This window comes from Mirounga angustirostris, unplaced genomic scaffold, assembly GCF_029215605.1.
Source record: "Mirounga angustirostris isolate CCGP_5_RB_7025 unplaced genomic scaffold, mMirAng1.0.hap1 SCAF_2, whole genome shotgun sequence".
NCBI classification, from domain to species: domain Eukaryota; kingdom Metazoa; phylum Chordata; class Mammalia; order Carnivora; family Phocidae; genus Mirounga; species Mirounga angustirostris.
In genome coordinates, this window is record NW_026991710.1 from 174,288,515 (window position 1) to 174,428,444 (window position 139,930).

At 37.6% G+C, this 139,930-nt stretch overlaps 2 protein-coding genes across 2 annotated transcripts; both read left to right on the forward strand.

Annotated features, from left to right (window-relative positions):
- Positions 1–2,966: 2,966 nt before the first annotated feature.
- TEX15 (testis expressed 15, meiosis and synapsis associated) lies at positions 2,967–75,660 on the forward strand. Its single transcript, XM_045879294.3, has 10 exons — positions 2,967–3,023; positions 18,490–18,640; positions 30,252–30,417; positions 46,161–46,398; positions 51,234–51,380; positions 52,670–52,832; positions 59,585–66,939; positions 68,250–68,308; positions 71,205–72,466; positions 75,011–75,660. The coding sequence occupies exons 2-10, from the start codon at positions 18,502–18,504 to the stop codon at positions 75,046–75,048; spliced, it is 9,567 nt and encodes a 3,188-aa protein (XP_045735250.2). The 5' UTR covers positions 2,967–3,023; positions 18,490–18,501; the 3' UTR covers positions 75,049–75,660.
- A 19,937-nt stretch (positions 75,661–95,597) lies between these two features.
- PPP2CB (protein phosphatase 2 catalytic subunit beta) lies at positions 95,598–131,424 on the forward strand. The gene is made up of 7 exons (XM_045879796.3): positions 95,598–96,092; positions 119,577–119,786; positions 120,874–121,047; positions 123,396–123,485; positions 123,577–123,738; positions 125,459–125,577; positions 130,717–131,424. Exons 1-7 carry the CDS (start codon positions 95,991–95,993, stop codon positions 130,787–130,789), a joined length of 930 nt encoding a protein of 309 aa, XP_045735752.1. The 5' UTR covers positions 95,598–95,990; the 3' UTR covers positions 130,790–131,424.
- The last annotated feature ends 8,506 nt before the right edge of the window (positions 131,425–139,930 follow it).

Here is a 139,930-nt window from a genome sequence, read left to right on the forward strand (position 1 = left end):
CCAGCAGCCCTTCGAATCAGCAGTCTCTCCTGTCTCCCATTGCCTTTCCCTTAAGCACCCTTAATAAGACCCCAGCGTAGTTTAGCAAGATTCTGCTCTTTTGGTTTGAGTTGACCAATCCAGCTTAGACCAGGAACCTCAAAACACTCCACTCATAGACCCTAGTAAAGGCATGTGCCCAGGTCTTGCCTCTCTGTTTGCATTCTGCCTTCATCTCCCCCTGTGGTCCCTTGAGGCATGTCAGGTACTTCTTCCAGGACCTGTAAGAAATTTCTCTTCAGTTCCTCTTGTGGTCTGTTGTTGAACCTTGGCTCACCATTCCAACATTCCATGCTCCACTTAACAAGTTTTAATTTGACAAATTCATAGCAAGCTTACTTAATTTCCAATATAATTTTATACCCAAACACATGTTGCTTGTTTATCTTCTTACGTTGATCTGCTTCTGTATTTTCTGTACTTAAATACAAGTTCTTAAAGAATGGGAAAGTTGACATTTCTTACGGATTTTTTCTCACAACTGAACAGTTTTGAGATTTGACTCCTTGTCACTTCAGTTCTTACATATAATACATTCTTGGCATCTCCTAAAACATTAAAATGAGGTGAAACTGAGGCTTCCCCCCCAACTCTTTTATAAGCCTTTTTTTCTTGCTAAATGGGTAGTTCTAAAGACAAAAATCTGAAATATATCAGTGAATATAGAATTCTCATATTTGATAGAAACTTTAGTTGAATATTTTCAGCCATACCCATACAAACATGTACATTCCTCTGCAGATTAAATTCAGAGTTACTATACTCAGTAGGTTCTAGTAGAGAAAGGTCTAGAAGACAGGTTTTTTCTTTTAATGGAATGTCTCCCATGAATTTATGGAAGGGCTTACCAAGTCAGTACTTTCTTCGTTAACTCTGTAGTTAGTGTTGCTCTGTAATTTCAGTGTCCCTGTAGCCAGTATTTCTCCCTATTTTCAGGGGTTTGCCACTGTTTTGCCATTTCAGAAAGTCTGGAACAGCTCTGTGCAAGTGTTTTTGTGTTAATACCCTTTTTTGAGCAACATTCATGATCAAATTTAAAAAAAAAGTATTGGTAACTTTTACATACTTATACATATTTGTTTTTTATACACTCCTGGAGTCCCGGGATAGAGTCCCACATCGGGCTCCCTGCTCGGCAGGGAGTCTGCTTCTTATATACAACTTATAACAGTTGTGTTAATTTATAAGTTTATTTCAGGTTATTATTAATGTACTGACTTAAAAAGTATCCTTTAACTTACTACAATTACAGTAGACATGGAAATGCCACAAATCATCAATTTTCAAATATACATATTATCCATATAATTATTACTAAATATTTCATGCCATTATTGATATTCTTACGTGAATGCCAGCTCTCATCATGGGAATTTGTGAGTGATAGACTATCACTATTAAATTCTCAGAACTTTCAGTTTCTAAGGCGCCTGGGTGGCTCAGGCGGTTAAGCGTCTGCCTTTGGCTCAGATCGAGCCTGAGTCAGGCTCCCTGCTCTGGGAGCCTTCTTCTCTGTCTCCATCTCCCTGCTACTCCCCTTGTTTGTGTTCTCTCTCTCTGTCAAATAAATACATAAAATCTTTTTTTTTTATTTTTAAAGATTTTATTTATTTAACAGAGAGAGAGACAGCGAGAGCAGGAACATATGCAGGGGGCATGGGAGAATGAGAAGCAGACCTCCCGCTGAGTAGGGAGCCCGATGCGGGGCTCAATCCCAGGACCCCGGGATCACGACCCCAGCCGAAGGCAGCTGCTTAACCGACTGAGCCACCCAGGCACCCCACATAAAATCTTTTTTAAAAAAGAGTTTTTAGTTTCCAAATTATTTGGCATTATATTTTCATATCAGTCTCTTGTCTTTGTTACCTTGATTATACTTAGCCCTGATTGTTGCTTTATATTCTCTACTTTTATTTCTTTGGGTCTCTTTGGCGATGACACTTCATTAAAGCACTTGACTAAAACATAGGCAAAATAGGGCGCCTGGGTGGCTCAGTTGGTTAAGCGACTGCCTTCGGCTGGGGTCGTGATCCCAGCTGGGGTCATGATCCTGGAGTCCCGGGATAGAGTCCCACATCGGGCTCCCTGCTCGGCAGGGAGTCTGCTTCTTCCTCTGACCCTCCTCCCTCTCATGCTCTCTGTCTCTCATTCTCTCTCTCTCAAATAAATAAAATAAAATCTTTAAAATAAATAAATAAATAATAAAATAAAACATAGGCAAAATAATCAGTAAAGGGTAACATGTTCTTTTGTTTTTACAGTTTTAAAATGGGTATTAGTAACATTTTCTTTTCAAAAGTATATCTACAGTGTCTATTTTAAATACCTTTTTCAGGGCACCTGGGTGGCTCTGTTGGTTAAGTATCTGCCTTCAGCTCAGGTCATGATCTTGGGGTCCTGGGATCAAGTCCTGCATCGGGCTCCCTGCTCAGTGGGGAGTCTGCTTCTCCCTCTCTCTCTGCCCCTCCCACTTGTGCATGTGCTCTGTCTCTTAAATAAATAAATAAAATCTTTAAAAATATATTTTTAATTTTCTTGAATGGTTGACTTGGAGAAAAGAAGAACTCTAGAATTTGGAGTCAGTCCAAAGTCTTGCTGGGTGTTTCACTAATAAAAAAAAATGCTTTTCCTTAAAGAATGTGTAGCATTTTAAATTTTTTTAGAAGATTTTATATATTTGAGAGAGAGAATGAGCAGGGAGAAAAGAGGAGGAGAAAGAATGCAAGGGTGTGATAGAGAAGGCACTGAGACATGTGGCAGACAGACTCCTTCCTCCCCCCAAATGAAACAGGACTAAAAGGAAAGCAGAAATCAGGAGGAAAAAAATGGAGAGGACAATAAAGTGCTTATTCTGGAGGGAGCTTCTGACCATAATTCTCTTCATGTCTTCCTTTTTCTTTCTTTGTAGGTATTCCTTTGTCATTTTTCATGTATGGACTGAATCCTGATCATAACTGTATGATGGTAGATTCCACTGAGGAGTGGTAAGTATTTCAAATAATGATTTTGCTACTGCTGTTACTTATAATACTGTATTGATTTTTTTTCAACTCACTATCAGTAATCTACTTTATAATTGACTTATAAGTAATTTGGCAATAAAAAAGATATGTGAGGAATATGTGTATTTTTTCACACATTGGAGGAATACTTTTAAAGTATCTTTTGCAGTAAATATTTATTGGGTACTTATTTTATGAGGATCTGTGATTGGTGCTGGAGATCGAAAAATGGGTAAATTATAGTCCAGTGGAGAACATCGGCCCATACAAAATTGACTTTAATTTACCATAAGTATTCAATTTTTGAATAATTAAATTGGAAAGTCAGGCCAATATGCAGACAGTGCTTAGAATATTTGTGTTATTTGAGGTTTGGAATTGCCTTTGAACTAGTACTTAAACAGAGTAAGAAACTTAGTTATTTTGGAGCCAGATTTTTTTCACTGCTCCATTTTTAATCAAAAGTGGTATTGTGTGCATGTCTTATTTGTGTTAATAAAATCATAAAACTACAAAAAAAGTGGTATTGTTACATTTGGTCACCCACATATTAATCAGATGGGTTTTAAATTATATCGCTTGATTCTAAAAACATCTCAGAGGATGGAAATTAGACCAACTGTTGACATTTAAAAAATAAAAGTGCCATAATCATAGACAGAAGTACTCTAAGGAAATAAGTTTTTTAAGTTGTTTAAAAGTTAGCAGGGGTGCCCGGGTGGCTCAGTCAGTTAAGCGTCTGCCTTCAGCTCAGGTCATGATCTCATGGTCCTGGGATGGCGTCCCGCATCAGGCTCCTTGCGCAGTGGGGAGCCTGTTTCTCCCTCTCCCTCTGCAGCTCCCACTGCTTGTGCTTGCTCTCTCTCTGTCAAATAAATAAAAATCTTTAAAAAAAAATAAAGGAGAGGTATTGAGGCTCGTTAACTTACAAAGCTGTCAAACTTTCATGATATCAGCTTGCATACACTGTACTATTTGCTTATGCCTGTGTGTAAACAAATGTAAAAATGTAAACAAATAGAGCCTGAAAGTGGTAGAGAGAGGGATAGGTATAGGAGGAAGCAAAACATTTTATAGTTTATAATACAGCTTTAAGCCTTACTGAAACACAGATGAGAAGAGTAAAGCTTAGGAGCACACATTTTGTGAGTGGCAGAATCAGGACGAGAAACCCATGTCTGCTGTCTTCTTGTATAGAGTCCTTTCTTTACTATATCATAAATACTTCAAAAACATTCTTTTTCAAACTAATTTTGTAAAGACAATTTGGAAGGAAAGTGAGAAGTTGGATTGTTAAGTCACAGGAGTTTGAACTCTGTAGCTAGGTGAGCCTCAGCTAGTTGTAACTGGGCCTGAGAATTTAAGATGTTTTTCTGTGAATGTTTTAATCACTGTGATCAGTTCCAGATTTTTTTGTATTTGGGGAAAAAGTTGCTTGTTCAGTCTTAGCAAAGTCTTCCAAACAAATCTGAGAGCTTCTCTTAATTTTTATTTGATAATTCTCAGATTTTTATTTGTTAACATTTCATAATATATTTATTACATCCACCCCCAGGTAGTAAGATTTAATTCTACCCTAGTAGTCCAGATTAGTATAATTTTACTATAAATCTCCAGGAGTTTAGATAAATAGTGCATTCTAATGTATGACGTTTTCTTTTGATACAGCACATCTTTCTAGAGAAGTGGTTGATATGCACACTGTTTTTCAGAAGCACACAGGTTCTTCTTGCCTAAATCTTCTAAACCTCAGTAAAACAAGTATCAACAGAGTAGACCTATTCTCTTAGGAATTATGTTGGCTTTTTTCTTTTTTTTTAAATCTTGTTACTTGCTGTAGTGAGTCCACGTAGTTACTGGAATTACTGTGTAGTTATTATAAACCCTTGTCTGTGATTCACAGTAATGGCCTCAAGGGAGGTAGGACTCAACAGATGGCTCATCTTTTCCAAAAGGATTTGCTAATCTCCACATGGTGCTCTTTCTAAAAGATTCTGAAATTTGGCAGTGGCAGAATAAACAAGATGATCAGAAAAGATATAAGATAGTCCTAATGTCCATCTTAAATAAAATTAAAAGTATAATAAAACTACTCAAGCTTCCTTTGTTATTTTAAGTTTTCCATTAATTTTATATGAAGAAGATGGAGATGACCTAGAAACATCTTTTATTTAATAATTTCTACATTTTGTGCATAAGACTTAGGGGCAGGTTTGTTTGTTTTTAATTTACTTAAGCAATCTCTACACCCAAGATGGGGCTCAAACTCATGACCCAAGATCAAGAGCCACATGTTCCACCCACTGAGCCTGCCAGGTCCCCCTAAGGGGCAGTTTAAAAAAAAAAAAAAAGCAACTCGTGATTATCATTTTTCTGCATTTAGGCATTCCCAACGTCCCTCTCTCCTCCTAAGCCAAACCTCAAGAACTTTAAAGAGTTAAGAGTAGAATTTTCTGAGTCACTACAGTGATGAAATTGAACTTTCTTTAAATGTATGTGTTGACGAAGTGTATGGGCAGCTGGGTGGCTCAGTCGGTTAGGCATCCTACTCTTGATTTAGGCTCAGGTCACGGTCTTGGGGTTGTGGGATTGAGCCCTACATCAGGCTCCACGCTGATCGTGGAGCCTGCTTAGGATTCTCTCTCTCCCTCTTCCTACCCCCCCAAACTCATTCCTGCTCTCTCTCTCTCAAAACATAAAATAAAATAATAAAAATTAAATGTATATGTTCATGAAGTGTTGACATGTAAACCTTTGGATAACTTACAAATTTATCTAATGGGATATGTGTTGCAAATAAGGCTGCATAGATGTTTCATCTGAAATCAGTAAGAAGGAACAATCTGATGCTCAGCCAGATGCTGGTGCCCAAATTGATAGACAAAAATCAACAACATACTCTAAGTGAAACAAAAGAATTAATAGATTTTACTGATAACAGCTTAGAGGCATTCTCTGCTCCTTCAAGGGGTTACAGGCTTCTAGTCCATGAAAAACAATGTATTGTTTAACTTTACCTCTTCAGTCCCCCCTCCCTAATTTAACAGACATTTAATGAAAATCTGTGTAAAGTTAGGTGTCATTATACTACATATTTTTTTTTGGTATGAGCTTTTTTTTTCTCATGATACAGATCACTATCCTTTTGATTATGACCTTGCTTTTTTATGTTAGTTCAGCCTCACCTATTGGAGAGCTTTGAAAATTCCTCCAGTATTCATATTTTCCCTCTGAGTGTTCTATTTGTTTATTATGACATCAGAAGGAATTTTTCCTTCCAGTTTTCTGTCACCACCCCCTTCCTTTTCATGGGTCTCAACCTTTCTGCTCTTGACCTCCTCAGTGTAATGCTTCATTTCCACTTGGAAACTCTTCATTACCGGAAACCAATACTGGCCACTGTGCTAGTGTTGCAGACACTCTCTCTAAACTTTTTTTTTTATGTAGGCTCCATGCCCAGCGTGGAGCCTAACGCAGGGCTTGAACTGACAACCCCGAGATCAAGACCTGAGCTGAGATCAAGAGTCAGACGCTCAACTGACTGAGCCACCCAAGCACCCCTCTTTACCTTTTTGACTGCAATCTCTCGATGTGCCTCCCATTCCATCTTTCCTATTGTGCTTTTTTAGCTTCATTATAATCTATTTCTCTTTAACCATTGTATTTTTTTTTTACCAGCTTCTTTTGGCGTACTTTGTATCAGGATTGAAGCTAAATTTGCTCCTGGTCACTTACTTCATTAATAATTTTCCTAAGGTTCTAGATTTCCTTTCCCCTGAAATGCCCAGTATTGCTAGAGCGTGTCATGAATGATTATACTGTATATTCATATCTAACTTGAAATTTTATATTATGTTCTCAGGATCTTATTTCATTACAAATATATAACCATTTATGTTGACACCATTTAAAAGGAGCTAGGGAAAAAAGAACTTTTGCTATAATTTAGTAGAAGAAGGAAACAACAAAGAAGTCAGAAATAAATAACAACATAACATTGAAAGTAATGACCAGTTTTTTAAAAAAAAAAAAATAAAACTGGCAGTGCTTTAACTATATTAACTAAGAAAAAAAAGAGGAGCGCCTGGCTGGCTCAGTCAGTAGAGAATGCGACTCTTGATCTCTGGGTTGTAAGTTTGAGCTCCAAGTTGGGTATAGAGATTACTTAAAAATAAAATCTAAAAAATCACAGGGAGAAGATTCAAAAACCAGTATGAGAAATGGAAGAGAAAACAATATAACAGATAATACATACTGTGATAACATTACTATAAACAACTGTATACTGGGGCACCTGACTGGCTCAGTCAGAAGAGCATACAACACTTTTTTTTTTTTTTAAGATTTTATTTATTTGACAGAGAGACACAGCGAGAGAGGGAACACAAGCAGGGGGAGTGAGAGAGGGAGAAGCAGGCTTCCCGCGGAGCAGGGAGCCCGATGCGGGGCTCAATCCCAGGACCCTGGGATCATGACCCAAGCTGAAGGCAGACGCTTAACGACTGAGCCACCCGGGCGTCCCATAAGAGCATACAACTCTTGATCTCAAGGTTGTGAATTCGAACCCTGCATTGGGTATAGAGATTACTAAAAAAATTAAAAACTTTAAAAACAAAAAAACAATTATATACTAACAAATCATATAACTTAGGGGGAAAAAAACTGTATTTCCCAAAGAAGAGTGCTGTTATTTTCCATTATTGCAAATCAGGCTTAATAGAGTCAGGTGAATTCTCATACCTGCTTCTGCATTTAGTCTTCTGCAGTTTTTGTTGTTTTGGTTGAAGAATATGAAGAAATACGACCTCACAGTTACATAGTTGGAAAAGCAGTCCTTGCTGTTGCTTTGAAATGCTCTTGGGGACCCTCAGAAATTTTCAGATCACACTTTGTGAATTGATGCTTGAGTATTTATACCTAGAGAATGGAGTTGCTAGGTCAGAAGGTAATGCACATCAACTTTAGAAGATAACGCCTAATTGTTTTCTAAAGTGACTACCAGTTTACACAATCACCAGAAGTATATGAGAGTTCTGGTTGCTCTGCACCTTTTTCAGCACTTGATATTGTCAGACTTTAATATTTTCTGATCTGAGAGGTATGGAAAAAATATACTTCATTGTAGTTCTAATTTTTGTGTTCTTGTTTTCCATATGACTAGGTACTGTTTAAATACCATAGATTCCCCACTGATCTGAAATACCAATATTAACATCTTCAAAATTCTGGGGATTTTTTGGTGTTTTTTCTGACTATGGTGTTCTATTGTTTATTTTTGTCTCAATAACCATAGTTTTAAAGTTGCCTATTACTTACTATTCTCTTTCTTATTAATAAAACTTAAATTTGAGTGATCATATATCCAGTTAATTAAAATTATTATAATTATTAAATAAATTATAATATTTAATAGTGTCAGTTTTCTGCCTCCAGTTACTTTCTCAAATTTCTTTGATTATGTTTCTTTTTCTATATAACCCTTTAGTATTATTTTTGTTAGCTTCAGGATTGAATCAACTTTAGGGACTTAATGTAGGAAGATTTTGCATATTCACAATAATAAATACTCCTTCTCAATAATAAATTATGCCTGTTCCCTCCTTAAGCAAATCTTTTATGACCCTCCGTTTTTTAGAAGTCTTCCTATCAGCCAGACCATTTCTTAAGTTTATTCTTAGGTATTTCATATTTTTTGTTGCAATAATGAGCAGATTATTTTCATTATTAAGAGTTTATAAATTTGTGAAGATAAAAATTAAGGTAATAAAGATATAAACTGATAAATTTCTCTCCTCCCCTTTCCTAAACCACCTAGTATTCTTTTCTCCATAGACAACTAATGTTTCTTTTAAAGATAATTTATGCATATTTAGCCAAACACTCTTATACTTCTATTTTTATCATGGAAAATTCTAACATATATGAAAATAGAATACTATAATGAACCCCGGGTACCCATTTTCAAGGTTCAGCAGTTATAAACTGGATAATTTTAAAGCAGACAACTCAGATATCCTATCACTCTTTTTTAAATGTGTATGTGTGTGTTAAATATTTTAAATCACCTTTATTGAGAATTCAACCTAGGAAAAAGAGATGAAATATATGAATTAGGGGTTAAGAAATGAAGAATAAAGGTAGAAGTTTGCACATAGTTAACTAGAAGTTCTAAGGAAATAGAACAGTGCCACAATATTCAAAGATAAAGTTGCAGAAAATTTCACATAAATGTCAAAGATACCACCACACCTTAAATACAAGAAGTCCATGATATACTTACACTAGAACATGAAAATGAAAATGCAGAACACCAGAGACAAAGATTTTTAAAAGCTGTCAGAGAAAAAAGATTTGCCAATAAATGAGTGACAATTAGGCGATTTCTTAATAGGAGCAGTGGATGGTACTAAATAGTGGGATAATATCTTAAGAGTGCTGAGAGAAAATGGCAGTCAGTCTAGAATTTTATACCCAGGAAAATTTAACCAGATACAGCAGGTCTTTGGAAAAAAATAGAATTTATCATTCAGTTGTAAAGATTTAAAACATTCCCTTTAAGTTCAGGGAAAAAACCAAGGCACCTGACATTATCATTTATATTTGACATATGTTAGAACTCTCAGCCTGCCCAGTAAGGCAGACATAAGAAATAAATGTTACAGTAACTGGGGAAAAAAATAAACTGAAAATCATTATTATATGCCCTTCATCATTCAGAGAGGATATGGTTGTTTATGAAGACAAGTTATTAGAATTAATAGGAGCTTAACAAGGTTTCTGGGTAGTCCATGTGTAGAAACCAGTTTCACTGAAGGTCTTTTTGCCTACTAGTTGAGTGCATTTACTCTGATGCCAGACTGCCTGGCTTTGAATTCCAGATTCAACACTTCCTAGCTATGTGTCCTTGGGCACATTATTTAACTTACACCTTTTTCCATAATTTAAAATAAGGGTATCTCATAGGGATCTGATGATTAAATGGATCAATATATATCTAAAGCACTTAGATAAGTGTCTGATTCCTAATAAGTGTTACAGATGAATGTTAGTCATTATTACTGTCATCCCAAATGCCATTTTAAACATTAGCAGTGAATAAATAAAACTTTTTAAAAAGATAACGTGTAGTAATTTTAAAATTATGAAGAACTTAGAATAAATTCTTTAAAACATGTTAGACCCTCATGGAAAAAATAAGGCTTTATTGAAAGATATTAATGGTATGACTAAGTGGGGAGACAGCCTGTGTTTAAGATAGGAAGACTAGTAAAACAATGTCCTTGATCAGTGGTAGGTTCAGTAAATTTTCATTTAAAACCTAAACAAGATTTCTTTTAGACAAACATTTTAAAATATGTATGTAAAAGCAAAGATGCTTTAGAAGAACAAGATTTGTTTTTTCTTTTCTTTCAGTTATGTCCAAACATATATCAATTACTGTGGTATCATGTTGGTGCAGGAATTCAGAAAGAACCAACCAGTAAAACAGATCTGAGAACCTAGAATTCATGCACATATGGAAAGTTGATTTATGTTAGAGAAGCATAGATAAATAGGGAAAGAGTTTTCAAATAAATGCTAGCATGATTTGATACTCATATGGAAAAATTGAGCCCTTCTTACCTCAGACCAAAATGAATTTCAGGTGATTTAAAGATTTAAAAGGTAAAAGACAAAACTATAAAACTTTTAGAAGAAAATAGAGGGGATTATCTTTAAAGATTTTATTTATTTATTTGACAGAGAGAGACACAGCGAGAGAAGGAACACAAGTGGGGGAGAGGGAGAAGCAGGCTTCCTGCTGCGCAGGGACCCCGAATTGGGGCTCGATGCAGGGCTCGATCCCAGGACCCCAGGATCATGAGTTGAGCCAAAGGCAGGCGCTTAACGACTGAGACACCCAGGCGCCCCAAGGGGATTATCTTTAAACCTTGGGGAGAATCATTTCTTAAATTTGATCAAAAGCAAAAACACAAATATAAAGGAAAAAATTCATAATTTTTTAAAAGTTTTTATATATTTGACACAGAGAGAGACAGCGAGAGAGGGAACACAAGCAGGGGGAGTGGGAGAGGGAGAAGCAGTACCCCCGCAGAGCAGGAGCCCGATGTGGGGCTTGATCCCAGACCATGGGATCATGACCTGAGCTGAAGGCAGACGCTTAATGACTGAGCCACCCAGGCACCCCAGAAATTCATTACATTAAATAGTTTTGTTTAAAAAGTGAGGGGAAACTATTTGCAACAAGTGTGACTGGTGAAGAGCTAGTATCTCAAACAGATTTTTTTGCAAATACATAGAATAAATAGCCTCATAGAAAAGTGGGTAGAAAAACTTGAACAGGCACATCCCAGGTTTGAAAACACAAATGACCAATAAGGATAGTCAGTCTCATCAAAAATCAAACAAATGCAAACCAACCATAGTGAGATGGCATTTGCAGATATCAGAAGGGCAGAAATTAAAGTCTGCCAATATCAAATGACGTGATGATAATGGAACAACTGGAATTCTCACACACTGCTAGTAATAGGATAAAAATCCAGTATAATAATGGATTGAGAAATTAAACTACACAGGGCGCCTGAGTGGCTCAAATGGTTAAGCATCTGCCTTCGGCTCAGGTCATGATCCCAGGGTCCTGGGATCGAGTCCCGCATCGGGCTCCTGCTCTGCGGGGGTACATCGAGTCCTGCTGAGCAAGGAGCCTGTTTCTCCCTCTGCCTCTCTCTCTCTCTCTCTTTCTCTCTCTGTCTCTCATGAATAAATAAAAATCTTAAAAAAAAAATTAAACTACACAAAAATTAAAATTTGGTATGGGAGGCAAATACCATAAATGAAATTAAGACAAAAATATTGCAAAACTTATGACAGACAAAAACTAATTTCTCTGTATAGAGAGTCCTTACTAATCATTTAAAAACCATCTTTCATCTAAAACTAATGATGTAATGTATGGGGATTAACATAAGAATAAATAATTAATTAAAAAAAAACATCTTAACCTGTAAAAAGAAAAAATGGAAAAAAAGATGGGAACAAGTGATAGAAAAAAATAAAATTATTCAGCCTCACTAGTAATGAAAGAAATGCAAATTAAAACCAGAAGATTCTGTTTTTGTTGTTTACTAAAATTAGCTTGGTAAAATACTAAAAAATCTTTGAAGAGAATATTTTATTTCCCTTATATAAGTAAAAATTAAAACAGTAATAAAAGCCAAATAAAGATGAATTATTAAAAGACTGAGAAAGCACCACCTGAAATCAGGATTAAGAAGTCACAGAAGTCAGGGGAAGAGTGTATTATTTCAGGACCAGATTGGTCAAGAGTATTAAATGTAGAGAGGCCAAGTAAGTTATGAGCCAGAAGTGTACTTTACATGAGTGAGATACTGATGTGAAAAATCACTGGTGACTGAAGATTGCTATTGAGGTGGAGTTGGAAATTGAAATAGATTGAGGAGGAAGTGGGAGGTGATCTAGATAAGGACAAATATGATCCTGGCAGATTCTATTTTGTTTTTAAAATGATCGGGGTGGAGCTTGTTTAAATGCTTTTGGGCAGGATGCCGAGAAAGTGAGTAGGGATGAAATTCAGAATACAGTGGAGAGATAATAGGAGAAAGAGCCTTGAAATGGAGAAATCATGAGACCTAGTTTTTATTGTCCCAATTCTTTGATATTCCATTATATTGCTTCATCTCTAACAGGTTGGCAGACTTTCTGTAAAGGGCCAGATAGTAAACATTTTAGTCTTTGTAGGCTATAGGGTGTTTGTCACATTTACTCAGCTATGCTTTTCTTTTCTTTTTTTTTTTTTTAAAGATTTTATTTATTTATTTATTTGGCAGAGAGAGACACAGCAAGAGAGGGAACACAAGCAGGGGGAGTGGGAGAGGGAGAAGCAGGCTTCCCGCTGAGCACGGAGCCCGATGCGGGGCTCGATCCCAGGACCCTGGGATCATGACCTGAGCTGAAGGCAGATGCTTAACGACGGAGACACCCAGGTGTCCCTCAGCTATGCTTTTCTAATAGTAAAGCAGCTGTAGAGGATAGATAGATGAATGGGTGTGGCTGTCCCAGTAAAACTTACTATGGACCCTTTTATTTGAATTTCATATAATTTTTTAAGTGACATGAAATACTATTCTCAATTTTTTTTCAGTCATTTGGCTTGTAGCCCCTATGAAAACTAATAGTAGGCCATAATTTGCCAATCCCTGATCTGTAAAATGAAAAACAGGACAAAAATATATTTCACGTCTGCATTGTGTAGTCTTTTTTTTTTTCTTTTTTTTTTTTTTTAAGATTTTATTTATTTGACAGAGACACAGAGAGAGAGGGAACACAAGCAGGGGGAGTGGGAAAGGGAGAAGCAGACTTCCCGCCGAGCAGGGAGCCCAATGTGCGGCTCGATCCCAGGACCCCGGGATCATGACCTGAGCCGAAGGCAGACACTTAACCGACTGAGCCACCCAGGCGCCCCCATTGTGTAGTCTTAATTGAGGGATTCTTGGCTTAATTTCACTAAGTGTATATGTAGTTTATCATATGTATGATGTGATTTAACCTTTTGTTTATCAGAAGTAATTCTTAGTCTGAACCATTTAGCACTCTACAGAAGAACACAGAATTTACTTTTGTGCCTAAAATTCTGAGAATATTGCTTAGTCATCATTTATTTGTTCATCAGGAACTCTGTCCTGAGATTACTAGAAGAGGAATGAATGATCTTTGCTGTATTATCATTACATATCATCATTACAGTAATTGCTGTAATATTTTAAAATAGACTTATTTTTAACTTAAGTATATTTTGGATGGAAAATGAATAGAAAATCAGTATTGGCACAAATAAAAGGTAATTGTAAAAATAAAATAGAACAGTATTATTTGCCAGAAAATTCTGAAACTGAGTCATTTTTTGTTAAAGAGAGATCAGCAAACTTAGAGATTTTAAAGTTAATAACAAGCTGACTCAAAAGTTTGAAGTAGAACTGAAAAAAAGTTTCTCATTAATGCTTTGTGTATCTGCAGTTATCCTCAGTTACTTTATGTTAGGAAACCTTTACATAAGTGTTAGCAGTTGAAACTTACTAAACTCTAGGGCTCTCTAAGTTTTTCAGTTGAAACACCTAATTCTATTACTAAGACTCTGACAGTAATCAGGTAAAAGATTTTGGAGGTTTATTCAGTAATCCCTAATCTCCCAAGCATTCAAGTCCTTAATGTTTGGTGATGGTCTTAGGAAACTCAGTACAAATTTTTTTTTTTTTTAAGATTTTATTTATTTGACAGCACAAGCAGGGGAGCGGCAGGTCTCGAGAGGGAGAAGCAGGCTTCCCACAGAGCAGGGAGCCCGATGCGGGGCTCGATCCCAGGACCCTGGGATCATGACCTGAGCCGAAGGCAGATGCTTAACTGAGCCACCCAGGTGCCCCCAAGTATTCTTTTAAAATAGACTTAGACCTCCATGTGAGGTATTGATACTATTACTAGCCTCAGAGAAGTTAGGCATTTTCCCTAACATATTATTAAATAATGGTAGAACCAAAATTTGAAACATGATTTTTTTGCCTTTCTTGCCATCTGCCCCTGTGAAATAAAAGGTATAAAGGCAAGCTAAAGAGGAAAGGAAAAGGGCTTGGGAATTTCTAGGACTGAAAGAGTGTGAGTCTCAGCTTGAAAGAGAAAATTTGGATGAAGTTTTAGACAGATGAATGAATTTTACTTAGGCAAAAAATCATAAAATCCTACTGTTAAAAGGAAGCAAAGCTATTCTTGTTTTATTCTTTTTTTTGGTTCATTTTTTAAATTTTAAATTTTATTATGTTAGTCACCATACATTACATCATTAGTTTTTGATGTAGTGTTCCATGATTCATTGTTTGCATATAACACCCAATGCTCCATTCAATACGTGCCCTCTTTAATACCCATCACCAGGCTAACCCATCCCCCCACCCCTCTCCCCTCTAGAACCCTCAGTTTGTTTCTCAGGTTCCATAGTCTCTCATGGTTCATCTCCTCCTCCGATTCCCCCCCCTTCATTTTTCCCTTCCTACTGTCTTTTTTTTTTTTTAACATATAATGTATTATTTGTTTCAGAGGTACAGGTCTGTGATTCAACAGTCTTACACAATTCACAGTGCTCACCATAGCACATACCCTCCCCAGTGTCTATCACCCAGCCACCCCATCCCTCCCACCCCCCCACCACTCTTAATTTAAAAGGTAGTGCTTCTGGGGGCACCTGGGTGGCTCAGATGGTTAAGCGTCTGCCTTCAGCTCAGTTCATGATCCCAGGGTTGGGAGATCAAGCCCCGCATCAGGCTCCTGGCTCAGCGGGGAGCCTGCTTCTCCCTCTGCCTCTGCCTCTTCCCCTGCCCATGCTCTCTATCTCTGTGTCTCAAATGAATAAATAAAATCTTAAAAAAAAAAAGTTAAAAAAAATTTTAAAAGGTAGTACTTTCGGTATTTAGCAATTTGCTATAAATTTTTGGTAGCTACTCATGAAATTATGAATGTGTCAATTCCTCTTTACTAAACATTTTTAAAAATATAAGTGAATTTTGGGGTGCCTGGATGCCATGATCCCAGGGTCCTGGGATTGAGCCCCAGGGGTGAACTCCGCTTGTTTGTGATACATTAATATCATATTTATTTTTTGAATCCGTTTGTAACTACTAATTTAATTTCTTAATAGTATTAAGATGATGAATTTGTTTAATTTTTTCTTTGAATTAGTTTTTTAAAATTTTTATTATGTTAATCACCATACATTGTATCATTAGGTTTTTTTGCATTTTTTAAAAATTTTATTATGTTAATCGGCATACATTACATCATTAGTTTTGGGGGTTTTTTTAAGATTTTATTTATTTATTTATTCATGAGAGAGAGAGAGAGGCAGAGGGAGAAGCAGGCTTCCCGCGGAGCAGGGAGCCCGATGCGGGACTTGATCCCAGGACCCTGGGATCATGACCTGAGCCGAAGGCAGACGCTTAACCATCTGAGCCACCCAGGTGCCCACATCATTAGTTTTTGATGTAGTATTCCATGATTCATTGTTTGCGTGTAACACCCAGTGCTCCATTCAGTGCATTAGTTTTTGATGTAGTGTTCCATGATTCATTGTTTGCGTGTAACACCCAGTGCTCCATTCAATATGTGCCCTCTTTAATACTCATCACCAGGCTAACCCAGTTTTAATAAGTTTTTCTTAGAATGTATTATTTTGTATAATCCTTTTTTTTAATGATTTTACTCATTTAGAGAGAGTGAGTGCAAACAGGGGGAAGGACGGAGGGAGAGAGAGAATTTCAAGCCGACTCTGCACTGAGCATGGAGCCCATCTCAGGGCTGGATCCCATAACCTTGAGATCATGACCTGAGCTGAAATCAAAGAGTCAGATGCTTAACTGACTGAGCCACCCAGGCGCCCCTTGTATAATCCTTAAATGTATTAGCTTAAATCTGCTCATAATATACAAGTCCTATAGGAATATATGTTTTAGTTGTTAGGGAACCTTTCTGCTTTTGATTTGTTTGATCTTTTTCATTCATTCATTCATTCACTCAGCTATCTTTTAAGAACCTAATATGCACCGTGCCTTGTGCATTAACTATTCTTGAAGTTTTTAGAATTGATTTTTCTCTTTCTTTTTTTTATTATTATGTTAGTCACCATACAGTACATCATAAGTTTTTGATGATGTTCCATGATTCATTATTTGCGTATAACACCCAGTGCTCATTACAACACGTGCCCTCCTTAATACCCATCACCAGGCTAACCCATCCCTCCACCCTCCTCCCCTCTGAAACCCTCAGATTGTTTCCTGGAGTCCATAGTCTCTCATGGTTCATCTCCCCCTCTGACGTCCCCCCCCCTTCAGTTTTCCCTTCCTTCCCCTAATGTCCTTCATGCTATTCGTTATGTTCCACGTAGGAGTGAAACCATATGATCATTGTCTTTCTCTGCTTGACTTATTTCACTTAGCATAATCCCCTCCAGTTCCATCCATGTCGATGCAAATGGTGGGTATTCATCTTTTCTGATGGCTGAGTAATATTCCATTGTATGTATGAACCACATCTTCTTAATCATTCGTCTGTTGAAGGGCATCTCAGCTCCTTCCACAATTTGGCTGTTGTGGACTTTGCTGCTGTGAACATTGGGGTGCATATGCCCCTTCTTTTCACTACATCTATATCTTTGGGGTAAATACCCAGTAGTGCAAATGCTGGGTCAGAGGGTAGGTATGATTAATTGAAGAGGTTTGGGGGTTTTTTTGTAATTTAAGTCATTAAATAAGTTATTCTGCCCTTCCAACATGGGCTCAAACTCACAACCCCAAGATCAAGAGTCATGTGCTCTACCAACTGAGCCAGCCAGGCACTCTGGCTCAAGCTAGTGTATCTTAAGGGTATTCTTGTTAGAAGGAAACACTACTGGTGTCTGTCAATGAGGCTGAATGAGAAAAAGACTGATTCTCTTCTATTTCTAGAGGTCTCTGTCCATTCCCTATTCTCATCCATAATCCATTGATTGGGAGGCTGTAAGATTATCTTTCATAAAGGATGGAGTGGAGATTGAGGGCAAGATCTTTTGTGACCTTTCTGTAGAATCTTCTCCTTTGTGATCTTTCTGTAGAATTTTGGCGACTCTTAATGTAGATTATGATCTAAGCAGTTGATAGCTATCAGGAGGCCCATGAATCATATTATGAAATGGTATGAAAAATCCATGTCTACATATATTTCTCTGTGTGTAGGCTCCATTACTCTCCTTCAGTACCTAATATGAGTTCTACTTGAAAGGTTAAGAATCATTGTGTTGGGTGGGGGGAGAGGGAGGGCTGGAGAGAGAAAGGAGGAGGGAAGAAAAGAAATCTGTTACTAGTATGACAATTTATGAGGTCTTAATCCATTTATAGAATGATACTATGGAACAGTAGCCGATGGGTGATTGTTCAGGCTATTGTAGGGATAGTTGTGCAGTAGTTGGTTTACAACTTTAATAAGTTTCTTCCAAAGGAGAGATTCTGATTTCAAGAATATCATTCTATTCACAGAAGTGTGTCAGCAAAATACTTTTAAAAATATAGTACTTGGCAAGAATTTTACTAAATGTTAATAAAAATTGTTTATAAGTTATTAAGCTTTTCAGGAACACAGACTTTTGGTTACCCAATTATAGTTACATAAATTACACAAAAAAGGTCTATTAGAAACTGCAAAATAAATATTCAAAAAATTACATAAAAGCTAAAACTGTTAATTCATTTTTTATTTTGGGTAACCTGGCAAATTGAGATTGGAATCTGTTGTGAATGTGACCAATAATATATATTCAATTCCATGTAAGAATTTTTAAACCGTTTTACTGCCATTGCCTTTTATGTGTTTATTGACCTTTTGCTTAATAACTTGGGGTTGATTTTAGGCCACCAACAAAATGGAAATGAAAGAGATTGCTAAACACAAGACACTATGGAAAATGAACTCAACCAGTGAACCTTTATTAGTCGCTGGTGTAGAAGTCAATCCTCTGAAAAAATTCACTATTCCCAAGATCAGGAGGACAGCTGGGAAAGGTAATATTTACTATCTCCATGGAAGATGAGTTTATTTCATAACTATTACTGCATTTCTCTGATTCTTAGTTTATGTTCGTCTTCTGTTTTGATTATATAAAATTAGGTTAAGTCATGCCTTTAATTCCTTAAACACACATGTATCCACACAAAGGTACATAGAACAGATATGTCTCCTAAGTACACTTAAAAATTCTGGATATCATACATAAAACAAATATTAGAAGACTTTGAAAGGTTTAGAGAAAATGGACCGGCTAAGGACCCTGGGAATCAAGGAATGCTATTGCAGTAAGTTCTCTGGTTTTTTTGTTTGTTTCCTCCATGTCTTAGATTGGATGCCAACAGTCCAGGAATGCCATCTGAAACAGACACAGAAAGCCCCAAGAAAAAGTCTGTTCTCCCTTGCCAAGGACTGGGAAAGGCACATCCTAGAAAAATAGAACCCTGGTTGACAATAAATACCTTACGCCTACAAAAAATTAAGGGTGAAAATATAACCTGTACACCTTTGTTAGCAAAGGCTTAAGTGGAGGACTTAGACTTCCACTAAACGCCTTTCGCCTTCATGGCAGTAACAAGTTCCCCTCCCTGCCGTCCCCTGCCCCTGCAGTGTCCATGGTTTCCACCCCTGCCCTGTGATGAGCCACCCCTTCTCACTTGGAGTAGAGCCAATAAAGACCAAGTAAGGAGCCTGGACTTCTGTGACACCTGCCAATTACAAAGCACCCATCCCTCTCCCACTTTGTCAGTGGAGGCTGAGTCAGGAGCGCTGACCTCCACTCCTTCCTTGGGGTAACAAATCATCCCCCCACAGTGTCATTGGAGACCCTGTGGAGAGCCAGGTCTTCAGGCCCACCTGGTAGTAAAGAATCAGTACCCCACCCCCCCTTTCCCTACTGGCAGATTCCCCTGCTGGCTCAGTTTCAGTAGAAGCTTGCTAAAACCCAAGATTAAATATGATCCAGAGTCTCTTATTCTTAACATCCAAAATGACCAAGATATAATTTTTTGAAATCATTCATTTACCACCAATCAGGAAAATCTCAGTTTAAATGAGAAAAGATAATCCACAAATGCCAACACTCTGATGAAACAGAAGTTGGAATTATCTGGCAAGACTTTTAAAGCAGCCATTATAATGATGTTTCAGTAAGCAATTATGAACACTCTTGAAACAAAAGAAAAATAGAAAATCTCAGCAAAGAGGTGGAAAATGTAATAACCAAGTAGAAATTTTGGAACTGAAAAATGCAGTAATTTAAATAACTCAGTGGATGGGTTCCAGAGATGAATTGAGAAGACATTGGGAAGAGTCTGTGAATTTAAAGATAATAACAATAGAAATTACTCAGCCTGAACAACACAGAAAAAAAGTTGGCAGAGCTTCAGGGACATGTGGAACAATAATAAAAGATTAAACATCTTTGTCTTCAGTGTCCCCAAAGTAAAAGAGTATGGAAAAGTATTTGAAGAAATATTGGTGAAAAATTTCCCAAATTTGGCAAAGGGCATAAACCTATATAGTCAAGGGGCTGAATAAGCTTTAATAAATAAGATAAACCCAAAAAAAGTCCATGCTACAGCACATCATAATCAAACTTCTGAAAACTAAGGACAGAAAAATCTTGAAAGCAACTAGAGCAACCATATATCTATAGGGGGAAAAAAATTTTTTTTTTTTAAAGATTTTATTTATTTATTTGAGACAGAGAGAATGAGAGACAGAGAGCATGAGAGGGAGGAGGGTCAGAGGGAGAAGCAGACTCCCTGCCGAGCAGGGAGCCCGATGCGGGACTCGATCCAGGGACTCCAGGATCATGACCTGAGCCGAAGGCAGTCGCTTAACCAACTGAGCCACCTAGGCGCACCAGGGGGGAAAAATTTTTTTAAGATTTATTTTTTTTAGAGAGCATGTGGAGGAAGGGGCAGAGGGAGAGGGAGAAAATCCTCAAGCAGACTTCTCGCTGAGTGCAGAGCCCGACACACAGCTCAATCCCAGGACCCCAAGATCATTACCTGAGCTGAAAACCAAAAGTCAGCCGCCCAACCAACTGAGCCACCCAGGCTCCTCTGGGGGAAAAAATGTTTTTAAAGTAAGCTGTACACCCAACAGAGGCTTGAGCTCATGACCCCAAGGTCAAGAGTCACATGCTGTACCAACTGAACCAGCCAGGTACCCCTGTAGGGGAAAAATTTTTTTGAATGACAGAGGATTTCTCAGAAACCATGGAGTCCAAAGGAATTGGCACATTTTTCAAGTGTAGAAAGAAAATTGTCGACCCATTGTTCTGTCCCTAGCAGAAATATCCTTCAAGAATAGAAGTAAACGTTGTCAGATGAAGTAAACTAAAAATTTTACATCAGCATATCTACCCTGAAAGGATGGCTAAACAAAGTTCCCTAAACAGAAAATGACAAAAGAAAGAAGCTGGGAACACTAGGAATGAAGAAAGAACAATAGGAAGAGTCAAAATATAGGGAAATTTAATGGGCCATCCTTTTCTTGAGTTTTCTTTTTCTTTCTTTTTTTTTTAGATTCCAGTTATTTGGGGCGCCTGGGTGGCTCAGTCGTTCAGCATCTGCTGTTGGCTCGGGTCATGATCCCAGGGTCCTGGGATAGAGCCCTGAATTGGGCTCCCTGCTCAGTGGGAAGTCTGCTTCTCCCTCTCCCACTCCCCCAGCTTGTGTTCCCTCTCTCACTGTCTCTCTCTCAAATAAATAAATAAAATCTTTAAAAAAAGATTTCACTTACTCCCTCTGCCCCTTCCTCCGCATGCTCTCTAAAAAAAAAATAAATTTTAAAAAAAGAGAACCCAAGCAGGAGGAGTTGCAAAGGGAGAGGGAGAAGCAGGCTTCCTGCCAAGCAGAGAGCCCCATGTGGGGCTTGATCCCAGGACCCCCAGGATCATGACCCGAGCCAAAGGCAGATGCCTAACCAACTGAGCCACTAGGCAGCCCCTCTTGGGTTTTCTAATTGTATTTGACAGTTGGAGAAAAATTATAACATTCTCTAATGTGATTCTCAGGGAATATAGAGGAAATAATTATAAAGGGAAATATTACCTTTGGAGGGAACTGGGTGAATGGGTATAGGCTCTCTCTGTGTTATATATTACAACTACATGTGAATCTACAGTTAACCTCAGAATTAAATGTTTTTATAAAAATAAAATGAATTTTTTAAATGTTCAAGTAACCCATAGGTAGTCAGGAAAATGAAATAGAGAATTGAACAATGAAGGGAAAAATAAACAGATAAATGGCAGGCGTAAGACCTAACATATCAGTTATATTAAGTGTAAATGTTCCACATAGACCAATTAAAAAACAGAAGTTGAGGGGCACCTGGGTAGCTCAGTCGTTAAGCATCTGCCTTTGGCTCAGGTCATGATCCCAGGGTCCTGGGATCGAGCCCTGCATTGGGCTCGATGCTCAGCAGGAAGCCCGCTTCTCCCTCTCCCACTCCCCCGCTTGTGTTCCCTCTTTCGCTATGTCTCTCTCTGTCAAATAAATAATAAGTAAATAATTAAAAAAAAAAAAAACAAGTTGACACAATATATTAAAAAACATGACTCAAGTATATACTGTTGATAAATTCACTTCAGATATAGTGATACACATTTTTTTTAAATAAACATAAGCAGAAAGATAGGCCATGCAAACAATCAAAATAAAGTGAGAGTAGCTTTATTAATATGCAATAAAGTAGACTTCTGCAGAAAGAAAATTACCAGGAACAAAGATACTACATAATGATGAAAAGGTCAGTCTACCAAGAAGACATAGCAACCCTTAATGTGTATTCAATATGCATGAAGCAAAATTGTTAGAACTGAAAGAAGAAATGGACAAACCCAGAATTATAGTTGGAGACTTTAGCGCACCTCTCTCAACAATTGATAGAACTAAAACCAAAGACCCCAATAAAAAAGAGAATTACAGACCAATATTCCTGATGAACATGGATGCAAAAATTCTCCACAAGATACTAGCTAATTTAATCCAACAGTACATTAAAAGGATTATTCATCACGATCAAGTGGGATTTATTCCTGGGCTGTAGAGGTGGTTCAGTATCTGCAAATCAACTTGAAACACCAAATTAATAAAAGAAAGGATAAGAACCATATGGATCTTCTCAATAGATGCAGAAAAAGCATTTGACAAAATACAGAATCCTTTCTTGATAAAAATCTTCAAGAAAGTTGGGATAGAAGGAACATATCTCAACATCATAAAGGCCATATATGAAAAACCAACAGCTAGGGTGCCTGGGTGGCTCAGCCATTAAGTGTCTGCCTTCAGCTCAGGTCATGACCCCAGGGTCCTGGGATCGAGTCCCGCATCGGGCTCCCAGCTCGGCAGGAAACCTGCTTCTCCCTCTCCCTCTCCCCCTGCTTGTGTTCTTGCTCTCTCTATCTCTCTGTCAAATAAATAAATAAAATCTTTAAAAAAACAAAACAAAACAACAGCTAATATCATCCTCAATGGAAAAAAAAAAAATCAGAGCTTTTCCTCTAGGGTCAGGAACACAACAGGGATGTCCACTCTCACTACTGTTGTTCAACATAGTACTCCAAGTCCTAGCCTCAGCAGTCATCAAGATAAAAAGCTTTTGCAGAGCAAAGGAAACAATAAAACTAAAAGGTAACCTTTGGAATGGGAGAAGATATTTACAAATGACATATCTGATAAAGGATTAGTATCCAAAATCTATAATGAACTTATCAAACTCAACACCCCCAAAAAATAATCCAGTTAAGAAAGGGACAGAAGACATGAATAGACATTTTTCCAAAGAAGACATCTAGATGGCTAACAGACCCATGAAAAGATGCTCAGCCTCACTCATCATCAGGGAAATACAAGTCAAAACCACAATGAGATACCACCTCATACCTGTCACAATGGCTAAAATGAATAATTTGGGAAACAACAGATGTTGGCAAGGATGTAGAGAAGGGGAAATCCTCTTACACTGTTGGTGGGAATGTAAACTGGTATAGCCACTCTGGAAAACAGTATGGAGGTTCCTCAAAAAGTTAAAAATAGAACTACTCTATGACTCAGCACTTGCACTACTAGGTATTTATCCAAAGGATACAGAAAAGCTGATTCGAAGGAGCACATGCATTCCAATGTTTATAGCGGCATTATCAACAATAGCCAAATTATGGAAGGGAACCCAAATGTCCGTTGACTGATGAATGGATAAAGAAGATCACACACACACACACACACACACACAGGAATATTACTCAGCAATCAAAAAGAATGAAATCCTGCCATTTGCAACAACGTGGATGGAACTAGATGGAGTGTGTTATGCAAAGCAAAATAAGTCAGAGAAAGTCAAATATTACATGATTTCACTTATATGTGGAATTTAAGAAACAAGACGGATGAACATAGGGGAGGGAAGGAAAAATAAGATAAACAGAGAGGGAAGCAAACCATAAGAGACTCTTAACTATAGAGATCAAACGGGGGGTTGAGGGATGGGTGAGCCAGTGGAGGAATGGGCTAAATTTGGGATGGGCATTACGGAGAGCATTTGTTGGGATGAGCACTGGGTATTTTAAGTAAGAGATGATCACCGAATTCTACTTCTGAAACCAATACTACAGTATATGTTAACTAACTTGAATTTCAATTAAAAAAAATTGATAGAACTATTAAGACAGAAAATCAGCAGTTAGGGTGCCTGAGTTCCTCAGTTGATTGAGCGTCCAACTCTTGATCTTAGCTCAGGTCTTTATCTCAGAGTCGTGAGTTCAAGCCCCATGAGTTTAAGCCCCATGTCAAGACAGAAAATCAGCAAAAATATGGAAGAAATTAATACTGTCAAGCAACAGAATCTAATTGATATTTGTACATGACTTCACCCAACAACAGCAGAATAGACATTCTTTTCAAGTGCTCATTTGACACCCATCAGGATAGACATCTTTTGGGCCACAAAAACACATCTCAACATATTTAAAAGAATTGGAGTCATACAGAATGTGTTCTTGGGCCATGTATAAAGTAAAAATTAATATAAAGTAATATGTAAGTCTACAAACACATGGAAAATAACACATTTCTAAATACTCATGAGATTTCAAGGGAAATGGAAATATACATCAAATAAACATTAAAATGTAACATACCAAATTTGAGGGACACAGCTAAAGCATTGCTAACAAATTTATAGCACTAAATCCTTACATTAGAAAATAGGAAGGATTTCAGGCGCCTGGGTGGCTCATCCATTAAGCGTCTGCCTTCAGCTCGGGTCATGGTCCCAGAGTCCTGGGATGGAGCCCTGCGTCAGGCTCCCTGCTCTTCAGGAAGCCTGCTTCTCCCTCTCCCACTCCCCCCTGCTTGTGTTTCCTCTCCCGCTGTGTCTCTCTCTGTCAAATAAATAAATAAAATCTTTAAAAAAAAAAAAAAAAAGAGTAACAAACCCAAAACAAGCAGAAGAAGGAAAATCAATGAAACAAAAAATCTGGTTGATTAAAAAGATCAATAAATTGACAAACCTTTAACAAGACTGACAGAAGATACAAATGCCGCAAATTACCACTATCAGGAATGAAATGGAATATCATTTCTGACCCATGGCATTGAAAGTTTAAAAAGGGAATACTATGAACAGATCTGCTTACATAAACTTGACAACTTTGATGAAATGGACCAGTTTGTCAAAAAGTACAAAGTAACAAAACACACTACTAAACAGATTATTCAAATACCCTTTTTTATAATCATTACAGAAATTGAATTCATAATTGAAAACATGGTTGGAAAGAAATCTCTAGACCCAGTTGGTTTTAGAGGAGAACTCTAAACATTTAGAAAGAGTTAATACAAATTCTACAGAACCTCTTCCAGAACACAGAAAATAATTTTATGAGGCCACTATTACTCTGGTATTAAAACCAGACAAATATAATACAAAAAAAGAACAATACATACCAATATCCATCATAAACATTGATGCAGAAATCTTACATAAATGGAATTCAGCAGTACTGTATATAAAATGCATTTTACACTACTTCCAAAGGAGGTTTTTTTCAGGAATGCAAGCCTGGTTTTATATTTGAAAGTTAATCTATATTTGAAGGATAAAGAACAATTACATGATCATATTAATTAATGCAAAATAAGCATTCAACTAAGTTCAGCATTCAACTAAATTCAACACTCAGGATAGAGACCCAGCAAACTAAGAATGGGAATTTCCTCAACTTCATAAAGAAAAAATACCTGTAGCTAACATCACTTAATGATGAACAACTGAAGCTTTCTCTGTAAGATGGCAAGAACATTCTCTTTTACCATTCTTATCAACATAGTACTGGAAATTGTAGCCAGTGCAAAAAAGAATGAATTTAACTTAAAAACAGATTGGGAAAGGAGATATAAAACTGTTTCTATTTGAAGATCGCATGATGGTCTACATAGGAAATCCCAGGGAATCTACAAAAAAAAAAAAATTCTCTAATAAGTTCAGCAAGGTCACTGGGTGCAAGATCAAAATAGAAAAATCATAGAAGCAACCTAAGTGTCCATGGATGGATGGATGGATAAAGATGTTGTTGTATGTGTATGTATACACACACACACACACACAACAGAATATTACTCAGCCATAAAAAAGAATAAAATCTTGCCATTTGTGACAACATGGATGGACATAGAGGGTATTATACTATGTGAAATAAGTCAGAAAAACACAAATACCATATGATTTCACTTACATATGAATTCTAAAAAACAAAACAAGTGAACAAACCAACAAAAAGCAGAAATAGACTCCATAAATACAGAGAAGAAAGTAGGGGTTGCCAGAGGAGAGGGAGGTACAAACTTCCATTTATAAAATAAGTCATGGGGATGATAAGTACAGCCTGGGGATAATCAGTAATATTATAGTAATTTGTACAGTGACGGATGGTAACTACACTTACTGTGGTGAACATTTTGTAATGAATATAATTATTGAATCACTATGTTGTATACCTGAAACTAATATAACATTGTATGTCAACTATGTTTCAATTTAAAAAAGAGAAAAAATAGAAAAATTAATTGAATTTCTATATATTAGCAAAGAATACATGAAAATCAAAATATTAAACAATGCCATTTATAATAGTTCAAAACTTGAAATACATACGTATGAATCTAACAAAACATGTACAGTGTTTTTATGCTTTAAAGTGCAAATGCTAGGGCACCTAGGTAGCTCAGTTGGTTAAACATCAGACTCTTGAGGGGCACCTGGGTGGCTCAGTCGGTTAATCGTCCACCTTCAGCTCAGGTCGTGATCCCAGGGTCCTGAGATGGAACCCCACATCTGGCTCCCTGCTCAGCAGAGAAATACTTCACCCTCTCCCTCTGCCCCTCTCCCCCCCACAACCCCCCACACTTGCGCTGTCTCTCAAGTGTGCATATTCTCTAAAAAATAAAATCTTTTTTTTTTTTAGAAAAAGCATTGGACTCTAGATTTCTGCTCGGGTTATGACCTCAGGGTCCTGAGATCAAGTGCCTGCTTAAGATTCTCTCTCTCCCTTTCCCTCTGCTCCTCCCTCACCCTGCTTGCATGAGCACTCTCTCAATAAATAAATAAACTGCAAATGCTGATGAAAGAAATCAAGGAGAATCTGTTATTTAGGGAGGTATACTTAACAGTTTAGAAGATTCAACATAATAAAGATAGCAGTTTTCCACAAATTTATCTTTAGATTTATTGTAATTTAATGTAATATTGAAAAAGTCTTTTTCTAAATAAACTTATTCTCAAATTTACATGAAAAGGCAAAGAAACTGGAATAGCTTTAAACAATTTTGAAATAGAAAAAGAAACTAATTACTCTGCTCAATACTAAGGCTTACTTTGTAGCTACGGTAATCAAGATAGTGTAGCATTGGCAGAGGGATAGATTAGTGGAACAGAATAGAGATTCCAGAAATAAACTCACATTAATAATGCTCATTTGATTTTCTTTCAATTAATTTTTATGAAGGTATATTCAATCGAGGAAAGGTAGTCTTTTCATCAGATGTTGCTGGAGCAATTGGGACAACATCCATAAGCAAGAAAAGGAACTTCCCCCTACACACAAAAAATAATTCAAAATAAATCATGGGTGGGCCCCTGGCTGGCTCAGTTGGTAAAGCATGCAACTGTTGATCTTGGGGTTGTGAGTTCAAGCCCCATGTTGGGTGTAAAGATTACTAAAGTAAACTTTTAAAAAGATATTGATAAATTGGCTTCATCACAATTAAAAACTTATTTTCTGAAAGACTGTTAGGTAAATGAAAACTTAGAGTGGAAGAAAATGGGGGTTTGCGGTTTTTTGGGGGTATAGTTTACGCACAATGTTACATTATTTTCAGGTGTATAACATAGTGATTCAGCAATTCTGTACATTATGCTGTGCTCACCACTAGCGTAGCTCCCATCTGTTACCATACAACACTATTAAAATACCATTACAATACAATATTCCCTACTCTGTACCTTTTCTCCCCCTGACTTATTCATTCCATAACTAGAAGCCTGTATCTCCCATTCCCCTTTACCCATTTTGCCCATTCTCCCACCCCACTTTCCTCAGGCAACCATCAGTTTTTCTATGTATAGGTCTGATTCTGCTTTTTGTTTATTCATATGTTTTGTTTTTCATTTTCCACATATAGGTGGAATCATACGGTATTTGTCTTTCTCTCTCTGACTTATTTAGCATAATACGCTCTAGGTCCATCCATGTTGTTGCAAATGGCAAGATCTCATCTTTTTAATGGTTGAGTAATATTCCATTGTGTGTGTGTATGTATATGCATGTGTGTATATGTGTGTGTGTATGTATCACATCTTTTTTATACATTCATCTATGTTGGACACTTGGGCTGCTTCCATATCTTGGCTACTATAAATAATGCTGCAGTAAACATAGGGATGCATGTATCTTTTCACATTTGTGTTTTTATTTTGTTTGGGTAAAAACCCAGTAGTGGAATTATTGAATCACATGGTATTTCTATTTTTAATTTTTTGAAGAACTTCCATTTCCACCAATAGTGCACAAGGGTACTTTTTTCTCTACATCCTCACCAACACTTGTAAATCATGTATATGAAATGAACTCATATCCAGAACATACAAAGTGCTTTCAAAACTCATTAGTAAACAAAAAAAAGGGAGGTGAGAAAATCCAATTAGACATGAACAGATGTTTCCAATCCAATCCAATCCAAAAAGACATGAACAGATGTTTCACCAAAGAGGATGTACAGATGGCAAATGAGCACAAAAAAAGATGTTCAACATCATAGCCACTAAGGAAATGGAAACCACAATGAGATATCACTACCCATTTGTTAAAACAGCTAAAATTAAAAGAATAACAATGCCAGATGTTAGCAGTGATACAGAGAAACCAGATCAGTCATACACCCAGTGGAAACCAGAAAGTTGAGCCACTCTTTGAAAAACAGTTTAATAGTTTCTTTAAAAACTAAACATGCAACTACCATATAACTCAACAACTGCACTTAGGGGCATTTATCCCAGAGAAATGAAAATGTACATCACCCAAAAACCTATACACAAATGTTCATAGCAGCTTTATTTGTAATAGCCAAAAATTGGCAACTACCTTGGTTTATAACTAGTGAATGGTTAAACTATGGTACATCCATACCATAGAGTACTTACTCATCAATAAAAAGAAACCATTTATTGAAATAACAACTTAGTTGGATCTCAAAGGGATTATCCTGAATGAAAAAAGCTTATGTCCACAGATCACAACTACAAAGTTCTACTTACAAAACGTTCTTTTTTTTTTTTTAAAGATTTTATTTATTTGAGAGAGAGAGAATGAGAGACAGAGAGCACGAGAGGGAGGAGGGTCAGAGGGAGAAGCCAACCCCCCGCCGAGCAGGGAGCCCGATGCGGGACTTGATCCCTGGACTCCAGGATCATGACCTGAGCCGAAGGCAGTCGCTTAACCAACTGAGCCACCTAGGCACCCCTTTACAAAACATTCTTGAAATGACAAAAGTATAGAGATGGAGAATAGATTAGTAGTTTTGAAGACTTCGAGGCAGAGAAGGGGAATACAGTTGTCAGTACTATTCTGTCTTTAAAACAGCTTAAGGGAGATCTTTGTGGGATGGAACACTTGTGTATCTTTTTTTTTTTTTTTTTAAGATTTTATTTATTTGAGAGAGAGAAAATGAGAGACAGCACGAGACGGAAGAGGGTCAGAGGGAGAAGCAGACCCCCTGCTGAGCAGGGAGCTTGACATGGGACTCCATCCCAGGACTCTAGGATCATGACCTGAGCCGAAGGCAATTGCTTAACCAACTGGAGCCACCCAGGTGCCCTTGTGTATCTTGATTATAGTGGTTGCCATGAATCTATACATATGACAAAATTGCACAGAACTATACACACGCAAGTGCATGTAAAACTGGTAAAATCTTAACATCTGTGGATTTTACCAATGTCATTTTTGTGGTTTTGATATTATAGTTATGTATGTCATTCTGTAGATGTACAAAGATAATTTTAAAGTCAAATAACCACTTCCCTTTTCTTTATCTTTAGTTTACTTGTCACCTTGTTGCACCAATACTAGAGAGTATAGTTTCATACATGATACTCTTAACCAGTGCCAGCTTGATGTAGGCTGTGATCTACAATCATCATGGCAGTTTGGGGATACAAAATTGGTTCACAATGAGGATCTGGAAAAAAATTTTACTTCTAAGAGGTAAGTTACTATGACCTAAAGAAGGTTGAGATTTTGGATTTTTTTCTTTTTACTATTGAAGTCATAAGAATTTGTAATTTCTACCATTTGAGATTTGGTAAGTATTACTAAGAAAATAAGTACAGAGATTGTTTGTTTATTATTTTGTTGGCTTCTCATAGCCTTGTGTAATAGTGAAGAGCTAAGTGTAAGATTTTGATTAATAAGTTTGACAGGTTTATGTAGCCAGATTTCAGACACTTGTAATTTTTTAATCTTGATAAATTTTTTCAGAAGCATACATGAGCACGTTTATTAAGCACCCATTTTACAGATCCCTCGTGCCTCCTGCATATATAAAACAGCAGTTAAATTATCCAGAGAATAACTTTTTTTCCTTGATTCAGTTGTTCAGAGACTTAGTTGATGTTTTAATTTGGCAAAATTGTATCTGGCTATTTCCAGCTATTCTAGAGCCACTATTTTTTTTTCTCTTTATTTTTAAGATTTTATTTATTTATTTATTTGACAGAGAGACACAGCGAGAGAGGGAACGCAAGCAAGAGGAGTGGGAGTGGGAGAGGGAGAAGCAGGCTTCCTACAGAGCAGGGAGCCCGATGCAGGGCTTGATCCCAGGATGCTGGGATCATGACCTGAGCTGAAGGCAGACGCTTAATGACTGAGCCACCCAGGCACCCCCTATTTTTTTCTCTTAAATTTTTTTTTGAGTATAGTTAATGTAGAGTGTTAAATTAGTTTCATTTTAATTTTTTTAAAGTACTACTTGTACTTTTTGGGAAGGCGTAATCCAGTATTTTGTTTTCGTAAGAAAGAAGAAAAGCATATGCAAAGTTCTCATTGTAAACATTTTGTATTTATAGATCTAGATCTTAGGTGAACACAGTTTACCTTTTTCATTTTCTGATTTTTCCTCCTTCATTAACTGACATTTAACTTAAAACCTAACTGTAGCTTGATCAAGGACCCACACTTAGAACTCATTTTGGAATGTTCTTGGTTTCTCTTTTTGCTTTAGAATTAATTCCTCTTGACTTAAACATACTTACCCCCTGATGTCACTTTGAGAGAATTGGTGGGAATGACAGATTTAGTTGATAGCATATTCTGTCATCTAGAAAACAACAGTTTTGAGCAAAAGTGCAGTGGGCTGGTTATATCCCGCCACTTCCAGATTGAAATAAGAGTTTGATCAAAAATTAATTCCTGGTATTGTTCTTTGATTTTAGTTCTTTTTTTTTTTATTAAAGTTTTTTTTTTTTTTTTGAGAGAGAGAGAGAATGAGAGAGAGAGAACACATGAGAGGGGATAGGGTCAGAGGACGAAGCAGACTCCCTGCCGAGCAGAGAGCCCGATGTGGGACTCGATCGAGGGACTCCAGGATCATGACCTGAGCTGAAGGCAGTCGCTTAAGCAACTGAGCCACCCAGGCGCCCTTTGATTTTAGTTCTTTTAGGCATTTTAAAATTTTGTCCTTTTTTGTAATGTTCCCCTGCCCAACATTTAATTTACAACCTGTTGATTTTAGAGAAATTAGAACAACTACCCAACAATACATGACATGTTATAACATTGCAAATAACCAACAGGTGTAGGATTTATTGATTTCTTAGTTATTTGCCCAATTAGACAAACTCATTTGTTTCCCATAGTACTTTATACTCATTTTATAGGTCTTACTACCATATATTGGTTTTGTCTGATTCTCCTGCATTGTGAGTTTTATCTTCTTTGTTTTTATGTCCGTAGTATGAAGCTGGCAACACAGTGGGCACTTAATTAAATTTTTATTTCATTTTTTAAAAACCAGTGATGCTATAAAGTGCCTTTAATTAGCCTTAAGACCAAGTGGAAAAGAAAATAAAAAGAAAAATTTTTAAAAATGGTTAGGGGCACCTGGGTGGCTCAGTCATTAAGCGTCTGCCTTCGGCTCAGGTCATGATCCCAGGGTCCTGGGATCGAGCCCGCATCGGGCTCCCTACTCAGTGGAAAGCCTGCTTCTCCCTCTCCCTCTGCCCCTGCTTGTGTTCCCTCTCTCACTGTGTCTCTGTCAAATAAATAAATAAAATCCTAAAAAAAAAATGGTTAGAAGAAAATAATAGAATGAAAAGAAAATATATTAGTAACATTGACTGCCTCTGGCTTTTCTTTCTGTCTTCTGCTTTCTTTTTTCAAGATTTTATTTATTTTTTAGAGAGAGTAGGGGGAGGGGCAGAGGGAGAGGAAGAGAATCTCAAGCAGACTCCCCACTGAGCACAGAGCCTGATGTGGGACTCTATCTCACAACCCTGAGATCATGACCTGAGCTGAACCAAGAGTTGGACGCTCAACTGACTAAGCTACCCAGGTGCCCCATGGCTTTTCTTTCAATCACTCCCTTTAGAGGAGTTATATCTATGGGCTCAGCAAAAACTAGTATTTCCAAAAGGATACCAATTTCTCCTTCTTATTTACATTCCATCTACCACTTCTTAAGTCTGAAATCAGCAAAAGCATTAAAAATCTAAACATCAGGGCGCCTGGGTGGCTCAGTTGTTAAGCGTCTGCCTTTGGCTCAGGTCATGATCCAGGGTCCTGGAATCAAGCCCCACATCGGGCTCCCTGCTCAGCGGGAAGCCTGCTTCTCCCTCTCCCACTCCCCCTGTTTGTGTTCCCTCTCTTGCTGTTACCTCTGTGTTAAATAAATAAATAAAATCTTTTTAAAAAAAATCTAAACATCTGTGTATTCAATCATTCATTAAATATTTGAGTATCTACTATGTCAGACACTGTATTTGATAACCCTCAAAGAACAATGAATGTTTTTTCCTGTCTTAAAGAGTTCACATTCGGGGCGCCTGGGTGGCTCAGTCGTTAAGCATCTGCCTTCGGCTCAGGTCATGATCCCAGGGTCCTGGGATCGAGCCCCGCGTCGGGCTCCCTGCTCCGCGGGAAGCCTGCTTCTCCCTCTCCCACTCCCCCTGCTTGTGTTCCTGCTCTGACTATCTCTCTCTCTGTCAAATGAATAAATAAAATCTTAAAAAAAAAAAAAAAGAGTTCACATTCTAGTTTAGAAGTAAATATAAAATATGTTATAATAAAGATATAGGTACACATATGAGGGACTGATCTTAAGAGTTTTGAGAGATGCTTTGAAGAGTTAAACTTGAGCTGGTCTTAATGGGTAAAAGAGAAACTGAAACTGAATTATTCTTAAGTCCATTGCCTTATTTTTATCAGTTTGACCCTTTTTGTTTTAAAATTACTTTTAAAAATTTCAAATTTGGGGCACCTGGGTGGCTCAGTTGTTAAGTGTCTGCCTTCGGCTCAGGTCATGATCCCAGTGTCCTGGGATCAAGCCCTGCATCGGGCTCCCTACTCGGCGGGAAGCCTGCTTCTCCTTTTCCCACTCCCCTTATTTGTGTTCTCTCTCTGTCTCTCTCTCTGTCAAATAAATAAAATCTTTAAAAAAATAAAATAAAAATAAAAATTTCAAATTTATATGAAATGATATCATTTTAAAGATTATCAGTACCCGGCTAAATGTTGTAGTTGAATTAGCCTTGAGATCTTAGTTTATGTTTCACTCCAGATATAGTCTGAGCCATCTGTGGTTAATTTCATTTACTTTATCAATGATTGGTTCCAAGGGTGGGCAGAAATAAATCAGTTTGGGTCAGTAACACACTCAAGATGGATTGGCTTGGGGGTCTCTGGGAGAGAGAAGTCATTTGGATGTGAGCCAAGAAAGCATGTTTAAGTTACTGATAGCACCCTTGTGAGGTAATAAAAAGACTAGTGTTAGGATGACTCTAAAGCTGAGGACAGAAGGACAAAGAAATGGAAAAAACCTGGCTCCTTGATAACATCTGGAGCCATGGCATCTATCAACCCTGATAAATGCTGCCTGATTTCTGAATTTCTTGTTATAAGAAGTCAACTTATTTTTAAGCCAAATTGAGCAAGTTTTTATACTTGAAGTCAACCATATTCCAGCTGATGGTGAATTTCGTACTGCAAAGGGGTACTGGCAAATAAGAGATTCTACACTATGGATTTAACTTGGAGATTGGGCAGTAAGGGTGCCAACTTGAGAAGTTGGTGATAATCCTTTATACCTGGGACACAACCATTTGTTTCATGAGGTTTTGGTTTTGGGGGAAATTATACAGAATATTCAGGATGTTAAAGTGCCTTGGCCATGTCTTAGACGCAAAAGGCCTTTAAAATTCAGACTTTGTAAGAAAGATTCTTTATTCTTATGATCTGGTATCACAGATCAGCTTCAGAAGATTAGCTTGAGGTAAAGAATTCATCTTTTCAAAAGTTAGTTTGAATTTGGGTTTAAGAAGATTTAACAGGAAATAAGTATGCTGCAAAGCACAAGTCTGTTGCCTTTAACTTTCCCAATACCTCCTTTTAAGTATTTTCTACCAGGTAAATGGAAAGTACTCAGGTTTATACAATAAAGATATATTTTAAATGCAATTTGGGGGAAGAAATGGATAGTTTCGAATTGGAATGCAGTAGCTAAAGGCCATTTCAGATTCAGAGCCTTGGAGGATGCGAAGGTTTCAGAGGTTTGTTGCCAGGAGACTGAAAGTCCTAATTGCAACCATTGTCTAAACATGATCTTGCTATGGTTACTAGCCTTTGGAATTTTGAGGATAGAGAACCCTAGCTTCTTCTTTTCAAAAGGATGTACTGTTGCTCAGGGCCAGCTAACACCATTATTGTGTCATTCTTCACTTTTCTGAATTTAATTGTAGTTATCCTATTTTTTTCCCTTTACCAGTGTATTTTTGGGTGTAGATAACTTAATCTTGTAGCTATATATTGCCTAAATGGATGTTAACTATACAGATCTATATCCAGACCTGTTAGAAATGAAGGCATATTACTCCCAACATGGATCTGAAGTTAGATGCAGTAACTGGATGACACTTTGGGTGGTTCCCTTTCTGCAAGGTGGATCGAAAGTGTTTTGTGTGAGCATGAGTGCTTTTTATTTTATTTTTTTTCTTTTTAAAGAGTTTATTTATTTATTTGACAGAGAGAGACACAGCGAGAGAGGGAACACAAGCAGGGGGAGGGGGAGAGGGAGAAGCAGGCTTCCCGCCGAGCAGGGAGCCTGATGCGAGGCTCGATCGCAGGACCCTGGGATCATGACCTGAGCCAAAGGCAGACGCTTAACGACTGAGCCACCCAGGCGCCCCACATGAGTGCTTTTTAAAGTATATATGTTGGAAGAAGGATGTATAGGGTAATCAAGTTAGTAGACTATAGTCTAACAATTCTAAATCATCTTACATAATTTAAACTATTCTTTGTCCTTTGTTTCACAAAAAGCTCTCCCCTTTTTTTTTTTTTTTAAAGATTTTATTTATTTATCAGAGAGAGAGAGACAGAGGCAGGCAGAGGGAGAAGCAGGCCCCTTGCTGAGCAAGGAGCCCGATGTGGGACTCGATTCCAGGACCCTGGGATCTTGACCTGAGCTGAAGGCAGAGGCTTAACCGACTGAGCCACCCAGGCGTCCCAAGTCCTGTTCTCTTTTACTGGTTTACTGATGTACGAGCCTAGTCTGTATGGCTCATTAGAACACAGCATGAGATTTTCCTGGAAATCCTGAGATGAAGTCAAGTGTCTCTATTAAGGACTGCAAGCAAGGAAGCTTACAGATCTAGCTGCTGCTTGGCAGCCTTCTTTAAGTCTTAGAGGAGCCAAAGATAAAAGCTGTGGAAAGCAGTGTGGAGAATCAAGGCAAAGAAACTTAAATTCTTAATACTGTTGGGGAACTGAATAAATTCCGAATCTGCCTGCAGTAGGCAGCATAGTGCACCCCCATAAGATGCCCACATCGTGATTCTTAGAATCTGTGAATATGTTACTTTACATAACAAAAAGGACTCTTCAGATCTGGTTGACATCACAAACCTACAGATGGTGATTATCTTGGGTTACCCAAGTGGACCCAGTATGAGTGAGTGGACTCACGATATGAGCTCTTAGAAATGTAAGAGGGTCAGAGAGGAGACAGAAGAAAAATTTCAGAGGGATTCAGCCTGCTTTTCCTGGCTTTATTTTTTATTTATTTTTTAAAGATTTTATTTATTTATTTGACAGACAGTGAGAGAGGGAACACAAGCAGGGGGAGTGGGAGAGGGAGACGCAGGCTTCCCGCGGAGCAGGGAGCCCAAGGTAGGGCTCAATCCCAGGATGCTGGGATCGTGACCTGAGCCGAAGGCAGACGCTTAATGACTGAGCCACCCAGGTGCCCCTGTTTTTCCTGGCTTTAAAGATGGAGGAAAGGTGTTATGACTCAAGGAATTCGGGTAACTTCTAGGACCTGGGAGCAGCCTACAGCTAACAGCTAGAAAGGAAATGGTATGTTAGTCCTCCCTCTGCAAGTAATTAAATTTTGCTAACAAGTGAAGAGATCTTCCCCAGACCCTGACACAGGAACACAATCAAAATGACATCTTTATTTTAACCCGATGAGACCTATATTGGACTTATGTCCTACTGAACTGTAAAATAATAAACTTGATTTGTTGGGGCACCTGGGTAGCTCAGTTGGTTAAGCGGCTGAGTTCTTAGTTTCAGCTCAGGTCATGATCTCGGAGTCCTGGGATCGAGCCCCTTGTCAGGCTCTCCTAAGCCACAAGTGTGCTCAGGGATTCTCCCTCTCCCTCTCTCTCCGCCCCTCCCCTAGCTCGCACTCTCTAAAATAAATAAATGGATCTTTGGAAAAAAAAAAACCAAACTTGATTTGTTTCAATCCACTAAGTCTGTGGGAATTTGTTACAGCAGCAATAGAAAACTAATATTATACCGCCTTATCTCCAGAATTTTTGTGTGAGAAAATTTTTTTCCCTCCAGCTTTATTGAAATATGATTAACATATAACACTGTGTAAGTTTAAGGTGTATAATGTGATGATCCACATGTATATTATGAAATGTTTACTATGATAACATTAGTTAACTCATCTTTTACTTCACATAATTAACAATTTTGTTGTTATGGTGAGAACATTAAAGCTCTATTCTATTTTTTTTAAGCTAACTTTTTTTTAAAGATTTTGAGAGCACAAGCAGGGGGAGCAGCAGGCAGAGGAGAAGCAGGCTCCCCACCGAGCAAGGAGCCTGATGCGGGACTTGACCGTGGGATCATGACCTGAGCCGAAGGCAGACACTTAACCGAATGAGCCACCCAGGCGTCCCAAAGCTCTATTCTTATAGTAACTTCCAAGTATATGATAACGGTATTATTAACTGCAGTTACCATGCTGTCCCATAGATCCTCTGAACTTACTCATCTTATAACTGAAAGTTTGTACCCTTGACCAGCATCTCCCCATTTCACCCACTCTCTAGGCCTGGCAACCACCATTCTACTCTGTTTCTATGAATTTGATGTTTTTAGATTCCACGTGTAAGTGAGATTATATGGTATTTGTCTCTCTCTGAGTTTGTACCGTAATACCCTCAAGGTTCATTCATTTTGTTGCAGACTGAAGGATTTCCTTCATTTATTGCTGAATAATATTCCATTGTATGTGTGTACCACATTTTCTTTAGTCAGTTCATGTGTTGATGGATACTTAAGTTGTTTCCATGTCTTAGCTATTGCAAGTAATGCTGCAGTGAACATTGTTGGTGCAGATATTTCTCTGAGATAGTAGTTTCATCTACTTCAGATACATACCCAGAAGCGGGATTACTTGATCATATAGTAGTTCTATTTTTAATGTTTTCAGGAATCTCCATACTATTTTCCATAGTGGTGCACCAATTTATATTCCAGTTAACAATGCATCAGGGTTCCCTTTTCCCTATATCCTCACCAGCACTCTTTACCTTGTCTTTTTGAGAATAGCCGTTCTGACAGGTATGAGATGATCTCTCATTATGGTTTTGATATGCATTTCCCTGATGACTAGTGATGTAGAGCACCTTGTCATATACTTGTTGGCCATTTGTGCATTTTCTTTGGAAAAATGTCCATTAAAGTTCTCTGCCATTTTTAAATCAGATTGTGTTTTCGCTTTTGAATTGTTTGCTCCTTATGTATTTTGGATATTAACCCCTTATCAGACATATGGTTTGTAAATATTTTCTCCCACTCCATAGGTTGACTTTTCCTTTTGTTGATTCTTTTTGCTGTGCAGAAGTATTTTAGTTTGATATAGTCCCACTTGCTATTTTTGCTTTTGTTGCCTTTGCTTTTAGAGTCAGATCCAAAAAAATCATTGCCAAGACCAATGTACAGGAGCCTATTGCCTATGTTTCCTTCTAGGAGATCATTGTTTCAGGTCTTACATTCAAGTCTTTTATCCATTTTGAGTTAATTTTTATGTATGGTGTAAAAAGTGATCTAGTTTCACTCTTTTGCATGTGACTGTCCAGTTTCCCAACCCCATTTATTGAAGAGACTGTCCTTTCCCATTGTATATTCTTGGCTTCTTTGTCATAAATTAACTGACTGCATATGCCTGGGTTTATTTCTGGGCTCTTTATTCTGTTCCATTGCTCTGTGTGTCTATTTTTATGCTAGTGCCATGCTGTTTTGATTTTTATACCTTTAAACTGTAATTTGAAATCAGAGAGCATTGTGCTTCCAACTTTGTTCTTCTCTCTCAAGATTGCTTTGGCTATTCATGGTCTTTGTGGTTCCATACAAATTTAGGATTATTTATTCCCTTTCTATGAAAAATGCCATTGGAATTTCAGTAGGGATTGCATTGAATTATAGATTGCCTTGGGTTTTATGGACATTTAAAAACCGTTAATTTTTCCAATTCATGAACACAATATCTTTATATCTGTGTCTTCTTCAGTTTCACTCATCAGTGTCAGTTTTCAGTGTACAGGTCTTTCCCCTTCTTGGTTAAATTTATTTCTAGGTATTTTATTCTTTTCAATTTGTTGTAAATGGGATTGTTTTCTGAATTTCTCTTTCTGATCTTTTCAGTATATAGAAATGTAACAATTTTCTGTATATTGATTTTGTATGCTGAAACTTTACTAAATTCATTTACTCTAGGAGTTTTTTGGTGGAGTCTTTAGATTTTGTGTGTGTAATATCAGAGTCATCTGCAAATAGGGATTGCATTTGCTTCTTCGTTTCCAATTTGGTTGCCTTTTATCTCTTTTTCTTGCCTAATTCTAAATAGGACTTCAATGTTATGTCGAATGTTTAGAGCAAGTTTGAATTCTTAGGAAAAATCCTGTATCTCCATTTCTTTGTGTACATTACTGGAGCTTTATTGTATGCCTTTGGTAGAGTCATATTTCCCTGATTCTTCATAATCTTCATAGCTTTGCATAGGTGTCTATAAATTTGAAGAAGTGGTTTTCTTTTCCAGACTTTATGCATTGAACTTTGATAAGTATAGACCTTCACCTGCAGATAGGGGCATGTTAGAGTGTGCTATGATACAGGGTGCCAAGTGCAGGGCATGTAGTTGCTTCAGGTCTAGGGGGTGGATGACAACTCACTGGATTAGGCCTTGGCCTGTACATTATTGACAGTTGTGTGGTCTTTGGTGAGTGCTGCCAGGCATTCACATAAGCTGCAAGGGCTGTTGGGGTTCTCAGCATCTCCTCCTGGTCCATCAGCTAGAGACCAGAGTAAGCAGTGGTAGAGGCCTGAGTCTGTCATATGCACACACTCAGTTGCAGGTGCCTGTGTTGTGGCAGGGTCCAGTGGCTAACACACATGTAGTGGTGGGTGCCAGGGCAGGCAACGGGTTCCTGACTGTTGTTCATTACTGTGTTAGCTATATCTTGCCCTGGACACATAGCAGTGTGGGGGTTAATGATGGGGATTGGGCCAGAGGGTATTCAGGTGTATAGCTGGAGTAGCTAGCTGCAGGTGACCCTAGTGATACAGGCCAGTGACATAAGATAGGGCTTGATCTGGGCCCACATGCAGCTATAGGGGCCTTCGCTATGGATGTGGCCTAATGTGGCTGCAGGATCTTGCCATGGTGTGCCCACAGCAGTTTAGGCTGGTGACAGGTGTTTAGCCAACAGCATATAAGTACACAGCTGGAGGAGCTAGCCCTGAGCACCTGCATATTGGTGGGTGTCAGCTGCAGGAATCTGAGTTGGTTGTTGCACTCTTGAAGCCAGAGAGTCTTTGGCTGGCTTCTGGTGGAAGGCGGGTGGGGAGACTCAGGTGGCTGGTGTCAACAAATATAAATACCTGTGGGTCTGAAACTAGTGAAATTTGTAGGGGTATGCTGCAGCCACACTGGCTGTTTCTTCAGTAGTGAAAGCTACTGATATTTGCTGAGCAGTCGGTGGGATGGTAGTTGCTCCTGCTGTATAGCTCCTGTTGGTAGCCTCTGCTTTTCTTCCTTGTTCCTGCCAGTCTCTTTGTGTCTCAGCTTTCCCATTCTCTGTTTGGGGTAAAACCAAAGCAGATCCTTGATCCTTCATGTTAGTGCCCCAGAGGGCTGGGGAAACTGGTTACCTCACTCTCACTTTCCTGGTGAGGGGATCTCTTTCTATCTAGAGAGTTCCCTCTTGGCACTGAGCAATGCCAGCTCAATGTGTGGGATGGTACAGGAAAATTGAAACTGTTCATCCGTCCCTTTCTGTGCAGTTACTCTCTAACTTTTTATGCCACCATGTTGCTGAAGTTTCTTAAGTGTACTCCAAAGCTCTCTCAGAGCTGTTTTTGTTTATAGGTAGCTATCTAATGGTTGATCTTTGCTAGGGGCCAGAGGGTGAGGTCTGCTCTATCTTGTGACATCACTACACTTGAATCAAAAATGTACCTATTTTAGGGTGCCTGGGTGCCTCAGTCAGTTAAGCATCTGTCTCTTGATTTCAACTTGGGTCATGATCTTGGGGTTGTGGGGTCAAGCCCCATGTTGGCCTCCGTACTGGGCTTGAGATTCTCTCTCTCCCTCACCCTCTGCCCCCTCCTTATCCCCACTTTCTCTCTCTCCCGCTCTCTCTAAAAAAAAAAAAAAGAAATTTACAGGGTGCCTGTGGCTCAGTCAGTTAAGCCTCTGCCTTCAGCTCAGGTCATGATCCCAGGGTCCAGGGATCAAGCCCAACGTCCAGCTCTCTACTCAGCGGAGAGTCTGCTTCTCCCTCTCCCTCTGTCTGCCACTCCACCTGCTTGTGCTCTGTCTCTCTGTCAAATAAATAAAACCTTTTTTTTTTAAGCAATTTACTTGTTCTGTAAACTTAGTTAAATCCCAATTTGTCTTACCTTATTTATGCTTTTCATATATTGTACTTCCTGCCAGCTAGAGATTGATCACTTACCAGCAGTCTGATGGATTTGAAAACAATTAAATTCTTTTTCCAGCTCTCCAAAGCCAATTACTTCATTTTCTTTAATTATTTTACAAAAAACATACTTGACTGAATACTTGTATTCTCTCCTCCACACACCCCAGTAGCTAAATAGAGTTCCTTTTTTTTTCCAGTTAAACTTTGAGATATGATACTGAAAGTGTTTCATTACTCAAAAAATTATTCACTACCTATTATATATAAGGTATCTTGGAAATCTATCCTGTATAATGTAATTAACTATGATATGGGCATTCCATCTGAGGCACTTACACTTTGTTATAGTTGGTTTCAGTAGATAAGCATCATAGTAGCACACAGTCAATTCTAAGTTCATGGTCTTCCAAAAGATATCCAGGATTTTAATCTTGTTTCTACCACTCATTTGTTGTGCTGTGTTAACTTATACATAACTTTTCTGTCCATATGAATTTTCTTATCTAAAATTTTTACATTTATTTACTTAATGTTTAATAAAATAGTGGTTAAAAAAAATAATGACTAACCCACCACCAAGAGTATATCTACAGGTTTAACACTTGCATGCTCGGTTGATTTCGAACTTTCCACTCTAGAGCTTAAAGTATGTTTAAGGTACAGGGGCTGACAGATTGTGATACTTATTCTTTATTAGTATTATTGCATAAAGACATGAGTAAATATTTCTGGAAAGTTATTCTTAGCTATTATTTGTTTTTTTATATTTAAGATAATATAAATATTCTGTTAGCATAGAATCTGATTGGCATTAATGTTTCTTGGTAATAATGCAGGTAGGCTGGGTTCTTGGACCCAGAGAGGAGTCCCACAGGACCATCCAGGAGGGTCCTTGACTTCGCACCTGGTAGAAATCAAATGCAAGCCAGGAAGTGAAAACAGAGTTTGTTGAATAGCATAAGTGACAGGCAGAGTAGCAGACAGAATATCTGGGAGATTCAGAAAGGAAAGGAGAATGAGTCTCATCACTTGGAGTTAGGCAATTATATTGGAAAGGGGTTGAGGAATACTGGGTAGAGTCCAGTCAAAGGCAAGTAAGAGATGAATAATAGGTGTATTTTATAAATCATTGAAGGTAGGGGTTATTTATGCCAGCACTGACTGAGGTTTGTTTGAAGCTAAATAGCCTGGAACGTGTTTGGGATCCAGCTCTTAGATGTTATCTGATGTTTGGGGGCCTAGGACAAAACTCTTAAGAATGATTAACTTTCTTGTTTCCCACTTAGGGTGGGAACATAGCTTCTTTGTTTTATTCAGATGCAAAATACAGAACATGAGTAAGTGGGGCCTAGCAGAAAAGCAGCAGAGAAGGAGCCTTTCTAAAAATGGAGTCTCTTCAGCTTTCCTCTCTCAGTAATTGGTCACTTTGTATGTACTAGGTCTTTATATTCTTATTTGATTACATGTCCCTACAAACACAAAAGACTATTCAAATTCATTTTACCTGTGATATCTGAAATGGAAGTCTTGAGACTCAGAGCTTCATCATTTTAATAAGTTAACATAGATCCTAGTGTCTGATAATTCTGAAGAGCCAACCTTTTAAAAAAACTTCTAAAGACACCGAAAAACAAATAATCCAATTTAAAAATGGGCAGAAGACATAAACAGACATTTCTCCAAAGAGGACAGATGGCCAACAGACAGATGAAAAAATGTTCAACATCACTCATCATCAGGGAAATGCAAATCAAAACTACAGTGAGATCTCACCTCACACCTGTCAAAATGGTTAACATCAACAACACAAGAAACAACAGGTATTGGTTGAGGATGTGGAGAGAGGGGAACCCTCTTGCACTGTCGGTGGGAATGCAAACTAATGTAGGCCCTCTGGAAAACAGTATGGAGGTTCCTCAGAAAATTAAAAATAGAACTACCCTATGATCCAGCCATTGCACTACTAGGTATTTACCCAAAGAATACAAAAACACTAATTCAAAGGGATATATGCACCCCTGTTTATTGCAGCATTATTTACAACAGCCAAATGATGGAAGCAGCCCAGGTGTCTGTCAGCAGATTAAATGGATAAAGAAGATGTGGTGTGTACACACACACACGCATGCACACACATACAATGGAATATTAATTCAGCCATAAAAAAGAAGGAAATCTTATCATTTGCAACAACATGAATCTAGAGAGTAATGCTAAGTGAAATAAGCCAGTCAGAGAAAGACAAATACCATAGAATTTCACTCATATGTACAATTTAAGAAACAAAAGAACAAGGGGGAGGGGAGACAAAAAACAGACTCAGAACTATAGAGAACAAAGAGATGGTTACCAAAGGGGAAGTGGGGGGGATGGGTGAAATAAAGAGGATTAAGAGTACACTTACTTGACAAGCACTGAGTAATACATGGAATTGTTGAATCACTATCTTATACAACAGAAACTAATATAACACTATATGTTAATTACACTGGAATGAAAAAATTTTTTAAACTTCTAAAGAGTAATTTTTTATTGCTCACTTTTGTCTAAATCATATTTAGTCCTAAATGTTTTTCAAATGTTATTCTGAAAACATACATTGAAAACAAAGTATTCAGTATTATTACTAATATGAAACTCAAGGAATATTTTCTACTTTAATTTGTAAAAGTTTTTGGAGCTCTGGGTCAAATCTTTATTAAGTTATATTTTTACATTTTAGTCAGTCCTTTAAGAGAATATAATGTTAAGCCAGTAAGATGACTAGGTAACACAAAGAGTTATTTGGCCCACAATGTCAATGGTGTGTGCCAGTGTTGAGAAACACTGCTCTAGGGTTTACACAGTGTACCTTCACATAATGTTATATTCATATGTAGTGTAAGAACCTTACAACAGTGAACATCTCCTTCCTTCCTCCCACGCTTTGTGCTATTGTTGTTAGTACTCCCATGTGGGAACTCCTTCTAGGCATGCTCAGAAAATTAATGCTTTTCCAGATTCTAGGAAGAATGAGTTGAGAAATTGGGAAAACAGAAAAAAGTACTCTAATTCTGTGAATTTTAAATCTTATCTACATGGAGATCTTAGTGGGTCATAGAATCTACTGATTCAAGTTGCAAGCAAGAGCAGGAGATGATATGTGGAGTTGACATTTCCAGGAACTGGGACACAGTGGTCACAATCTAATCAGTTAGTCTTGCTTGTAACTGTTGCCATGTGTTTTGTGCCCCTTTGTACTGTAAACAGTAAGTTATTCATGCCAATAAGTACTAATATGCTAATGTGCTTAGTATACTTTATACAAACTCTGTGAGTGGTGTTCCAGGAAATAACAAATATTGGTAGCATGTGGTATTCAAGAACAATTTTCCTTTTGTAGTATACACATTACTTTCTAAGTTCTGAGGTTCTCCACTGCTGATGATGATTTGGAATCACACCTCTGTCCTATTCTAGCAATCGGACCTCTCTACTGTATCACCTAGTGTGGCATTTGTTGCAGCTACTACACCTGAGCAAGCCAAATAGATTGCCTGTCTATATGATTAAGTGGTTCTTTACAAAAAAAAAAAAAAAAAGATTAATTTATTTGAGAGTGAAAGAGAGCATGAGCTGGGGGAGCTGCAGATGGAGAGGGAAATGCATACTCCCCACTGAGCAAGGAGCCTAATGCAGGGCTTGATCCCGGGACCCTGGGATCATGACCTGAGCCAAAGGCAGACACTTAACCAACTGAGCCATTCTGGTACCCCCAGTTAAATGGTTCTTGTTGTGGAGTATAGTCAAAATTTTAAGTGTGTGTACTTCAGATTATAATCTTTTCTGAGGATGATTCATAATTTTACTTTTGTGATAGGAGTACTCTAATCAAATCCTAGCTTGTTTCTTCCAGCTGCTGTCTGGATCCCTGAAAAATGGAGAATTTCCCTAATAGTTTACCATATGTATCTCTTTATATATTTATTTACGAAATGCCTGTTCTTTCATCCATAGAAAAGTGAGAACTTGAGCTCTGGAACTTAGCAGACAAGAGTTCACATAAATAATTCCAACTCTTGTCATCTTGCTATTTTGGCGAGTTTAACTCTCTGAACTTCATATTCCTCATTTTAAAAATGAGTGTAACAGAGGCAAGGGGGATGAGGAAAAAATGGTTATAAAAACAACAATAAAATAATAGCAATCAGTTCTTGGAAAATTCGGAAAAAATTTACAAAAATGCTTATAAAGGGTAAGTCTTAGCGCGCTGGGTATATTAGTAGCATTCGAGAAATGTTAGCCCTTATTATCACTGGCCTATACAGAATGTAGTCCATAATTCTGGATGAGTAGTTTCCTACTTCAGTTCTTTCCTTAGATGATTTTCAGCCTAACTTGTTATCATAGGATAGTGATGTTTCTGAATGTTATCAGTAATTGTCTTGCTTTCTAACTGTAGTAAGCTGAAATAATTATCTTCTCCTTGAAAATTCAGTCAATATTCTCATTTAACTACACACTGTTTTGCTTTAGGTCAGAGATGCGTGAGAGTGGAAGACATGGCAGAGAACTTGAAGAACATTTTTGCTTTTTAGCACTTCCTCAGAATGATGTGGCTGAAATATATCAAAATGGGATAAGTACCAGAACATCTACATTGAAGATATTAGGAAATCCTCTTCTTGGAATTTATGTATTTAGACATGTTGATGTTGCTTTGAATTATGCTCATAGTAGAAGCATTACTGTAGAAAGTATTATAATTTTTAAGGTAGGTAGCATAAAACAATTACTAAATAATTATATTCAGTTGCTTTAAATTGACCTGAGCATATTCTCCTTTCAGTATGAATTACTAGTGTTTTTAAGTTGCATTATATGAAATAAATAATATATATATTACTTTCATCATCGTCATTTGAAATTTTCCCCTATTTCTGACTTTAGTTGGGTATGTAGCATAAAACAAAACTCCAAGTAAGCAAATGCAGGTTGTATCATCTTTGTCTTTCCAATTTATATTTTTTTCTGTCTTAAATGACCCTTCTCTCTTTTTTGTTCAGACCATAATTAATACCAGAGTGCTTTAAGTGTTTTTCTCCAAAACATTGATTATAGTAATTCTAGCTTAAGCTAAAGGTACTAAACTCTTAATCTTTATTTTAGTTAATAGTATTATACAATGTTAATTTTTTTGTTTTAATTTTTTATTGAAGTCTAGTTGACATACATTATATGTCACATTAGTTTCAGATTACAATGTAACAGTGTTTCTTAGTTTTCATAATTTTGCCATGGTTATATAAGATGTTAACTTTAGGAAAAACTGGATACAAGTATATAGGACCTCTGAACTAGTTTCCCAACTTTTCTGAAAGTCTGAAATTACTCAAAATTGAAAAGAAGTAAGTCTTACCAAATCTTAAGCATCAACAAACTGGCTAAGATACACTTTTATCGTTAACTGTAGCTTTGCCAGGACTATTAAAATCACACTAGGTAGGCAGGATCCTCAGGTTTGTAACATAGGATGGGTACACATAAAACCAGTGCTTCCTTCGGAATAATTCCTTATGTGTTTAGGCCTCAAATATTATCAAATTCATAAAGCACAATTTTTATATTAAAAAGTAATCAATACTGATTTTAGGAAATTTGGTGCATACTAAGAAGTTCCAAAAGCCCATTAATAACCACAGTTCATTTTTTTATATATCTATAGTTTTGCTTATTTATGCAGATATGCATGTATAATGGTAATTAAAATATATTCCTTATATACATAACTTTTTTCATTGATTATAAGACAGATTTTTCATTGCATTAAAGTGTTCTTCTCTAATAGCTTTTTTTTAAGTAAAATTTTTACACCCAACATGGGGCTTGAACACAACACCAAGATCAAGAGTCGCATACTCTACCAGCTGAGCCAGCCGGGCACCCTTCTAATAGCCTTTTGAATAACTAACTACATAGTATTCGACTATATAGCTCTATCATAAATTTGCATGACACGTTTTTTAATTTAGGGATATAAATTATTTGGTTTTTTGTTTTGTACTTTTAATTATTATTTTGATCTTCCTTATAGGTGTATTTTTACACATACCTGTGATTATTTGCTAAGAATTAATTGGCTAATTCCTCCCGAGAAATCAGATTAGGAGCCAAAGCTATGTATACTTTCACAGCTTTGGATATGTATTGCCCAGTTGTCCTAAGAAGGGTTATGTTAATTGACATTTCTTTTTTTTTTTAAGATTCTATTTATTTATTTGAGAGAAAGAGACGGGAGATAGGGACAGAGATAGCGAGAGAGCATGAGCAGGGAGGAGATGAAGAAGAAGGCTCCCTACAAGCAGGGAGCCCAATGTGGGACTCCATCCAGGACCCTGGGTTCATGACCTGAGCCAAAGGCAGACGCTTAACTGACTGAGACACCCAGGTGCCCCTTAATTGACATTTCTATCCACAGTGTGTAAGAATGTGTGTTATCTCATGCCCTCACTTTATGTGTTATACTTTTTTTTAAATTTTTGCCAGTCTTACATGCAACAGTTTCTCATTGTTGGTTCAATATTTTTACATAGTTACTACTGAGTTTAAACATTCTGCATATATTTATTAACAATATTTAGTGAGGGGTACTTGGCTGGCTCAGCAGGTGGAGCATGTGACTCTTGATCTTAGGGTTTTGAGTTCAAAGCCTACATTGGGTATGGAGCCTACTTAAACATAAAAAAAATTTAAAAATAAAAAAACAATAGTTACTGATTTATATCCTTTGCCAATTTGGTTTTTTTTTTTTTAGTTGATTTGTAAGCATTACAGTTCATTAAAGTATATTTTGAATATACTTTCAATTATATTTTATCACTTAATGTTTTCCTTTTTAAAAAATAAACTTTTCATTTTGAAATAAATTTAAATTTACAGAAAAATTACAAAGATAGTACAGAAAGTTCCTGTATACATTTCACTCACTGTCCCCCTAATGTTAGCATTTCACATCACTGTGGCACTTTTGTCAAAACTAAGAAACTAGCATTGTATATGTCAGTTATATTTCAGGAAGAAAATAAAAATAATAAAATGAAGAGACTAACATTGGTACCATACCATTAACTAAATTATATTTGGATTTTGCCTGTTTTTCTACTATTTTTTCTCTTCCAGTACCCAAATGCAGGATACCACATTACATTTAGTATTGTTTTTAATTTTGAATGAATGTATTATTATATTGAAAAATAACAGTAATAGAATTGCTGACTCAAAATGTGTACTTGTCCTTTCAATTGTACTTTCTTCCACCTTACTTTTATCAGTTAATTATGTTCCTGGTATTTTTTAAAGATTTTATTTATTTGAGAGAGAGAGAGTGCACAAATGGGGGGTGGGAGGGGCAAAAGGAGAGGGATTAGCAGACTCTGTGCTGAGCACAGAGCCAATGTGGGGCTGGACCCCAGGACCCCAGGATCATGCCTGAGCCAAAGGCAGACGCTTAACTGACTGAGTCACGCAAGCTCCCCTTGTTTTGTTTTCCATACACAGCCACATAAGTGTTCCTTGGTATATCCTACTCAATGCCAGTATCTTCACCCTGATCCAAATTAATATATTAATATATATGATACATATTATTTTATTTCATTTTTAAAATTTTTTTTAATTCCAGTGTAGTTAACACACACACAGTGTTATTTTAGTTTCAGGTGTACAATGTAGTGATTCATAAGTTCCATATATTACTCAGTGCTCATCAAGATAAATGTACTCACAGGGCACCTGGGTGGCTCAGTTGGTCAAGCATCTGATTCTTAATTTCAGCTCAGGTCTTGATCTGAGGGTGATGAGTTCCAGTCCTGCATTTGGGCACCACACCTCTCCCACCCGAAAAGAAGATGGCTACTCTTAATCCCCTTTATCTATTTCACCCACTCCCCCTCACCAATAACTATCTGTTTGTTCTCTATAGTTCAGAGTCTGTCTTTTGGTTTGTCTCACTCTCTCTCTCTCTTTTTTTTCTTAAGTAGACTCTACACCCATTATGGGGCTTGAACTCACAATCCTGAGATCAAGAGCCACAAGTTGTACCAACTGAGCCAGCCAAGCATTCCTGTCTCTATTTCATTTTCCTTTGTTCGTTTCTTAAATTGCACATATGGGTGAAATTCTGTGGTATTTGTCTTTCTTTGACTGGCTTATTTCACTTAGCATTATACACTCTAGATCCATCCATGTTGTTGTAAATGGCAAGATTTCATTCTATTTTATGGCTGAATAATATTCAATTGTATATATACACCAAATCTTTATTCATCTGTCGTTGGACACTTGGGCTGCTTCCATAGTTTTGCTGTTGTAAATAGTGTTGCAATAAACAGGGGTGCATATATCCCTTTGAATGAGTGTTTTTGTATTCTTTGGGTAAATACCCAGTAGTGCAATGGTTGGGTTATAGAGTAGTTCTCTTTTTAATTTTTTTGAGGAACCTTCATACTGTCTCCCACAGTGGCTGCATCAGTTTGCTTTAAGTTCTTTATATATTTTGGATACCAACCCTTTGTTGGATATATCATTTGCAAACATTTTCTCCCAATCAGTAGGTTGTCTTTTAGTATACTCATTTGTTTTTGATGTATAAATAAATGTTTTGGAATATTTTATAGCTTTATGGTTTTGATTTATGGGTTCATGGCACATATGCTTAGAAAAGAATTCTCACTTTGAGATTAGATAGTGACTTATTTCTTTCTACAGTGTTTGCATTACTTAAATATTTAACTTGTTTGGCATTTATTTTGGTCTATATATTAAGGGAATTTAATTTTTTCAGTTGTCTTACACCATTTATTGAGTGTTTTTGCTTCACTTATCTCAAATGGTACTTTTAACATTATACTATATTTTTATAGATGCTTGGATTTATCCGGGGCTTTTTATTTTGTTCATTTTCCCCCCTCTGCCTTTTTTTGTGGTAGTACCATCCTTATAAAAAACATTTAGAGGCTCTGGGGTGGCTGAGTCGGCTGAGTGTCCGACTCTTGATTTTGACTCAGGTAATGATCTCAGTATCCTGAGATCGAGCCCTGCATCAAGCTCTGTGCTGGGCGTGGAGCCTGCTTGGGATTCTCTCCCTCTCTCTCTGCCCCTCCCCTGATATCACTTTCTCTCTCTCCCTCTCTCTAAAAATTAAAAAACAAAACAAAACATTTAATACCTTGGATGTTCAAGTCACCTGCCCTGTTCCATCAGTCTCTTATCTCTGACCCAACATTTTTTTCTAAAAAAATTTTTTCAAAATTTTTTGGGCTATTCTTGTTTGTTTAGTCTTCCAGATAAGTTTTTAGACTAAAATTCATTTCCACAAAAGATTTTCTAAAATTTTAATTACAATTACTATAGCCTTAGAGTTTAATTTAGAAAGAGAATTGACATGATAATAAGTCACCCTACTCATCTGGGACATGGATTATCTCTCCATTTGTATTTGTTTCTTTAAAAAAGAGTTAGCCTTACTCTATGTTCTAGCATGGGAGTTTAAAATGTTCTGGTGTGTTTTTATGGACCTTCTTTTTGCCTTTTTTTCTTTTTTTTTTTTAGGTTCTCTTTGGAAAAGTGAAGAAAATTCAGCCTTCGGTGGATAAAAACAAAGTTTCTTTGGATCCTTCTCCTAATTTTGATTGCCATATGTCAAGAAACGTACCTTCTCTGAAAGATACCATTGAGTTACAAGCCTACAATTCAGCGGTATGTTAACTTTTTGGACCATTTGACTATTTGGAAGTGACATGCTTCACACTGTATGATACATGACTTAAAACAGCTTCTCAAAATATTAAATGAAAATCTCTTAATTCACAGTGCTGTGAATTGTGCAGGACTGTTGAATCACAGACCTGTACCTCTGAAACAAATAATACATTATATGTTAAAAAAAAAAAAAGAAGATAGTAGGAAGGGGGAGATGAAGAGGGGGAATTGGAGGGGGAGACGAACCATGAGAGACTATGGACTCTGAGAAACAAACTGAGGGTTCTAGAGGGGAGGGGTTGGGGGGATGGGTTAACCTGGTGATGGGTATTAAAGAGGGCACGTATTGAATGGAGCACTGGGTGTTATATGCAAACAATGAATCACGGAACACTACATGATGTAGTAATGATGTAATGTATGGTGATTAACATAACATAATTAATAAAAAATAAATGAAATACATAAAACTAATGATGTGATGTATGGTGACTAACATAATAAAATTTAAAAAAGAAAAATCTCTTAATTTATTCAATATAATAAGACCTTTTAAATAAATAATGAAAGCTCCTTTAATATTTGTGATCTAGGAATGTTAGTAAAGAAGTTTCCAAATTTGCATTTAACTGTGTTCAGGATACAATGGATGCTTTCTTTTATTTAGTTGTTGCGTAGATTAGTTCCTAACTTGCAAAACATGCCAACTTTTTTTAATAAGCTATTTTGAAATAATGTTATTGATCTTCTCTACTTTGCAACAGGAGAAAGGCTTATGTGTTCATTACATGTGAAGCATTAATTTTCTATCATAAATTGCTAAGACAGTAGACTTTAAATTATATGTAATAAACATTGAATATCATCATATATATGTTTAAATGAAGATAAATTTTCTAGAATTATATGTTCCCACCTGTAAATGTATTGAGCTATTATTATTTTCATAATTAACTTTTTCTTCCAACTGAAACAGTACAGGTGTTCATAGCATATGCAAAACATTGAACTTTTAATGGAAAAATACTTGTTTATTTCAAAACAGATTGTTTCTGCTGCTGCCCACATTGATACCCTGCCAAGAAAAATATATGTGGTTGGGGGAAATATTTATACTTTAAAAAACAAACTAGGGTTGAAGAATGGGGAGAAGGGGTGGGTAAATGGAAGCCAGTGAATAAATAACATCGTGCAGTTTACGTAACTTTTTAAAATATGAGCTTATTCAATTCTGCTAACACTAATTAGCTTAAAAATGGTTTTTTCCCCCCTTCTTTATCTCTCAGGTATACTTCTATGAATACAGTGTTCTTTCAAAGCCAGTAGATAAACCTAGGCAGTGTCTTCCATATGCAATATTAACAGTAAAATTTATTGGCCAAAAAGTAGATAATGGACACCTTATGACATCTTTGAGATTCCTCTCAACTGGATTTCCTAAGAGGGCTGGTAAGATACATATATTACTCTGCTTCAGTAGCATTTGTGCTAGTCTTAGAACTTCTGAGTATTATTTTCTAATACATTATGAATCTGTAAGCAAAATAGTTGTGCTTTAATAAATTTTTTATTTTATGTATCTAGAATTATAATCAGATATTTTTGTGACTTCTTTTGCTCAGTATTATGTTTGTGTGATTCTTCTATGCTGATAAGAACACCTGTGGTTTTTTCATTCTTATATATGTATTCACACACATTATTCCATTTGTTGACTACACACTATTCTTCTGGGGATATTTAGATACTTGCCAGTTTTCTTCACATTGTAAACATTGCTGTTTTAAACCTTTATGTGTCTCAGTGCATATGTGCAAGAGTTTTTGTGTAGAATATTATATATCTACATCAGAAATGTGCAACTTAATTCAAAGAGGATATCAACCAGTTTTCAAAAGCAGTTGTATCAGGTTACATAATTACTCTATATCCTTGCCAACACATAAACTTTTTTTAAAAAATGTCTGTTTGTGCCAGCTAACTGAGTGTTATCATCATCACCTCAAAAAGAAACTATGTACCCTTGAAAAGCTATATCCCTTTCTATATCCCTTTCCTCTCAGGCCCTTGCCCCTAAGCAGTCACTAATCTACTTTCTGTCTCTATGTATAGCTGAGCCTTGAACATGAAGTTAGAGGTGTCAATCCCCTTGCAGTCAAAAAATCTATGTATAACTTTTGACTCCCTAAAAACCTAACTACTGATAGCCTTGTGTTGACTGGAAGCCTTACCCAGAACATAGACTGGTGATTAACATCTACTTTGTACCTTATATATTTGATATACTGTATTCTTACAGTAATACCTAACTTTTTCTTAATCTTTATTGGCATTTCTAGGCTATGTGGGTCATCTGTGAGTTTTTTAAAATTGTGGCAAATCGGGCGCCTGGGTGGCTCAGATGGTTAAGCGTCTGCCTTCGGCTCAGGTCATGATCCCGGGGTCCTGGGATCGAGTCCCGCATCGGGCTCCCTGCTCCTTGGGAGCCTGCTTCTCCCTCTGCCTCTCTCTCTCTCTCTCTGTCTCTCATGAATAAATAAAATCTTTTTAAAAAAAAATAAAATAAAATAAAATTGTGGCAAATCTCCAAAAGTTTTCCAATATATTAATAGAAAAAAATCCATGTATGAGTGGACCCACACAGTTCAAACCCATATCGTTCAAGGATCAACTGTATTTGCCTATTCTGGGCATTTGATATAAGGGAAGTCATAAATATGTGAAGTGACATGGCCTTTCATGACTAGTGACTTTCACTTAACAGTATTTTCAAGGTTCTCACATGTTGTAACGTATTAATATTTCCTTCTTTTTTATGGATTAATATTACATTGATCAGATATACTATATTCATCATTTGAAAGATGTTTGGGTTGTTTTCACCTTTTGGCAATTATGAATAATTCTGCTATGATTGCTCTTGTACAAGTTTTGGTGTAGACATGTGTTCTCATGTCTCTTGGGTAGATAGCTAGGAGTGGAATTGCTGGGTCATATGATGACACTATGTTAACCATTTGAGGAACTGCCAAACTGTTTTTCCAAAATGGCTGCACCATTTACATTCACACCAGCAGTGTATGAGTGTTGGGATTTTCCACTTCCTGTGTTACTATCTGACTTTTTGTTTATAGCCACCACAGTAGATGTGAGGTAAAGGTTTTATGGTTTAAGTTTTATGCTTCTTTTGTTAAATTTACTACCAAGATTTTATTTTTGGATACTTTTGTAAGTAGAGTTTTCTCAATCGCATTTCTGTATTCTTCATTTAAGTATATAGAAATGTTGTTGATTTTTGTGTATTGGTCTTATATCCTGTAACCTTACTGATCTCATTATTAGTTCTAGTTTTTTTAGTGATTTCCTTAGGATTTTCTATATACAAAATCAGGTCACCTACAAATAGAGTTAGTTTTATTTCTTCCTTCCCAATCTGGATACTTTTTATTTCTTTTTCTTGTCTAATTGCCCTGGCTAGGACCTCCAGTTGAATGTTTAATAGAAGTGGTAAGAGTGGATAGACATCCTGTCTTGTTCCTGAACTTAGGGGCAAGCATTCATCCTTCACCAGTAAGTATGATGTTAGCTATGGGGTTTTTTGATGTCCTTTATCATGTTGAAGAAGTTCCTTTCTGTTCTAGTTTGTTGAGTGTTTTTATCATGAGAGGGTTTTGGATTTTGTCAGATCCTTTTGCTGCATCTATAGAGATGATCATGTGATTTTTAGTCTTCACTGTGTTTACTGTGTTGTATCACACTAGTTGATTTTCAGATGTTAAGTAAACTGCATTGCTGAGACAAATCCCATTTAGTCGTGGTGTGTAATTTCTATTACATGTTGGTGGAATCGGTTTACTACAAATTTTTTTGAAGATTTCTGTGTCTATATTTATAAGATGCATTGATCTGTAGCTTTCTTGTGATGTCTTTGGTTTTGGTATCAAAGTAATACTAGTCTTATAGAATAAGTTTGAAAGGTTTCTTCCTTTTCCATTTTTTTGGAGTTTGTGAAGAATTAACATTAATACTTCCTTAAACATTTGGTAGACTTCACTATTAAAGCCATTCAGGGAGCACCTGGGTGGCTCAGTCAGTTAAGTGTCTGACTTCAGCATGACTTCGTCATGATCTTGGAGAACTGGGGTAGAGCCCCATGTCAGGCTGCCATCTCAGCAGGGAGTCTGCTTCTCCCTCTTCCTCTGTCCCTCCCACTGCTCATGCTCTAAATCAAATAAAATCTTTTTAAAAAAATCTTAAAAAGCCATTCGGGCTTTTTTGTGTGAGTAGGTTGTTTATTAACTAATTCAGTTTCTTCACTTAACTATATCTCTATCCAGGTTTTCTGTTTCTTCTTGAATCAGTTTTAGTGGTTTGTGTCTTTGTAGGAATTTGTCCATTTCATCTAACTTATCTAATTTAGTAGTGTCATATTGTTCGTAGTATTTCTTTACAGTCCTTTTTCTTTTTGTAAAGCCAGTAGTAATATCTTGAAACTCTTTCAGTTGTCATTCTAGTAATTTTAGTCTTCCCTCTTTATTTTCTTGGTCAGCCTGGCTGAAGGTTTGTCAATTTTGTTGATCTTTTCAAGGAACCAACTTTTGATTTCATTAATTTTTTTTCTATTTTTCTGTTTTCCATTTTATTAATTTCCTCTTTGGTCTTTATTTTCCTCCTTTTTGCTTCAGGTTTAGTTTGTTCTTTTTCTGGTGTCTTAAGGTGGAAGTTTGAAGTATTGATTTGAGATCTTCTTTACAGCTATAAATTTCCCTGAAATTATAGTTTTAGCTGTATCCTGTAAGTTTAGGTATTTTGTGTCTTCATTTTCATTCATCTCAAATTATTTTCCAATTTCCCTTTTGATTTCTTATTTGACCCATTGGGTTTTTTTTAGAAATATGTTATTTAACTTCTGTGTGTATGTGAATTTCCCAAAGTTTTTTCCATTACTGATTTCTAATTTTATTCCATTGTAGTTGGAGAATATAATTTGTACTATCTTTATCCTTTTAAATTTATTGAGCCTATCATGTGGTCTGTCCTGAAGAATGTTTTGTGTGCACTTTTAGAAGAATGGAAATTTGGGTTTTGTTGGGTAGAGAGTTCAGTAAATGTCTGTTAGGTCTAGTTGATAGTTTGCTCAATTTTCTGTTTTCTTGATGATCTTCTCCCTAGTCATTCTCTCCACATTATCCCTCAGCCAGAAGGCTTAAAATGGAGACAGTAAAATAAGGATTTTCCTTACTTTTACTCCTACTCATCTACAATCTTATGGCTAATTATTTTAATCAAAGAATGATGGGTAATAACTTGACTTACTATGGTGATTAGTTTGCAGCGTATTCAGTGTCGAATCACTATGTTGCACACCTGAAACTAATATAATTTGTATGTCAATTATACCTCATTTGAAAAAAAAACAATAAACAATGATACCTTTCAGGGTAATAAATTTTGAGGAATACCTGTATTATGCCCAGAGTCAAGGCCACATGTGTTGACTATCAGCATATTCATCTCCCTCTGGAGTACTGCAGACCTGTGCTATCCAGTACAGTAGCCATTAGTCATATGTCTATTTAAACTTAAATTAGTTAAAATTAAATTAAAATTTTAATTCCTTATTCACACCACCCCTTGTTTATATACTTGCCCACACTTCAAGTCAGTAACTACATGTGGCAATTGGCTACTGTATTGGATAGCATAGATAAAGAACATTTCCATCACCACAGAATAACATGATGCTAATAACTATTTGGTAGTTTGCTTTGTTGACTGTAATTTCATTTTCTTATAGTTTCTTATATTATTGAGGGTGCTGGGTTCTCCCATTTTTCATTTATGTGATGAGACTGCCAAAAATGGGAATAAATTTAAAGTGCCCTTATTAAGTTTAAGCAAAAATGTAATCTAGTGATTAAGGTTCTATTCCTTATAAATTGTGATCCTGGGCAAATTACTCTTCACTTTCTCATCAATAAAATGGGAATGTTGTGAAGATTAAATGAATTAATGTGCATAAGGCCCTCAGAAAAACCATACCTGCCATCCACATTAAGTACTTTATTAGTTAACAATATGTATATATTAATATACATTTACCATACATTTATGAAATTCAGATCATTAAACAAACAAGTGATTTAGGTTTCTTTTCCCATGTTGCTTTGTATTAATTTATCTTAATATTTGTAATAGCTGCATAACATTATGTTTCTAGACATTTGTTATAGCACAAAAATATAGTACTTTTATAATTATTGATCGATATATTTATTTAACCAGTCTCATTTTTTAAATTGTTTTTTGAGTATAGTTGACATATGATGTTACATTAGTTTCAAGTATACAACATAGTGATCCAACTTCTCTATAGTGTTCCATGCTCTCCACAAGCGTAGCTACCATCTGTCACCATACAACACTATTACAGTATCAATGACTGTACTTCGTATGCTATGCCTTTTATTCCCATGACTTGCTCATTTTATAGCTGGAAGGTTTTGTCTTTTTGTGCCAGTAACATACTATTTTGATTACTATAGCATCATAGTATACCTTGAAATCTTAACCAGTCTCATACTGATAGTTAGGTTTCTAGCTTTTAGCAGTCTTGGACTATTGTACTAAAAATCCTTGCATAAAAGTAGATTTACTGGGTATAGATGATTATACATTACATTTTGCTGAAAACTATAGATTTACTTTCCAGGAAATTAGTACCAGTTTATACTCCCATGAAGAGTATGAGTGCTTACATCTTCAGGATATCCTTCAGAGTCTTTGCCAATCTAAGCAGTTTTTTAATACAACTCTTACTATTTATTTAGTGGAGTTGGACATCTTTTTGTGTTCACAATTTTTGTGATTTTCTTGTTCATATATTAATATTTTGAAGATGTCTATATACTCTTTATGTACGCTAACATACGTGTAATTATGCACTAAGCTTGCTAATTCAGAAAATACTTTTCACCAGTTTGTCCAAGTTTTGTTTATCATGAGTTTTGACCTGTTAAGGTATTTAATTTACATTTAATTGACATCATTTTTTAATTTCTGGCTTTCTTGTATCCAGTTATTTATCTTAAAAGTACTTAGTTTCTATCTCAGGATTATAAAACTATCTCTCCATCTTTTCTTCTAATACTTTTATGGGTTTTTTTTTTCAATGAGTTTTATTTTGCTATAAGTTGTATAGGGATCCACCATTTTTTGTCTGTCCACTGCATCTCCTACTCTCAAGAACTACATCTCTATTATGGTCATATTACCACTATAGCTTACTATAATTAAAAAGTATAATTACATGTGGCTATAAAATTAGGAGGTCTTCAACAAAGCTATCTTTCAAAATATTGTGATAAAGAATCTCATGGTACATCCCAATAATATGATTATAGTTTCATACACGGCATAAATCTCACCATCGATTTCTCATCATTAATATGTTTTAATAAAGATATTTTTTGGTATTACCTATGAATGTTTTGTGAACATTTTATTTGGTAAACACACATTTTTTATAAGTTCCTTTGTTATTACATTTAGTTCTTTATGAAATTGTAGGAATAAATTCCTATAAATTATAAAAGAAAATTTGTTTTCATTTTCCAGATTTTTATTTATATATATTATTTGCAGGAATACTTACTTCACTATGGAGCAAGGGTAGTGCTTTGCTTTGCTCCTGAGAAGGATTCTATGGAACCTTTTGTACTTTTCTCCTCTGTTTCCCCACTCATTCCCCTTTTCTTTCTGTTTTTGTTGTCTCCTGACAAAGAGAAAAGAAGCAAAGTAACAGTAGATAAAAGGGAAACACTTTTGCCTATTAATATGTAGATTCTGTTATTAAGTATATGAATATAGGAGATTAATATAAGAAATATCTTGTTTTTCAGCAACATACTTTTAATCCTTTTTAATTTTTCTCTTTCTTTGTATTTGCCAGAATTCAGATTTTTATGGTAAATACTTTTTTTATTAAGGGGTCCAGGACAGAGTTCCATGTTGCATCATTTCTATTTTATTGGTTTATCACTCATCCTCTTCTCTCCTTTTTCTGATGAGACCTACTTTAATCATAATCATAATGAACTTTCAGTTAAAACCAGTTGTGACATAGCTTACTTATATTAAGAGTTCAATGTAGAAACCCTTTTCCTTCCTATTTTTTCTTATTTTTTTTATTATTTCCACAGAAAGAACGTGCTCTCTGAATAACTGTACAGTGGCCAAAAGAATTGGAAAAGGAAAAGATGCTACTGTCATCTTTGAGCATTTCAGGAAACCTGTAGATCCATTTGTTCAGGAAAACTGTTCTTGCAGGGCCCTAAATTCAGAGATAAATCCTTCCAATGCAAATATTTCTAATTCCTATGGAAATGTGCAAAATGGAAACATTTCTGTACATGAAACATACAGTGGACAGATGGAGCACAATTTAGCAGAATGTAGAGACACTTCTCAAGTACATATATATGATTCACGTCCTTCATTTTTTCCCAGTGATACCAGAAAAAGTGTTAATGGGGACCTCATGTTAAATTTGACACAGCTTAAAAATGTTTTAAGTGGTGTTTCTGCTGCTTTTCCCCTTCATAACAATACTGGCTCAAGCACAGTTATTACTTCAAAACTCATTAAAGACCCAAGACTGATGAGGAAAGAAGAAAGCATAGGAAAACATAATAATATTGCAGGCTTAAATGAGATTTTGCCACTTGAGAAGAGTTTAGATTTTAATTCAGAAATAAACCTACCATCTAAGCCAAATAATTCTGCCTCCTCATCTGAAGTTGTGCCTGGTGATCATTCTATTCTTACTAATTGTTCGGACGCCCCTTGCTTCAAAATTTCTTTTGATGATTCACAGTCACAGGCTCACGACTTGGGCTCTAAAAACAATGATTATACAACTCCCAATAAAATTACCATGGCAGGACAGTGTAAAGGCCAAGACAATTTTTCCTTTCCAATGTGTTTGTCCAATGTAGTTTCAGAAGTTGAGAACCAAAAACACAGTGAGGAAGAAGTCCAGAGATCCCAACAGAGAAGCAACATCCCACTTTTAACTGAAGAAAAAGGTGAACCACATAACTCTTATGAATCAGTGAATACTTGTACAAAAGGATATAGTAGTCACATTTCTCAAGAATCATGGTCTTCTAATTTAGAAACTGTATATCAGACTGGTCAGCAAATGTCTACAGTTTTTCCTCTCCAAAGGAAAGAAAGCATACATGGGTACATTCAAAATATTGGAAAAGTGAGAGACTTCACTGGCCCAAAAGATAATTCCGAACATGGAGAAAAGCAAATTTTGTGGAAAGAAATTGATTTTACTAATGAAGCAAAAATCAGTCCAATAGATAATTACATTTCTTTGTACCAAGAATACAAAGAGAATGAGAGTCTGTATTCTTTTGGAAAAAATTGTGATCAAATATCAATTACCCAAGAATTAGAAATCCCAAAATCTTCTGCATCTACCACAAAGGATAAATACGAGCTAGATCATCTAGCATTGGAATTACAAAGCAATCTTACTCCAAGAGTGGAGATTTCACAAAAGCATCCTCAACCCTCTTTGGAGTATGAAAATAACATTCATACAAGTTTTGCAATTTCTCAAAAACTAATGGAACTAAAATTGGAAAAACCAAATCAAAACTGTGTTAGCATTATGACTAATGCTTTCCAAGAAGCAAATGACATTCCCCAGGCCGAAGAACTGCCAATTGATAGAGTTATTTCATCTCATGACATTGAAACAACTCGTGACAATTCAGATTGCAGCATAGCTGGAGAACATATATGTGTCCATAGGAAAAATGAGAATGATCCAGTGTCATTGGAGAACATGCAGAGAGACTGCAGAGAAACTTTTCAAAATGCTGATAAAGGTCAAGGTCATACTCTATTCTGTAGTGCAGAGTTGTACAATGATACACACCTGAATATTGATCTCAAAGAACAAGGAGATAATGATAAAGAAAATGAAAATGGGGTTAAAGAGGAAGACGTTGCTTTGTCTACAGAAAACAGAGTAGATATATATGAAGATGAGAAGCAGGGTTTTAATACAAACAAAAATTATGCCAATATAGATGAAAGAAGGGAGAACAAAAATTACAACAATGTAGAAATTCTGAGTTCTGAAGAATTTTGTACATTTAATTTGACTTGGCGGAAAAGATATATATCAACAGAAACTACATTTTTAGAAAATGAAGATACTATCACTGCCATAAAACAAAAAGATACTCAAAATACAGGTAGAAGTGTAGAGCATTTGGCTTCCACAGCATTTCCCAAAATTGCAGCATCTTCAGTGCATGTAGCCTCAAATGCTGCGGTACAGATAGCTGATAATATGCCGCCTACATTAGGCACAAATCATGAAGATCACCAAAGATACCAGATTAAAGAAACTTGTTCTTCTGAGAGTCTAGATTTTGGTTTGTTAGTAAAACATAAGGTTTCTGATCATGAAATGGATATGGATAACAATAAATTACATGACTCATTTCATCAGTCAGTAAGTGACAGCTCAGTTCTTCATAGTTTTGAATTGGAAAATAATATTGAAGTGGGATCGGAACAGTGTGATGATGTTTTTCTAATTCAACAAGATACTCCTGGCCATAGAAATGTTCTGTATGAAGAATTTGAGGCCTCATATGAGGCTCTAAAGTCTCGTATTGATTGGGAAGGTCTGTTGGGAGGCAGTAATGGGGAGAGGGAAGTTTTGAAAAGCTCCAGAGGAAGGGAGAATAATGATCAACATTACTCTGAGGAAAGTAATTGTTTTTATTCCTCTCCACAAAAAGACAAAGCAGAGCTCTTCAATCCAATTTTACTTCCAGATTTACAAGTGAAAATCACTAATACATTTATGCCAGGATTCAGTCCCACTTTTGAATCCCCTGCATTGAAAGATAATTTTTGCAAAAACATAACTAAAGCCACAGAACCAGAAATAGATGAGGGGGAAGTGCCAGGATTTGAAATGTATTCCCAGTGTTCTGGTGAAAATTCACATTCTCCATGTGAAGATGAATTTGGTAATACAAGGCCAGAATCAGGACTAGTGAGTAAATCTGAAATCTCACTTTCTCTTGACGTGAATCATAATACACAAGGGAATCATGCTTCTGAAAAACAAAACAGTGGACCTTTGCTTACTGAACCCTCTAATGTCACAGCATTAAATAATGAAAGAAGTTGTTCCTTGACAAAGTCAAAAACTGATGGTAACAATACTAGACGTAAAAAGGACACAGAATCAAGAATTAGCAAAAGAAAACCAAATATACCTTTTAGGGTTGAGAACACGCCACATAAGGATTTAAGACATCATGAAATTTATGGAAAGAAGAGGAGGCTAACCAGTCAAGACTCATCTGAATGTTTTTCTTCATTATCCCAAGGACGAATTAAAACCTTTTCGAAGTCAGAAAAACACATTAGGAGTGTCCTAGATATTCTAAATAGTGAAGCATCTTTATGCAAAAGCAAACGCCTTTCCAGAAAACTTGACAGAGCCGTTCTTCACTTAAAAAAAGCTCATAGGAAAGTTCACACGTCTTTGCAACTTATAGCTAAAGTAGGAGAAAAAAGGAAGGGCCCATTACCAAAATCATATGCAATAATATGCAATAATTTCTGGGAAAGTTGTGACCTTCAAGGTTATAGCTCTGTGTCTGAAAGAAGATATTATTCCACTAAACATTTTTTGTCAAAAAGAAAATATGACAAGCTAGGAGAGAAAAGAGCTTTGGGATTTGAAGTGGATAAATCATTAACTCACGTATCAAAGCACAAGTCTTACAAAGCAAGGAGAGAGAGAATCACAGAGTGCCTTTCTAAGAAAAATAGGGCCAGCAGTGTCTCCAGAAGTCATACCACTATTCATGTGAGAGAATTTTGTGATCAAGAGTATCCTGAATCACAGTTAGCCCTGTGCTCTACAGCCCAAAGTACAAGTCCTTCAGCTTTTAACAAGAGTAGTATGAAAAGTCTAAGATCATCAGAACTTCGGCCATTTTCTGGAAAAACTGGGTGTCTGTTTTCCCCATCCTGCCCAGATGAGAAACTAACTAAAAAAGAAAATCAAATTGGCACAAACTTTTTATCTAACATTAGTAAATACGAAAAGCCTGAGAACCATTCAGCAAATAATAAAATTAAGGATGCAATGAAAGAAAGTAATTCTGAGACTAATAAAATAATAAATAAGAGTAATTCGATATCTTGCATAAAAGAAAACAACGTAAGTTTTAGCAGAGACAAAAATTATGATGCAACTTGTATAACGCACACAAAGGTAAAAACTGACATAGTTATTTCAGTTTTAGAATCAAATGTGAAGCACTTTTTAAATGTTGATATCTATAAACCGGATAACCTTATTTTATCTGGTTATAAAAGAAACCTGGAAGTAAATTGTCCTATAGAAGAATGGACAGCTCCCATTCAGAGCTCCAAACCAGGCATTATTTCAGGAGACATCCTTATGGACCCATTAAATCCAACTCTGATAACCCACAAAAAGTATAACAGTGTTCCTCAATGGTTACCAACCACTCCAATAACAGATAGTGAAGGAGAATCTTCAAAATCTTATTTGGATAAACAGAGAACTTTTTCTGTAGATTCTTTTGCAACATCCACCAATGTACCACACTGTCAGCCAGGATGTGGTGGAAGGGAACTTCTAAAAGCAGAACAATGCTCTTCAAGTAATTGCTTCTGTATAGATACAAATGAATCAAATGTTCTTGAGAATTCTGAGTTGGGTCTCAAATTAGTAACTGAAGAAAGTAAAAGCTGTAGGAAAAATGCAATGAAGAATCTATTTTCCAATGATAGTTCTTTGCTCATAAAAGATAATATAAAGGGTTCTTCAAAAAAATATATGGCAAAGAAAGACATTCAGGACAGAAAAATGTGGAAAGTTAAACAAGCAGAAAAAGCAAAAGATTCACTTCACAAAAAAAGCATGACTGAAGGATCCATTGCTACTGAGAACAAAAATCAAAAGAATAAGATCTTAGAAGAATCCTCCTACTTAAGAGAGAAAAGAATTAAAAATAATGTGATTGATTCTCATCCAAGCATTGAAGATATTACTGAGGCAGTCTCTTTGAATAACCCAGTTTCTAATCATCTTAGCAAAAGAGAGAAAGAAGGGGGAGTTAAAGTTAATAATAACTCTGACTCTGACTCTGCATTGCATTCAGAAATAGCCTGTAATTCCCAACCAGGCATTATAGGAGTGAATCATAGGCCTGTTTTACATATGCACTCTCAAACCTCTGAAGCCTCTACTCCTCAGGAGAAGCCTACAGCAAACATTAATGGATTAAAAGAAAAACATTGCTCAGCTAATCATTCAGCTCTTATAGCTAGGCTAGCTCAGATTTTGAGAAGGGCAGATGAAACATCATCTTTGCGGATTCTACAGGAAGAAACTAAGGCTTGTCAAAATATTCTCCCTTTATTTCTTGAAGCTTTTGAAAGAAAACAGGAATGTTCTCATGAACAAATTCTGATTTCAAGAGAACTATTGGTAGAACAACACCTGTGGAATAATTGCAAACACAAATTAAAACCATGTGCTGTTGACTCCTTGGTAGAACTCCAAATGATAATGGAAACTATTCAATTCATTGAAAACAAAAAAAGGCTCTTAGGAGGTGAACCAACATTCCGAAGCTTGCTTTGGTATGATGAAACATTGTATGGTGAGCTGCTCAGTAGACCACGTGGATTTCAACAACAATCCAATTTCTATCCTGCTTTTCAAGGAAGGTTAAAATATAATGCGTTCTGTGAGTTGCAAAACTATCATGATCAATTAATTGAATTGTTTGAAGAAACCAAAAGGGAAAACAATTCATACTATGCATTCTTAAAATGCAAACGACAGATTAATGAGTGTGAAGCAATAATGAAACGTTGTTCTGATTGCTTTGACTTTTCTCTTTCTGTTCCATTTACCTGTGGAGTTAACTTTGGAGATAGTTTGGGAGACCTAGAAACCTTAAGAAAAAGTACTTTAAAGCTGATTGGTATGTATGGGGACTCTCCTAAAGTTGATTCCTATCCAGGAAAAGAAGACCATTTATGGATTATCATAGAAATGATCTCCTCAAAAGTTAATTTTATTAAGAACAGTGAGGCAGTAAGTATTAAAATATCTCTTTATGGCCTGGAACATATCTTTTTTGATGCTGCAAAAAGTCTTGTTTGGAAAGAGAGGAGACAGTCTTTCAGCAAAAAATACTCAGGAAAGAAGGATAAAGAAATGCCACTCAAAATGAATCAGTATGCTTTTTCTAAGTTGAAAAAGATATATGATATGCTGTCTAAAGATTTAAGCAGTGAACAAATTTCCAGTATTGGGCTTGAGAATACTGATGATACAGATGATCTAATAAACAAAGCTACAGTTAACATAGAAGACTGTAGGTTTAACAGTACTTTGCTTTCACACCCAGATATCTGTTGTATTAGTGAAATACTGGATCAGGCTGAATTTGCAGACTCTAAGAAATTACAGGAACTCACTTTGAGATGTACTGAACACCTAGAAATTTTAAAAAAATATTTTCAGATGCTTCAAGAAGAGAACATAGATAATATTTTTATCACGGAAGAAAATGTTTTGGACATGGTGAGAAACCACAACCATGGGGCCATAATTTTAAAACCTGCAGCCATTGAAACCTATATTGAAATTGTCATGCTTTCAGAAACCGTTCACTTTCTTAAAAACACAATGGCAAAGAAACTAGACAAACAGAGGTTTCGAGGTATGCTTTGGTTTGATTTGTCACTTCTTCCTGACCTGGTTTGCTGCCAAGAAAAAATGGCTCCTTTTTCATTTCTTAAAGATAACTCAACAGATTGCCTTTGGAAGGTCATAGAGACTGCTATTTCTGAACTTAAGAAAGATCTGGATATTATTTACAAATATAGTGAAGCAGTTAATTGCTCATATGCTCTTCATTTGCTCTCAAGAGAACTTGAAGAACTTTCCGAAATAAAAAAACTTATAAAGAAGTCTGAGTATTCCATTTCTACATATATTGACTTTGTGCCGTATATAGCATCCATAAATTATGGAAGCACTATGACAGAGTTAGAATACAACTACAATCAGTTTTCTACACTGCTCAAAAATACAATGGCTGCCCCTCAGAAAGATTTAGGGAAAATGGCTCATATTATGAAAGTCATGAAAACTATTGAACATATGAAGATAATATGTGCTGAAAATGCCGAATTAACCATTTCCTTTATTCTGTGCCAAATGCTACATAACAGAAAGACTTTCCAACTGAAGAGAAAAGAAAAAATGAATATGCATGTAAAACCTAGGAAGAGTATCAATAAATCTAGTACTTTTATGAAGGTGCCCTCAATTTCAGAGTGCATAATGAAAAATGTTTCAAATTCCTCTAAAAAACGATCTATCACTGTAGACAAATGTGAAGACTCTCAGGAACAAGAGGAAAACACTACTGTTTCCAGCTGTAAAAAACAAAAGGTAACAAATGTTTGAAACAAAACCTATGTAAGTATTACTTTTGAGAACAAGTCTGCTCTTCAAACAGGTAGTTTGCAGATTGGTAAAAATTGAGAATGCTTTGAATATTGCCTTGCAAAATGAATTTACTAACTAAAGAATTGGATTGGGGGGTACCTGGCTGGCTTAGTCAGTGGAGCATGCAGCTCTTGATTTCAGGGTCATGAGTTTAAGCCCCACGATGCATGTAGAGCTTACTTTAAAAAAAAAAAAGAATTGGATTAAATAGTTCCTATTATCTATATTTTAGATAATAGGAATTCTATATATTCTCATATATAGAATCATGATAGTCTATGTATGAGAAACACCTTGCAAATGTCTACTTTTAAACTAAAAATTATTTAATTTAGAAGATATTTCTTGGAAGGGTATAAATTTATATAACTTCTTAAGGGGTAGTCCAATTTATGTGAATGTAAGTTAGTAATTTATTAAGTAGCTTCTATATAATAAGACTATACTTAATGTAGTAAATATTAAAAACTGGCTAATGGAGCCTGTGTTCTTGACCATTATCATCCACATGGAAAAATAGGACAAATATTTTTAAATAGATGATTATGAAGGAGTTACAAGAAGTCCTACATAAACACATTTTATTTAACAAATTATAGAAAACATTTATTTTGTACCCGGCACTGTTCTAATGATTGCACAAATATTAACTTCTTGATCTTTCACAAAATCTTTATGATGTAGGTACAATTATTATCTTATTTAAAGGTATAAAACAGTATAGAAAGGTTAAATAACTTTCCCAGGGTCACAGAGTTAGTAAATGGGTGAGCCCAGATGTAAAACCAAGGGAGTCTAGCTCCAGAGCCCATACTAACCTAACAACCTACTCTCAGAGCCTTCTCTTAAAATTTTTTGAGAATTTCTCAGTTCAGAAGTAAAGAGAATCCTATATGCAAAATGAAAAGTAGGAATTTTTTCTTGGGTTACTGTAATTGCATTTGTTAGTTAAACTAGTTCTGGAGACCAGGAAACCAATCATTTATTTCACTGTTTATAGAAAAATGCTTACTAAACAACCAGTTTGTAAGCATACTTCCAATAAGAATACAAGTTGTGTACGCCACATCAAGAGTAAAATGAGGATAATACTTAAATACCACTGAGCCACCCAGGCGCCCAATGAATGTAGTTTTAGACCGAGCATTTTAGATGATGACACAACAAGCAATTGTATCTGATGTGAAAATAATATTTATATTGTATTTTATACCATTACCAATGTAGGTTTTCTTTGTAACTTTTAAACATAGGTTGACATGAAAGATGTCACAAAAATCAACAGAGAAGAGGCAACATTCGAGCATCCAAGGTAAGAGTTGCCATCAGCCCTATCTGAAGGCAAACTAAACAAAATTAAGCACATATTAAGGAACAATACTAACATTTATTTATATACCTCTGTTGGATCATACATGTAATTTAGAGGACAAGAAAAAGGTTAAGAGGGAGAATAAGGTTTCAGATTATGCAGTGCTTTAAGGTTTAAGGAATTTGAACTTCGTTCTGTAAGTATTGAAGGTATAATCCTGTAAAATGTGTTTTCTCAGTGATTTAAAGGGTAAGGAGATTCTAAGTAGTGGTAGAAGTAGTAGTAAGTTAGAGAATAGTGATGTTTTATAGAATAAAGTAAAATTCATATTTGACAGACATTGCTTAAAGAATTCATGGGGATTAGTAAAGTGGTTTGCTAAAAAGGAGATAATATGACAAGTGATTAGATTGAGCTTTTTTAAACTTGGTACTATAGACCAGTCAGATTTCAAAATTGGTTAAAAAGATAGAAATTGCTAACTTGGGGCACCTGGGTGGCTCAGTCGTTAAGCATCTGCCTTCGGCTCAGGTCATGATCCCAGGGTGCTGGGATTGAGCCCTGCATCAGGCTCCCTGCTCAGCGGGAAGCCTGCTTCTCCCTCTCCCACTCCCCCTGCTTGTGTTCCCTCTCTCGCTGTGTCTCTGTCAAATAAGTAAAATCTTAAAAAAAAAAAAAAAATTGCTAACTTATATTACTAAATGGGGATTTATTCATCAACATCCATATATTATAAATATACTACAGTTTCATAAAAGATGTTTAACAGCATGATATAGGAGGAACATGATTTCAAACTAAAGGCTAGTTCTTTTTTTTTTTTTTTTTTTTTAAGATTTTTTATTTATTTATTTGAGAGATAGAATGCGAAGAGAGAGAGCACATGAGAGGGGGGAGGGTCAGAGGGAGAAGCAGACCCCCTGCCGAGCAAGGAGCCCGATATGGGACTCGATCCCGGGACTCCAGGATCATGACCTGAGCCGAAGGCAGTCGCTTAACCAACTGAGCCACCCAGGCGCCCCTAAAGGCTAGTTCTTTAAACTGAATTATTTTTATGAAAAACTTCCGACATGGTTTGTATTTTTTCATTCTGACATGAAGTGGCACCACTGGACATTTTGACCATCTCATTTCATTCAGCTCTCTAAGATTTTCAATTTATGACAAGCTTCATTTTGTCCAATTTTTTTTCCATTTTATGAAAGAAAATGGGTAATATAGAAAAAAAAGATGAGCATTCTCATTTCTGTCTTACTTGGTTCTGCTGCTTTAATTATACATTTTATTTACCGCATTTCTAAAATCCTTTTCTAGACTCTGAATAGTTGTGTTAGTTGCACCAAGATGAATAGGCTTTTAAAGGGATAACATAAACCAGTTCTATAATCATCTTAGTTTTGGTAACTAAATATAGGTGGTATTTGCTACTCAAAGAATCAAACTTTCCTGCTCACATAGCAGGAGAATGAATCCAAATATAAGATCAATACAGGGTACATGGAAGAATATTCTCTAAGAGAATGCATAAAAGAGTGACCCTACAGGCAGCTGCCAATGTGTAGGGTTGAGACATCACTGAAACATCATTGGAAATGTGATAGAGTCAAAATTGTACTTTCTGCAAAATGTCAAAGTATTGTACAGGATTGGATGATGATGATGTTGATTGTCACTAAAATGCCTTTTAGAGGGGCGACTGGGTGGCTCAGTCAGGAGTCTGCCTTCGGCTTGGGTCATGATCCTGGGGTCCCAAGATGGACTCCTGTGTCAGGCTCCCTGCTCAGTGGGGAGCCTGTTTCTCCCTCTGTGTGCTCTCTCATCTCTCTCTCTCTCACTCTCTCTCTCAAATAAATAAGATCTTTAATTTAAAAAAAAGTTTGAAATGCCTTTTAGAGAGGCTGGATTAAGGAAAATACAGGGCTTTTAGAGTTGAAACTAAATATTTACAAATTCCAGGCCAAAGATTAGTATCTCTTGCCTGGGGAGGAGTGATTACTTTTTTTCTTTTCAACATGTTCTTTTCCACTTGTAATTTAAAGAATTTGATGAGACACCAAAAAATATAATCATCCTGGAGACCTTTAACTCTCTGGCTCTAGACATTTCCATAGTGGATGCTTCCTTCAGCCTGGTTGAGACTCTCTAAATTTAGGTAGAAATGTCAAGGATATTAAATTGGCATGATAGGGTGGCTCAGTCATTAAGCGTCTGCTTTCGGCCCAGGTCATGATCCCAGGGTCGTGGGATTGAGCCCTGCATCTGGCTCCCTACTTGGTGGGACAGGAAGCCTGCTTCTCCTTTTCCCACTCCCCTTGCTTGTATTCCCTCTCTCTCTGTCTCTCTCTCTGTCAAATAAATAAATAATAAATTGGCATGATATTTTGGAGGTCTGTGTTTCCTCTTCTCAACCTTGAACGGACAAAATATCTTAGTAGTTCCTGATAAAATAAGATGACCTTTTGGCAGGGGCAGGGCAGAGCTTGGTAGTTTTGTGAGTTATATATAGCCATTTACAAGTAAAGAAGATCATCAAAAAGTTGGAAGTGTATGAATGCAAAACTATAGTAAAAGATTGGATGTAGTTTTCTACTTCTAAAAGCCTCTGTTAGGAAATGTCCAGTGCATAAAATAATTACAATATTGACCACAGTGTATATATTTCTAAACATATTGGAAATACATTTGAAATGTGGAGTGTATCACATTCAGCAGGGAAAGTATCTCAATTCAAAGCAAGGGAGTAAAACTGGGGAAATAAGTTACACATATATACTGCTGATAGAGAAAAGGTAAATCTTAAGAATTCTCCTAAATAACTTCAAATACATGTTTATAATTAAGTTTTGGGGACTCCATTTATATAAAGTTGTTTTTATGTATGTGTTATACTTAATAGGACTACAAGATCTCATCCCGAAAGTGAAAGTGAAATAGGACCAACTTCATCTGACAATCTGAAAAGAAACCATGTATCTCCAAAAAAGGTTGAGGTGGAAAGATCACTTCCTGGCTCACTATTACCTTTAAAGAACTTAACAGACACTTGCACATCAAAGTCAGAGGGCAAAATAGATTTAACTAATATTGCATCTGATACTTCGGAAGACTTCGCTGGACAACAGGGAAACTTAAATAGCATGAAGAAAAGCAATGTGAATTTTAGTGCTACTGAAACAAAGAGTGATAAGAAAGATTGTTCTTCTTTTGCAATTTGTGAACAAAGAAGTGTAGATGGCATATTTCCAAAAGACTACAAGATGCCTTCACAGAGATTTCTTAATCCTGCAGAGAAATCTTTTCCCTCAGACATAAAACCAGGAGCTGATGCTTCTCCTCTGCCTGATGCATCAGTGCTCTCAAAGCCTATTTTCCGTTTTGTTAGGGACATCCCTGCCAATTTAGAAATGAATGACACTGTCTTTGAACTTCAAGATAATGAAATATTAAAATCATCTATTAAAAATTCTGCATGCACCAATTCTTCAGAATCCAAATTTATCCAGAACAGGTCTCCTATTCTGCAAGTAAATAAAACACAGCCTGCAAAAACTGAGTTAAAAGAAAAATACACGAAGGATACCTTGAGTCCCAGTACTGTACCTCTTGGAGCATCTGGGAACATAACCTGTAATGTAAATCAAACAGCAGAATACTCTGTTTCTGAACAACAGAATAATGAAAATTCAGAAGTCCTAACTCAGAATGCTGTTGCATATTGGAATGAACTTCCACAGTCTGCATGTACCCCAATATATAATTCTTCTGCACATTCATTTGGAACTTCATATCCTTATTACTACGCTTGGTGTGTTTATCATTACAGCAGCAGCAGCGGCAGTTCCCTTACCCAGACATATCACGGGATAACATCATATGAAGTACAGCCACCTCCTGCTGGGATGTTGACTGCAATTGCAAGTACTGTTCAGAATACACATTCTAATCTTTTATACTCTCAATATTTTGGCTACTTTGCTAGGGAGCCACAAGCAAATGACTTTGTGCCAGGGAATGGGTATTTTCAATCTCAAATGCCTGTTTCTTACAATTTTCAGCAGCCGATTTTTTCACAGTATGCTCCCCATCAACCATTCCCACAAGCTGTATACCCTTACCCTCCTGATTCAGGTGTACTTCCAGAAGTTCCTTGGACTTATGGTGAGTTTTATAAGTTTTAGTGCTCACTTTATTGAGTTTTTACTTTTCTCTCTTTATTTATGTAAATGAAACTTATAGCAGGTGATGATCTATAGCAGTCATTTTTCTGTGCAGATTTGTAGAATTGTTCAAATCTTAGGCAGAATTGAATTATATCTGGTTGTCAGAGATTGAAACAAAAAGAATTGGTAATATCACTAATATGTCCTTCAACAAAACCCAACTTTGGGAAGTAATCAAGTAAATTATAGTTAATCCATACCACAAAATACAGTGCAACAATCACAGGGTTTAAATAAGTTTGTGGGTTTTTTCAAGATTTTTTAAATTTATTTATTTGACAGAGAGAGAGAGCACAAGCAGGGGGAGATGCAGAGGGAGAGGGAGAAGCAGGCTCCCCACTGAGCAGGGAGCCCGATGCGGGGCTGGATCCCAGGACTCTGGGATCATGACCTGAGCCGAAGGCAGACGCTTAACCGACTGAGCCCCCCAGGCACCCCTTAAATAAGTTTTTAATAACGGTTTTTAAAACTATGTCATATAAATTTACCTGTGTAAATAAATAAGTGCCTAGAAATACTGAAATGAAATACACCAACATTTTAACTAGTCTGCCTCTGGGTAATAAAATTGGGGGATTGTGGAGAGAGTTTTTAATATTTTCTAGATTTCCTACTATGAAAATACATTATTTTGATAAATGGAGAAAAAAATAGAGTGAAAAACCAAGTTTGAAAAAGAAACTTCAATCCGATAAAGCCACCTTTCTCTTGGTATTCTAATACAATATCTGGGCATAAGTGAGAAGAACAACTTGGTAACTTGCCACTAGAAGTTGAAATTTTTTCTCTTAAGTGCAATTCTATTTGTAAAATACAATTAGAACACCGATTTTTAAAATTAAATTGAAATGTATATTTACCAGTGTATAGCAAAATTTAAGAACAATTGTTAATAATCCAACAAAAACTACAATTATTCATTAACACTCCAATATTCAACCATCAGAGATAATATGTACTGTAAGTAAAGTTAACGATCTTTTAAGGTCTTAGAGAAATGCAAGAGAATTTCTTTCTAAATTAAAAAGTCGTTTCCTGGAACACCTGCCTGGCTCAGTTAGAAGAGCATGTGACTGTTGATCTCAGGATTGAGAGTTCAAGCCCCACATTGGGTGTAGAGACTACTAAAAGTAAATAAACTTTTAAAAATAATAAAAAGTTGTTTCCCAATAGATTCTCTTACAAATTAGTAAGTAGAAAAAAATTGAGTTCATTTATTCATTCATTGGTCCTAATTGGATAAGAAGCAGATTGTTAGCATAATTCTATTTCTAATTTAAAAATCTGATCACAGCACCTCTATATTGGAGTTGCCACTGACACTATGTCCTATGGGATAAAATTCAGATACTTTAGCTTGAAATGCAGGGTCCTTCACAGTTTATGTAGCCTCATCTCCCATCACTTCCACCTTTGTATTCAAGCCACATTGAACTTCTTACTGTTCTCTCATGTAAGAATTCCTCTCGTACTTCCATAGAACTTTTTGTGTGCCTTTCTCACATGATAAGGCATGTTAGTATTATATGGCATTGTAATTATCTGTGTATCTTTCCCTTCCCATCGTGGCCCACCAAATGAGTTTAAACAGGACTGGAAATTGTTTACCTAAAACAGAAGAAAAACAGTAGAGGAGAGGAGAAAGAAATAGTGGAAGTGGGGAAGCATATGACTATGCTTTTCCTTTGTGATTAATTTGACACACTGCTGCTACTATAAGAATAAACACATCAAACATAGTAGATGTGGCAAGCCTATGAATTAAACTAGAAATTTGCATTTCTGAAATAGGAAATCTTGAATGTAATTGTTTCATAAAGGTTCTCAGAGTTTGAGCTTTCTCATGTTCTTAATAATTAAGCTGTTGGTGATGCTTAAAAAGATATTTCTGGAATCAAATCCAGCTTTGGTTCTCAGAAAATTTTCATTGTTAACCTACTTGGTTATATTAGTCAAGTGAAAATAAAGGAAAAGAAACAATTACCTATTGTATTATTCAAAAATAACTCTAAAAATATTACGAGGCAATAAGCACCTCATTTAGTTTTCATGAGTACAAATCTATAGAGATCACCTCTCATGCTTTCAGGAACTACATCCTTCTAAACATCTGAAAATCCCTCTGACCCATTTTTTGATGTTTTGCTCTTGATGCTTGTATTCAGCGCCATAAATGGAACTAAGAGAAGGGGCTAAGTGAGCCGTGTGTGTGAGGCACATTATTACATCCTTTACTCCATTTAACTCTCCCAGAATATCTGAGAGAGATGTAGAGATTATTGTTCTTTTACAGATAAGGAAAGTACTCCATGGAGAGCCTTAAATAACTTTTAAGATCCCATGGCTATTAAAGGGCAGATGTGCAGTTTGAACTCTAGTATTTTTAGTTCTAACTTAATTCAGGTCTTCCACTATACCATTATGTACTGTTAGTCTCCCTCATTAACTTATCTCAAATCTTTGTGGGTTTGTTTTCTTTCAGTTCCATGGCAACAAGAACCTTTTCAGCCAGGACATTGAAAAAAGTCTTCTGTCTACTGAAATAAAGGGGATTTAACAAGTTTTTCCAAGTATTTTTTCCTTAATTTTTTTATTTTTACATTTTTAAATATATGTGAATGTGGTAGGAAATAGAAACCATATAGCCCTTTATAAAATGTTTAAATGCAACAGTGTATCATATAATGCAATTGGAAATCAATTTCTGACATCCAAAATACCAAAATTATTTCCATGCAATATTTTAGTGAATGGTAGTAGGCTATTTTCAATATCCATCAGAAACATTATCAATATTTTGAAATGTTTCCATCACAGCTGTTAATATAAAGATCCTTTTGAGATTATTGTAATGGAGTAAGGAGAGTAAATGTAACATTTAATATGATTAAAGTTAAGCAATGGTAGTAAAATCTTTAAAATAAGATTTTTCTGTCTGATATTTTTTTTATATTGTTTATGGTAGCATTGTGCCATTTGACTTAAAGAAGGACTTTTTTTTACTTGGATTGTTCAATCAGACCAATAATTTTATAATTCTTGATATTTCATATAATTTACAATTCTGTATCTGATGTGACAAATTCCTTTAATTTCAATATTTTCTAATTTTTACTTGAAAAATATGTTTTAATAGGGAATTTGGTTTGTATATTTTCAGTGTTTGTTCAGAGTAGAGATTTTTAAAGTTTTTATGTTTGAAGTAGTTTTATATCATTGTATTGAAATTAAAGTACACTTAACACCTTTTCCCAGGAGCCTCCTCCACAAGATTATTTCTTTTGTATTTCACAATTCAGACTTTTTAAAAAAATGATTTTGTAGCAAATAAGAATAATTTCTTTAGCTTATGCTAAATGTTTATGCTAAATGCTTAGTCACATTTTAGTAATTTAAATAACAGCACAAATAGAAGTTTTTTAATGCTGTGGTCATAGATTTTTTTTTCCTTTTTTCCACAAAAGCAAAAAATGTCTCAGAAATAATCATCATAGAACAACAGGGGTTATAGTGTGTAACTATGGTCTTGAGCACCGCTCTCTGCCCACCAACACCCAATCCTGTTTTCTGTAAAATTACAGCTAGAAAGATCCCATACAACTGGATGGATCTTTCTCAAAAGTGCTAGTGGGCCCAAAAATGTGACAAGAAATTTGCATTGGCTCAATCTATGCAGATAGCAGAGCCATTAGTGTTTTCTCAAACTTTCTGTGTTAGCAGACTTTTTGTGTTATCTAGCACAGGCCTCCAAAAAGAGTACAATTCAGCCAAATTTATTGTAGAATAACTAATTTTTCAATTTAGAAAAACACTAAGAACCCCCCGGATAAGCCTCTTTACTCACAACCAAATAGGATGGAATTCAGAGTACTTAAGGTTTTTCTCTAACAGATCTTTAAAAGAGCAAAGAACTGCACCTGAAAGAACTGAGGAATTTGAAGACTATAGGATGTAAGCAATATCAAAATAACATGGGCAGGGGAGGAGGGTGGGATAGGGGGGTTTGTCCATATAGTTGTTTTATTTGAAAATAGTCTGTAAAATCTGAACTCCTGAACAGATACTAAAACAGTAATACTCTTACCCAAAAAATAACTTTGTCATTTGGTTTATGCTTAATTATGGAAAGATGTTACAAATTTATTATTAAAAATGCCTCTTACTAGGTAAACCAGAAGTTAAATGTTAAAAGAATGCTTTCTTTAAACAATGTTCAGAATCTCTTAATACTGTCTTGTGATACTTTTATTTCATGAGTTTTGATTTCTTCCAAAAAAATGAAAAACGTTATCTAAATATTCAGTTACATTTTAAAATCTGTACTTTGAAACAGAACATGAAAAACTAGAACATTTTCTTCCCGTCCCCCCAAATATGTATTTTAGTTCTAAAAGTAAAAATAAAACAAATTAAAATTTAGGCAAACATTATTTAAAAAACAAAAAACCTGGTTATTTGTAAATATTACTGTTTTGGAATTAAAGAATTACCTGAATAAACTGAATTCCTTCTAGTTTCAGTTGGTCTTTTTTTTCCTTTTGTGTTTCTTCACTGATGAGCAGATACATGATTGGTCCTTGGTTTACACATACCCATTACATGAAAACCCACAAAGAACTGGCTTAATTAGATGACTAAACAGACTGCTGGAGCCCTCCTTCCACTGCAGCTTGGTTTTGCCTTCATGTCCTTCCTTCCTTCCCCCTCACTCTACAAACTTCTTACTTCCTGGAGTTCCATAGGACAAGCCAGAGTCCCTGCCTTCATGCAGTTCTCATGCCATTCAAGAGGGTAAGTAATATACATGTAAGTAATTCATTTCACATCATGAGAAGTAATACGGAAAAAGCAAAATAAAGTAATGGAACAGAGAATGATTGGATGATACATCAGCTGAGATGATCAGGGAGGTAATCAAACTAACTTCTATATTCTTACATTTTAATTATATCACTCTGCCTTCCATTAATATATATATTATAGATGTGCCTCTAAAACTTAAGTTCTGAATCTAGCTAAATAAAAGGCTATATCCCCCATTTTCACAATGAGAAGATTCCCAAAACAGTTTTTTTAGTGAATTTAAATATATAAACTTTTAGGGATACAGAGGTATGTTTAAATATCAGGTGTATGTTACATAAAAATATTTAAAATTTTTTTTCTTTTTAATTTTTGTTATGTTAGTCACCATACATTACATCATTAGTTTTTGGTGTAGTGTTCCATAATTCACTGTTTGTATATAACACACAGTGCTCCATGCAGTATGTGCCCTCCTTAATACCCATCACCGGGCTAACCCATCCCCCGACCCTGCTCCCCTCTAGAACCCTCAGTTTCTTTCTCAGAGTCTATAGTCTCTCATGGTTCTCCCCCCGCCTTCATTTTTCCCTTCCTACTATCTATTTTTTTCTTAAACATATAATGTATTATTTGTTTCAGAGGTACAGGTCTGTGCTTACCATAGCACACACCCTCCCCAGTGTCTTTCACCCAGCCACCCCACTCCTCCCACCCCCCACCACTCCAGCAATCCTCAGTTTGTTTCCTGAAATTAAGAATTCCTCATATCAGTTAGATCATATGATACTTGCCTTTCTCTGACTTATTTCACTCAGCGTAATACCCTCTAGTTCCATCCATGTCATTGCAAATGGTAAGATTTCAGGTTTTTTATGGTTGCATAATATTCCATTGTGTATGTATATATACCACATCTTCTTTATCCATTCATCTGTCGATGGACATCTAGGCTCTTTCCATAATTTGGCTATTGTGGACATTATTGCTATAAACATTGGGGTGCACGTGCCCCTTCAGATCACTACATTTGTATCTTTGGGGTAAATACCTGGTAGTGCAATTGCTGGGTCATAGGGTAGCCCTATTTTCAACTTTTTGAGGAACGTGCATAGTGTTTTCCAGAGTGGCTGCACCAGCTTGCATTCCCACCAACAGTGTAGAAGGGTTCCACTTTCTCCGCATCTTCGCCAACATCTGTCGTTTCCTGACTTGTTAATTTTAGCCATTCTGACTGGTGTGAGGTGGTATCTCATTGAGGTTTCGATTTGGGTTTCCCTGATGTCTAGTGATGTTAAGCAGTTTTTCACGTGTCTGTTGGCCATTTGGATGTCGTCTTTGCAGAAAAAGACAAACACTTTTTAAATTCTGATGAGTACAATTGTAAGAGCAGTGACTACAGATTCCTAGTTAACTAATGAAAAGAAACTGAGAAAGTAAGAGGTTGCTTAGTAATGCAATATGAAAGTAAGATTAAAAGAATTCAGAGATGAAGACAGAAAATTCTGTAAGACCAAAATCCTCATTTCTTGAGGTGTAAGCTCTGCTGCCTCCTTTACTGTTACCTTATTTCTGAATCTTGTAACCATTGAAGAATCCCTCTGGTGTTTGTAAGAAGCTTCCTTTGAAATATTCTATGGAACCCTTAATCTCATAATACACTGCATTCTAATTTGTCAGAGGAAACTGCATATATCTTGGGATTTGTAACTTCTTTCATTTTTAAAATCTGTGTTCCTTTATTAGGTAAGAATAACTTAGATTTATGACAGATTCATTTTTTTTTAAAGATTTTATTTGTCAAGAGAGAGGGAACACAAGCAGGGGGAGTGGGAGAGGGAGAAGCAGGCTTCCCACCAAGCAGGAGCCCCATGCGGGGCTCAATCACAGGACCCCGGGATCACAACCCAAGCCAAAGGCAGACGCTTAACAACTGAGCCACCCAGGTGCCCCAGATTCATTTTTTTTTAAATATGGACATCTTCGTTTTGAGAAAGCTAGTATAGTCAATTGAGCTTATTTGGTTAAAGACTGCACTTAGATTCAGGCAGCAATTATTGAACATCTGACTTATGCTAAAAGTATGCTATTCTCTTTGCGTGTGCATCAACTAATCTTTGTATCAGCCCCATAAAGGGAAGCATTATTTGCTTATTTTATAATGCATTCATTCAGAAATCCCTATAAGATATTTTTATTCCTCAACTCATCTTTGTGAACATCAGTTAATAGTTTCCAGTATTGTTGGTTTGGAAAGAATATAAGAGCTGACTTAAGTTTCTCTTCTTTGACATGTCACTTGCTTTTTTAATTCCAGACATCAATTTATGTACCTAATACATAATCTTTTAAAATTTTAATTACAGAATATGCAAAAAACAATACTGTAATTTGAGATTTTTGCATGTTTGATTAAAAGATAATTGCCCTGTGCATACAAATAATTTTAGTCCTTTGGCTAGGATTATTTTAGTTGTATTGAGAAGTGAATGTATTTTTCATGTTGGGAGTTCAGCTAAATCAAGTAACTAATGACACCTAATCCACAGATTCCCAACCAAGGTGTTTTGAAACCATGTCTGTATATTAATGAAAATATTACACTACTGAACTGTAAACTTGAAGAATAGGGTGGTAAATTTTGTTATGTATATTTCACAATTTAAAAAATAAAAGAAGAATCCTACCAGGAATACTTTAACTAGGGATATGTTCTATGGGATGTCCCAGTACTTCTTTTCACTCCTGTGTTAAGCCAAGGGTTCAGCCAAGGGATAATGCCAAGTTACTATGCTACATTGAGACCTTATCTAGGATATAAAGTCTATTGTTTCTCTTTATCAACTCAAATCATTCCATAGGAGATGGGGTGTGATGTGTATCCCTTTTACTTCTCCAGAACACATATACCCACACACACAATGTCAGTAGAATGATTTAGGTTTTAATCACATGTGTCTCCTCTAGCTCCTCTAGCTAAAGACCTTTCCACTTTTCAATAAGTATAACTCAAAAAAGATTGTTCAAGACTCAGCTAAGGGTTGCCTTACTCTTAAAAGTATTCCTAAATTCCAGTAGGATGAATTATATAGTCTTCTTTTAAAACCTATTAACAGCAAGCGGGAGCATCTCTCACATTATTTACCTCACTTTGCTTTAATGGCTGGTTTCTTGCATGTCTGTCCCACTCTTAACAAAGACTGTGAGCTGCTTTCAAGCCAGAAATACCTCACTGATTATCCAATTCCAATGTCCACTGCTGAGCTGAACAATAGAAGATGCTTAATATACATTTGCTGTTTGTAACTTGGAGTATATTTATACTGAGTGGAATGGATTTTCATTTTGTCTTCGAAAATAAACTATTGTCGTTCCTACCCTCAAATCTTTTTTGGATTTTTTTTTTTTTTTACTCTGACATCTAAAAGGAACACTCAGAATAAAATATTCACGAACAAATTGTTTTTACTTTGCCATTTGATGGATGCTCACAGAAGGTTATAGGAGAAACTTTTTCATTATTGTAGGTTCCTAGATCAAGACCCCAAAAAGCAGGGTGAGAAAATTAGTCTTTAGTCTGTCCCAATATTTTGCCCTGAAAAATTAGTGGAAGATCACAGAAGTAACATAGCTGGCTCAGCAGGTTGTATGTGTGCATTTTCAATAGATGACATACTTGAAACATTACTTTGTTTTATTTTGTATAGTTGATCTGTAAGAAAGTTTAAGAGGGTGGGTATAGGCCCAGGAAATTATCACAGAAGTAAATGGTCTTGGGATAATGAGAGAGGGAAGGTAGAGAGCCCGCCTCTCATAAGGGATATGGAGCAGAATAAGCTTCAGCATAGCATTTGAAGAGAAAAAGGGACAGAGTCAATTTTGAAGACAGTGCCACCCATCTCCAGAACTTCTACATTTTGCGAAGTTGAAGCTCTAAACCCGTTAAACAACTCCCCTTTTCCTCTCTCCAGTCCCTGGGAACCACCATTCTACTTTGTCTCTGATTTTGACTCCTCTAGATACCTCAGAAACGGATTCCTACAGTGGTTGTCTTTTTTTGACTGACTTCTTTCACTTAGCATAATGGCCTCAAGGCCCATCCATGTTGTAGCATGTGTCACACTTTCTTCCCTTTTTAAGGCTGAACAGTATTCAATTGTATGTATATACCTTATTTTGTTCATCCATCCCTTGAACATTGTGTTGCTTCCACTTTTAGGCTATTATGAATAATACTGCTATGGATATTGGTGCACAGATATCTCCTCAAGACTGCTTTTCATTATTTTGGATGTACACCCAGAAGTGCTACTGCTAAATCACATTGTGATTCTATTTTTAATTTTTCAAGGAACTACCATAATGTTTTCCATAGTGGCTCCACTATTTTACGTTCCCACCAACAGTGCAAAAGGATTTCAATTTTTCCACATCTTCACCAACACTTGTTATTGCTGTATTAAGTTTTTTCTAAGAGAGAGAGGGTGAGCCCTGGGGGGAAGGGGGGCAGAAGGAGAGAATCCCAAGCAGACTCCCCGCTGAGCCCAGAGCCCAATGGGGCTCCATCTCATGAGCCTCAGATCATGACCTGAGCCAAAATCAAGAGTCTGATGCTTAACTGATTGAGCCACCCAGGTGCTCCACTGTTTCTTTTTTTTATTTTTGTTTTTTCATAGTAGTCATCCTAATGGATATGAGATGATATATCTTTGAATTTTTATTTTCATTTCCCCAATGCTGCTATTTGGCTTTTAACACCCAAAATTCACATTATATATATTTTTTTCAGCCAGTTTAATATTGGAAAAAATCTGTCCCCCCAAACTCGATGTACTGTTTAACAACATGATGTATAGAAAAGTCTTATGACATTCCAAATGCATAGACCATTTAGAATCACATTTTTAGAAGTGCCCCAGGTGTCAAAAATAGGATAGGTATCTCGATATCACAGCTAATAACTCAATGTGAACCTTTCTCAACTATTGCATGTTTGTCCTAAAGGCTTTTTTTTTTTCACATTTATCTTTCATGTGTAGCCCTTAGTTTGTCTAGTACATGTTATGAGTACCATCCCAGATGAGAGCACATTGAAGAAAATTGCAGATAGACAAGAAGATAACTATTATATACAAAGCTACTGTTTATTAAAACCATATTGTTTGGTGATCAGAAATCTATGTTTAAAGCATTTTACACTGAAACATGATAGCCTGTTATTTGTACATGGATAATTTATCATGTTTTTGTTACATTTTAGGAAATTGGAAATTTGGGGTTGACATGTGCATTATAATTTTTCCCATTTAAAAAATTGGAAAATGGGGGCGCCTGGGTGGCTCAGATGGTTGGGCATCTGCCTTCGGCTCAGGTCATGATCTCAGGGTCCTGGGATCAAGTCCCGCATCGGGCTCCCTGCTCCTTGGGAGCCTGCTTCTCCCTCTGCCTTTCTCTCTCGCTCTGTGTCTCATGAATAAAAAAAAAAAAACTTAAAAAAAAATTTTTTTTTTAAATAAATAAATAATTGGAAAATGGGCTCCTATTGATGCAGAATGACCTTGTTTTCAGGTAAGGGTTACTGATTTTACCTCTATTTGGATCTGAACAACAACAACAACAAAAAAGTGTTTTAAACAGTCACAAACTTACAGAAAAGTTGGAAAAACTTTTACTCTTGAACCGTTTAAGGGTAAGTTAGTGAGTTGATGCCTCACCACTCCTGAATACTTCAGTGTGTGTTTCCTACAAAGAAGGAAATTCTCCTACGTAATAGCACAATCATCAAAATCAGGAAATTAACACCAATATCTTACTACCATCTAATCCTTAGACTCCATGTAATCTTCACCATTTGTCCCACGAGTGGGCCTTATAGCAAAAGGAACCAGATTAGAACCACATGCTGTGGGTGCCTGGGTGGCTCAGTCGTTAAGTGTCTGCCTTCGGCTCAGGTCATGATCCCAGGGTCCTGGGGTTGAGCCCAGCATTGGGCTCCCTGCTCCGCGGGAAGCCTGCTTCTCCGTCTCCCACTCCCCCTGCTTGTGTTCCCTCTCTCGCTGTCTCTCGATGTCAAATAAATAAAAATCTTAAAAAATAAAAAAATGGGATCAGAGGCTATTTATTTGGCTTTAAGTTTTACAATTTAAAAGTCCGTTATTCCTTTGCTTTTTATATGAGTTTCTGATAATATTGGTTTCAATAATTACATATTTTTATGAAAACTGGCTAGAATTGTGATGTTTTATAATTGAATTATATGAAAATGATTTCAAACATTAACAAAGAGGGCGCCTGGGTGGCTCAGTCATTAAGCATCTGCCTTGGCTCAGGTCATGATTCCAGGGTCCTGGGATCGAGCCCCGCATCAGGCTCCTTACTCAGCGGGAAGCCTGCTTCTCCCTCTCCCATTCCCCCTGCTTGTGTTCCCTCTCTCGCTGTGTCTCTCTCTGTCAAATAAATGAATAAAATCTTAAAAAAAACCAAAAACACACATTGTATTTCATGGCCAGCTCTCTTTAGTCTAAAATGTCTCATCAGTCTTTCCTTGATTTTAATACCTTGACACATTTGAAACTTATAAATTAATTTATACAATGTCCTTCAGTTTGAGTTTGTCTGGTGTTTCCTCACGATTACATCTTCGTCTGGACCCCTGCTTTTCATAGTGAACAAACCTATACTTAGAGTTAATAAACTAAAATGTAGCCTGAAGAATAGGAAATGATTTAAGACCCAAAAATCACAGAAAGGAAAATAAAATGGACTTGACAGCAACAACAGTTTCTATTCAAAGAACTCCACAGAGAGATGACAGACTGAGAAAAGTTACTTGACACAAAACTAGGGATTGACATACAGAACTTACTGCTGGAAATCAAACAAAAGAATATTGAGCCTCCTGTGATTTGAATAGGCAAATCCCAGAAGAGGATGCCCACATGGCCAACAAATGTATAATGAGATGTTCAAACTAGTAGAGGAGAAATGCAAATTATAATGAAATACTACTTCATACTCCTCAGAATTAAAAAAAAAATCATAAAGGTAGATAATATCATTAGGGAAATAGATAAACTATAGTGGATTCATATAGTGGAATACCATACATTAAAAGTTAGAAGCTAAATACTTAATACAATAACAGTCACCATTTAGTCAAGATGGAAATAAATGCATAGCACAATACAAATATAGTTATATGCATTTGAGGCATAATACTATATATTTTACATGGTTAATTTAAGGATATGCATCAAATACATTAAAGGATACTTTTCAAGGAGAGAAATGAGATTCTGTATCCAGGATGAAAGAGGAAAGCAAGGATTTTGCACAGACTTGTTGACCATATGCCATTAAATAAGAGGATTAAGTATACCTGTGCATCTGAGAACCAAAAGAAAGTGGGGAGTTAATTTCATAGCAAACTATGAAAGGATATAAATTATTTCCATGAACTTAAAAAATTATGTAACTATGGCAACTTTAACTATTTCTTAAAGTGTTAAGATGACAATAAGCTAAATATAGTTGTAACCAAGACTGTAAATGTCATAAGTTCACCTGTCAAAAGATGTATTAAGATAAAAATTTAATGTGTTGCACTGTTCTGTCATTAATTCCATGACACTAAATGGGTGTTTTGCAATTCATTTCAATTCTGACACCACATTGTGTTAGCACAGACCCTTCAAGTGAAGTGCAGAGTCCTTCACAAGACTGTCCCCACTTCAGGCTTTTTTTGGTTGTTTGTACCCAGTACTCTGGTTTTTGATTACTTGAGGCACCTCCAGTTTCCAATTTCCAATCATTCATAGCTTTCAGATCTTGACTCAGAGTTTATCTCAACACTAATTTTTAAATAATTTTACTATTTTTTTTTAAAAAATAACCCATCCAATTCTTTTTTTTAAGACTTTATTTGAGAGAGAGAAACTGAGAGTGAGCATGAGCAGGGAAGAGAGAGAGAATCAGGTTCCCTGTCAAACAGGGAGCCTGACACGGGGCTGGATCCCAGGACCCTGGGATCATGACCTGAGCTGAAGGCAGATGCTTAACGAACTGAGCCACCCAGGTACACCTAACCCATCCAACTCGACATTTACTCCCTACCTTGCCTGTCAGCATCAGCACTAATAAATGTACCAGCATGTTTCTTAATTACTCACTGGATTTTTGCATCTTAATTTCCTTGAAGGCTCATGTGAGAAAACAAGCATAAGTGAAATTTGGGTAGATATACCCTCTGTGTTTTTGACAGACTGTTCTTTGCCTACTCAACAGTCATTCTTGGTTAGAAATGCATTTCTTTGCTGTTAATCAAACCCCAATTTTGTTCAGATACTGCATGGAGAGCCCTTGAAATAGGCAGAAGATACATCCCGGCTCCAGACCTAGGGAATTATTCATAATTATGCCAGTCATAGTAACCTAGTTTGGGAGAAGAATGAAAAAAGGACAAATGCAAATTAAAAACACATCGAGATACCATTTCTCACCTATCATATTGGCACAATTTTAGAAGCTTGACCGTGTACTCTGTTGGAGAAGCTCTGTGGAAACAGGCACTCTCATACACTGTGGGAGTGTTAGGTTGCAGAGCAGAAGTCAATATCTCATGAGACTACATACTTTACTCTAACCCAGTAGCCCTACTTTCAAGAATTTAAATCCCCCAAGGGGCACCTGGGTGGCTCAGTCGTAAAGCATCCGCCTTTGGCTCAGGTCATGATCCCAGGGTCCTGGGATCGCATCGGGCTCCCTACTCAGCGAGGAGCCTGCTTCTCCCTCTCCCCCTCCCCCGGCTTGTGTTCCCTCTCTCGCTCGCTCTCTGTTGAAAAATAAATAAAATCTTTAAAAAAAATCAAGAATGCCTCAACAAATAGAGAGAAGACAGTTATGGGGACAAGATAAGAGACTCAGATGATAGATTCAGGAAGCGACGTGGAAAATGAATGCCTGCACAGGCTGGGTATTTATTATCAACGTATGGCCATAGTATTGTAGTTACGATATGTGTGAGTTCTATCCTGGCATTCTTAGGAGTGGAATGATAAAATGTCAAGGACTTGCTTTACAATCCTCCAACAACAACAACAAAACAAAAAAACCATAAACAAGCCCAAGCAGAATGGGGGAAAGTGCCACGAGATGAAATAAGAATGATAATATGTTGATAATTGTTGAAACTGGATAATGGTGCAAGGGGGTTCTTTATAGTGTTTTAAAAGGAGTTAGGTTCAAACAAAGTGACAGAGAAGGGTAGAAAGTTGGGGGGAGCAGCAGAATGGTAGATCAGTCGCTCTGAAGCTCTCACACCCACTGAAATATAACTAGTTTCTTGATCACTTACAACAAACAAAAACCATAATGATATATGTAGGACATACTAGAAAGGAAACGTTCAAGACCCCGAAAGAAAAGAAAAACAAAAGTAGAGTCCTAAATCTTGAGTTGGGAACACAAGCCATACACGGGTAAGTAGGAAGATTAATAATATATGGCAATCCAATGAAGAAGGGGCAATCTTTTGAACAGATAGTTCCAGAACAATTGGACTTTCATATGTAAAAATGTACATAGATGCCTAAGCCTGACCCTTCCCTCGCACCATGTACAAAATGAAACTTAAAATGAATCACAGACCATCTTGACATTTTTAAAGGGATCAAGATTGGACTTGATACTCTCTTTTTACCCGGTCTCAGGTTCTTTCTGTCACCACCCCAAATGAATTCCTGATGCCGAACCTAAGTGGAAGCCAACACAATGACTTGAAGCCTTCTTATGCCTAATTATCCCCACTAACCACCAACTGTTCCTCACGACAAAAATCATGTTTATAGGGGCGCCTGGGTGGCTCAGTCGTTAAGCGTCTGCCTTGGCTCAGGTCATGATCCTGGGATCCTGGGATTGGGCTCCCTGCTCAGCAGGAAGCCTGCTTCTCCCTCTCCCACTCCCCCTGCTTGTGTTCACTCTCTCACTGTGTCTCTCTCTGTCAAATAAATGAATAAAATCTTTTTTAAAAATCTTTTAAAAAATTTTAAAAAAACAGAATTTAAATCCCCCAAAATATAAAATGTAAATATATTATTTGTAATTGCAAAATCTTGGCAATTACCTCAATGCCCAAACACTTAGGCATAGTTGAACAAATTATGTTACATACACCAGTAGAGGACTATGCCATTATAAACAAAATGAGGACAATCTATATGAACCAACACAGAGTCTTTTCTGTGAAATATTACATTGAAAAAAAGGGTACAAGACATATGATCCAGCAATTGCACTACTGGGTATTTACCCCAAAGATACAAAAGTAGGGATCCGAAGGGGTACGTGCACCCTGATGTTTATAGCAGCAATGTCCACAATAGCCAAACTGTGGAAAGAGCCAAGATGTCCATCGACAGATGAATGGATAAAGAAGAGGTGGTATATATATACAATGGAATATTATGCAGCCATCAAAAGGAATGAGATCTTGCCATTTGCAACGACGTGGATGGAACTGGAGGGTATTATGTTGAGTGAAATAAGTCAAACAGAGAAAGACATGTATCATATGATCTCACTGATATGAGGAATTCTTAATCGCAGGAAACAAACTGAGTGTTGTTGGAGTGGGGGGTGGGATGGGAGGGATGGGGGGACTGGGTGATAGACAATGGGGAGTGTATGTGCTCTGGTAAGCGCTGTGAATTGTGCAAGACTGTTGAATCTCAGATCTGTACCTCTGAAACAAATAATGCAATATATGTTAAGAAAAAAAAAAAAAGAAGAAGAAGAAGAAGGTAGCGGGAGGGGAAGAATGAAGTGGGGGAACTCGGAGGGGTAGACGAACCATGAGAGATGATGGACTCTGAAAAACAAACAGGGTTCTAGAGGGGAGGGGGGTGGGAGGATGGGTTAGCCTGGTGGTGGGTATTTAGGAGGGCACATTCTGCATGGAGCACTGGGTGTTGTGCACAAACAATGAATCATGGAACACTTCATCTAAAACTAATGTTGTAATGTAAGGGGATTAACATAAGAATAAAAAAAAATTAAAAAAAAAAAAAAAAGAAAAAAGGGTACAAGAGAGTATCTATATTACCTTTCACATAAGAAAGAAGGGGAAATATACATGCATATTTTTGCATAAAAAAAACACTGGAAAAAGCAGAAAACAACGAAGCTGGTTACTACACAGAGAACTGGGTGAAAGGGATAAAGGAAAGAACATTTTTCTGAATTCACCTTTTTGGATAAATGTTACTTTTGAAAGTTTATATTATGTTCTACATATGAAAAAGAAAATTAAATCAATAAGGATAGAAGTAACTTAAACTATATGCAAGCAGAAATAAAATTGTTAAATGAATACAATAATCACACTGAAATGAAGAGTGGGGAGAGACCAAACCAAAATAACTTGAACACAGCACTCTGGCTATAAACCCTCATTCTAAAAGGGATTTGACTGATCTAAGATGTCACTGATAGTAAGATGGGACTCAATTTCAGAGATGTTACACTATGGAAAAAAGCAACCATTAACAACAAGGGGCACCTGGATGGGTCAGGTGGTTAGGTGTCTGCCTTCAGCTCAGGTCATGATCCCGGGGTCCTGGGACCTAGCCCTGCAACAGGGTCCTTGCTCAGCAGGGAGCCTATTTCTCCCTCTCCTTCTGCCAACTCCCCCTGCTTATGCTTTCTCTCTCTCAAATAAATAATCTTAACAAACACACACACAGTATCTTAGAATCAAAGGAAATTAGAGTTAAATCAATAATCCAGATAACTCAAGAGTATTAGAATAAGCACCAAAGGTTCCTAGGCTGTCAGGAGAAGGGCTCTCCTGAAGCTTATGATAAATAATACATAAAGGTATATGTAGGGGCGCCTGGATGTCTTAGTCCGTTAAGCCGCAAACTCTTGGTTTCGGCTCAGGTCCTGATCTCAGGGTTGTGAGACTGGGGGAAGTCTGCTTCCCCTCTCTCTCTCTCTCCCTCTGCCCCTCCCCTGCTTGCACACACACACTCTCTGTAAAATAAATAACTGAATTTTTTATTTTTAAAAAAGGTATATGTATATTAGGGGGAATGAGATTATTGTTTAATTGGTACAGAGTTTCTGTTTGGGGTGATGAAAAAGCTCTGGAGATGATAGTGGTGAGAGTTGCTTAACGTTGTGAATGTACTTAATGCCATGGGATTGTATGCCTAAAAATGGTTATAATGAGGGCGCCTGGCTGGCTCAGTCAGTGGAGCATGTGACTCTGGGCCTCGGGGTTGTCAGTTCAAGGCCCATGTCGAGTGTAGAGATTACTTTAAAAATTTTTTTAATTAAAATAAATAAATAAAAGGGGCACGTGGGTGCTGCAGTCGGTTTAGTATCCAACTCTTGGTTTCCACTCAGGTCATGACCTCAGGGTTGTGGGATTGAGCCCCGTGTGGGGCTCCGCGCTCAGCTTAGTCTGCTTAAGACTCTCTCTCCCTTTCCCTCCCCCCACCCTGCTGTACTCTCTCTCTCTCTCTCTCAAATAAATAAATAAATCTTTTAAAAATAAAATCTTAAAAATAAAATACTTTTTTCTTAAAAATAAAATTAAACGCTTTTGTATCCAAATAACACAATGTGTAAAATATTTGAAACATGTATATCAGGCAGCCTATAAATCAGTACTAAGGAAGTGACCCCCCCCCAAAAAAAGGAAGTGAAAAACCCAATAAATAATGAGCACTCAATTCACATACATGATCTAAATGTCAAAAAATATGAAAAATTGCTCAAGCTCACTAACTATCAAAAAAATCATACAATTTTCCACCTATCATTTAGTCAAAGCATAAAATGACTAGTATCTGGATGTATCAGACAGATTTGCATTTAGAAGTAACAAAACTCCCAAATGAAACTTAAACAGATATGAGAGGTTTTTTCCCCTGATAATAAGTTTGGAGGTAGGCGGTCCAGACTGGTATTCTGGTTTCACATTGCCATAAGGAACCCAAGTTCTTTTTCTCTTTCTTCTTAGCTCTCCCTAATGTGTGGTCTTTAACCTCTTGCTTTTTTCTGGTGACTTCAAAATGGCTGTTCCATCTCCTTCAATGAGTTCCAGGCAAGAGCATTTTAAGTTTACTCCCTTTAATAAGCTTTCTGGTACAGCTCCTCTCAGCTACTTCTATTTACATCTCTTTTGCCAGAATTACACCACATGACCACTCCTATGTAATTTTTTAAGCACGGCATTTTTTTTTTTTTTTTTTTTTTTTTACTCCAAGCAGAATTGTACAGTGGATATTAGCTAGACTACTAGCAATCTCTGCTATACCAGTGTTGGCTAGAATGAAAACTATGGTATCAAAATCATAATGATAACAACTATGATCTTTTTATTAGTAGCTTATTTATAGTGATTTGTTTTTAAATTCAAATAAAGTGTTTCCAATTTGACTTTCTTTCTCTCTCACTCTCTTTCTTCCTCTTCTTTCTTTCCTTTCTTTCTCTCCATGCCCAGCGTGGAGCCCAACACAGGGCCGGAACTCACAACCCTGGGTTCAAGATTTAAGCTGAGATCAAGAGTCCAATGCTTAACCAACTGAAACACCCAGGCTCCCCTGACTCTGTCTTTTTTTTTTTTTTTTTAAGATTTTATTTATTTATTTGACAGAGAGAGAGACAGCGAGAGAGGGAACACAAGCAGGAGGAGTGGGAGAGGGAGAAGCAGGCTTCCCCACGAAGCAGGGAGCCCGATGCGGGGCTCGATCCCAGGACCCTGGGATCATGACCTGAGCTGAAGGCAGACGCTTAACGACTGAGCCACCCAGGCGCCCCTGACTCTGTCTTTTTAATTTCATCATTACTGATGGAGATTCTAGCACAGAATTCCCTTTGTCAATTTCAATAGTACTATCTTCAGTTTCCAATTACCAGAAAGATTTTTAATTAGAAGTAAAGGTATTTATTTTATCTTTTGAGAAGTATGGTGGTATACAAGAATCTTTTTAGAACAATACAATGTATGATTTTAAATGTAGCATATAACTTTCTGGATGCATTACAAAATTTAAATGATTCATATTTCATATTAAATGGCATAAAACCATTTAAATCAAGAAAAATTATCAATATTTATATATTTTAAAAGAACCTAGTCAGTTGTGTAAGAACAAAATCTAACATGTAATTTTAAGGCAAAGGATCTGCTGAAGTCAGTGATTTTAAAATTCTTTGACCAGGGTCACCTGGGTGGCTCAGATGGTTAAGTGACTGCTTTTGGCTCAGGTCATGATCCTAGGGTCCTGGAATCAAGCCCCGCATCCTAGGATCGAGCCCCGCATCTGGCTCCTTGCTCGGTGGGGAGCCTGCTTCTCCCTCTCCCTCTACTCTTCCCCCCTGCTTGTGCTCTCTCACTCTGTCAAATAAATAAAATCTTTTTTAAAAAAATTCTTTGACCAAAAGGAAAGAGGTAAACAAATACAAATGAGAACACTTCTGGTAAACAAAGAAATTTAGAACTGGCTTGCATACCTAAGATTAAATGCAGTTTTATATGGCAAGTGATGAGCAAGGATTAGAGGTTGATGGTTATGTTCCACAAGATGAAACACAACATGCACATACATACACGCATGACAGAAGCAAAGAGAAAAGAAAGATGTTTAAGAATTGCAGGTTTTAAGGGGCGCCTGGGTGGCTCAGTTGGTTAAGTGACTGCCTTCGGCTCAGGTCATGATCCTGGAGTCCCGGGATCGAGTCCTGCATCAGGCTCCCTGCTCAGCGGGGAGTCTGCTTCTCCCTCTCCCGCTCCCCCCTCTCATGTGCTCTCTCTCTCTCTCTCATTCTCTCTGTTTCAAATAAATAAATAAAATCTTAAAAAAAAAAAAAGAATTGTAGGTTTTAAAACTGAGGGTTGTTGGAGTGGGGGGTGGGGTGGGAGGGATGGGGTGACTGTGTGATAGACACTGGGGAGGGTATGTGCTCTGGTAAGCGCTGTGAATTGTGCAAGACTGTTGAATCTCAGATCTGTACCTCTGAAACAAATAATGCAATATATGTTAAGAAAAAAAAAAAGAAGAAGATAGTAGGAGGGGAAGAATGAAGGGGGGGAAATCGGAGGGGGAGACAAACCATGAGAGACGATGGACTCTGAAAAACAAACTGAGGGTTCTAGAGGGGAGGGGGGTGGGAGGATGGGTTAGCCTGGTGATGGGTATTAAAGAGGGCATGTACTGAATGGAGCACTGGGTGTTATGCACAAACAATGAATCATGGAACACTACATCTAAAACTAATGATGCAATGTATGGGGATAATATAAGAATAAAAAATTTAAAAAAAAAAGAATTGTAGGTTTTATTTTTAAGTAAGATGCCTTTACAACCAAAATACCAAAAACTGATACTGTAATCACCAAGTCCCTTGACTGCTCGACCAACCTCAGCTTTCCCGACTTCCATCAGACTGCAGAGGTCATAGAACATAAAGCATGGAACAGACTTGGCTGTGCATTCCTACTCCACAGTTACTATCTGTGTGACTTGGGTGTGTTTTAAAACCCCTCTACGTCTGTTTCTTCATCTGTAAAATAGAGGATAATAGTAGTACCTGTGTCATAGATTACTGAAGGATTAAACAGGAAGATACAAGTAGAACATGTAGCAGCTAGGAAGGACTCAAAAAAGCATTCATTTTTGACAGCATAACTCGACCAAACTTTTCAGAAGCACTATTTTCACAAACTTGTTTCCCTACCTCCAACTCTAAGAATATTCTGTCACATGAATTCCAAATACATTTGCTTCTAACTCAAGAACCTCCCTCCCCAAACACTATCCATAGTTCCCATTTCTCCAGGCATTTTTTACTGTTCTCAATCCATTTTCTCTAGGAACTTTGAAAATACCGTCCTCATTTGCAAATTGAAAATACCATCCTCATTTGCATTCAGAGCTTTCCAGGTTTGGCTGAAATTCAGCCTCCTTTAAACCTTTACAGACTAACATCCTCCATGACCGCAACATCTACTGAAATGATATAGGTGCTCCTTCTCTTCATCACCTTTTCATGGTTTGTCCTTCACTTGATTTGGTACTATTTACAAGTCACTTGATATCAGGATGTCTTCCAGCCTCGTTTCCCGCCACATGACCTATTTCTATTGATAGAAGTAGCTTTCCAGACCATAGTATTTCACACATGTGTTTTTTACAAAAAAAAAAAAAAAAAATCCTTGCAACTTTTTTTCCTGTTCAGGTAGCTTCAAGGTTTTGTCTGGGAAGAAGGTTCAAAATTCAGTTCAAATGCCACCTTCCTACAGCTTTCTGTAACCGTTGCCCAGAGGCATAAGGCATTTAACTATGTTGTTCTCATACTGTCCTATTGGATAGGCACTTGTAAAATGTTTCTTCATAACCTGAAAAGGTAGGCCTTACTGAGCCCTTTTAATAGATGAGGAATCTGAGGTTGGGGGAGATTTGGTGATTGCCCAAGGACACAGCTATGAAGTCGGCAAAGCAAAGATCAGACGACTTGCCTTCTGACAGAGGATGCTGCCTCTCACCTGTGTCGAGCGGCAATAGTATGTGCCTTCTATAGAGTCAGTATGGCTGCTTAGCATCTGCTCTACAAGGGACGTGGCAGTTAGCAGTTGCTCAATAAATATTTGTTGAGTGTACAAGTCATTAGAACTCAGTAAACACCGGGGAACCCTCCTACACTGTTGGTGGGAATGCAAGCTGGTGCAGCCACTCTGGAAAACAGTATGGAGGTTCCTCAAAAAGTTGAAAATAGAGCTACCATACAATCCAGCAATCGCACTACTGGGTATTTACCCCAAAGATACAAATGTAGGGATCCAAAGGGGTACGTGCACCCCGATGTTCATAGCAGTAATGTCCACAATAGCCAAACTGTGGAAAGAGCCAAGATGTCCACCGACAGATGAATGGATAAAGAAGAGGTGGTATATATATACAATGGAATATTATGCAGCCATCAAAAGGAATGAGATCTTGCCGTTTGCAATGATGTGGATGGAGCTGGAGGGTATTATGCTGAGTGAAGTAAGTCAAACAGAGAAAGACATGTATCATATGACCTCACTGATATGAGGAATTCTTAATCTCAGGAAACAAACTGAGGGTTGCTGGAGTGGGGGGTGGGGTGGGAGGGATGGGGTGACTGCGTGATAGACACAGGGTATGTGCTCTGGTAAGCGCTGTGAATTGTGCAAGACTGTTGAATCTCAGATCTGTACCTCTGAAACAAATAATGCAATATATGTTAAGAAAAAAAAAAAAGAAGAAGATAGCAGGAGGGTAAGAATGAAGGGGGTGGGGAATCGGAGGGGGAGACGAACCATGAGAGAGGATGGACTCTGAAAAACAAACAGGGTTCTAGAGGGGAGGGGGGTGGGAGGATGGGTTAGCGTGGTGATGGGTATTGAGGAGGGCACGTTCTGCATGGAGCACTGGGTGTTATGCACAAACAATGAATCATGGAACACTACATCTAAAACTAATGATGTAATGTATGGTGATTAACACAACAATAAAAAATTTTAAAAATTAAAAAAAAAAGAACTCCGTAAACACCGCAGAAAATGCAGCAAAGAATGCTGCAGCTGGAAGGGACACAGATTTTTATCATACAGAAAAATCATGAAAGAGAGGCGCCTGGGAGGGCTCAGTCGGCTAAGGGACTTCCGCTGGGGTCATGATCTCTGGGTCCTGGGATCCAGCCGGCTTCAGGCTCCCCCCTGGCGCGGGGTCTGTTTGTCCTTCTCCCTCTGCCCCTCCCCCCACTCGCGCGCGCTCTTTCTCAAATAAATAAAATCTTTTTTTAAAAAAAGAAAGGGAGGCTTCAAGATGTTAGGGTCCACAGCTAGTTAGTGGCAGAGATGAGCCTAGAAAGGCTTCATACACCAAATAAACAATACTATTGAAGGCTTGCTACGGGGGAGTGAGTGCTAGACTCCGGGGAGACAACGTTGCCAATTCCTCCCCAGAGCGCTGAAATAGCACTGCAGGAGACCAAGGTGGGTCTAAGTTCCCAGAGAAAAGGATGTGAAGGAAGGACCAGGAGATACGAGTCCGGACCCCAAGTTGGGAAGGAGGATAGAGAAGGGAGGAGGCGGAAAAAACGGAGCCACCCCCGGCGCCCTCTCCCGGGGCCGTTTATCCGCCGAGCCACACGGGGACGCTGCACCCTTCCTCGCGTCCGAGCCGCGGCGGCGCCGCCTGCTCGCCTGTTCCCGGCGGAAATGCCCGGGCGATGACGGAAACCCAGAGGGAGGGGAGAGAAAGAGCGAGAGCAGGGGCGAGCGAGCCGGGAGAGGCCGGCGGGCGGGAGGCGGCGGCGGTGGGTGGTTAGCGTCGGGCAGGTGCTGCGCCGAAGAGCCGCGGCGCACCGCCGCCAACCTCTCCGCGCCCTTCACCGACTCCCGGGGCGCGCAGCCGGGCGGGCGAGGGTCTCCTCGAGGCCGCGCGCCGGGAGCCGCCCGCTGGCCTTGGGCGGGGCGAGGGGCCCGCAGCCGCGCTCCCCCGCTCCCTCCTCCCCCGCTGGGAGCTGGCGGCCGCCGCGGCGGCGGGCGAGGGGAGCGGCGCCCGGGGCGGGGGTGGGAAGGGGCGGGGAGGGGGGAGGGAGGCGGCGGGCAAGGGGATCGGGCCGCCATGGACGACAAGGCGTTCACCAAGGAGCTGGACCAGTGGGTCGAGCAGCTGAACGAGTGTAAACAGCTTAACGAGAACCAAGTGCGGACGCTGTGCGAAAAGGTAAGAGAAAAGAGGAGAAATGCGGGAGCGCTGGGCCGGGTGGGGGCGTCCGCGGCCGTCCTTCCCCGGCCTGTTCGCGCTGTGCTCGGCGTCGCCGGTCCGGGGCCCCGCGGGGCTGTGTCTCCTTGCCGGGACGCCCACCTGGGCGGCGGAAAGGGCCACTCCAGGACCGGGCCTGAGCTGGCCTCCCCGGGCTCCTCTGCCTCCCCTGGGGACCCACCCTGCGGCTCCCTCCGGAAGCTCACTTCGCTGGCGTAAGGGGCCCGTGTAGATGGGAGGGGAAACGTGGCACGGGAATCCACGCCCTAGATTTTATTGGGGTCACCGACGGTCTTCTGGGAATTACTGACCCTAACGTTTCACGTGAGGACTGGCGATCTCGGCGCTTTAGAATGCCGGCAAATTAACATAATGCAATCTCTTATATGAAAAGGCACCGAAAGTTAACCTGGATGATGTTAGTGTTAGTGAACTTGTTAATAGATGTAGGGTTTTTCTCAAGCGAATCGGGCCCTTCAAAGATCACTAACTTGGGATGTGTCAAGCGTTTGTTTTTAGAGAGGTGGGTGTAATGGCAGACTGGTTTTTAAATAGAGCTTGACTTTGGCTTATTTTATTTTATTTTATTTTATTTTATTTATTTATGTATTTATTTAAAGATTTTACCCATTTGACAGAGACACAGCGAGAGAGGGAGCACAAGCAGGGGGAGTGGGAGAGGGAGAAGCAGGCTTCCCGCCGAGCAGGGAGCGCGATGCGGGGCTCGATCCCAGGACCCCGGGATCATGACCTGAGCCGAAGGCAGATGCTTAATGACTGAGCCACCCAGGCGCCCCTTGACTTTGGTTTAAATAAACGGTGACTAGTCTTCGCACTGACTCCTGGAAGCGTATGTTGACTGTCAAAAACGAGACAGTGTGTCTTAAGTTTGACAACAGTGATTACTGTTTTTGGTGCAGGGTAGCCCGTTTCAGAAAGTTATTTCTATTTCTATTGTATGTAAAGTGTTTGGGGGTTTTGGTGATGGTTGTTTTCCTATACCAAAGAGTAATAAAATATGCAGGTGGTTAACTGCTTACAGTTGTTCTTGATCGGGTGATCTTGGGCCACTTTCTGAATTCTGTATCCATTGTTTTCTTAACCACTGGAATTTTTTCACACTCTTCATCTTTAAAGTCTAGAATTTTTCTCATTCGGTTTTTATAATCTGGACTAAATTTTCACACATTTTTATGTGGAAAGGTGCTAAATGAAAGAGTAACAAAGTTATTCTTAATGTTGTTGGGTTTGTTTGTATTTTTAAGGCATAATCTAAGATTTTTTTGATAGTTTGTGTTTGGAAATCAGAATGCCTCAGAAATGCATTGGAGAAGTAAATAGGGCACTCTTAAAATTATGCAATTTAGAGATGGAGGAGTAATAGCTAATATTAAGTTAGAATAGTGTTTTTAGCAAGTATAATGTTACCTAAGACCTTTATATATTAAGTAACTCTTTGTTAACAGAGAAGAATTTCTGTAAATAGAACTGCCAAGCTAATAGTATTTTTTTTATTTCTGGAACAAACATTACTTACAGCTTCAAGTCGACATTCAGTTTTCTTGTTTGATAACCTATAATTTCATGAGTCTTAAAATTTACATTTTAAATTGCTCTCTCAAGGTCTAGTGTCAGCATTAAATTTAGAAATACCTAGTTTTGAAATTATTTGAGTCTGTTAGCCTTGCTATGAATGTTAGATATAGACTTGAAGTTATGGACAAAGTTCATGTTGAATCAATTTTTCCCTTTGACTCTCTAATAATTTTAAGATATATTCCTAGAGAAGAATATTGTACTGCTACTCAATCACACTTAAGTCTTTTTGTTTGTTTTGTGTGTGTGTGTGTGTGTGTGTGTGTTTTTAAGTTTTATTCATTTAACTAGTCTCTACCCCTAACATGGGGCTTGAACTCACAAGCCTGAGATCTAGAGATGTTCCTCCAACTGAGCCAGATAGGCGCCCCTCAATCACACTTAAATCTTGAGGAAGCTTTCTGTATTTGTCAAGAGAGATTATTTGTACTTCAGCTCTTAAATAGACTACCAATCCCTAGGATCTTATAGCTCTATATTTAAGCTTTTATGTTCCTCACTTAAAAAAAAAAAATTGTACTTATCCACTAAACATGAACTTTTATTTTTTTAAAGATTTATTTATTTATTTGAGAGAGAGCGAGCCCGCGCAGAGGGAGGGGGACTCAGTGCAGAACCCAGTGTAGGGCCCCATCCCACCACCCCAAGATCACGAGATCACAACCTGAGCCATAACCAGGAGTCGGACGCTTAACCAGCTGACCACCCAGGCGCTCCTAAACATGAATTTATAAGTGAAAATCCCCGATCATTAAGCTTTGGCCTCCACCCCTTGTTGCCAGTGGAATGCAGAAGTGTAGTATTCCTTTCTCTGTACCCTTTTGAGCAGAGCTTAGTTTTACAACCGTCTTCTAGCCACTGTGGCATTCCTTGGTGTGGCATATACATTCTATCTTCTAACCTTAGTCTTTGGTTCCATTTTATGTCCCTATCCCTAACATTCTTTTTCCTGACAAGTGTTATGTTTACTTACTGTAAACTCTGGTATTCTGTGTTTCTGAGTTCAAACCCTGGCTCCACCCAGTCTCTTTCACCTCTGATGCCTTTTTTGTAAGACAAGTGTAATATTATTTGCCTATCTCCTAGGATGCTTGTGAATATTAAAATACTATCTGTGTAAAGTACCATTAAGCAATAAGCTATTTTAGGAAAAGCCACATAAAGATAGCTGTTTTATCTTGTTTTAAATCTGTCATCTCATTTTCTTCTGGGAAAAGATGCAAAATAAATGGATGTGTTGACATGACTTCTCTAGGGAGAATGTACTTCAAAAGGGGTTTTATATATAGTGGTTGTAGAAACCTGAAAAATACAGTTGCAGTATTTCATGTGGTCCCTGTTATATGAAGCACAAAGTACTAGGACTAGTAGCAATTTTGTGAAGTAACTTTAAACTCCTTGCCTTCTCTCCTTAATGCTTCCTCTACCTTTCCAGGTCAAGAATGGCAGGCTTAAAGAAAAATAAAATGTTAAACCTAGTTAACACAAATCCTCTTTTTGTTTAATTCTTTGTGACCGGATTGGTTTTTGTTTTTTTTTAAATAACATGAATTTTGGGGAGTCTGTTGAAAATATTACTCTATAGGAAGTTGCATTATATGGTGGTGATTTTTCCCCTCAAAATTAAATTCTTTTTCGGGGCGCCTGGGTGGCTCATCGTTAAGCGTCTGCCTTCAGCTCAGGTCATGATCCCAGGGTCCTGGGATCGAGCCCCACGTCGGGCTCCCTGCTCCGCGGGAAGCCTGCTTCTCCCTCCCCCACTCCCCCTGCTTGTGTTCCTTCTCTCTCTGTCTCTCTCTGTCAAATAAATAAACAAAATCTTTTTTTAAAAAATTAAATTCCTGTTCTAAATCAGATTGCTTAAAAACCGAAGGAGTCAGCTGAAATTGAGACCAAAGTAGTACTGATAAAAGCCCTATTTTGAGGTGGTGGTAAAAATAAGATCCATCCTAATGCCAAATGGGGAAGAACTACAAAAATATGGGTATGGATGTCCTGTCCTTCAAGGTTAATTTCTGTGCAGAAAAAAATTGTTTACATAAAATAGTAAGGCACATCTTTTGAGAGGACTAGCTCTTAAATTAGCAGTCCAGTGTTTGAAGCTAACTGCAAATTTGATTTATGTGTATAGAGAAACTGTTTCTGTGATTCATTTCTGCAACAGCAGTGTGTACAGTCATCTTTTTATTGTGCCTCGAGAGCCAGTCTGGCACTGTTCAGGACACTGTGTGACTAGAACTATATTTAACTCCTGGTAGCATTGCAGAAGAGAAACTTTTTAGGCTCTTTACGTAATAAACTTTATTTTACACTAAAGAACCTCAGTAATGATACTCTAAGCAGATAGGGAAATTTAGCCTGTTTGTGGGCCCGAAGATCTTAATTCTGATGATTATAAAGTGCCTACTTAGAAAAATGTTGAGGCTTTTGTAGTAATATAAATACGTAAATATTATATAAGACTAATAGATAGGTTTCTGGGTTGTGGCTTCAGCCTTAAAATAGAAATATCATTAGGATATTACTTACCTCATTAATGTGAAATAGGATGCTTAAATTCCTGAATGCCTGAAACCATCTTAATGAAAACTAGATTCTAGTAAAAATGATTTTTGTGCATAGAGAAAATTCTCTTGGATTACTTTTTTTTTTTTTTTTTGACAGATTGTAGCTAAAAATTAGTGGTCTTAACAGCCAGAAAGCCTAACTGGTACTTCATTTTAATTTCCCTTGAGCTTCGGTGGTTCATTTGACAGTCTAAAATGCAGTGATGTAGAAAGTAGCTCTTTCTTTTCTTACTATAACACAGAATGACCTGATTACAGTGGAGTATGAGGTTAAAACCCAATTCAGGTGACTGAACCAATTGTCGTTTTCCACAGTTACCTAAGCTAGCCTCTCAACAGACAGGTAAAGAAACTGAAGCAAACCAGACTAACATGAACTGCTAATGACTAGAGCAGACTTAAAAATCAGTTCATTTCTCGACTTTATATATGATGTGTGAAACAATATCTGTAGATAAATGAGTCTACATTATATATACTTTTTCTACATAGAATAGTTTTTTTGTAGCATATGCCTTCTATTCTAATTTGAAGACCTGCAGAAATTTTTTCTTTGCCATCTTTTCTTCAGGATAAATACTGAGGGACTTAGTGAATGAAGTCCTTCTTTGGTAAAAGGAAACCAAATACCAGACTTTGAAGATAAAATTAATGCCAAAACAATCACTGTGTTTTAGACTATATAAACTATATTTATTTTCTGAACTTAGTTTCTAAGAAGAATGGCATTAAAATCATAGACGTAGTCTATTGTGTATGAGAATTTGAGTTTACTTTAGATTAAATAGGAATTTTGAACTGATTTCCTTATAATTCTCCTTCATGTAAATGTAAGTTAAATGTAAACCTGATGTTGGTTCTTTAAAGTAACTTGCATAAAGAAATATTTTCTTTCAGGGGCTCCTGGGTGGCTCAGTCATTAAAGCATCTGCCTTTGGCTCAGGTCGTGATCCCAGGGTCCTGGGATCGAGCCCCTCATCGGGCTCCCTGCTCTGTGGGAAGCCTGCTTCTCCCTCTCCCACTCCCCCTGCTTGTGTTCCTGCTCTCGCTGTCTCTTTGTCAAATAAATATCTTTTTTTTTTTTTTAAAGATTTTATTTATTTGATAGAGAGAGACACAGTGAGAGAAGGAACACAAGCAGGGGGAGTGAGAGAGGGAGAAGCAGGCTTCTTGCTGAGCAGGGAACCTGATGTGGGACTCGATCCCAGGACTCTGGGATCATGACCTGAGCTGAAGGCAGACGCTTAACGACTGAGCCACCCAGGCGCCCCTCAAATAAATATCTTTAAAATATACATATATTTTTTTTCACACTATTCCTTTACTAATGATTAAATCTTGTCTATACTTCCTATAACATTACTTTTCAAGTCTAAATTTCTTTAATAATCATATTAAGCTAGGGAATGAGGTCAGCTTATTACAGATTTGGTTACTTTTCTAGGGAATGGGGAAGCTGAAGCTTAGAGTTGGTTTGCTGTCTCTTGTTGTCTGGGACAGTTTATTGTGACCTGCAAACTGCCCTTTGACTGAAATAACTTGAGCAAAAGAATTAAATGATAATCTTGCGGTGCAATCTGAGATAACTGACTTGTACTACATAGCACTATGATATAGTACAACAAAAGTGTGCAAATTCCATTGAAGATCTGCTAAATAATGTTTTATTTTTTTTTTTAAGATTTTATTTTATTTGACAGAGATAGCGACAGCAGGAACACAAGTAGGGGGAGTGGGAGAGGGAGAAGCAGGCTTCCTGCTGAGCAGGGAGCCCGATGTGGGGCCTGATCCCAGGACCCCGGGATCATGACATGAGCCGAAGGCAGATGCTTTAACTGACTGAGCCACCCAGGCACCCCTAATCTTTTATACAAAGACAGTCATTTTATTTTGAGAATGGTTTGGGAAGGTGAGATTGTGTCCTCACCAATTCAGGGTTGTTTTTTTTTAAGATTTTATTTCTTTATTCTTAGCACGAGCAGTGGAGGGGGGTGCACGGGGAGAGAGAATCTCAAGCAGACTCCTCGCTCGTTGCAGAGCCTCCCATGGGACTTGATCTCACCACCCTAAGATCATGGCCCTGAGTTCATGACCTGAGCAGAAACCGAGAGTAGGACGCTCAACCAGCTGAGCCACCCAGGCGCCCCTCGCCCCTATAGTCTTCTATGAAACTTTGTTTGAAGTGACTTTTTAGCATGCAGTTTTTTTAATGTGCCGAGGTGGTGTGTAGGCTCTCCTTTAATTTTGCTCTTTCCATTTCATAGAGAGGAAAGAAGTTATAAAGTTTCTTCTACCTTTGAAAGAGGTAGGAGAACTGGCTCAGAATTGGCTCAGTGCAGTTTTGTCTTTGCTTTAGTAGCAGGAGAGGTACTTGTTCTGTGGAAATGAGAAAGAAAAGAAAAGTGTGGCAAATAAATGCTGTCATTGTGTTTTTACACCATAGATTCAACAAATTTTAGTTGTACTCCTATGTGCCATGTGCTTTTCAAAGTGCCGGAAATTCAGCTGTGAACAGAAGAGGGGACAGATGATAAACAGATTTAGTAGAATGCCAGCAGTGATTCTTGGTAGGAAGAAAAAGCAGAGGATAGGGGAGTAATGGGCTTGAGTTTAGGAGGCTCTTTTAATGGAGTGGTCAGAGAAAGCCTTGCATATTGTTCATAAGGTGATTTACTTTTGTGATCTGAAAGGGTATTGCAGGAATTAGAGGGCACAGTTCCCAAGACTGCTCTCATGTGTGACTGCATGTTCAGTGGGTTCCAAAACTGCTCTCCCAGGTTCAATAATGCACAGGAAGGGCTCGCAGAACTCACTGAAAGCTGTTATATTCGTGATTACAGGGGAAGAATACAGATTAAAATCAGCTAAGGGGAGAGACATGTAGGGCAGAGTTCAGGAGGGCCTGATATCTTCAATCTCTAGTTCCTTCAGAGGCAGAACAGACACTGGGTCACCAAAAGCCCTCATCATAAATCAACTTGTTAGACTGTCCAGTGGTCAGAGCCCCCAGGCAAAGACACTCATATGAAGCAGGACATTCTGGGGCCTGGCAGTCACCTTCCAGTAGGCAAGAGCAGATGCCAGACCTCTCTGTGGGTAAGGTTCTTAACTACACAGATTTTTACTCCATAACAAATTTTAGGTGACACGAACTTTAAAAAAAAAATTTTAAGATTGATTTATTTGAAAGAGAGAGAATGAGAGAGAGAGAGCACATGAGAGGGGGGAGGGCCAGAGGGAGAAGCAGACTCCCTGCTGAGCAAGGAGCCCCATGCAGGACTCAATCCCAGGACTCCAGGATCATGACCTGAGCCGAAGACAGTCGCTTAACCAACTGAGCCACCCAGGCGCCCCTTAGGTGACAAGAACTTTAATAAATAAGTGAAAAATAATGCCAAAATACATGAAGAAAACATGGATAGATTTATCAGAATCATAGTGTGTAGGATATGAGGTTATTTTCCTTCTGAGTTGGTATATTCTTTGTTGTAATTTCATAACATTTTCTTGATTCTGTAAATTCTTTGAAAATACAGAAAGTTAGCCATTTAATGTTTAAAATATTCTTTCCCTTTTTAAAAAATTTCTGCTGGACATTTTAGCATTTTTGTATAGTCCAAATGGTCCAGCTTTTCCTTAAGCTTTGGAAAGGAAATAAAAAGTTCAGTTACCTTAATTCCATCCCAGAGACTGATTATGGCTCGGCAGGTCCAAAAATGTGCATTTTTAAAGACATCACAAATCTTGTTATCTAGAAATTCCAGATTGCATTTTGAGAAATGCTAGTTTGAGGAATATGCTAAGATTCTGATTTACCGTTTTTCTTGAGTTTGGATCAGCTTCCAACATTTTCTCCTTTGTGCTTTCAGTGTTGCAAGATGTCTCTGTGAGCTTCTTTACTGAGATTTTTGCCATCATAACTTCCTCTGGGATATCTGCATTCTTTTCGCCACAACCACTTTCCTCATATATGTCAATAAGTTTCCTTATTTATGTCACTAAGTCTGTTTCCTGGCTACATATCTAGAGTCTCTTCAAGGGCAGCAGTATCCACATCCCGCAGTCAGCCATTTCTTCTATATATTTCTTTTTCTTTTCTTTTTTTTAGATTTTATTTATTTATTTATTTATTTATTTGCCAGAGAGAGAGAGACACACACACACACAACGAGAGAGGGAACACAAGCAGGGGGAGTGGGAGAGGGAGAAGCAGGCTTCCCACAGAGCAGGGAGCCCGATGCGGGGCTCGATCCCAGGACCCCGGGATCATGACCTGAGCTGAAGGCAGATGCTTAACGACTGAGCCACCCAGGTGCCCCTATATATTTATTTGAATTTCATTTCCAGTTTTACCACTTTTCAACATGAGTTTATTGCTAAAAGGTAAGGAGGCAACACAACTATACACATTGTTGTCTGGGTGTAAACCTAGTAACGAATATGCTATGACCCATCCCTACAAGACTTTGAAAGAAGTAATGTGATTGGTTTTTGATTATGATGCTGTACCTTTTGTTTATGTAGTGACTTGTATACTTGTAATTTTTAATTACAGTAAATATACTGTGGCAACTTAAATTTGAACCATGTTGTTGGGGGCCCAATTTAACTAAACCTTGGTGACGAAATTCGTGCATATAGGAACTAATACAAAGTGAGAGCTGTCTATATTAAAGAGAAATGATTGGGAGGATTCAAGTCCACTAAATAATTTTGTTCTAACTCCACTGGGCTACAACAGTATTTCACACATTTCCCTCACCCTGGGAAAGAAACTGCCATTAGCAGTCGCTCCCCATTCTCCCCTCCCTCATCCTTGGCAACCACTAATCTGCTTTCTTAGACATTTTAAATAAATGAAATCATGCAATATGTAGTCCTTTATGTCTGGCTTCTTTCACTTGGCATAAAATTTTCAAGAGTCTTCCATGTTGTAGCATATATCAGTACTTCATTCGTTTTATGGCCAAATAAAAATTCCATTATATGGTTATAGCTCTGTGACAGTTTTTATAATTAAGTTATTGCCATCTGGAATTTTTTTTGAAGTTTAAAATTATTTTTTCAGATTTAAAAAGTAATAAATACTTTAAAATTTTTTTAAACATCTTACAACTATAGAGGAAAAAACACCCACCTTCCCTATCCACTGCCCTCCTACCTCAGAGACAAATATGGTTTTCCGCACCTTGTTCTTGATGTGCAAAAAACATGTGTTGGGGAGAGGGGTATTTTTGGTATATTGTTTTTGTTAAAATGGGATCATTGGTATAACATCCTAAAACTTTTCCCTGAGCAGTATATCTTGACTTATGTACATGGACATACCTCATTCTTTTTTTTATTTCAACAGAGTATGTGATTTATTGTTATGTATGTTTCCAGGCTTGAAATTGCTTGGCATACAGACACTTAACTGTTGCTAAACTGAAAGGAAAGGTTCACTTCCTTGCATTGAAAAAAAAAAAAAAAGGTCAGCTCTCATTTATCATTTATGGAAGAACCTTGTAACTATATGGCTGAAGTCAAAAACACAAGAAATAGCAAGTGTTGCCAAGGAGGTGGAGAAAAAAGGAATCTTTGTGCACTGTTGGTGGGAATGTAAATTGATGCAACCACTGTGGAAAACTGTGGAGTTTCCTCAAAAAATTAAGAATAGAATCATCATATGATCCAGTAATTCCACTACTGAGTATTTACCCAAAGAAAACAGAAACACTAATTAAACAAGATCTGTGCACCCTTGGTTTATTGCAGCAGTATTAAAATGGAAGCAGCTGCAGTGTCCAGTGATAGATGAATGGTTAAAGAAGATGTGGTATATATGCAGTGGAATATTACTCAGCCATAAAAAAGAATGAAATCTTGCCATTTGCAACAACATGAGTGGACCTAGAGGGTATAATGCTAAGTGAAATAAGTCAGAGAAAAATATCGTGTGATTTCACTTACAGGTGGAATTTCAGAAACAAAACAAATGAACAAAGAAGAAATGAGACAAAAAAACAGACTCTTCAATACAGAGAACAAATCGGTGGTTACCAGAACACTGGGGTGGGAGCATGGGTGAAATAGATAAAAGGAGATTACGAGTACCTTGAACACTGAGATGTATAGAATTGCTGAATCATTCTGTTTGTACACGCAAAACTAACAGTACTATGTGTTAATTGTACTTGAATTAAAAAAATAGGTCAAATGTCATTTATGGAAGAACCTTGTAACTATAGGAGGAAAGGCATCCTACTTATATTAACTTAGCTCTGTAGGATTTTTAACTTCATTTAATCTCACCTCTTTCACAGATCAGTCTGTTCTGTGGCTTTCTTCAGGTGACTTTACCTATAATATTTTAGAGCAGATTATTTGTGTGTAAATAGAGGGAAAGAATTTGCATACTGACTCTGCCAAAACCAAATTCAGTAGCTTTTCATTAATATGGCTCTGGTGATAGGCACCAGCACAAAAATAGAATGTCACCTGTTGGACAGAGGAAATTTAGTTTACATTCTGCATTCCTAAAACATGGGTAGAGGGGGAAATACTTTGTTTATCCTATTTTCTGTGAATGTCATTCCCAAATGTTTGTTTTCTCAGTTCTCGTCCTAAGATAGATTTGGTTCATAGCAGCAAGAAAGAATATGTCTTAAATGGGTGAGAAAGGAAACAAGATTGAATGGATAGGTATACCGCATTGCATGTAACAGTAACAGCTTCCTGCAACGTGGCATTTACCATCCCCACAGTCGTCCACTTTACATGTTTAAACTTGGTCTTATAGCCTAGAGATAAAGTGTGGATGCTAAGTAACATTAAAAATCACTCATGACTGTTCCATATAGAATCACAAGGTGTACAGAAAAGAGTTGACATAGCAGTCCTGAGACAACTATCTGTAGAACGGCCTCATTTCAAGGTCACCCTTGGACAGTGTCTGGGAACTTGAATTTGGGGAGGGTTCCCACCATCCCCTCTTAAGAATGACTCACTGTGCCTAAACTGTTATGCAAATAGTATGATTTATGCTGAGCACATGCTTTCCTCACTTTGGTAAATGCTAGGCAGAGGGTACTTAGGTTACCAGCTCCCAATTACAAATCCTGGGCATTAAGTCTCTAATGAGTTTCCATGGTAGACAGCATTTCATACTTCTTGTCACAACTCATTGCTACAGCCATTCAGTGCACTGTGAGGCTCCCCGGGGAGAGGATTCTTGGAAGCTTGCACCTGATTTACTCAGGACTTTGCTTTCCTGTGCCTTTTCCCTTTTCTGATTTTACTTTGTATCCTTATGTTGAAATAAATCATAACCATGAGTATGACTCTGTATTGAGTTCTGTTGGTCTTATTTGCAAATCACCACCAAACCTGGGGATGTTTTGGGGGGCCCCTGACACACACAGATTTTTACATTAAGAATTTTAAATATTAGGTGAAGTGTATACTTCTGCCAGTCTGACACATCATTTCCCTGAAGGCAATCCAAAGTGATTTTTTTTTTAAAGATTTTATTTATTTAATTTGACAGAGAGCACAAGCAGGCAGAGTGGCAGGCAGATGGAGAGGGAGAAACAGGCTCTCCGCTGAACAGGGAGCCGGATGTGGGGCTTGATCCCAAGACCCCAGGATCATGACCTGAGCCAAAGGCAGCCGCTTAATGGACTGAGCCACCCAGGTGCCCCAATCCAAAGTGATCTTAAAATAATATGATCGCTTGGTGAGCCAGGAATCTGAAGAAAGGGTGTGAGTTAAAAACTAAATGTTTAGGGGTGCCTGGGTGGCTCAGTCGTTAAGCGTCTGCCCTCCGCTCAGGTCATGATCCCAGGGTCCTGGGATTGGGCCCCACATCGGGCTCCCTGCTCAGCGGGAAGCCTGCTTCTCCGTCTCCCACTCCCCCTGCTTGTGTTCCCTCTCTCGCTGTCTCTCTCTGTCAAATAAATAAAATCTTTGAAATACAGATAGCTTTCATTAAAAAAAAAAAAACTAAATGTTTAAAAACATCAGGGGATCTGTACAGTGGAGATAAAAATTTGGGGGGTGGGATGGATATCACAGTGGCCTGAGAAGTACTTTCTTCACTACTCTGTTGTTAGAAGCCCAGGGCGTATTACTGTGAAACATACACACATTCTATATCCTGTCTTAACCCATCCATATAGTTTTGTAAAATCTGTGCTGGTTTAAGGTAACCATATATCCTTGAACAGTTGAATTGGAGAATATTTGTATTTTGGTGCTTTTCATTTTTATATTTAAAGTAAGGCAGTAAATGATAGGGGTTGCATATCAAGCAGATTTCCTTTTCAAAGTTGGAACCATCAGCTGAGTGTTGATTTTAAAAAAATAATAATAGTAATAAATAGAAGACATCAGCTCCAATTGAACCTTCTACTGATTTGTGCTATTCAGTAGATTGTTTTTTTCCTGAACAAAATTGGGAAACTGTCTTATGGAGTAAACTTGGTAAAAAGTTGTTTCATTTGTGATTTTACACATTTTTGAGCTATTTGTCAGACTCTGTGTTAGAGGACTAATAATTTAGGATCTCCGTCAGTTGCCATTGGAATTACACCTTGCAGCGAGTACCTTCTACCCTCCACCTTCGTTCTGGTCACGTGCCGGTGATGCACCGCAGCGGGAGCGCACCTCGGCTGCCAGTGAGATGTAGCAGGAGGGGCTGAGTGAGGCTTCTGGGAGAGTTTTAGAAGATGGATAGACGAGGCTAGCATGTACTCTGTGGTCTTTTGTCCTTTCTGCCTTCTTGCTGAAATAGGGTACCAGATGCAGTGACTAGAGCTGTACCACCCTCTTGTGACCATGAGTTGGCAGTTAGGTTTACTGAGAGTCACAAGGAAGGTAGTTGGAAAGACAGAAGGAATGCTGTCCTGATGGTCCTTGAGAAGATGCACCAACCCAGGGATGCCTGCCTCCAGGCTTCTTGTTAATGTGAGAAAAATAAGCCTGCAGTTTGTCTTCTCTGCCTCCCCCACAGAAAAGGATAATTTCAGTAATGTAGTAGTAAATAAATATAACATATTTACCACACAGCTGAAAATCAACCCTTAAAGAATTGCAGTTTGGAAAAGAATAGCTGTTTCCAGATTATACATGTGGAAGTAAGACTGCATGTTTTTTAAAGTTTATTTATTTGCGTAATCTCTACACCCACCATTGGGCTCAAACTCACAACCCCCAAGATCAAGAGTCACGTGCTCCTCCAACGGAGCCAGCCAGGCACCCCAGGACTGCATATTTTAGAGTTACAGACCAGGGGCACCTGGGTGGCTCAGTTGGTTAAGCGACTGCCTTCGGCTCAGGTCATGATCCTGGAGTCCCGGGATCAAGTCCCACATCGGGCTCCCTGCTCAGCGGGGAGTCTGCTTCTCCCTCTGACCCTCCTCCCTCTCATGCTCTCGGTCTCTCATTCTCTGTCTCACAAATAAATTAAAAAAAAAAAAAAAAAAAGAATTACAGACCAATAGATATCTTGTCTAAAAGTCTAAATCTTGTCTAAAGTGAAAAGTATGTAAGTCTTAAGGCTACACAGATTTGAACCAGGAGGAGAGTCCCCATTTCCTGAAAGACTTCTATATATATAACCTCATTCTGACGAAACCATAGGCAAAGAGAAGAAAAAATATGGGCTACGTTGTTTGTAACTCTTGGGAAGGTCTACTGGGCTAATTTAAGCAGAAACAGAAGACTATTTGGTAGCCTAGAATCAAAAGGAAAGCTGAAGAACCTAGCTTGGAAATTTTGCAGAAATTAAGAGCCCATGGAGCCACAGTAAAAATCATACCCAGAAATGTTTTAGAATGCTGCAGAGAACAGCTCTTTTGGAATAGAACTTGCCATTGTCCCTACTGCTTAGAGTCACTTCAAATTAAAAGCTAGGTGCATCCAACTGACATAGAGGAATCTGGAGATAAAGACTTTGGATTTCTACCATATGTATGCAAACTTTCATTGTGATTTGTTTTACATATTCTAACAGTACTTTGGATTACTGTAATAGGACACTAGTAGAAAACAAGTTGACGTGAATAGGATACATGTCTTTATAGAAATGTGAACCTGCTTACCCTTACATGATCTTTTTTTTTTATTATTTTTTTAATTCACATATAATGTATTATTTGTTTCGGGGGTACAGGTCTGTGATTCATCAGTCTTACACAATTCATAGTGCTCACCATAGTACCTACCCTCCCCAATGTCCATCACCCAGCCCCATCCCTCCCACCCCCCACCACTCCAGCAACCCTCAGTTTGTTTCCTGAGATTAAGATCTCTCTTACATGTAGGTCAACAGAACAGAGGCATTAATACAGAAATTTTCAAGCTTTTTAGTTTCCTGACCCCTTTATACTCTTAAAATTTAAGGTCTGAAAAGAGCTTTTTTTTTTTTAATGTTCAGTTAGCCACTGTATAGTACATAATTAGTTTTTGATGTAATGTTCAATGACTCATTAATTAAGTATAATACCAGTGGAAAAGAGCTTTTCTTTATGTAGGTTGTATTATTGATACTGTATTGGCAATTAAAACAAATTTCAAAAAAAGTTTCTTCAACAGTCTCAATATTACAAGTCTTGGAACTGTTAAAACCATCAATATTACAAAACTCTCCTTACCTAGACTTAAAAATAACTTTTTGGTGTTATAACACAGGAGAATATAAATATTTTTTTAAAGATTTTATTTATTTGAGAGTGGGAGAGCACAGAGGGAGAAGCAGACTTCTTGTTGAGCAGAGAGCCTGACGTGCGGCTCGATCCCAGGACCCCCGAGATCATGACCTGAGCCAAAGGCAGACGCTTAACCGACTGAGCCACTCTGGTGCCTGGAAAATACAACTTTAAATGACATTTTAAGTCCGTAAGTATAAAAATAATTACAAGCCCTCTTCATTTAACAATGGAAACAAAGATGGCTAAATCAGAGCTTTATAATCCCAAATACTCATATAGTTTCTCAAAAATGTGACCTCTTGGGCGCCTGGATGCCTCAATTGTTAAGCGTCTGCCTTCGGCTCAGGTCATGATCCCAGGGTCCTGGGATTGAGCCCGGCATCAGGCTCCCTGCTCAGGCTTCCTAGCCTGCTTCTCCCTCTCCCACTCCCCCTGCTTGTGTTCCCTCTCTCTGCTGTGTCTCTCTGTCAAATAAATAAAATCTTTAAAAAAAAAAAAAGTGACCTCTTAATATTAACACACTGACTGCCAATGATTTTTTTAGACATACTATACTTTATTCTACAAATATCTTTAGATGCTAGATGTCAGTATGTTTCTGTTATCTTGTGTGCTATAAATATTTTCCCAGGCTTCTCCTTTATCTCTTTTTGTATACAGAATTTTTTTTTTTCTTTAAAGATTTTATTTATTTGAGAGAAAGAGATCGTGAGAGAGAGCACTAGCAGGGAGGAGAGGGAGAAGCAGGCTCCCTGCTGAGCAGGGAGCCCAACGTGGGGCTCAATCCCAGGACCCCAGGATCATGACCTGAGCTCAAGGCAGACGGCTTAACCAACTGAGCCACCGAGGCTCAGAAATTTTTATTTTGTTTGGTTGAGCCCATCTAAGCCAACCTGTTGATGCTAGAGAGTTTACCTGTTCCTCTCTTTATCTCTGGTGCCTGGCCTACAACAGACACTTTACAAATGTTTGTTACATGTACACATGAACATTACATTCAGGAATATTTTGATGTGTCAGGTGATTGCTGTGTACGTATGATGTACATCAAAGTGAGCAGTTTATCAGCCTGATGAATGTTGTCCCATACAGGATACTATATGTTAAATAATTTTTCCTTTGTTTTTGGTAATGTTTCCTTTGGTGGATTTTTACATGTGATTAGCTTGTTAAATTCTTAATGTTCTATGACTTGAGGATTCTCTTTAACACTTTCTGCAAAATTTTGGTTACTTACTCCTGTTTAACTTGAAAAACAAATTACTTGTTGCTTGCTCTAAGTAAATGGCAATGATTTTCTCATTTTAAGCTTGTTGCCATTGACTTTTTTTCCAGTTGGTAATTCCATTGCAGGAGGTTATGTTGCTTTTGAAAGACTTCTGCTGATTGTTTTCTCAATCTTCAGCTGTTTTACTAGGATCCTGTTGACTTTGAGATTTGGCTTTTGTAAACTCCTTAAGGACTTTGTTCTTTACCACCCCGATGCATTAGTGGTTTCACTGGACTTGGCTGACTGTGCTATAAGTATTTTGCCCCTGTGATCTAAACCAGCTATTTGGAGAACCTAACATATTTAAAAATTAGTAGAGTAGCTTCTTAGAGTGGAACTCCTAGACAGTTTTCCTTACTTAACAGGTGATCATGTAGTAGTTTTAGACTTGCCTTTTTCATTTATATATCAAATGCCCTTTATATCAGATATCAGCATTAGGTTTCATATGTGTAACAGAAAACCCAAAATAAGGGCTTAACCAAAGTAGCAGTTTTTATATTTTTCTTAGGTATAGGCAGATCCGGAGATAAGCACTCCAGGGGTGATATGGTAGCTCTACAGAGTTGCTAGGAAACCAGACACTTGCTGTGTTATTTTTCTGTGGTTGCTGCAACAAATTACTACAAACTGGCTGGCTTAAAACCGTGGGTGTATATTGTCTCACAGCTCTGGAGGCCAGAAGTCCAAGATCAAGGTGTCAGCAGGGCCACATACCCTCTGGAAGCTTGGGGACAGTCTGTCCTTTGCCTCTTAGAGCTTCTGGTGACTGCTGGCATTCCTTGGCCGCATCACTTTACTCTGTCTTGTGTGTGTGTGTGTGTGTGTGTCCCCCAAAACCCCCTCTGCCTCATTTAGGGCCTGTCAGGATAATCTAGATAATCTAGGATAAACTGCTCCTGTCAAAATCCTTAATCGCATCTTTTTTGTGTGAGGTCACAGACACAGGTTTTGGTGATAGGAAGTGAATATATCTTTGTGGGTGTTTTTTCAGCCTGCCACATATTCCAGCGCTCTGCTCTGGTCCTTGTGGTCCGACGTGGCTTCTGGAGTTCCAGCCGTTGTCACATAAACATTCCAGGAAACAGAATGGAGAGTGTTGAAGGGCATGTCCCCTCCTTAAGGAAACTTTCTGGTTCCCACGTAACACTCCTTACATCTCACTGACCAGAACTTAGTCTCGTGGCCATTGGTAGCTGCATGAGAGGCTGGTGCCACGGACTGAATATTTGTGTCCTCCCAAAATTTATATATGAAGCCTAATTACCAATGTGGTGGTATTTGGAGGTGGGGCCTTTGAGAGGTAGTTTGTGGTCAGGAGGGTCAAGCTCCCACGAATGGGATTAGTGCCCTTATCAGAAGAGACACTAAAGAGATGATGTCTGTCTCTCACACACTCCCATGTGAGGTGCAGAAGGCGTGCCTCTGCAGAACAGGGTGAGGGTCCGCACCCGGAATCGAGTCAGGTGGCACCTTGATGTTGGACTTTCCAACCTTCAGAACTGTGAGGAAGCAGTTTATGTTGTTGAAAGCCACCTAGGCTGTGGTATTTGTTATGGCTGCCTTGAGTACAATTAGATTAATTGTGGAGAAGGAAGAGGAGAGTAGATATTGAGGTTCAGCAGTCTTCGCCTCAGATCACTTTACATTTTGTTAGCTACTGTCAGTTGTTTTCCAAAGAAGATGTATAAATGTGCGTTCTCACCGGTAGGGTATGAGAATAGCCTTGCTTAAAAAAAAAATAGAGAATAACCTTGCTAACAGTGGGTAAATGTCATTTTTGCCAACCTCATGAATGGAAAAGAAGTATATTTTTGTAGTCCCTGCCCCTCTTTATTCACCACCTAATGCATCAGGTTACTCCAGATGTGGTCTGGCCAACACCGAGGAAAATGGGTAATTACCTGTTGTTTTTTTCTGTTAATGTTGTTAATGACATGAACAACAGGAAAAAGTTAAACGACAGGAAATAATCAATAACTGAAAAGAGGCACAGCCCAGGGCTGGGATCACTGAGTGACACAATGAGGTACCACTCCTCACTATACCCTGCCACTCCAAGCCATGTGGGTGAGCCAGCAAAACCCAGAGGGGTTTTTTCTGATATCCCAGTATGTCTGAAAGGAGACAGCTAAATGGGATCTTGAGCTCATTCCTCTTTTGTCTGAGAAATAGTGGAAATGGCTATCCGACAGGGACAGAAATAAATGCATCAGGCTGCCCAAACTAAGACAACACATTGATTGGGGAACATGTCCAAGGTCTGAGAGTATTCCCCTCTAAGAATGGAGTGAGCCTTAAAAATCTTCAGAAGTGAATACAGTTTATAGGTATTCTAGACCCCATACTCTCCCTTGTGAGCCCTCTCACCCCATCTCTTGGCTAAAAAAAAAGAATTGAAATTAACTACCTTGACTTTAAACCTGTGGTTCTTTGGGGGAAAACAAACCAGTCTCACATGTGGTAGAGTGGGAGTTAATAAATGCCGCACAATATGTTGGCGTAAATAGAAGGTTTCAACTGATAGCTCAGCAACAGAGTGAGAACAGCATGGCAAGCAAATAACAGCAAGCAAGGAAGAAACACTGCTTGGGAAATATACAAAGAACACAAAATTTAAAAAGCAGACCTTATCCTAAGGAACAGAAAGAAATTATCCAGATGTGCCCAAGTTATAAAACAGTTCACTATGATGTGGATTAAATAAGATTGAAAACAAAAGCATAGCATGAGCTGAATATGTAGGAAACAAATTGAGGGCAAAACTGGTAGTAGTAACAAGAAAAGCAGACTAGATGTAGCAGAAAAAAAATCTAACTGCCTCGAAAGTTAAGACTTAAGATAATTACAAGGAATGCGGGTGACAACAAAAAAGAAAGGGCACCTGGGTGGCTCAGCCAGTTAGGCATCTGATTTTGGCTCAGGTCATGAGCTCAGGGTTTTAAGATTGCACCCCACATTGGGCGTCATGCAGGGTGTGGAGCCTGCTTAAGATTCTCTTTCCCTCTTCCTCTGCCCCACCTCCCGCCCGCCCTCAAAAAATTTTTTTAATTTTTTTAAATTTTAAGTTCCAGTTTAACATACAGTGTTATATTAGTTTCAGGTGTACAGTATAGTGATTCAACACTCCATACATCACCTGGTGCTCATCACAAGTGTACTTCTTAATCCCCATCACCTTAAAATTTCTCCTACCTTAAGAAATTATGACTTAATAATAGTTTGAAGGAGTTTGATCTTACTAAGTTTCAGGAAATCTTGATCTTAGACTTCCAGAATTGTGAGGAATAAATTTCTGTTGTTCCTGAGCTACCCAATCTATGGCATTTTTGTTAGAGCAGGCCAAACAGACTATGACATTAGTAATTGTTAAGATTTATAAAGGGAAAAAAACAGAATTGTCATTCTGTAGTATATATGAAAAATCCAAGAGACTCTATATATAAAGTTTTAAGTATTCCTAAAAATCTGGCGTAAGAGATATTTTTAAAGTCCCAGAATAGTATCAAATATAAATTACTTCGGATTACATCTGATAGCAACGAGTAGACATTATTAGACAATTAAGAAATTGAAGAATAAAGGAAATCTAAATGTGTAATACCATATTCATCATTGGAAAGACAGTATTCTAAAGATGACTACAAATACATATAAGTTCAATGCAATTTGAGTCAAAAGTCTCAACAAAGTTTTAATAGGCTTTGACAAAATTAGTTTTAAAATTCATATGGCAGGCTTAATGAAGGGATCAAAAATAGATAGTTTTGAATAAAAGGAATAAAGAAGGGAGCCTCACTTCCCTGTTACCCTGGTTTCTCATAGTAATTAACTCAGACTTTTATTGACACGGGCAGTAGAGCAGTGAGAAGGGGATCTGAGGCAAGGATTAAGATGCTGACACTTCATTCAGGGACTGTGCAAGCCCAGCTAGATAAGGGGGAGGCAAAAAAATCAGGCGAGAAAGCTATGAAGCAGGGTGATACAGGATGGATTACCTTGGGAGGTGGGGCTTCTGCCGAATCCAGACAAATACCTCGGAGAGGTCATGAAAGGAAGAACCAGGCTGGCGGTTTTTCCCTGTTGCCTTCATTCTCTCTCCGCCACTAGTCAAGGTGACTCCTACCTATTTCCAGATTGCACATCCCTCCTTCAGCCCCTGCTCAAGAAGCCAGACCCCCCATCCCACCATGTGGCATTCCATCCGCGTCTGGAAATAGAGGAGCAGCAAAAGCAGAGTTAGGGCTCAGAGGGAGGGCCAGGCAGGTCCACAAGTTCAGCTTAGATTCTGGCCAGCTCAGGGCACCATCCGTGATGACAGCAGTACAGATCAAAAGACAGGCAGCGTCTTCAGGAAAAGAATTATAAGGGAATCTGGGAGGGTGTCCAGGGTTGTTTCCAGTGCAGGTAAGAAAGCAGAAAACAGAACGTGGGTCTTTACAAAAGGATGGCACTATTATAAATAAATAAATAATGCTAGGCCAGCTACTAGCCATTAGGAAAAATAAAGTAAAAATGAATCACAGGGCACCTGCCTGGCTCAGTCAGAGAGCATGGGACTCTTGATCTCGGAGTTGTAAATTCAAGCCCCCATTGGGTGTAGAGATTACTTAAAAATAAAATCTTTTTAAAAAAATGAAACCCTACATTGTATCATATAACAAATTCCAGCTGAATTAAAGACGTGTTAAGTGTGAAAAACAAAACTGGAATAAAAATGCAGGAATGCCTTTTTTGACCTCTGTGTGAACAATTTTTTTTTTAAAGATTTTATTTCTTTATTTGAGACCGAGACATAGAGAGTGCACACAAGGGTTGGGGGACGGACAGGGAGCATGAGAAGCAGACTCCCAGCGAAGCAGGGTGCCCCATGCAGGGCTCCTTCCCAGAACCCAGAGATCATGTCCTGAGCCAAAGGCAGACACTTAGCGACTGAGCCACCCAGGCGCCCCAGGAGAACAATTTCTAAAACAAGACCCAAGCAGCACAGACCATAAAGAGCAAAAATCAGTACAGTCTATAGGGAAAGTATAAACAACCAAATAGAAAGCCTAATTTTGTGAGTTAGGCATTTCTCACACACACACACACACACACACACACACACACCCCAATAAACCTTTCACACACACACACACACCCAATAAACCTAAAAAGCTGCTTTTTAAAAAAAAGTATACCTATTAGAGGTGCAAATTAAAAGATACTGTTTCACACCCATTAGCAAGAATGTTAAAGTCTGTTGACAGAGATGCAAGCAATAGGAACTTATGTATAGAAACTCAAAATTCATGTTTTTAAATGCTCTTTAGATGATCCCATCTGGCAAGGCAGAGAAATGTCCCTAAAATTCTACTCTCCTACCAGTCTCAGCTCTCCTCTACCGGGTCCTACTCTAAGTTTCATCCTTAGTGTTTGACTTCTGTTGCCATGTCATTTTCTCTACCATCACCCTCACTCTCAGGCTGTTTCTTACTCTTGGTCCCAGTTCCTACCTCTTGTTCTTTTGGTTTTCTGTTCCTAATCTGCTGTGGATCTGGAAACTATAAGTAGCTTATTAGAATTTTGCACATAACAATAGGGCCAGAAGAAGACCTAAGAGACTTCTGGCAGATTGGTGGGGAGGTACGTATATTTTTATCATAATCTGTTTTATTACTTCAGAGGCCTTTTTTAATTTTCTCTGATTCTGGGCTCTTTCTATTAGACAAAGTTGCTGGGTAGGTGAGGTGTAATGAACTTGAATTTAGTCCATTTGTTTAATTTGCCATTGTTTATATATAAATTCTGTCCTTCAGGGCCTCCAATGGTATATGTTAATTTGACTAATATATAAAATAGTTGGAATAAGGAAATTGAAGGTTAGCCTATGAATTGGTAGGAAGGTGTCTGTTTACCAAAAAATTTGAATAACTGATTTCTAACTTTTATTAACCTTTTTAAAAATGCAAATAAGATTATTTTTTTATTATTATTTTTAAAGATTTTATTTATTTACTTGTGAGAGAGAGAATGAGAGAGAGCACATGAGAGGGGGGAGGGTCAGAGGGAAAAGCAGACTCCCCGCCGAGCAGGGAGCCCGACGCAGGACTCGATCCAGGGACTCCGGGATCATGACCCGAGCCGAAGGCAGTCACTTAACCAACTGAGCCACCCAGGCGCCCCGCAAATAAGATTATTTGTTGGGGAAAAAAAAGTTTTGTTTTTAAGTAGGCTCCATGCCCAACGTGGAGCCCAGCACAGGGCTTGAACGCACAACCCTGAAATCAGAACCTGAGCTGAGATCAAGTTGGATGCTTAACCGACTGAACCACCCAAGTGCCCCCAAAACACAGCTTTTGAGATAGAATTTCTATTGATATATTCCTAATGAATGCAATGCATTCATGTAGAGTATACGGCTCCCTGGCTTTTAGTATAGTCAGATAATGTACATCCATCACCACAATATTAGAACATTTTCATTACCCACAGAAGGAACCCCTGTACCTCTTAGCTTTTTTTTTTTTTAAAGATTTTATTTATTTATTTGAGAGAGAGAATGAGACAGAGAGTTAGGCATGAGAGGGGGGAGGATCAGAGGGAGAAGCAGACTCCCTGAGTCCGATGCGGGACTCCATCCCGGGACTCCAGGATCATGACCTGAGCCGAAGGCAGTCGCTTAACCAACTGAGCCACCCAGGCGCCCTGTACCTCTTAGCTTTTATCCTCCAGTCCTCTCAGCCCTAGGCAACCACTAAGCTTTCTGTCTCTCTATATTTGTCTCTCTGGACACTTCACGTAAATGGAGTCATATATGGCCATTTGTGACGGTCTTAACAGTGTGTTCAGAGTTGTGGCATGTATCAGTACTTTTTATTGCTGAATAATACTCCGTTGAACGAGTAACACCACATTTTATTTATCCCCTCATCACTTAATTGGACATTTGGGTAGTTTCCACTTTTTAGCTATTATGAATAAAGCTGCTATGAACATGTGTAAACTTGAGTTTTCATTTCTCTTAAACATATATCTAGGAACAGAATTGCTGGATCACATGGTAATTCTATGTTTAATGTTTTGAGGAACTGCCAGACTGTTTTCCACGGCAGCTGTACCACTTTACGTTCCCACCAACAGTGTGTGAGAGTTCCAATTTCTTCACATCCTCAGAAACATTTGTTACCTTTTAAATTTAGCTGTCCTAGTAGATGTAACTTGGTATCTCTTGTCGTTTTAGTTTTATGATTTTCTAAGGTTCATTTCATCTTTTTTTCCCCAATATTTTCTTTTAATATGCAAGAAATGATGCTTTTAATTTCATTTCTTTTTTTAACAGGCTAAGGAAATTTTAACAAAAGAATCAAATGTGCAAGAGGTTCGTTGTCCTGTTACCGTGTGTGGAGATGTGCATGGTCAATTCCATGATCTTATGGAACTCTTTAGAATTGGTGGAAAATCACCAGATACAAACTATCTATTCATGGGCGACTATGTAGACAGAGGCTATTACTCAGTGGAGACTGTGACTCTTCTTGTGGCATTAAAGGTATGATGAATGAAATTCAGTTGGTTTTTTTTCAACCTTTAAACCTGCAAAAGGGGAAGATGGCAATATTGCATATCTTCTGTTATATTTTATCCATTCAGTTTATAGCCCCTTAAAATATAATAGTTGGTTTTACATCTTGTAAAAGAGAGAGAAATGAAAATTAAACATTTAGTGTGTCCTGCCTACTTCTGGTAAATCACTCCCTTAGGTAGTCCACAGCTCAAGTCTTGGAACCATTTTTTTACTTAAGCAGGTATCCCTCATAAACAGTCAATTTAATTCTTGCCTTGAGAAGTCTCTTATTCCTGTGTCTTTTTTTCTGTCACACAATTCATATCTTTTATCACTTCACATGTATTACATTTATGTGGACCTGGCACCTAGCTTTAAACAGTGAGCTTAATTTGGGGCACATATGGATAGTTAATAAATATGTATAAATTGAAGTATGCATTTGCAGCTTTTAGGTTAATTTGGTTAACAGAATCTGCTGCTTTTTCATACTTCCTATCAGACACATCCCTAACTAAATAGTATGCTGTAAGGTATGTCTCTGTGTTTTGTTACGAAAAGGAAACTCTAAATACATTTGAAATCTTGCCCAGATTTGGCAAGGGCCTGTTTTTGTTAGCAAATACAGTCTTTCTGTGGGAAATAAAAGTTGAAGGGGGAGAGAGAAGTTAGTATAAAAAGGAGTTTGTCTCTGGTCCAAATCTTTGACCATCAGTATCCATTCAGCAATAAGACATAGTGTTCTGGAAAGACCTAGAAGACTGGTGATTGAGGATGAAGAGGATATTAAAGACCCAAGAATCAGATACAATTTTATTATAATAAAATAGATATCAGTTAGTAAGGGTTCCAATAAGGGTGGTATAAATAGTAATGAAGACGAAGGAATATAAATATTTCAAAGGTCGGTCAGCAGTGAATGAGAAAATTTTTAATTCTGAATAAGAATTAGCATTTAATGCAACAGCACACAAAAGAACCATTTAAAGAAATGGGTCAGAAGTTAATGTGCTTAACATAACACTAGTAAAAATATGCTTTGTACCATGCATTTCTTTTGCTTTTCCTGCAGGTGCGTTATCCAGAACGCATTACAATATTGAGAGGAAATCACGAAAGCCGACAAATTACCCAAGTATATGGCTTTTATGATGAATGTCTACGAAAGTATGGAAATGCCAATGTTTGGAAATATTTTACAGATCTATTTGATTATCTTCCACTTACAGCTTTAGTAGATGGACAGGTGTGTATGTGCTTCTATGGTGGGTGGGGGAGGAATAAAAGTAAGAAAAGATTTTCTATTAGCAAGTTAGGGTTTAGATTTACATGACATGATTTCCACATCTCCTTGGCCTTTTCTGCCTCTTTTCCTTATAATTAAAATTTCAGAATAGAGAATTAGGTTAAGTTTTTTTTTTTTTTTTTTAAGGTTAAGTTTTATGCACATTGTGACCAGCAGATTTCCCTGTTGTTCTCAGATATGTGTGTAAATATTTTTGCCGAAGAATTTGCCAATACGCTTTTTCTGTTATAGACAAATATCATAAATAAATGCTTAAGACCCTGAAGTACAATACTAGTAAAGCAAAGCTGTTTTTTTTAAAACTAGCTCCATACATATACACAGTGTTTGCTGGTTACCATTAATAACTTTGTATTCCTATTTTCATGGTAGTTACAAGCAGCAATATTGTGTATTACATCTTCATTAAGAAGTGCATGCTTTATTTCCACCTGTAATGAGTATTATAGACACGCTGTAAAACATTCAAAATATAAGAAAAATGTGCAAGTTTCTATTATCCTAGTTTCTAAGAGATAATCACTGTGAGCATGAACTGATTTAACTTTAAATATGAAACATACAGTACCAAAAAATAAATAATATGTGGTACAAGTCTACAGTTCCTAAACTGTATAAAAGCCTAGAATTGTCATGGGCATAATAGATCCACTCATAATTTGGTTGTAGCCTTTTCTTTGTGGTCCTGACAGTCCACGTTTTTCCCAGGCGTGATATTGGACACTGCAGTAATTAATTTCAAAGGACAGTATTTTGCCTAGACTTGGCTAAAATGAAAGAAAACAATGTGGACTTCAAGAGTTCACAAATTATTTCTAAATGACAGTGGGAGTATGATGTAAACCAAAATTTTTGGATGTAAACAGGGATAAAACACAAGGAAATTCATAGTCTCCCATTCATTTTGTAGAAAAATTAAAGGAAATGTGAAATAAACATTTAACTCAAAGAAACCATAGTAAAATAAACTTAAAGGATTAAAGATAAAAGCAGACATGCAGGGGTCCCTGGGTGGCTCAGTCGTTTAAGCATCCAGTTCTTGATTTTGGCTCAGGTCATGATCTCAGGGTCCTGGGATCAAGTCCCCGAGTTAGGCTCCCAGCTCAGTGGGGAATCTGCTTTAGGATTCTCTCTTTCCCTCTGCACCTCCCCCACCCCCCAAATAAATAAATCTTTAAAAAAAAAAAAAAACCACAAATGGATACCAAAAAATCACTAGGAATGAGAAATACGGCATGACTATCAATATGGATGTGCTTGTGTATCACAATAACATAGGGTACAGCTTTATTCTGGTGCACTTGGAAAGATGAAATTTACTACAGCAAAATAGTTTTTGAAGAAATTAGGCCAATGTAAATAGACTACCAAACTTAGAAGAAATTGGAAAAGTAACCAGGTCTGGATAGTTTTCTAGGCAAATTCTACCAAACCTTTAAGGAACATACATAGAATTTCTGTGTTCTAGAGCTTAGGAAAAGATGAAGAGCTTCAAAATTTATTCTGTGAAGTTAGTATAACCTCAATACCAAACCAGATATGGCAAGCACCAAAAATTAAAACTCAGTTTTTAAGTAGTAAAATAAAATAACATTAATTGAATAAAGAAACTTATACTGGCTATACTTAATCAGCAAAACATCAGAAATCTCTTCAAAATTGGGAGAAAAATGCCCTCTAAAACTTGTATTACTATTCTCTCTGATACAAAATCCCTAGTGGATGGGTGTGGGAATAGAGATTTTACCAAAAACAGACTGAAAAATTTTATTTTCAAGGATTTTTTGGAAATCCTAGCCAGTGCACTGAGTATTAAAAAGAATTAAAGGGTATAAACATGGAGAAGAAATTAAATATTTTTGCTAACAACATGATTCTGTACTCAGAGAACTCTTACGAAAGCTGAAAAACTATTGGAGCCAATAACAGGAATGGTACTGTCCTTGCTGTAAGAGAAACAAAAAAATTATATATGTTAGCAGAAAATGTAATGGTGAGTCACAAGAATGGAGGTCCCATTTGCTAGAGAAGGGGAAAAAATACTATACAAAATACTTAGGATTGATTATAAGGAAAAAAGAAATATTTTAAAGTATCAGCTCTCTAATTGATTTTTGTTTCCTTTTCCATTGTATTTTATAAATTTTCCACAGTGAATATTATTAAATTTTACTTTGAAAAGAAGAGCTATTAGGACTTACATTTTGTAACCATTATTTATTTACTCTCCACTAACTTTCAGCATTTAATAAAACTTTTTTTTTCTTTTTTTTTTAATTCACAAACAGATATTCTGCCTCCACGGTGGCCTCTCTCCATCCATAGATACACTGGATCATATAAGAGCTTTGGATCGTTTACAAGAAGTTCCACACGAGGTAAACTTGGTTTTAATTTTAAAAACAAAGAAATATAACCACATTGTGGTAAAGCTAAATGAAATAACATGTACTTAATTTTCTTGGCCAGGGCCCAATGTGTGATCTGTTGTGGTCAGATCCAGATGATCGTGGTGGGTGGGGTATCTCACCACGTGGTGCTGGCTACACATTTGGACAGGACATTTCTGAAACATTTAACCATGCCAATGGTCTCACACTGGTTTCTCGAGCTCACCAACTTGTAATGGAGGTACGTCTTTTTCCCACAGGATGATGTTTTGTTTTGGTTTTTTTTTTAAATGGAAGAAGTGTTTTCTTTATTGATGATCTTTATTTCTAATAAATATATATCTCTGTTATAAGGCTTCATGAAACATTTCCTCCCTATTACCTAAATGAAAGGAGAAAAAATTGAGCTGGTTTTAGCAAATAGGGGAAAGTACTAGTTGGCCAGAGCAAAATTATAACTCACTTTGGAAATTAATTTAGACAGAGGAAAGTTTCAAAAATATTATCAAAAAATTCTCTTGTATCCTACACTGATGCCTCAAATATATTTTCGTATTTTAGTATTCTATATCTTCCAGCTTCCCTTCCTCCATACACATTTCTTTTAAAATATTTGAATGTCAGTTGCAGACATGGTGCTCCTTTACCTCCAAATTTCCATGTATATTTTGCAAAAATAAAGATGTTCTCTTAATGTTACTACAGTATAATTATCACAGTCCAGAATTTGCACTGATACAGTACTATGATCTAAACACTTCATTTGAATTTTTTAGTAACTCACTAATGTTCTTGATAGGAAAATTCAGTCGTGTGTGTCCATGTATAATCTCATCCAGGATCATGCTGTATTCAGTCTCCTTTGGTGTGGAAATAATTCCTCAGACTTTGTTTTGCATAATCTTTACATTTTTAAAGACTACATTTTGTAGAAGTATCCTTCACCTGAGGTTTGATGGATGTTGCCTTATGACTTGGGGTATGCATGTCTGGCAGGCTTGCCACAGCATGATGGGGCGTGCTTTCCAGTGCGTCATGTTAGGGTCATGGAAGCTCTGCTTGAATCACTTAGTCAAGCTGCTGGCTGCCAGAGTTCTCTACCATGATGTTACTATTTTATAAACACTAAAGGAATATAAATAGAATTTATTCTTTTAAATCAGGGAGTGGTTTCAAGATGTTAGAGAAAACTTCAACCCAGTTGAGGCAGGAGGAGGGAGAACATGGTTAGCAAGGAATATAAATTCATATGGTAAAGATAACCTAAGCATGTCAGTAATCATAACAAATGTGAATGGATGAAAATTTTTACGTCCCTAAAATCCTGAGACTCTGAATTAGACAATCAAAATTCAGCTGCTACTTGAGAGGAATCTAAAACCTAATGAAAAAAATAAAAATTAAAAATAAAACATAATAATGACACTACAGACTAGAAGTAGAGGGAAAACGGTATGTTGATATATCAATTAGAGAATTACCCAAAATACAGCTAATAATGTGCATCATAATAGCCTTTGAGTTAAAAAGTATATATAGAAATAAAAGGTCATTATTGATGAAAACTGGCCCAGTTCTCTAGGGAAGAAATAATTGAGCTTGTGTTTACCTAGTAATAGATTCAAAATATAGAAAGCAATAACTGATAGAAGGAAAAACTAAGAAATCTTCCATCGTTGTGGGAGAAATTTTAATACATATCTGAGCCAAGAGCCAAAGCACAGATGTAAATAGAACGATGCCGTTCTTGAGCTCCGTGGCACAGTACCCTGGGCCCAGCAGTGGAGTATTCCGTGCAGGTGCCCAGAGTTAAGGATGGATACCATATAAGGGAGCAGAGAAAACGACATTTCCACCAAGAATATCTGTAATTTTTGAATGTAGTTTTCTAAACGGACCCATGTCAAGATTATAATTTTATAGTGAAGTGTTATTTTTTGGGTTTTTTTTTAATGCTGCAGGGATACAATTGGTGTCATGATCGGAATGTGGTTACCATTTTCAGTGCACCCAATTACTGTTACCGTTGTGGGAACCAGGCTGCTATCATGGAATTAGATGACACTTTAAAATACTCCTTGTAAGTAACTGAAAAATTTTTAAATTGTATATAATTGCTTTTAGAAAGAAAATTTTAAATGTAGTTTATTAAAATTAGAGGATTTCTGCTTCTGGAATACTAGAATGAGGAACGTGGCAAACCCTCTTCCCAACAGAAACAGTCATTTAACTGGAAGGTTATTTTAAACAGTTATTGTAGGTTTTTGAATATTGTCCAAAATGCATACAGCCCATGGAGAAACATTTTAGAAAATGTACTAAATTTCAGTAATAGCCAGAATCTGTGGAATTTGAGCCATAACCTCTTCCCTCCCCGTCTTTCCACGTCCCTTGTTCAGAAACTACTCCACAGTCATTCTACCTTGGGCCCTGCTCAGATATTTTCCTGGGTTTAATGGCTAAGCCTTTGTTAACCAAACAACAGTGTTATTTAGAGGTTCCCTCTGGGTGGGCACAAGCCACTCATTGTTCAGAGGTTGTGCTCAAGCCTCCTTGGTCATTGAAATTTTAGGGCTCATCCTAATCCAGTAAGATCACTGGGAATGTCTGTGGCTAAGAAGTTGCTATCAGAGTTGAAAGAATTTATATTTTGGCTCACAGTTCAACCAAGCACACTAGTACCTTGGATTTTCCTTGTTTGATTCGTCCTGAGAGAGTGCAACCTTAAGGATGCACGTAGTGTCATTTCCCAGACTGTCAGAGATGTATGTGATTGGGGTTTTAAGCCTGGCTTCCTAGGAGTTGCTCCTGGGTCAAAGAGTAACTTGATCAGCCAGTATTTGATTAGAGATTGTGTTTAAAGCTCTGGTATCATTGAGGGTTATATACCCTTTTGTTGATTAATCTGTGTATTAGTTTCCTAGGGCTGCTGTAACAGATTACCACAAAGTGGGTGCCTTAACGGAATTTATTCTCACGTTTGTGGAGGCTAGAAATTTGAAATCAGGGTGTTGGCAGGATGATGTTGTAAAAGCTCTAGAGGAGGATCCTTTCTTGCCTCTCCCTAGCTTCTGGTGGCTCCTACAATCTTTGATTTATAGATGCATCACCCCAGTCTCTGTCTTCACATGGCACTCTCCCCTGTGTGTCTGTTTCTTTAATAAAGATACCATCAGATTGATGGGCCACCTGGGTGGCTCAGTTGGTTGAGCATCTGACTCTTGATTTTGGCTCAGGTCATGATCTCAGGGTCGTAAGGTTGGGCTCCATGCTGAGCCTGGAGCCTGCTTGAGATTCTCTCTCTTATTCTCCCTCTGCCCCTCCCTGCTCTCATCCTCTCTCAGAAAAAAAAAAAAAAAGGAAAGAAAAGAATACCACCAGATTGAATTTAGGGCTCAGCCTAATCCAGTATGACCTCACCTTAACTAATAACATCTGCAAAGACCAAATAGTGTCACATTCTGAGGTTCTGAACGGACATGAATTTTGGAGGTAAACTATTTGACCCAGCATAGTCTGTGTGTGGCTTGGGAATGTTTTCAAGAATGCCCCAACTGCTACTCTAATTGTTGCTGTGTGGGTATAGCTATGTGCACAGTCGCCTTGTCTCCCCGTGTTGACTGTGATCCCAGGAAGGCTTTTCTTGGCTCTTCTTTTGTCTGTTACATTTCTTAAAAATTCAGCTGTACTACAAATACATCCATATTGTTTTTGCACTGGTTTTTAAATCAGTTAAGAAGATGCATTTATACTGTCATTTACGATTTGTCATGTATGTGTGTTTCCTAACTAATAACTTGAATCCAAAAGAAGAATATGAAGAAAATAAAAATGAGAAGGTTAATATAACAAAATCTATACACACTTGCTCTCCTTTCTCAGCTTTAAGGGCATGACATCGTATGAAATAGTAATTATAACAATGCATTTTGGGGATTTTAACATCAGTAGCAAAAGAAGGAAATGGAAAGGCGCTTACTATATAGGAATTAATTTCTCTTAATTGACTAGAATTTATAAATCAGAATTCTGTAAGTTGTGTATTGTAAGATTTCAAGCAATCAGTAATAAAATAATTTAGGAAAAATAACAAGTTATTAAAGGAATTAAAAGGTGCACTAGAAAATATGCTTTTAATAAAAAACCAGTTAAAGTGGGAACCAAGAAACAAAACAAGTAAATGGCAGGTATAAAGCCAGTCATATCAATATTAAATGTGAGTGGTTTAAGTAATGCAATCAGAAGGCAAAATTTGTCAGATTTTTTGTTTTTAAAGATCCAGCTTTATGATATCTACAGAAAGCATAATTTAGATTAAAAACAAAAGGGTTGAAAGTAAATTAGGTGAAAAAGATAACCATGCTAACAGCAACCACATGACTTGAACTGGTTATACTAATAGACAAAATAGATTTCAAAATAAAAATGTTTATTAGACATAAAGACATTTCACAATGATGAAAGAGTCAAAGCATTAGGAGAATATACCAGTTATAAACATAACACAAATGAACAGAATTGAAGGGAGAAATAGACAGTTGAACAGTAGTTGGAGACTTTTTTTTTTTTTTTTTAAGATTTTATTTATTTATTTGACAGAGAGAGACACAGCGAGAGAGGGAACACAAGCAGAGGGAGTGGGAGAGGGAGAAGCAGGCTTCCCGCAGAGCAGGGAGCCCGATGCGGGGCTCGATCCCAGGACCCTGGGATCATGACCTGAGCTGAAGGCGGTCGCTTAAACAGCTGAGCCACCCAGGCGCCTCAGTTGGAGACTTTATTATGCTACTTTCAATAATAGAACTAGGCAGAATATCACCAATGACATAGAAGACTTGAGAAGTACTATAACTTAACATTTATGGAACATTCCACCCAATAGTAGCAGAGTAGTTTTGTCAAATGCACATGGAACATTCTCTAAGATTGACTATATGCTGGGCTATAAACCCAAGCCTCAGTAAACTTAAAACTATTGAGGGGTGTCTGGGTGGCTCAGTCAGTTAAGTGTCCAACTCTTGATTTCAGCTCAGATCATGATCCTCAGGGTCATGAGATCAAGCCCCATGTCAGGCTCTGCACTGGGCATGGAGCCTGCTTAAGATTCTCTCTCTCCTTCTGCTCCTCCTTTAAAAAAAAGAATATTGAAGTCATACAAAATATGTTCTCCAAACACAATGGAATGAAATTAGAAATCAGAATAGAAGGAAAACTGGAAAATGTATAAATATGTGGAAATTAACATACTCCTAAATGACCTGAATCAAAGAATAAATCATAAGGGAAATTAGAAAATACTTTGAGATGAATAAAAATGAAAACAGAATGTGCCAAAACTTATGTGATACAATGAAAGCAGTGTTTGCAGGGAAATATATAACTGTAAGTGCCTGTATTAAAAATCAGATTTTTAGAAAGATCTCAAGTCAGTAACCTAACATTTTAAGGACCCTAGAAAAAGAAGAGCAACCTAAACCCCAGTGCAAACATACGGAAGGAAATAAAAAGGAAATCAATGAAATGGAAAAATAATCAAAATCAGAGTTGGTTCTTTTCAACAAAATTGAAAAGTCTTAACTAGACTGGCCAAACAAAAATGAGTGAAGATTCACATTACCAAAATCACTACAGACCTTATTGAAATAAAAAGAATTACAAGGGAATATAATGAATAAGTGTACGGCAACAAACTAGGGAACTTGGATAAAATGGACAAATTCCTAGGAAGACAAACTGCCAAAATTGACACAGAAAATGTGAATAGACCTGTAACAAGTGAAAAAGTTGAATTAATATTTTAAAACTTCCTACAAAGAAAAGCCCCCAAGCCCGGTGGGCTTCACTGATGAAATGACTAAAAGTTTAAAAAGGAATTAACACCAGTTTTTCACAGAAACTAAGAATAGAATAGGAGGGATCATTTCCCAATGTATTCTTTGAAGTCTGTATTACCCTAATACCAAAATCAAAGATAATTTAAGAAAACTACAGACCAATACTCTTTATGCTTATAGAATTGCAAAAATCTGCAACAAAATATTAGCAAACTGAATCTAGTAATATACAAACAGGATTATACACAGTGACCAACTGTGATTTATCCCAGGAAGGCAAAGTTGGTTCAAAATATGAAAAATCAAAGCAATAATCCATTGGACAAAAAAAGCACTTGTTCATCTCAGTTAAGCCAGGAAAAACATTTGTCAAAATCCAGCACACTTTTTTTTTTTTTTTAAGATTTTATTTATTTATTTGAGAGACCGAGAGCATGAGAGGGAAGAGGATCAGAGGGAGAAGCAGACCCCCCGCCGAGCAGGGAGCCCGATGTGGGACTCGATCCCGGGACTCCAGGATCATGACCTGAGCTGAAGGCAGTCGCTTAACCAACTGAGCCACCCAGGCGCCCCCCAGCACACTTTCATAATAAAAATACTCAGCAAACTAGTCAAGAGAACTTCCTCTTCCTGATAAAGGTCATCTGCAGAAACTCCACAGCTAACACCCATTTTTTTTTTTTAAGATTTTATTTATTTAAGGGGCGCCTGGGTGGCTCAGTCGGTTGAGTGTCTGCCTTTGGCTCGGGTCATGATCTCAGGGTCCTGGGATCGAGCCCCACATCGGGCTCCCTGTTCTGTGGGAAGCCTGCTTCTCCCTCTCCCACTCCCCCTGCTTGTGTTCCTTCTTTCGCTGTGTCTCTCTCTGTCAAATAAATAAATAAAATCTTTAAAAAAAAAAAAAGTTTATTTAAGAGAGAGCATGAGCAGGAGGGGCAGAGGAAGAGGAACAAGAAGATTCCATGCCAAGTGGGGAGCTCGACATGGGCTCCATCCCAGGACCTGAGCCAAAGGCACTTTACCGACTGAGCCACCCAGGTGCCCCTAATGTCATTCTTAATCATGAAAGACTAAATGCTTTCCCCTAAAATCTAGAGCAAAACAAACATCCATTCTTACAACTTTCATTCAGCTGATAATTATATTGCAAATCTTTTATGCCAGGCACCGAACCAGACATTTTGTCTGCTTCAATTTTCACCGTAGCTCTGTGAGATAGTTTTATGGAAGAACGCACCTGCAGTGACTTGCCATGGATTATTCCAGTCCTAAACATAGTAAAAGTGGGAAATCAATACTGCTCCTTCTACTACTATGTCTTCTTATTTATTCATTTGCTTGCAAATTCAAATCCTTTAACTATTTGCTTTCTTTTTCGCCATTTATAGCCTTCAGTTTGACCCAGCACCTCGTCGTGGAGAGCCTCATGTTACCCGGCGCACCCCAGACTACTTCCTGTAAATTCCTCCTGGGAAAACCCTGCCTTTGTATGTGGAAGTATACCTGGCTTTTTAAAATATATATATTTAAAAACAAAACAAAAAAAGCAACAGTAATGTATGTGTTTCTGTAACAAATTGGGATCTGTCTTGGCATTAAACCATATCATGGACCAAAATGTGCCATATTAATGATGAGCATTTAGCACAATTTGAGACTGAAATTTAGTACAACACTATGTTCTAGATCGGTCAGTCTTAACAGTTTGCCTGCTGTATTTGTAGTAACCATTTTCCTCTGGACTGTTCAAGCAAAAAAGGTAACTAACTCCTTCATCTCCTTTTGCACTTATTTGGAAATTTTAGTTATAGTGTTTAACTGGCATGGATTGATAGAGTTGGGGTTTTATTTTTAAGAAAAATTCACAAGCTAACTTCCACTTAATCCATTACCCTTTATTTTATTGAAATGTATAGTTAAATTAACTGAAGAAAAGATTCTTGGGAGTATGTTGTCATAACATTTAAAAAGGTTTCCCTTCATTTAAACTAAATTACTGTTTTATGTTGATCTGCATATTTCTGTATATTTGTCATGACAGTGCTTGCATCCTATTTGGTGTACTGAGCAAATAAACTTTCCATTTTAAACAAAAATTGATTTACTGAGGTATGCTTTAAATGAAAAGTTCTGCTATTTTGACACTTGATATAAAACCTCTTAAAAAAATAAAATCTCTTGACCTGTGATAAACAGTTGTGTTGAGATAATTTAAGTGTAATGTTCTTTGTGTAAGGCTTATATTCAGAAGAAAACCTCAGACAGTAGGCTGGTAACGTTTAGACCATAAAACCATTTTTATTTCTAAACATTTTACTAGGTAGTTTGTATTAATGTATTCAAGTATGGAGTGTATGCTAAAACTGTAGGACATTCTATAGCTAGGAAGAATCTTTTAAAAGCCAAAATATATTTTATCTTTATCCATTGCTCTAGAAATAAGAATCCCCAAAAGAGAGTTTAGTAGAAATAGTATAGTAATAGCACCATTACTAATATGTAACATAAATTCCAAGTAGAGGAGGGAAATAGAGAGTCAGTGTTAAGGGTGAGTGTGGGATGGGCGCCTGGGTGGCTCAGTTGGTTAAGCGACTGCCTTCGGCTCAGGTCATGATCCTGGAGTCCCGGGATCGAGTCCCGCATCGGGCTCCCTGCTCGGCAGGGAGTCTGCTTCTCCCTCTGATCCTCCATCTCATGCTCTCTCTCTCTGTCTCATTCTCTCTCTCAAATAAATAAATAAAATCTTTAAAAAAAAAAAAAAAAAAGGGTGAGTGTGGGAGGGTGGAAGACACAAGAGAAAATTAAATTTTTTAAGTCTTTGTAGAAGAAAAGATGGTAGAATATCTCAGTAACAATGGACAGAGTTCTCTAGTAAAAGAGGGTCAAATTTGATTTTTTTTTAAATCCAGCTATATCCTGGTTACAAGGCACATTCCAAAAGCAAAGTCAGATATGTTGAAAATAAGATGGAATAGACCAAGAAGATACTAATCAAAGGAAAGCTGAAATAGCTATATCTATATTAATATTAAAATAGACTTTGAGGGGCGCCTGGGTGGCTCAGTTAAGTGTCTGCCTTCGGCTCAGGTCATGATCCCTGGGTCCTGGGATCAAGCCCCACATCGGGCTCCCTGCTCAGCGGGAAGCCTGTTTCTCCCTCTCCCACTCCCTGCTTGTGTTCCCTATCTCACTGTCTCTGTCAATAAATAAAATCTTTGGGAAAAAAAAAAAGAATAGAAGATGAATACAAATAGTTAACTTACAATTCTAAACTTGTCTGCACATACCAAAATAGCCTATGTTAAAAGCAAAAATCCTGAGAAATCAGGTTGACAAGTTTTCATCTCAATGGCAGAATTCAACTAATTTCTTTATTATTAAGTGAAAGATGTATTTAATAACACATTTTAATAAGATTGATATAATAGAGGGGCACCTGGGTGGCTCAGTGAGATCGAGCCCCATGTCAGGCTCCATGCTCTCTCCCTCTCCCTCTGCCGCTCCCCATTCTCATGCACTCACTCAAAAAAAAAAAAAAAAGATATAATAGACATAGGTAGATCTCTGTGCCCTAACAGAATACACACACATTCTTGTCCAGTATTTATATGGGACATTTATAAAAATTGGCAATTATTAGGCCCTAAGGCAAGTTTCAAAAATTGATAGGACACCAAATTCTGACTACAATGCAATTTAGAAGATGCCACCAAGAAATTGCTAGAACTGATGCATGAATTCAGTAAAGTTGCAGGATACAAAATCAATGTGCAGAAATCTGTTGCATTTCTATACACCAATAATGAAGCAGCAAAATCAATACCATTTTCAATTGCACCAAAAACCATAAGATACGAATAAACCTAACCAAAGAGGTAAAAGATCTGTACTCTGAAAACTATAGAACACTTTTGAAAGAAATTGAAGAGGACACAAAGAAATGGAAAAATAATACATGTTCATGGATTGGAAGAAAAATGCTGTTAAAATGTCTATACTACCCAAAGCAATCTACACATGTAATTTCATGCAATCCCTATCAAAATACCACCAGCATTTTTCACAGAGCTAGAACAAACAATTCTAAAATATGTATGGAACCACAGAAGACCCTGAATAGCCAAAGGAATGTTGAAAAGGAAAACCAAAGCTGGTGGCATCACAATTCTGGACTTTAAGTTGTATTACAAAGTTGTAGTGATCAAGACAGTATGGTAGTGGCACAAACACACAGATCAATGAAACAGACTAGAAAACCCAGAAATGGACACACAACTATATGGTCGACTAATCTTTGACAAAGCGGGAAAAAATACCCAATGAGAAAAAGACAGTCTCCAGGAAATGGTGTTGGGAAAACTGGACAACAACATGTAAAAGAATGAAACTGGACCACTTAATACCATATACAAAAATAAATTCAAAATGGATGAAAGACCTAAATGTGAAACCAGAAACCATCAAAATCCTAGAGAACACAGGCAACAACCTCTTTGACATCAGCTGTAGCAACTTACTAGATATATCTCCGGGGACAAGGGAAGCAAGGGAAACAAAAGTTAAAGTTAACTATTGGGACGTCATCAAAATAAAAAGCTTCTGCACAGAGAAGGAAACAACAAAATTAAAAGGCAGCATTTGGAAGCGGAGAAGATATTTGCAAATGATATATCTGATGAAGGGTTGGTATCCAAAATTTATAAAGAACTTACACAATTTGGGGCACCTGGATGGCTCAGTCGTTAAGCGTCTGCCTTCGGCTCAGGTCATGATCCCAGGCTCCTGGGATCGAGCCCCGCATCAGGCTCCCTGCTCAGCGGGAAGCCTGCTTCTCCCTCTCCCATTCCCCCTGCTTGTGTTCCCTCTCTCTCGCTGTGTCTCTGTCAAATAAATAAATAAAAATCTTAAAAAAAAAAAAAAAAAAAACTTACACAACTCAACACCCCAAAAAATAATCCAGTTAAGAAATGGGCAGAAGACATGAAGACATTTTCCCAAAGAAGATGTACACATGGCCAACAGACACATGAAAAGATGCTCAAAATCAGGGAAATACAAATCAAAACTACAATGAGGTATCACCTCACACCAATCAGAATGGCTAATATTAGTAACATAGGAAACAACAGATGTTGGCAAGGATGTGGAGAAAGGGAAACCTTACACTGTTGGTGAGAATGCAAAATGATACAACCACTCTGGAAAACAGTATGGAGGTTCCTCAAAAAGTTAAAACTAGAACTACCCTATGATCCAGCAATTGCACTACTAGATTTTTACCCAAAGGATACAAAAATACTGATCCAAAGGGATACATGCACCCCAATGTTTATAGCAGCACTATCAACAATAGCCAAATTATGGAAAGAGCCCAAGTGTCCACTGACTGATGAATGGATAAAGAAGAGGCGGTATATGGGGCCCCTGGATGGCTAAGTTGGTTAAGTATGCAACTCATGATCTCAGCTCAGTTCTTGATCTCAAACCCAGCATGGAGCCTTCCTTAAAAAAAAAAAAAAAAAAAAAAAGTATATATAAAATCATATCCATGATGTGGAATATACATATATGGAATATGTATCATAGAATATTATTCAGCCATAAAAAAGAATGAAATCTTGCCATTTGCCATGACATGGGTGGAGTATATGCTAAGCGAAATAAATCAGAGAAAGACAAATACCACATGATTTCAGTCGTGTAATTTAAGAGACAAAACAGGTGAACATGGGGAAAAAAGAGATGCAAACCATAAAACATATTCTTAACTCTAGAGAACAAGCCAAGGGTTACTGGGGAGGTGAGTGGTGGGATGTGGTAAATGGGTGATGGGTATTAAGGAGGGCACTCATGGTGATGAGCACTGAGTGCTGTATGTAGGTGATGAATCTCTCTACTGAAACTAATATTACACTATATGTTAACTAGAATTTAAATAAAAACTTGAAACTATTAAAAAGCAAAAATTTTCAGAAGTACCTATTCTTCTTGAAATTTAAAGAATTAAGGTCAAAGATAAAGGAACTTTTAAATTCCATAAAATAGAATTTAGAAAACTGGTTATGAAAAATAAAATTTTAAAGATTTTTTTTTTTTTTTTTTTTTTGAGAGAGAGAATGAGATAGAGAGCATGAAAGGAGGGAGGTTCAGAGAGAGAAGCAGACTCCCTGCCGAGCAGGGAGCCCGATGCGGGACTCGATCCTGGGACTCCAGGATCATGACCTGAGCCGAAGGCAGTCGCTTAACCAACTGAGCCACCCAGGCACCCGAAAAATAAAATTTTAAATGTGTGGACAAAATATCTGCAATAGCCAAAACAATTTGGAAAAACAAGAACAAGTACATTCACTTTCCTATGTCAGAACTTACTATAAAACTATAATTTTCAAGACAGTGAACAAAATTAAGAGTCCAGAAATAAATCATTTATAGTTAATTATCTTTTGAAAAAGTGGTAAGGCAATTCATTGACGGAAGGATTGTTCAATAAATGGTGTTAGGACAACTCTATATCCACATGCTACAAAAGGACAAAGGTAGATGCATACCTCATACTGTAAACAAAAATTCACTAACAACAGTTCAGACCTAAACATAAGAGCTGAAACAAAGTTAAGAAAACACAGAACCCTGGGGTGCCTGGCTGGCTCAAGCAGAAGAGCATGTGACTCTTGATCTCAGGGTCAGGAGTTTGAGCCCCATGTTGGGTGCAGAGATCACTTAAAAATAAAATCTTAAGAAAAAAGAAAACACAGAACCCCTTTGAGACCTTGGGTTAGGCAATGATTTCTTAGGTGTGATATCAAAAGAAAGGTTCATAAAATTTTTAAACTGATAAACTAGACCTAGGAAATAAACATTTGTGCTTAAATAGAACTGAATGAAAAGACAATAGACTGCAAGAAAATATTTTCAAAACACATTATCTAATAAAGGATTTGTATCTAGAATTCCAAAGAACTGATAAACTCATTAATAATAAGACAACCCAATCAGAACATGGGCAGAAAATATGAATAGACATTTCATCAAAGAAGACATACTATACTAATGGCTAATAAGTACATAAATGAAAGATCAACATCATTAGTCATTAAGGAAATGTTAACTAAAAGCACAATTGAGGTATTTCACACCCATTAGAAAGCCTATAACAAATACGCCCTTATTTATGAATAACAAATGTTGCCAAGAAAGGCTGGGAAGATGGCAGAGTAGGAAAATCCTAAGTTCACCTCATCCCACAGATTCACCTAGATAACAGCCACATCAGTGCAACTAACCCAAAAAACAATCCAAAGACTGGCAGAACAGACTCTCCGTAGTTAATCATAGAGAGGAGACCCCCATGGAAAAAAAATGGTAGGAAAGGTGGAGTCCCGGATGGGAATCAAACTAACCAGCAGGGAGGGAAAAAACTAACCAGTGAGATCAACCACAAATGGGAGGGACATCATAAGCACAAAAAAGGGAGAGGAAGGTCCACACCATACACCCCAGACACAAGGCGCCTGCCCTGGGAAGATGACTCCCCGTAATATTTGGCATTGAAAACCAGAGGGGATTAACTTTGTTAGTTCTTACAATTAGTGGGTCTTAACACTGGGAACTTTAAAAACCAGCAGGTTTGGCTCTGGGAAAGCTGGAGGGAATAGGAAACTGAGTGCCTGCCCTTAAAGAGACAGTAAAACAAACAATCCTGCTGAGATACAGCATAGAAGCAGGAGTTTGAAAAATACCTGGAGTAAATGGGAAGACAATTTATTTACTAATCTCAGAATGTGTACTGGAGGGGAAAAGATCTTTAGGAGACTTCTCCAAGAACAAAAGAGCTGATGGGCACCGTTTCCCTCCCCCACACCCAGCCTAGACATACACCAGTAGGAACCAGCATGACCACTCGCCACCTAACTTGCTAACACTGTGCACCCTGTCCCCAAGTTCTCCAGCCCCTGCCCCAACCAACCTACCCCACTTGGCAGGAGTCTCTCCAGAGTAGCTGACAAGTCTCTTTCTGCAAACGACCCCCATAGTAGCCAACACAATTCCCAAGTGAGTCTTGCCCTGGAGAGTGGGGAAGATAACCACACATACCAGCTCCAATGCAGCACCAGCAGTGCACTGGGGACAGACATCTGGCCTGACTGCAGGTCCCACACATCAACGATAACCTCTCAGGGAACAATGCAGGGAGGCCACCCTCCACTTAGGTGCAACTGCAGTCCCAGCAAACAGGCTGAGGGCAGGCATCTGGTCTGTCTGCTGACACCACTCAACTGCAAACCCAAGGTGGTCCCATACTGGCCCCCTAACAATACAGGAAACAAACTCTGCCCACAACAGGCAAAGAGCGCTATTGCAACCATTTGGACTGAAGGCAAATGTGGCTCAACCACAATAGGGTGGGTGCAATACACACAGGAGACACCCATGAAGCACCAGGTTCTGGTGAATGGGACACTGCACTGCAGGGTACTACAAGACCACTTCTTCATAAGGCCATAACTTTCAAAAGCAGGAGACATAGCTGACTCTCCTAACGCACAGAAGCAGACACAGAGTTAGAAAAAATGAAGAGAAAAAGTATATGACCCAAATTTAAAAAACAACAACAACAGGAAAAAAATCACTACAAAAGAGCTAAATGAAATGGAGATAAGCAATAATGCCTGATAGAGAACTCAAAGTAATGGTCATAAAGATACTTACTGGACTTGAGAAAAGAGTGGAGAATCTCAGTGAGACCCTTAACAAAGAGATAGAAAACATAAAAGAGAACTAATCACAGACGAAGAACTTAATAAATGTAATTAAAAATACACTAGATGTAATAAATAGTAGAATAGAAGTGGAAGAATGGATCAGTGATCTGGAAGGTTGGTTGTTGGAAAGCAGCAGACAACAACTGGGAAAATTAAAAAGGATAATAAGAAATGAGAATAGGTTAAGAGAACTCAGTGATATCCTCAAGTATAATGACATTCACATTATCAAGATCCCAGAAGAAGATAGAAAAAGGGGGTAGAAAATTTATTTGAAGAAACAATAGCTGAAAATTTCCCTAATTTGAGGAAGGAAACAGATATTCAGATCTAGGATGCACAGAGAGCCCCCAACAAAATCAATCCCAAGAAGGTCCTCACCAAGACACACAATAATTAAAATGACAGAGAGCAGTGATGAAGAGAGATTTTTTAAAGCAACAAGAGGAAACAGTTACATACAAGGGAAACCCCATAAGGCTATCAGCTGATTTTTCAGCAGAAACTTTGCAAACTGGAAGGGAGTGGCATAATATATTCAAAGTGTTGAAAGGAAAAAAACCTGCAAACAGGGACGCCTGGGTGACCCAGTCAGTTAACCGTCTGCCTTCGGCTCAGGTCATGATCTCAGGGTCCTGGGATTGAGTCCCACATCGGGCTCCTTGCTTGGTGGGGAGCCTGCTTTTCCCTCTGCCTGCTTGTGCGCTCTCTCTCTCTGACAAATAAATAAAATCTCAAAAAAACAAAAACAAACCTGCAAACAGAAATACTCTATTTGGGGCGCCTGGGTGGCTCAGTTGGTTAAGCGACTGCCTTTGGCTCAGGCCATGATCCTGGAGTCCCGGGATCGAGTCCCGCATCGGGCTCCCTGCTCAGCAGGGAGTCTGCTTCTCCCTCTCCCGCTCCCCACTCTTGTGCTCTTTCTCTCTCTCACTCTCTCTCTCAAATAAATAAATAAAATCTTTAAAAAAAAAAAAAAAAAAGAAATACTCTATTTGTTAAGGCTATCATTCAGAATAGAAGGGGAGATAAAGTTTCCCAGACCAAAGATAAAGGAATTCATCACCACTAAACCAGAGTTACAAGAAATGTTAAAGGGAATTCTTTGAGTTGAAAGAAAAGGCCTTAATCAGGAGTAAGAAAATTAGGAAGGAAAAACATTTCACAAGTAAATACAAACATACTAAAAGTAGTAGATTAATCACTTACAAAACCAGTACAGAGGTTAAAGCACAAAAGCAGTAAAATCAATTATGTCTATAAAAATCAGTAAAGAGACTCAGGAAATAAAAGTATGACATCATATACATAAAACTTTGGGAAAGGGTAAAAATTTAGTCCATTTTTTTTTTAAGATTTTATTTATTTATTTGACAGAGAGAGACACAGCAAGAGAGGGAACACAAGCAGGGGGAGTGGGAGAGGGAGAAGCAGGCTCTCTGTGGAGCATGGAGCCCAATGTGGGACTCAATCCCAGGATGCCGGGATCATGACCCGAGCCGAAGGCAGACGCTTAACAACTGAGCCACCCAGGCGCCCCAAAATTCAGTCCATTTAAAATGGATTCAAACTTAAGCGACCATCAACTTTATATAGACTGCTATCTGCATAGGATGTTATGTATAAACCTAATGGTAACCACAAATCAAAAATCTACAATAGATATGCAAAAAACAACGAGAAAGGAATCCAAGCATATCACTAAAGAAAGCCATCAAGCCACAAGGGAAGAGAGCAAAAAGGAGAAAGGAACAACCTTAAAACAAGTAACATTGTGAAAACACAATGTTCCAAAATCTTTGGGATGCAGCAAAGGCAGTTATAAGAGGGAAGTTTATAG

Excerpts from the sequence above, each read along its gene's own strand:
- PPP2CB (XM_045879796.3), top strand. The coding sequence starts at position 95,991 with ATGGACGACAAGGCGTTCACCAAGGAGCTGGACCAGTGGGTCGAGCAG. Across the intron at positions 121,048-123,395 it reads CAGCTTTAGTAGATGGACAG|ATATTCTGCCTCCACGGTGG; the intron begins GTGTGTATGTGC and ends ATTCACAAACAG. Across the intron at positions 125,578-130,716 it reads GACACTTTAAAATACTCCTT|CCTTCAGTTTGACCCAGCAC; the intron begins GTAAGTAACTGA and ends CGCCATTTATAG.
- TEX15 (XM_045879294.3), top strand. The coding sequence starts at position 18,502 with ATGGAAATGAAAGAGATTGCTAAACACAAGACACTATGGAAAATGAAC. Across the intron at positions 51,381-52,669 it reads TACAAGCCTACAATTCAGCG|GTATACTTCTATGAATACAG; the intron begins GTATGTTAACTT and ends TTTATCTCTCAG. Across the intron at positions 68,309-71,204 it reads GCAACATTCGAGCATCCAAG|GACTACAAGATCTCATCCCG; the intron begins GTAAGAGTTGCC and ends TATACTTAATAG.